Source organism: Numenius arquata, chromosome 13, assembly GCF_964106895.1.
Source record: "Numenius arquata chromosome 13, bNumArq3.hap1.1, whole genome shotgun sequence".
Classification (NCBI taxonomy): domain Eukaryota; kingdom Metazoa; phylum Chordata; class Aves; order Charadriiformes; family Scolopacidae; genus Numenius; species Numenius arquata.
In genome coordinates, this window is record NC_133588.1 from 19,597,769 (window position 1) to 19,716,144 (window position 118,376).

The 118,376-nt window shown below is 45.8% G+C and overlaps 1 protein-coding gene across 1 annotated transcript; it reads left to right on the forward strand.

Annotated features, from left to right (window-relative positions):
- The first annotated feature begins 3,827 nt into the window (after positions 1–3,827).
- On the forward strand, positions 3,828–75,820 carry WTIP (WT1 interacting protein). Its single transcript, XM_074158034.1, has 8 exons — positions 3,828–5,259; positions 30,645–30,746; positions 54,317–54,384; positions 64,416–64,478; positions 66,514–66,644; positions 67,028–67,079; positions 68,960–69,028; positions 71,735–75,820. The coding sequence occupies exons 1-8, from the start codon at positions 3,828–3,830 to the stop codon at positions 71,885–71,887; spliced, it is 2,070 nt and encodes a 689-aa protein (XP_074014135.1). The 3' UTR covers positions 71,888–75,820.
- The last annotated feature ends 42,556 nt before the right edge of the window (positions 75,821–118,376 follow it).

Genomic DNA, 118,376 nt, shown 5'->3' on the forward strand with positions numbered 1-118,376 from the left:
TTGATGAGGTGAGATAAAGAGCTCCCTCCTGCACAGTGTCCCATAACCCACGCCTGTCACAACCTACACCGTAACACGAGGCGGTGGGGTTTTCCCGTGGTCTTCAATAGGGCTAAGGTTTCACGGGTGAATTCTTACATTTACAGATTCTCGGCTTTGTTGGTAATAAACCCTTGCAGCTTGGGGAGACACCCCCCCCCCCAGCAGCTCTCCCTGCCCGATGGCTGGGGCAGCGCTTCCTTGAAGGGCCTGGCAATTAGAAGAAAGAGGAGCGCGCTGCCCGTGAGGCCCGGCCAGCTGATATTCACAGATCAATAACTCCACCTGGCTGTTCTGCTCCCTGTAAGTCTCAGACAAAGGAGTTTATTTAACAGAAGCAGCCTGCTTTCCTTAATGTCTGATTTACTGATAGAACTTAAAATCAGGCGTAAGGATTAACACACCAAATTAAGAGGTGAAGTTCAGCTTTTATAATACTCTCTGACAGCTCTGAGTTGCGCAAGTGTGAGGTCTTTTTTGCAATATATACATTTTACTGCTGGTTGTTAAAATTAAGCAAATATTAAGCATTTCAAATAAAGCGGGGAGAAAAACATGCCAGGATTGCCAAGCTGTAATTCCCTGGTACTTTGGGTTTTCTTGTCCCTAACAGTAGGGAGAATGATGGGGGTACTTATTACAGCAGCTTTGACTCTGCATTTTTTGTTTGTGTTCCTCCAGGAGAAATGCCGTCCTGCTCGAGCGTGCGGTGTACCCCTGCAAACACATTTATTTCACCCATGTAGGCTGCATCTGTGGCGATAGCGCGGATAAATGTTATGTTCATTATGTGTGTGACAGGAGCGGGATTTAGGGGTGAGGAGCGGGGCTGAGCCGGGAAGGCTTCGCAGGGACACTCTGGACCAGGGCTGGGCCTGGCTTTGAGGATTCACTTACTGAGCAAAAGCTTTCGACAGTAAAAGTAAGTGATTTTTATCATTTGATCCACATGGCTTACTAGAAAGGGCTGTTTCCTTAGATTCCCTGGATTCTCTTGGTCCCCAGTATGTTTTTTCCGATGAGTTCATACTCAAAGCACGTGCTTTGATGACTTTCGTACAAAGAGGCTCACTGCAGAGCCCTGCTACCTGCTGGCAGCCGCAGTACAGCCCTGCGCTGCCTCCAAAGGTAGAACGAGGGCAGATTTGTGGCTCAGGAGGACAGAGATATAGAAGGACAAGCAGCTCCTGCCGTAGCTTATCTTCTGGGTTCGCACAGTGTCTACTCTGCAGTTCCTCCTGTAGACAGCGGCTCAAAAAGCTTCCTTGCACGAGCACACAGGTGTCCCCCCATAGGTCCTGCCACTCTCTTAGATTAATAATAAAGTTGTCTGATGTTGTGAAGTTTTTTTTAAAAAACAAAACAAACTTAAAATAGAGTAAATTAATTTTTCTCTGTTTTGTGCTCTGATGGAGCAAGTTCTCAGGTAGTCCGTGAACCTCCCCTAGTTTCTCAGGAAGACAACCTTATAAAAATCGGCAGCAAGAAGTTCCAAGTCGGTAACGGGACAGAAGGTCCCAGCACGGGCCCCAGGGAGGATGGAAGAAATAGCCCTGCACCAACATGCTTGGAGGGAGCAGCCCATGAGACCCCCACCGCCCCAGAGGAACGCTGAGCAGGGGTCCCAGGGGGGAGACGAGGACTGAGGTTAATGGTGATTTCCATGTGCTCTGGAGAAGGAACATGGAAAGTGTCCAGGGGTACGTGTCCACGCTACCAGTTTGTGTCCTTGCCAACAGCTTTACCAGAAGGTCCAAGGCTTGAAGGGTCCCGCTTGGTGCCAGGGCAGGTCTGCTGGAAGCTGTCGCTGGTTTTGCAGAGGGCCAGGGCCATGTCAGCTGGAGCGGCGATGGCATGCACCAGGATGCACAACTGCCAGAGGGGCTTTCCACCACCGCACGCCTGCAGACCGGAGGGGGAATGTAACTCGTTCCACCAGTCGTTAGCTGCAGAAGTGCATGGTAACAGCTTGTTCAGGAGATGGACAAAATGAGCAATGAGAGATGTGAACACGTATTAGAACAGAGCAGGTTGTATTTGCACGTGTGTGTTCACACCGACAGCAAGCAGATTTGCATTTCAGGTCTGGCTCTGCACGTTTAAGTGGCTTCTTGGACTTATTTTTTTCCTCTAGCCCCCCCCCCCCCCACACAACCAACCCTATTGCAAATCAATCGCCCTCCACAGCTGGGGACATTTTTGACTACACAGTTGCTTTTAAATGTTTAATTAGGTAGGATAACCGGGTAAGATGTTCTTGGCAGGGCAGCGTGCCTACGGCTCAAACCCGGGGTGACTTCCCTCCTCACAGGGCACTCGGGTACCCGCTCTCGCTTGGGGCTTCCTCGGTGTCCACACAAGGGACGGTCAGGGATTCTCAGCTTAGTTGCAAAAAAATAAACTCCAGGCTACGGTTTCGTACGGAAGGCCTCAGTGCAGTACCCATTTCTGAGGTGTTTTCAAGGGCCTTTTTCATGTGTATAGGGATGTAAAGGGCAGCAGGGCTGGGCTGGCTGTTACTGGCCGACAGATGAAGCCCTTGCGGGGTTACATAGCCAGCACCATGCGTTTTTAAACTCCTGTCCGTTCCTTTAGGCCACAATTATGTGTATCGTCTGTCTTAGTCTTGCCTTTTTTCTTTTTTTTTTTTAAACCCTAAATAAGTAACTCCAAACAATTAACAGCTGCCGTGCACAGCCCAGCTCCTTTCAGCAGAGCCCCGGCCGGTTCCGGGGATCCCGCACAGGTGGGACCCCCCCCACACCCGAGGGGCCGGGTCCGGTCCTGGACCTTCGATCCGCTGCGGACCCCCCCACCGGGCCGGTCCCGGACCCGGAACCCCCGCCCGGTGCGGACGCCCCCGCCGCGGGGCCGGTCCTCCCCTCAGCGCACCCCCCGCGTCAGGAGCCGCCCCCGCCGGGCCGAGGCCGCGGGTCCCGCCGGAAAGTTCCAGTCAGGGGCGCGCGCGGCGGAGCCCCCCGAAGGCGGGAAGCCCTGACAGACCCCGGCGGGCGCTCCGCCGAGCCCCCGCCCGCCGGCTCCCCTCAGCCCCCGGGCTGTCCGCCGCGGCCCCGGGCAGGGCTGGGGGAGCTGCCGGCCCCGCCGCCGAGCAGCGCGGCGGCCGCCCTCTCCCTGACTGACTCGGTGAAAATCATTGTTTGGCTCCGGCATTAACTACATTCCAGCGGGACGCAGCGCCCAGTCTCCTTCCTCGCATTCCTGCCCCACACAAAGGAGTCCCTGCCTTCGCCGCGCCCCGCGCTCCGCTCGCCGCCCCGCAAAGCCCCTCCGGGCCGGCCGCCGCCTTCGCCCCCCGCCCGGGGGTGCGGGCCGGGCCGCGGCCCCGCCGCGGGGCGGCCGGCCGGGGGCGGCGGGGGCAGGGAGCCGCCGAGCGCAAATTCCTCCGCGCAGCGCGCCATTGACTGGACCCAGCAACTTATTTAAGGCTGGAAAGTGACACAGGGGCTCCTCGCCGCCGCTCGCCGCGCTCCGCCGGGCAGCCCCGGCCGCACCGAGCCTAGTGCCGCGCCGCGGGGATGCCGCCGAGGTGACCGCCGCCTCGCCTGGCCCAGCCGCCGGAGAGGGAGCCGCGTCTCGCCGCTGCCCCGCCAGGACCGCGGGAAGGGGCTTTCTGTTGGGCTGCGGTTTTATTTTTTCGGGCTTTTGGTTTTTTTTCTTTTATTTCTCCGCTCTGGGCTGCGCTTTCGCTGAGAGTTCGCCGTCCCGTTCCGTTCTCCCCCCCCCCCCCCCCCCCTCCCCTTCCCGGCCCCGCCGGGCTCCGACCGAGCATGGAGAAGTACGAGGAGGACATGGCACTGAAGGCCACCAAGTTCATGGAGGATCTGTCCCTCTACGAGCCCTGCCCGGAGGCTCCGTACGGCCGGGGCGGCCACCGGGACTTGCCGCTGCACCCCGACCTGGAGGAGACCAAGCGGGTCATCGCCGCCCACATGTCGGCGGAGCAGCGGGGCCGGAAGATGAACGGCACCGCCGCCCCGCCGCCCGCCGAAGCCTTCCCCGCCGCCGCCGCCCCCTGCGGCAAAGCCTACCCGCCGGCCGCCCCGCTCCGCGCCGCCGCCGAGCCGCCCTGCTGCGAGGAGGGGCTCTGCACCCGCTCCGAGGTGGCTCTGCCCTGTTACAGCGGCTTCGCCGACAAGGGCAAGCGCTACTCGGCCGAGGGCTACCGCTACGCCGCCGGCAGCCCCTACGAGGCCGGCTACGTGGCTAAAGGCGGCGGGCGGGCGGCCGGCGGAGCGGAGGGCAAGTACGGCCCCGCCGCCGCTAGCCCGCGGGCCAGCCTGGCCGCCGCCTCGCCCGGCCCCGCCGCCGCCGAGCACGGCAAGTTTTCCAGCCCCCGCTCCAGCCTGGGGGGAGCGGCCGCCTTGCCCTACGAGAAGTTCTCCAGCCCCCGCTCTAGCCTGGTGGTGCCCGGGCAGGAGAAGTACGGTAGTCCCCGGGCCAGCCTGGTGCAGTACGACGGGGCGGCCCTCAGCCCCCGCTCCAGCTACGCCAGCACGGCCAGCGACACCAGCAAGCACTCCAGCCCCCGCGCCAGCCTCACCGGCTACGACGGCGGCGGCAGCAAGCCCAGCAGCAACCGCACCAGCGGCATCAGCATGGGCTACGACCAGCGCCACGCCAGCCCCCGCTCCAGCACCGCCAGCCAGTACTCCTGCACCACCAGCCCCCGCTCCAGCTACTCGGACTCCAGGTACGGCCCGACGGGCGGCGCCGAGCCCGAGGCGGGGGCGGCCGGCGGCGGGATGGCCCTGGCCAGCCCCCGCTCCAGCCTCTGCGGCCCGGCGGCGGCCGCCGTGGTCAGCCCCCGCTCCAGCATCTCCAGCCAGAGCTCCCGCAGCTCCCGCGGCTCCATGAGCGCCTACCCCGAGCTGCAGCTGCCCTCGCCCCGCTCCTCCCTGCTGGGGCCCGGCCTGCAGGAGGACGGAGCCCTGCCCGAGGATGTCTACCACAAGATCCATGCCCACTCCCCGCCGCGACACGACCAGCAGCACCCGGCCGCCGCCGCCGTCCCCCCCGAGGCGGCACCCCCTTACGCCTACAGCCCCACCAAAGGCTCCGCTTCGGCCCCCAAATTCAAGCTGCCCTACCAGGTGACGCCGTGCCGGGAGAGCGGCCCCAGCCAGGCGGAGAGGAGGCTGGAGGCGCTGACGCTGGAGCTGGAGAAGGAGCTGGAGATGCACATGAAGAAGGAGTACTTTGGTGAGTGGGGGGCCGGGGTGGGCAGGGGGCGAGCGGCCAGCAGTGTGTGAGGTTTGGCCGTGGAGCGGGCGAGTGTGTGATGCTCAAGGTTGCTCTGGACCAGGTACCTGCTGAGGTCTCATATTGCCACAAGTCTGCCTAACCGGTGCCGGGAGTGCTCCCAGCACAGCTTCTTGCTGGTGTTTGGTCTCTCTCCCGTCTATTGCTTTGGTGGTTTGCAGGATGTGTGGTGCTTTCCCTTCCACGCACTAGTGGGAGACTTCTCCCAGGTGTCGCAGAAGCTGTTTGTGCGGCTGGGGCTTGCAGGGACTCTCATTTGCTTCCCTTCCTCTCGGGCTGCTGGAGCTTCACCGAGAACCTCCAGCGTCCCCGAGGCGGTGGCGTTTGCGATCGTGCTCTCGGGCTGACTGTGATAGCTTTATTTATAGAGGATGAGCAGTTTTTAGTGCTTGGCTTAATAAAATCTTTGTGCTCATTTGGATGGGAGCCCAGCTTTGCTCCTGTCCGGCCAGGCCTCGCAGGGTCTGCTCAGCACTCGGGGCTGGGACAGGAGGCAGTTTTGGGGAGAGGAGACCCCTCTGTCCCTGCTGAGGCTACATCAGCTTCTTGGACATTTCCTGAATTTTTGTTGCTTCCTTATAGAACAAAAATAGCTTCTTGAAATGAGCGAACACATTTTGTAGTCACACACATTAGGATTAAGCTCCCCTGTCTTTCTTACTTTGTGCTGGGTGGAAAAGACCAAAATGCCTTTGAAAGATGATCCTGGGGCGTGCAAATACTGCCCTGTTTTCCTATGTGGGGGCTGCAGGTGAGGTGGGTGACTGCCGGACTTGGGCCACCCTGGGGAGCAGTTTGTCCCCTGCTCGGGTGAGGTCTCTGGCACAGGAGCTCCCGGCAGAGGAGGAAGGAGGATGAGGGGCTGTGGATGAGCCGGCCCCATCCATGGCCTTTGAGGGGACAGTTATCTCTGTGCCTTTGTGTGCTTCTGGGGCTTGGGGAGAGGCTCCCTGGCAGTGTGTGACTTCTGGGGTTGGAGAGAACATTGCTGAGGATGGAGACATGCATTACCTTGGTTGCTGATTTAAATATGAGGATTTAGGCAGCTTTTGGCCCAGCATTAGTGTGCTCTGTGTGGAGGAGAGGAGTTGTGGGTCTCCTTGTTAAGTGTCTGCGAGATGCTTGTGGTGAGACAGACCCGGGCCGATCAGCAGAGGAGGCTGAGCGAGCAACGGCCTCTCCCACGAGCAAAACCCTTCTGTGAACTGCAGTGGCATAGTTTATTGGAGCTCCTGTGCCCAGACAAAGGAAGCTGAATGCAGTGCTTACTGCCTCCCTCCATCCCATGTGGGGCTGATGAGAAAGCTGGTGGTCATCCCCTCCATCTTCTGTGGGGTGTGGTGCTCCTCATCAGCTGAGTGGCTCCACCTGAGGACAATAATGGTTCCCTTCTGAGTATATGCAGAAGCTGGGTGGGCTTGTTAACACTAACTGCAAGAGCTGTGGCCTTCAAGATTTCCATGGTATACAGGGAGAGACTGATAAATAAGATTTATTTGGAGTAAGAAAGAAGTTACAGCTGTCCTGAGCCTCTGAGAGGGTGTGAGAAACTGGATGTGAGAACTGAGGGCTTTCCAGCGGCCAGGGAAGCTGGGTGTGTGATCAGGAGCTCCCTGGCAAATCTGCATTGAGTGTTTTTTTCCTATATGGATTTGCTTGTTCCGAGTGTCACTACTTGCAGGTATATTCTGCAGCGACGTGTTGCAGCATGTCCTAACCCTCGGCAGATCCCTCTCGTGTAGGATCAGCAGTAAGGCTGCACCTTCCTGCCCCGAGAGCGTACCGTCAGCTGCTCTGCAGGTATTTGTTGTAGCAGCACGAAGCAGTGCTGCTGCAACCTGCACCCTGGAAGCGCATGAAACCCAGAAAAAAGGGGTGCTTTTTGCTTTTTTGCTGAGTAAGTGCATGAGGGGCTGGTGGGTCAGAGACAAGGAGAGCGAGAACAGGATGGGGAGAGGTCTGCTGTTTGATTCAGCTTACCTGAGAGTCTTAAAACAGGGTTGATGAAGGGAAGCAAGGGGAAATGCCTTGATTTTTGTAGCAGCTCACACTACTCCAGCTGAAGTCTTTTCCCTCCCTCTGCACTGGTGTCCGGCACGCTGCGAAGGCAGTTGGGGGGGGTATTCTGTGCCGCCCGTGGAGCACCACCAAGAAACGCTGCTGGTAACATCCTGCTGAAAAGCCTTTGGCTTGGTGGGGAGGTGAAGGGAAGAAATAGAGAGGGCCTGGATGGGTCTAGGGATCTGCCTTTTACGTGCAGAGTCAGTCATGCAAATCCGTTTCCTTGCGTTGGGAAATCCTGCTGGCGTTGCAGCGTTCGGGCCCTGCGGTGCGCTTGCGAGTTCAGTGCTGTTTGTTCATGGTTCTCCTGTGTGTGATGTGACGTTTCTTTTCTGTTGATGTGACAGAAGAGCATGTATACAAGTGCGATCAAAATTAAGACAGGTAACAGCGGTAAGTCCCTAGAAGCTGCATTGCTTCAACATAAAATTTGAAAATTTGAATTAAATTTAGGTGAGCTTGCGGTTGGTGACCACAGCACTTGAGATATTTGCTAAAGTGTCTTTTTTGTCTTATTATTTCCTGAAGCTTTCTTTGTGAAATATTAGATCTTCCCCGTTTCCATCAAAACAGAGGTAATGGTTGATACATCATGTTGGTTTTGGAAATAAGCAAAGATTTATTGTCTGGGAATTACTTTGCACTTCTCTTTATCTGGGCCTAGAAATCTGTTCAGCTTTGGTAAGCAGCTGAGGTCCTTCAGCTTTTGCAGTCAAGGCTCTCCTGTGCAAAAATCATTTCTTTTCCACTGGGTTTGAGCCTTTAATAGGCAAACATCCAAATAGAAATAAACTTGGATGGTGTGGTCTCCTCAAGTGTTTGAACAGCTCATGTTTGGTTTTGCTAATTTCCCAATTACAGCTGGAAACTCTATTGCTGAAACTGATTTGAGAGTGATCGGGCTCTTTTAGCTGAAATGCAAGAAAGCCTCCAAAAACAGGGTCTCAGACAAGGTGTGTGTTGACTGGGGCAGGTGCGTGAGGAGCTGCAGTGGGAGATGCTGGGGTACGAAGAGGATGCAAAAAATAAGCGTGATAACACAAGTCAACAGAGCTGGAAAAAAAAGTCTTCTGTCTGTGGTATGAAATGCCCCATGAAGGATGCGGGAGAGGTCCTAGATAGCATCTTGGAATCCCTGCTGGCCACACACACAATTGTGAGTCTCCCTGAAGTCTGGAAGTGATGAACCATGCCATATCTAATAAGAGGAGGGAGAGATGTGGAATGTGTGTTTATTAAGTGCTAGATGCATGTAGCAGGTGCAATTACCATTAAATGGAAATTTGGGCAGCTGTAACTTGCACAGAAACGTGTTATGAATAGGGACTACTGCTCTCTTACCTTCAGTTGCAGGAAACTTGACTGTGAATAGGTGTATTATTTGATGGCAAATGGGTTTTTTTTGCTTGTTTTTGTTGTTTGTGCTTTTACTGTTGGGTTCTCTCTGCATTGTTATAAAAGCACTGTGTGCAGAGGGGATGGTGCTGCCAAAAAACTGCCATGTGTTTCATTAGTGCTCCCACAGGTGAGGTTTCCCCTGTGGAGGATACAGAGTTGGCAAAGGCATGTGCACTGCTGTGGGACAGTGACTCCTGCTCTAAGTGCTAGCCTTTCCTGCTGCCTTTTGGTTTGGGAAGCCATAAAGGTGTGTGTACCTCTGTGGATGCTGTACCTGGTGGCTTTTGAGCCCTGGGGTGATGCAGCAATGTGCCAAGGCGGGGGGGACACAGGATGAGCCACCTGGCTCTGGGGTAGAGGGGATCATTTACGTGCAAAATGCTGCGGAAAAGGAAGTTTCATTTTGCCCATTTCAAAGTCGGTATCCTTGTGGAAAGGGTACTGGTTTGCAAGGGCAGAGTGGAGCCTGTGTTGCAGTTCCCTTTGGCTGGGAGCATGCTGTGCCCCTGGGGATCGCAGAGCCATGGGGCTGTCTGAAACACCCAGCAATTCATTAGATCCCTTCAGATTTTAGGGCTCTGTCACACACTCCGAGCCAGGCCTGTATTGCATTCCCCAAGTAAGAGGCTCACACGTTCCCAGAAGTAACATCAGACTTTTAAGCACAACCTTCCCCTTGTGCCCCCCAAAGCCCCCAGTCAGATATGTCCTCCTGGAGGGTCAGGGGGACATCCTAAGCAAGACTCAAAGTGAAAAATTTTTTGTCTTTAACTTGCACTGGCAGCTGTTTACCTACCCTCTGTGCCTGGGCCTCTGCAGAGATTTCTGTGTGTGAATGTCCCGGTTTGATGTTAAATCAGGCACTGGGAATCCGTGTGCTCTGGGGTGTGAATTGGGAGTAAATCGGTTGATGGATTCTGAGGCTGCTGTGTTTGGCAGAGTGGAAACGTGGCCCTGGTGTCAGGGACTGTTCACTGTCAAAGTAGCTGTAGTTACAACGTGATTGAAGTCGATGCTTCTTAGTGGAAGATTTCCCTGAAATTGTATTGGTTTTGCATTTAAAATGCGTGAAAGGTACAACTTTGTGTGCTCCCGCTGACGGCGTGGTGGCAGCAGCAAAGATACCTGTCTGGGCTGAAATCCTTAATATTCATGGTTAGTAAATTAGGATATAAATGTCTCTGTTACAGCCGTATGGATATTATAGGTGGGGTCTCAGAGTCCTGACCGGTTCTGCTATAGACCTAATTGTGTCCAAAATAATTTCCTACTCGGTGGCTGCAGAATCTGGGTGTCTTTTAGAGTATAATGCGGTGTTTGGGTTTTACGCCCATCCAGGGTGACGTTCCTCCTCTCTGACAGGGCTGGGAATGTATGCTATAAAGCCAAACTGGAGCAGCAAAAGGGAAGAAGCACAGGAATGTGCATAGTGTCTGTAAGTTTTATTAGAGCTTAGGCTCATTGTGGAGGGGCTGCCTTCAGCTGCCTGAAAGGTTCAAGTCCTGACAGGAGGGACGTACCTGGGGCTGTGGTGTGGCATCGCTTGGAGATGCTCCAGGGGCGTGACAGCTCCCGAGGCTGGCAGCAGGATTCCTCTTGGCTTCTCTTGGGCTCCTCTTAGCAAAATTAGCAGATGTGCTAATGATCAGCCAATAAATGTCAGCATTTGGCTCGATTTTTGTGCGATTTTTTTTTTTTTTTTTTCACTGTGCTTGAATGTGGATGCTGTGTCTGGAAGTAGATTTTGTCCCTTTTTCCTGGACATTGGAGCAGATATTTCTGTTGTGTGGTATGCGTTATCTCTTTCTGCTAACCTCACTGTGTTGTTTTAACTCCCTATCGCTATAGCCTTGTTTGTTACTCTGCTGTGAGACAGAGGAGCACGAGAAAACGGCCAAGCGAGTCGTATATCTCTTCCAGCTGGAGTATTTCACATTGTCTGAAACTTCATTCCTTGGTTTTTTGGAGCTGTTTTAGTAAATCTCTAATGTCACATTTATGTGTTCCAGCAAACTTTTAAGAAAAGGCCTATGACTCATTAAGGAAAAAAACCCCAGCACCCCAGAGCACAAAACACTCCTTTAATGCCCAGCTGAGGACTACTGTGCGTATAAAGCATGTGAGAGCTTACACAGGGGGACTCAGGATTTATTGCTAGTGACACCTATTTCCAAATTGGAGACACTGGAAGAGTTCCTCTCGGCAGGTTTTGCACGGAAACCTGTGGGTGGTTGGGTTTAAACCCCGGTGTTCCCATGTTCCTGGCCCTCCTGCTGCTGGGGACAACGGTGGCAGCTACTGCCTGACCTGGGAAAAGAGACTTTTGGGGCTGGTTTGGTGAGCTGGGCTGGTGTGAGGTCTGCTGATGGGTGCCGCGCGTTGCCTGTGTGCTCAGAGTTTCCCCCCCGTGAGGAGTTTTTTTGGGAGCTGAGGTACCAAACATAACTGAGTTCCTCCAAGTGCCAGGGATGAGAAGTCAAATGACTTTTGTAGAGGCATGTGATGGGGCTGGAGTAACAACACGAATACTTCAGGCTGGATTTGGGGGAGATGGTTAATTCTGAGGTCTTTAATTGCAGCAGCAGCACTGAAATGCATCTGGATGGCTATGAGCGTTAATGTGTGTATTTGTGAATATCGGGAGAGGTGCAGGGAAGGCAGTGTGCAAACATAAACAACATTAATAGCACATATTATCATGAAGTAGCCAGGGAGTGGATCAAATGGGCAATGAAGAGGCATTTAATAGGTTACAAAAGGTCATGTCCAGCTCTATACCACCGCTCTTTGAAGAATGCGGCTGAACAAAGCTCACTTGAGCTCAGAACATGTTTATAGCTATTGTGAAAAGTAGATGGCTATTGTGGAAGAACTGCTGGGGACTCTTCAGATGTTTTCCTGGCCATCCAAACATTTATTTAATTGGTGAACTGTTTCACTTTGCGACACCGCAGAACTTCTGGAAAGTGAAAACAAGATGTTTTTTCCCTTTTAATGTGGCCACTTGAAAAAATTAGAAAATTTCAAAGTTAAAATAAGAGAAACGAAAAGCCATTCCTAAATGCCTTTTGACAGTTGTGCATATTTAGATGCTCCAGCTCGCTTGGAACCTATTTCCTGTGGTCCATGGAGACCCTGTGGCCTCTCCCAGGCATGGGAAATGCCCTTTTGTTCTAGGAGATGCCGCATAAACCCTTCTGTGCCACAAGGTTGTCCCCAAGCACATGCAGCGCAGGGAACTGGAAATCAGGTGGTTCTGCTGCAGTTTCTCCCCCTCCTTGGATGTCCCCTCTGTCTGGTGGTCCCAGCTGGAGAGGCTTGGCAGACATAAGGCAAGGCCAGTCCTGAGCATAAGTCCGTGCTTGCATTCCTGAGGTGCAATGTTGGACTTGAAACATGGGGCCAGGCAAGTGTTTGTGGATGTCCCTAATTTAAATTTGAGTAATTTGAGGTTAATTTTTGTGCGTGGGCTTTGCATGTGCAAAACTGCAGCGTGCATGCAGGGCGTAGCTGATTGGAAACCTTCGTTAGAAGGGGATTTCGACCAAGGTGGGCAGAAGTATGATTTTTTTTTTTTTTTTTTTACTGTAATAAATCAAGTGCTGACCTGGCTGAATTGACGCAGCTGAGGTCTCTGCTGCTGTGGCTTGATTCTGTTCTCCTGGCCTTGCAGGTAGGACATTCAGCAGCATTAGAGCAGGGTCCTGGTTTTGTGCTCTGTCTTTGCTCCTGGTCTGAAATTCCTACTAAATCCATTTGTTTGGGCTGGATGTTGAGTGATTGGAAAATAATCACTGGGGGAATGGTTCTGAGCAAGGGGACAGTGAGTAGACTTTGTCACTTATCCGTGGTTTCCTCTGCTCAAAAACATGTGCTAACCCAGACATGTGCTGCTGTCCTGTCACCGATGTGAAGCGCAGCAGGATTAGACCCGTGGTCTCTGTGGATTGTCTCACCTGCCACGCTTCTTTCCACCTCTCCATAACTATAAGTTAGTTCAAAGAGAATATTGATTTTTGGTTTTGTTTAAAACAAACAGGAAAAACAAACAAACAAACAAAAAAAAAAACCACAAAAAAAGGGAAAAAGGTAGAAGAAGCAAAAGGTATTGGAGCCCAGCATCAGCTGAGACTAAACAACTGTTTATACCAGGCAGAGGAAAGAGCTGTAATTGGTAAAATGTTGGCTCTCTTGATGTTTCTCTCTCTGTTGTGGCAGTTGCCATGCTGATAACCTTGAGTGTTCCAAATCTCAGGTGTAGATGAGGGGAACAGGTAATTCCTCAGGGGACAGGGCAGAAGTTATGATGAATGGCTAATAACTGCCGCAGCTCTTCTTTTTTTGCCAAGCAGTTATGTGAAAATTCTCTGCAATTGGTGGGTTGCCCATTTTTAATCAAAGCCATGCTTCCCAGATCTAAACACTCAATAGAAAACAGAGCTGCACAACAATCAAGCGTGTTAGAGTCCAGATTCTGAGCTGGATTGAGAAATAAGCGTGTAATTTTTTGAAGTGTAGGTCAGTAGCTGGTCTTCTTAGAAAGTGCGTTGGCTTCTTGTACCTGTTCCTGGCGAGAGCAGGGCTGAGCAAGTGATGCGCTTCCTAAGCTGGAAAACTCCTGCAGCTCAGGGGCAGACCTTAGTAGCTTGGAAAAAAAACCACTCGGAACATCTCAAAATAAAATCCATGCAAGATATTAACTGATCAAATTTTTATTTAGGAAGCCAAACGCTTATCTGATAAATCCAGACCCCCCTCCTTCATGACAGTCCTGTTTAGGTCACGGGGGCATGTTTGACTTGTTTTTGACAGCTTGGAGTTATCTCTAGTGATTTTTATTGCACCGTAGAGATCAGGGAATAAGTAAATTCACATCTGTGTCTTGGCCTGGCCGTGTTTCTCTGCCTGGCCTGCCCAGCCACCTCTGTATCTCCCGGGACCTCTCCACCGGGAGCTGTCGGGGATACGGCTGCTTTGTGCTTTGGCTGTAAAAGTGATGTGCTCCTTGCCCGGGAACTTGGTATATTGAGAGACAGACACCGATTTCCTGCAAATTATGATGTAAATAACAAGGAGCAGGTGGAGTTAATGGTGTGAAAGAGGACTGTAATGCTCTGTTGAGTCCTGCTGACCTCTTTCAGCTTGTACAGAGCTATTGACACCGAGTTCCCAAGTCGCTCTGCTTGCTCGCAGGGGATGAGTTTATGGAAGATGGGTGGGAATCCTAGGAGAGCTCCTTGCTGCAGAAGCTGGGATCCCACTGTCAGTGATGAGACTAGATCCAGAGACTGATCCTGACTTCTCCATGTGTGTGATTTTGGCAGGGTGGACAGGACTGGGACACAACATGGGGGGTAGATTTTGTGTCCAGAAGTGGAGTTCTGCAACCTCTGCCTTTCCTCCCTTTCTTGTCTTCTGTGCAGAGCAGAAGGAACTTAAAAGGTACCCAAGAGCTAAAGTTGGAGAGGATGTAGAGAGCAGAGGACCAGGTAGAGACATGAGTGGTGCACGTGACACCCATCCTGCCTCGGATCTGCAGGTGGTTATAGAATCATAGAGTCATTTAGGTTGGAAAAGACCTGTAAGACCACGGAGTCCAACCTCTAAAGAGAGGTCTCTGGCACTGTGTGTGCTGGGAATGAAGTGCTGGGGCCTCTGGGTACTCTTGCCACTTTTTTCCTTTGGTTTCCTTTTTTGCAGCAAAATAACAGGTCCTGCTTATTGATACTTAATGTTTTTTCCTGAAATTTTGGCAGCCATCAGGTGTTGTCTCAGATGCTGTTTTACAAAAAGTTAGAAAAAAACTTGGTGTTTTGCTTGGCCTGGAAGGAGACTGTCCTGGTCTTGTTTCTGTATGTTAATTGTGATGGAGACACCCCTGTGCAAGGTGAGAGTGGCTGAGCCAGGAGGTGTTCCTTGGTTTTGGAGGTGGTGCAGGGCTTCCTGGCAGCTTCACAGGCAACACCTGCAAAGCAGGTCACTGCCCTATTCAGAGGGGGGGTGGGGAAAAAAACCCAAATCCATGTCAGGTTTGGGCTTGGAGCTTTGGAGGCAGCACGGAGCAGGCGCAAGGGCAAGGTTTGCCCCTTCTGGAGGTGTGGCAATTCACTCACCATATCCCACATTGCCCCAGAGCTTCAGAGAACCCTGGTGCTGTGGGGTGGAAGGAATCTTGACCATCAGACCATGCTTTTTTTAAAAATAAAAACCAAACCCTCCCTGACCTATTAGCAGAAGGGGAAGAGAGAAGGGTTAGGCTGGAAGAGCCTTGTGTGCTGTGTAAGAGCAAACTGATGTTACTCTTTTGGAAAAAAGGCTTTCTCAGCCCCTCTTCCACACCTGGAAGGAATTCAGGCTGGTGAAGAACCAGCCCAGAACGAGGTGATCCCCAGAGGCTGATTTGCATTTATTAGCAAAGAACATACTTTGAAGGTGCTCCAAGTGCAGACTTGCAAATGGGCTTCCTGGTGTGCCAAGTGTGTGAGGCTCTGCCTTCCCTCCTGCTGTCTCTGCTCCCTTCTTGCAGGGCCTTCACCGGGGGGTGACAGGAGGGACAACAGGCCAGGAGCAGGGACCAGCTCGGACCCATCCGGCTGCAGTGATGGTCTAGCTCTGGCTGGGCACCCCGTCTCACTTCTGTCCATCTAATTTATTTCTGTAGCTCATGAAAGAAAAAAAAAAAAACCAAAAGAAAACAGGCTGGCTCCTGAGCTTAAGGCCAAATCTTGGACTCCTTAGTGGGCAGAACTTCCTTGGAAATTACTGGGTGTTTTGCTTGCTTAAAGACTGGCAGATTGGGAAGCCCAGTGTTAGATTATTGCAAGGTCAGAGAAAGGGTGGATTGCAAGGTCTGGGGGAAGAAGTATTTTCTTGCGTTCTTCTGACAAAGTACCCTGTGAAGAATGAGTGTTGGCTTAGGTTTGTTTTGTGGTTTTTTTTTTTTTTTTTGTTTCCAAATAAGTCAGTCTGCACAGTGTGCCCATGTGAGGAATTTCTAGCCCGGCTCTGCAGGTGGGAGGACAAGCTGATGGGCTGCTTGGGTCAGAGCAGAGTGGGGAACTGGTGGACCTGACTGACCTGTCCTCCAGCAGCGTGGTGTGTCTTGCCTGGGGGCTTCCAGCATGGGGCTGAATCCTGCCCGTGGCACCCACAGGTCAGGGGCGGCAGCACTGGTGGGGCAAGGGTGGACTAAGGGCTGCTGCTGGGGGCACACGGCCATGCACAAGCATTACCTGGGCCCAAAACTGCAGATGTCGGGGTAACATGTGATACAAGTATTTTTCCCTTTTCCCCTTTTATATCCAAGTGTCTCTTCCTCCAGCTCTCCCAGCCTGTGTGGTTGGGTGAGGATGATGTGCACCAGCTGATGGCAATAGTCAGGGTTTCTCTCTTATCGTAGAATCACAGAATGGTTAGAGTTGGAAGAGACCTTAAAGATCATCTAGTTCCAATCACCCTGCCCTGGGCATGGACACCTCCCACCAGACCAGGTTGCTCCAAGCCCCGTCCAACCTGGCCTTGAACCCCTCCAGGGATGGGGCAGCCACAGCTTCTTGGGGCAACCTGGGCCAGGGTCTCACCACCCTGACAGCAAAGAATTTTCCCCTAATATCTAACGTAAATCTCCCCTCTCTCAGTTTAAAACCATTACCCTTCATCCTATGGCTCCCCTCTCTGCTAAAGGAACAACGAGATCTATACACGCAGGTGGCAATCATTTGTAAAAGCTGGTGCAGGCTCAGTTCTGCCCTCATCACTTCCCCCTGCAACACTGCTGTTCTGAAAAAACTAGTTACCAGCCAGAAAAAGTATTGAGTATGAACAAAGTGTTGTTTGAATTTTTTGGACTATGCAGCTTGCAGTTTCTCACTGAGCAGTTGACTTAAGAGAACAGAGTGAGTGTTGTCTTGGGGTCTAAATTAGAGTAAAACTGACTCCAAGGTCAAGTGGGACCATTTCATAACGAACAGTCGCATGTTGGTGTTTATCCCGCAGCTCAGGGCCTGGGCACTAACTATTAAGCCTGGGTTGAGGGGGGGAAGGTGAGATAAGGTGGCTCTGTTCTGTGCGGTCTGGAGTGTAGATTTTAACAGAGGACGGTCCACGTGATTGATCCTGAATAGGAATAAAATATTTCAAGTTTTCTTCTCTCAAAGAGCTCCAGGAGTAGTAGCAAGTAGTGCATAGGGTAATATTATACAGGGAAAGAAGAGGTTGGAGGATGGGGCACATCCAGTATTTCAGGTCTGAGCTGAAGGTCCTTCCGCTGTCAACAGATGCGCAGATACTACCTATTTCAGCGGGTAAAGGACTGAGATACCTGCTGGGATTTAAACCTCGTACTGTAGAGGAACACAGCTTTTTTTTTCTAGGCAAGATGCAAGTTGCTCAGCTAACCCTGACGTGATACCACACATCTTGAACCAACAGACATGATGCAAAGGGGAGATAAGGAAAATGCATGTTCATCCTGTGTTCTCCCTGCCAGAGAGTTGCAGAAGCCTGAGTCACCGGCACCACTACAAGGTAGAAGTGGTTCCCATCAGATGAAAACCAGCGGGGAACAACCATTTCTACTGATCACTTCGTTTTCCTTGCTTTGCTTGAGGAGACATCTCTCTCTTTCTGACAACCAGAAAAGACTTCTTGTGACTGGTACTGGATTGAAACAGAATCTGTTTTAATCGAGGATAAACAATGATTCCTTCTCTAAAATGGACAAGTAGCTCCTCTCCAGAAATGACAGAATCCTTCATCTCTCAAAGGTACCAGTGGGAGAAGCAGAGGATGTGTAGGCACCAGCTCTTCCTTCACTCTTAACCTTACAAACACAGCACAGTAGAGAGATTCTTCATAGATTTAGTAAAAGCTGCACTTATTTTCATGGATACAATTACAGAAGAGGCTGGATTCATCTGAAAACAAAGGCTCTAGTAATTAAAAGAAAAAGACAAAAATAAGTAAAAAAACACTCCAACAAATGCACTAATTCTTTTAGCTAGTTTTCAAAAAACAAGTTTTGTGAGTTTGTGATATTGTTTGTTTGTTTTTGTTTTGTTTTTAAAGGGAACATTTACAAAATTATTTCTTGGTGGATACAGTGGAAGGAGAGATTCCAAAAGGGCTTTGCTGCAATTAAGGGAACAGTTGCATTAGGTTGTTCTGCAGTGATTTAGCGCGTGAGAAGGAAAATCCCAGCTGAGTGATTTACACGCTGATCCTGAATGTTTTGATTAAAGGTCAGACTCAGAAATGCATTTATGCTTATTTGGAAGCATAAAGAGAAGCCACTGGGGAGTTAAGTCTCTAAGTAGGAGTTGAATGTATAAATATCCACAGGTAGCTCTTTACTTGCCCGTGTCATTTTGCTGTGAGTTTAATTAGGGAAAGCTGTACTTGACAACTGAAGTCCAGTCTCTACCTGCAGTAGGGGAGAGCATTCCTGTAGACTGTCCTGCCTTAGGACATAGCAAGTATAAATTCTGTACCTTACTGTCCTGGGGTGGCCTTCTAGGGTGAAAAGCTGGGGGAATAAGGGGAGAGCAGTGGGTGTTGTTGATCTTGGCTTTAGCAAAGCTTTTGATACGGTCGCCCATAACATCCTTCTAGACAAACTGGTGAAGTACAGGCTAGATAAATGGACTGTGAGAGGGACTGAAAACTGGTTTTGCTGCTGGACTCAGAGTTGTGACCAGCAGGACAAGGTTGAGTTGGAGGACAGTCACTAGTGGTGCACCTCAGAAGTCAATACTGGGGTCAGTACTGTTTAACATCTTCGTTAATGACCTGAATGATGGGACAGAGTACACCCCCAGCAAGTTTGCAGACTGTGCTACGCTGGGAGGAGTGGTTGATAGACTAGGTGGATGTGTTACCCTTTAGCAGGACCTTGACAGGCTGGAGAAATAGGCTAACAGGAACCTCATGAAGTTCAACAAAGGGAAATGCAAAGTCCCGCACTTAGGGAGCGACAACCTCGTACAGTGGTATGAGCTGGGCACCCACTGGGGTCTTACTGGACATGAGCCCTTGGGGCAAAGCAAGCCAACAGCATCTTGAGCTGGTGTTGAGACCTGCCTGTCTTGGATCATGGGAATACCCAAGCTGAATGTATGCCATGGATGTCCACCTGGGATCTGGGTGCACCCACGCTCTATACATGTACTCCATATCCTTGGTGTCTGGGCAGTTTGCCCACAAGAGCTGTGTCTGAACAGAGGGCTGTGAGGCCTGGAGGGTTGAGAGTGGGTTTTGTCAGCTTCTGGTGTGGGTAGGTCTCGGGTGGGAGAGGCACTAGCTCCCACCCATTGCCCAGATAGAAGGTCCCACTGCTGTGATGTGAGCCCAAGGGCCAGCGCAGGTCTCATCTGGTCTTTCCAATAGCAGCCCCTCTGGTGCCTGCTTCTCAGGTGGACTTTCTGAAACTCAAAAGGCCACAAAACACCTACCACATAAATCCTAATCAGATGTGAGTTATCTTTTATTGCTTTTGTCATGATCCTAATCTGAACCACTGCTTTAATAGTAGGGAAAGTATTTACCACTGATGTTGCACATAGAGTTTCCACTGGGTTCTGTAGGAACGAACAGACAGAGCAGTTGAGGTGGAAAGGGTTACCTCTCTTTGTCGCTCCTCTGTGTTTTGCTGAGTATTTTAATTAAAGCCAGATAGAGGAAAATTTTTCACGCTGTTTCCAATTTTTAGTGATTTCACCTGCTGTTGAAAATTGCATCAAGAGGTAACACTGAAGCGATGATGTAAAGAGGAATGAATGCTCCTTTTAGCTGCTATGAATAGAGGCTTCTCATATCAGTTAAGTGTTGACTTTTATAATTATGAGAAGATTACATGTTTCTGTTATTTTTTAGCTGGTCCTCTAAGATGTAAATTAACTAACGTTTCACCACTTCGTGTAACCTTTCAAATGGAGAAGGGACATTTGGCTGATACATTGTGTAAGATCACGTTTATTTGGAGATATTTACTGTAACTAACGAAGTGGAAAATTCCCTTCCTAACCCTTTGGTCTTTTCTGTCTGCTCACGCTTTCCCCAGTTTTGCAGCTCTTGAGTTTTCTTTTTGCTGCCTCCAGAAAGGTGGGTTTTTTTCTTTTTTAAATGAATAATTCTCCCAAAGGTGTTTGCTCTGCAATTGTGCTTTAGTTGTATTTTTGTAAGTGTTGCTAAAACTTTATCTGTATCTCCTTTGCTGTCAGATGACTGTGGGTGGTGGAGCTGATGAGTTAATCAATAAGTGATGCCTGTGTGGTGGGATGCTTGAGGGCATGGTGGGATGTCAGGACTCTTGGGGAGAATTGCTTCTTGCCTCTTGTTCACCGCTTTGACTTGAGTCTGGCATCCAGCTCCATGAGAAATGGGGTCCACCTTCCAAAAGTCAGCTTAAAAAGAGGACGCCTTGCTGTCTTGGCGTGGAGATGGTGAGCAGGGTGTGGGGAAGGCTCCCAGTGCTAGTTCTGGGAACAGTCCTGCCATGATGGGTCCCGCGGTGCTGGGGGCTGGTGGGTATCTCCTGGTGTCCATTTTGGGAAGATGGGACTCGTTAGGCACTGGGGCACCAGTGATCGTTTCAGAAGATAAATCCTTTCTCCCCTCAATCAAATAGCCTTTGACATGAGCCATTGAGGCCAAAGTGTATTTTGCTGTTTGCATCTCAGTGCCAAGTACTGTCACAGGACACGTGTTCATTAATAGGAGCAGCTTAGCACTTGGGCTAAGTGGTTGCAGGTTTCTCCTTAGGGGTTGTGGGCCAAGGGTTTGGCTGCAGGTGCCATGGGCAGGTTGTGAAAAGAGCAGATGATGCCAAAACACCATTAAAGGTGGGGTTTGCCTTTTTTGCCAGGTCCTTTCTGAGATATCACACACGATGCTGATGAGCGAGTTTTTTTTTTCCTCTGTGCCCAGCTTTTGCAGAGGAGCCGGGCACTTCTACTGTTGGTCTGTCCATGAGAATATAAAGATGGGTGGTCAAAAACCAAGTGTGTTTCTGGGTGTGCAGTCTGCTAACTCTGCCTAATGGTTTGTCACTGGCTGGGAAACAATTCATAAGCAGAGTCTGCTGTCCATACTACTTAGTTGAGTGCCTGTTTCCCACTGTTTTCATCTGAGGAAACTACCTATACTCTTTCTTTTCTAATTTTCTGGCCTTTTGTACCCATTTTGCTCCCAATTTGTGTCAAGAGGAGAGAGATGGCGACAAAGCAGGGGTGAGGGATGGTTCTGAGTGATATTTGTGCATTTCTGGATCATTCATCAGTACTAATTGGATGTGGCTCAAGGTGTGTTCACATTTCTGAGGAATTAGCCAGACAGACCACGTCCCCCAGAGCTCACACCAGCTGTTGGAGAACAGACCATTACCTGATCCAGAGTAGACAATAGCTGATCCAGCAAAAAGTCCAAGTGATCTAGACAGACGATACCTGACCTAGCAGAAATCCCACCAAAACAAAGTTAACCATTGGTACTTTATACTGTGTGGCATCTTTTTATACGGTAATAGGAGTTAGAAAGGAGGATTTATTCAGTCACTGGGACATGGACCCACCTACTGCAGAGGTGCTGCCCATCTCGCTATTGAGGGCAGTGAGATCTGCCTTCTCCGGGTCTGAGCGGTGCTGGCTGGCCACAGCATCCTTGGAGAGTACGCCAGTGGAGGTGGAAGTGGAACTCAGGTCCTTCCATGATTATGCAAAGCTCAGAGTTATCCTCTTGTAAGGATCCTTGCAGACAGGAGTCCCACTAAAGCCTGGGACAACCCACCACTTGTCTGCCTGAGGTCTGCAGTGGAGAGCAGCCCAACACGTGGGACTGCCCAGGTCTGGAGAAGCCTCATGGTGCTGTGGAAGTTGGCAGCCTGTTGATTTTTTTTCTGGTTTTTACTTCCTCCCTGCCCCCAGCTGGATCGATAGGAAGGAACGGAGCCTACATATATAGCATGTAGTGTTACTGTTTCCCGGAGGAGGCAAAAATTAGAATATCCTGTTTACATGTTGTTAGTGCTGTATTTGACCAGCTGTCCCAAGGGTTTCCAGCTTGCTAGATCAGGACAGGCTTTTCTTAAGGTCTGAGAGCCTTCCTGTCCTGCTGGACAAGAGGAGTGTGGCTGTTGGCACTGAGCACCTCCCTGTAAGGACCAGGCCTTACAGCTGGGGAGGAGACGGGGCTCCTCATACAGCTGAGGCAGGGAAAGGGGGCTTGCCAGGACACATGTACTTCAGAACTGAGATCTTTCTTGAGCTGAATGTGGGAGAAACCCATGGCAGATGACTTTCTGAAATTGTTGTTCCTGCAGATGTCTTTACAGAAAGGTATATCCCTACTCCCATGTTCTCAAAGCATCCTTAAGTCACTTGACTTGCAAAGACTGAAAAAAAAAATGGTTCAAAGGGTTGAGGTGACAAAGGTTTTTAAGTAATTTTCAGCTCTCCTTAAGTGAATAGTTCAGTCGTTCTCAATAGCATGGTATAATACCTACCTTTATGCATGCTTCTGTTTAAGCAAACCTATTTATACTTCTGGAAATCACAGAATGGTTTGGGTTGGAAGGGACCTTAAACACCATCCAGTGCCACCCCCTGCCCTGGGCAGGGACACCTCCCACCACACCATGTTGCTCCAAGCCCTGTCATCCCTCGAACCCCTCCAGGGATGGGGCATCCACAGCTTCTCTGGGCAACCTGGGCCAAGGTCTCACCACCCTCTGAGTGAAAAATTTCTTCCTGATAAAGCATAAATGATAAAGCACCTCCGTGTGGCAGGTGAGAACTAGTGAGCTGGTGTTGGTGGCAGCTTTGTGGGGCGGGTGGTGGAGATGTGGGGCTGCTGTGGAGGTTTAGGGCTCGGGGACTGCTTGTGGAAGGAGCTGCTGAATTTATAACCAAACGTGGCTACGTAATGCCGAGCCTGTTCCAGGCTGTCGCACTCCCTCTGGAAATAGACCGTTATCTAAGAAAATAGAAAAGTGCACCTGGAAACTTTTAGACTTAGTCTCCCTGCTTAATCATGAACCCATTTAAAATATGTCAAGGAAGGCAGCTGTAATATATGACCTTTTTCTGCCGTATATTAGAGTGATGACTCATACGTGCAATGTCGGGAAAATGTAATGAAAAGTCTCTCCAACTTGACGTCTGCGCAGCTGATGTTTTCAGGTCTGACGTGCCGTGGAGTTCAGGGTATTTGGGCTGTGGTGTTGGTGTTCCAGTATCACTGCTGTTACCTGGTTGCAGAGATTTTTCTAAACTGAAGCGTTTAAATTGACTCTGTCTTTTCCATGTCATCTGGGAAGGTTTGTGTTTTTTTTCTCTGAAGACCACACAGGTGTCAGTGGTTCCCATTTTGTATAGAAAAGAGCCAAGACACAGAGAAAGGAAATGGTTTGCTAAAGACAAGTAAGAAGGACAAAGCTGGCAAAGGGCTGGTACAGTAGAGCTGCTGGCTTGTTCTGTGCTGTGATCACTGTCATTTATATCAGAAAATCTGCAAGGTGTAGATAGATACACTATTATTAATGTGTGGTATTGCTAAGCACAAAGAAAAGGTGATGAAAATATGAGCTTTAAATACTTCATTTGTTGTTTATTTACTGTAATAAAACTGTCTTGATGTCTGTATGCCTGCCATTGGAAACAGCTTGAATAAAACTTAGCAGATCCACATTCTGACCTGCATTATGCCAGAGTAAATCTAAACTAACGGTATGGTCATGCATCTCATCCCAGACCTCAGATGGCTTCCAGTTTGTGCAAGCAGCTAAATGAACTTGTGGAAATTAAAGCACTGGTAGAAATTGCAGTATCCATGTTAATTAAAAACCAAATGTTTATTTTGTGAGTGCATTTGCAACTTGAATATTTTTTTGAGCAATCTCCTCTACCACCATCTGTGAACTGTCACTCCTTCTGTTGCCCAGAATATTGGGGTGTGCAGTGTGAAGGTCTGCTCTCTCCCTAAATCAGGGTGAAAGCACCACTGGGCTTGATGCCCCGTGTCCTCTACACCAGTTTCCCAACAAAAAACTTGCCCAGGTACGCTGGGGAGCTTTGGATGTTGGTATTGGATCTTTCTAGACTGAAACTATGGCCTGCAGGAGCATCACTCATTTCTGCTGTCTGTGACCTGTGTGTGTGTCTCTGGGCTCACCTGGTGACCATCTCCTGGCATGGTGGTGTGTCGTTCTCTGCCAGCCCTTCTACAAGCTCAGGTCTTTGCTGGCCCTGCTGCTACCACTGTGCTAGAAATTTTACGCTCCTCAAATAGGCTGAATTACATATATAAATTTATATATATATATATGTGTGTATAAACTCTGAATTTCACATCATGTTGCAGCTAAATGAAGCGTAGTTTGAGGTGAGAGGGCTTGTTGACCTGGTCTCTTTGGGCTCTAAGAGGATACGTGTCCACAGCGAGACATTCAGCAGCGGAGGGACAGCAGGACAAGGAAGGGACTTTACAGGCACACTTTTCCCCCCAAGTTGTCTATTCCCAGTGGTGCTGTCCTTTACCCCTCAGCTGTACGTGTCTCCTTGCTTTGCTGATCCTGGTACTTCTAGAAGCAGGATTTTCTTCTGTCTTCTGGTCAATAATTCAGTTGCTGAAGTTATTTGCAAGTCCCCTTGTGCTGTGGTTGTCCGTTTGAGCAGTCAGCTGAGCTCTGAATCGTGGGCAAAGCAACCCAAAGTGGCACAGAGGATGGAGCAGCCACGAGAACCACTCGGTCTTCCGGTTCATCGCCTCAGTAGCAAAAGATCTTTCTATAAATGCCAAGCGAGAGGTATAAATCATGCTGGAACTGCCATGCACTAAACCAAGAAGCAGAGAAATGAATGAATATTTGTAAACCAAGTGTCAGTGTAAGGAAAACACTGTGGGGAACAATAGGCCTGTGCTATGCCCTGTGCCGCCAGGGGGGCTTGGCAGCGGAGCCAGGGGTCCACACAAAGGGGGGGGGGGGGCTGTGGGGAGGAGGCTGCGGCCGAGGCAAGATGAGCAGATAGTGTCAGGGATTTCATGGTGCAGAGCAGTAATTTCACGTGCTGTATGAAGCAATAAGCACTCGCTGCACCAGCTTCAGGCTTTCACTGTGTGACGGTGGATCTACTTCAGCAGTAAGACAAGCCTTCCAGTTCCCAGCGGCTACTAATTGGAGCTGATAGCAGCTCCCGTGACATCTCCCACTCCCCAGCACTGACCTGGAGTTGCCGTGAATTAATTCACCAGCACAGACATGCCCTGGGCTCACAAAGTCGGGGAGGATGGTGTTTGAGAGTTGTTTTTACAGCCTTCTGTGTTTCCAAACTCTGGCCCACCACTTCACCCTGCATCTGAAACTCTGGAGGGTTCCTCACCAAACAGAACAGCCTGTGTATTTCCCAGAGCCAGTAGGAATAGGCTGAGCCCTGCTGGCAGTGCCGATCCCTCCGGCAGGTAGAGCTCAGCTCCTGTGTCCCCATCAGTGCTGCTGCTCCTGGAACTGGTCCCAGGGCCTCTCTTTGTGGCCATGACCTCCCCCGGAAGCTTTGTCCTACGTGAGCCGTGGCCTTGTTAAGCAATAGGCAGAGTGCAGGTACTTAAAGCTATTAAGTAAAGCTGGAGTTAGACTCTAGAACTTGTTTCTACAAAAGTTCCAGTGAATATGAACTTCACTGCATTTGTAACCAAACATAAATTAATCTCAAACTCTCATTCTTCTGAGTAAGTTCTGCATGGGCATCCCTCCTGGCCCAAGCCTGTACATCAATTGAGTAAAGCCTCCTGCAGGGTGCAGGTGCTGAAGTGATGGAGATCTTTTTAAGTCAGCAGATACAGATCTCAAGGGCCAAAGTAGTTTATTGGTGTGGTTTTACCTTCTTTCCTTGAGGAGGAAAGCAAGGTTGGGGCAATCTCAGTAAGGTTCAACAGTGACAGCAAGAAGTTTCCTGGTCTGTAGCCTGCTTCTTGTCTTGCTTTTGAGCTATGATTTGTGGTAGGTGGTGTGGCCCATCTTCCCCCAGTTTAACCTGCTTCAACCTCTGGCATGGTGGCTGCGGGGAGCACATGGGTACTTGCCAGCCAGAGTTGAGGTATTGCTGGATGGGGTCAGGTCTCTGCTGGCTGTGGGGTGACGCTGATGGGGTCAGGTCCCTCATGGCCATGGGTTGATACTGGATGGGGTCGGCTCCCTCCCGGCTATGGAGTGTTGCAGTGCTGGGAATGGATGGACCGTGCCTTGGGAGGGCAGCTGAAAATGTTTACCTGAGCATCTCCCGCTTTCGTTGGTCTGTCATTTTCAACCTGAATTTGAGTTGTGGTGTCTTCTGATGCTCCCCCAGGAGAGAGGGCAGTCCTGGCAGCTTACCCAGACAGTCCCTCCATCATTCCTGTCCCAAGACGACTTGGGCCAGGTCTTCGTTGCTGCTGAGGATGGTTTATATTTATTTATTTGTAAGTTGAACCTACCAGATTTTATTTTATGTTGGGTATTCGAGCCAGGCATCTGCCAGGTGACAAACCCGAGCCCTGTGGGGAGGGCTGGGAGGGTTTCCCGGCTGCCTCCGTCGCTCCTGCCCGGCTGCTGGGAAGAGGCGCTGCCCCTGCGCCCTTTGTAGGTGCCTTGTTTCTTCTGCCTGCCTCTGGCCGGGAGATGACGTGTGTGTCGGAAGATCCCTCCTCCTGCGGTTGTTGGAAGGAAGGGCGCATTTTTCCTGCCTGAAGTCACCTCTCGGCATCCAAGCTGCCGTAGCCCAGATTGTCTGCACAGTAGCAGCCGTCGGCTCGGGCAGGTTCTGCAGCAGGGCTGCCCGGGTTCTGATGCTTCACTGTTTACCCAGCTTCTTAGCAGAATATTATTTTTTTTTTAAAGGTAGTAGCAACACCCTGTGTAAAAACCTGCCGGGGCGTGAGATCGCTAGCCGCAGGCACGGCAGCCCGTGTGGCCAGTGGCCTGTGGCCAGTGGCACTGCAGGCGGTGGAGGCAGCCCCTCCACGGCCCTTCCGCAGCTCCGCTTCTTGAGCTGGGTTAAGGATTCCCTCCTTCTTTGTTCTTCACAACTGTAGCTTTTTGTTTCTCTGCCCCTCGGCGAGGCTGCAGGTGTGCAAAAGCTTGTTGGGGAGGGAGGTAGAGATGTCTTCTCCTGTCTGAGAGGAGAAAAGGGGGTTTTCGCAGTAGCCCCGCGTGGTGTTCACCCGCCCTTTCCCCAGCTCTGCAGCAGGAACAGAACTGCAGAGGCAGGCGGGGAGTCATCTGTGCCATGTGTTAGCTGTTAATTTTAGCTTTACCATAACTCTTGACGACAGGGCTTGGTTGTTTCCTACTGTAGTCAGCATGTAGCAGTTATCCTGGAGATACGGTGTGGCTGTAAGACAGCGAAGCTGCAGCTCATCCCTGAGCCGTGGCACGCTGTCAAGGAGTGTGATAGCCAGATTCTCCCTCCGGCTTGCGCAGCTGCTGCGTGCTCAAGCTGAGAGCCCATACAATACTATTTTTCTTGCATTTGTGCTAAACCCTTGACTTCAGGTTAAGTGGGGATGGCATTAGGCACAGACTGAGTTCCACGCATGTCTGTGGACAAAGCCTGGCCAAAAGGTGGGTATATATCTGCCATTATACCTACTCCGTTTGACCTTTCCCTACTGCCTTCTCCGCAATTCTGGGTACCTGGTGAAGGCTGTATGAAGTACCAGTCTGCACTGGCGTGGTCAAAAGAGCATGCCAGGATTTGACGTACAGGTCCCAAACTGAACTTACAACGCATTGCATTTGATCCCTTGAGTCTAGAGCAAAACGACTGACTACATCAGAAAATACTTGTCATGTTTTCTCCTGGTGTGATACTAGTATTTTGCTAATGTGTGAGTTGCCTGGAGAGCATGGTGCTTCTGACGGCCGCATTGCCGTATGGTGCTGGAGACTTGTCTGGTTGCGTCCAGAGATGTGGTCAAGCTCAGTGAAGTGGACTGGTTAGAGGTGTGGGGAGCACTGGCAATGTGTGACACCGACCTTCAGCAGGGACTCTCTGGAAGCTCCTTCTCTTTCTAGTGTTGTTTTTGTTGGGGGTCCTTTGCCATGGTCCACAGAGCATGTGTGTGTTCAGCTTGTGCTCTGGTGTTGGGTTAAACACCGTGTGAGGATGCAAACATCTCTTCACCGCAGCAACGGAACGCTGTGATGCTGTGCTCCTGCTCAGCCAACCAAACTGGGTATATGCAACATCTTACAACATCTTTTTCTAGCTAAAGAGGGAGACAGCAGAGAGATCTGTAGGGGAGCTGATGACCTGGGTGGAGATGCAGCCGTTGGTGTGTTGAAGAACTGGAGGCACAGTTGGCTGCGGAGAATAGAGGTGTTGGGAGGGGCAAGGAATCCCATAAAGGCTGAAGCACTTCATCTGAAGTTGTGTCAAGTGAAGCGTCAGAAACGAGACACGCTTGCTCTGTAACAGAACATTCTTCATAGGCAGCGTAATGAGCTTTGGAATTAAATCTGGGGAATAAAAAAAATAAAGTGATGTAGCTGTTATGTCCAGGCTTTCACAGGCTCGCAGTGTGCAGCCTGGGCTGGGACTGGTGGAAAAGCAGACCCAGCAGTCGTGTAATCAGTGCTTTTCCTAGGCAGTTATGAGCTCACGCTATACCCACACCACAGCTGCATATATGTTTTCCAAAATACACTTCTGGAATTATACACGCGCTTTTTTAGTATGCTAATCGTCTCTGTGGTCATTCATTCCTGAAGTTAATGACTAGTCTCTTAGAGAAAACAAGTTAACAAACTGACAGCTGCTCATAACAAATCACCTGCTTGAGAGGCCAGTGTAAGTTTAACATCCACAATAAATCCTTCTTTTGCTTCTGATGGTTCAGCGGAGCAATGGCAGAGAAATGAGGCAATAACTTCACTTATCAAAGCGGTTCCTGGCTGTAGTAGGTGTGTGCATGAGAGCTCATAGAAGTGCTAGAGAACTGCAGACTCTGGATTTCTGCAGTTAACTGTTAACTCGTGGCAAACAGCAGGCCTTTTCCGTAACCTTTGGTTACAAATAAATAAATAAAAAGACATAACAGCCTCGGATAAGGCAACAGATATTCTGAGATTCCCATTTCCTATACCAGAGCTGAGCCAGCCTAAGGACCAGCGTTTTCTTAATACTTTGTTTGCAATAGCTGATGGACCCAGCGGGCAGCCGGTTTGTGTTACAGGTTTAACTTGGGACATTGGTGTCTGATAATATTAAAGTCATGGCTCTTGCCTCACTGGAACACTGAAATCATGTTTAGGATTTTAAAAAAATAAATAATAATCTACTATTAATAAATTTATTGGTTTTTTTTTTAATTATTGTTTCATTTGGCAAATGTGCTCATGGTCCAAAATGGCAAGACTGTGCTGGGAGGTTGAACTGAGTGAAAGGCTAATCTCCCTCCATGATTTGAAATGAGGGAATTACAGGTATAAACACCAAGGAACCCATGATTTATGAAAGGTCTTTCCATTTCAGTATTTGAATATTAGTAGCATAGGAAGATTTTTTTGTATTTTCTGTTTGTTTGTGTGTATAAAATGTTCACAGCACGGGAGAATTCTGGATTATTAAAGCCCAATTCTGCAGTTCTTGAGTTCCTATATTCTTAAGCATATTAGTTTTATTGATTAATGATTAAGGCTAAGCTTGTGTGTGTATTTTTACAAATAGGGCCTCAAACAGTACATGGAACACAACAGGTTCATTATAGAGTTGTAGGAAGCAAAGAAACTCAATTTTTATTTTCTGTTGTAGTGTTTTCAAAACCACACAGCCTTGTCTTGAGATGTACAATTGAATAGACACCAGTGGACATCTCGGGAAAAACTTAAAATCAATGGTCCTGAGTATGTGACAGAAGGAGGTGGATTCTCCAGCATTTAATTTCCTCTTTGTGGGGATACAGAAGCAAAGTGATTCTTGAGTTACCTCCCTGCCCTGGTTTGAGTATAGAGAGGTTATGTGTAGATAGAAATTAACGCATAGGCAAAAAACACTTAAAGCTATAATAACTATGATGTAAAAGCTTTTTAAAAACAAACAAAGGAAAAAAACACCCCTAAAAACTCCCTCTTTGTAGACCTTACTGAAATCATGACCTTTCTTGTGCATTCACTGTGTGTGTGGACATAACCACTGACTTTCCCAGCACTGCCATGGCTCTTCGGACTTCATGGGAGTCGTCCCCGGCGTCACCACGAGCAGCCTCGGGCAGCGAAGGTGGATTTCTGACTCCTCTAAAGCAAAACTGCCAGAGTTTTGGCCCTCGGACCATAGGGAAGGTAGAAGCCTGGCTCTTCTGTTTTGTGAGGTGCCAGGTTAAGTTTATGAGGTTACGTACTACTGTTCGCGGAAAGTTAAACTATTATTAAATGTGACCGACAGATCCGTTTTCCCGGTACTGCGTGGCATCCACCACGGATCAGCGCTGCTGAGAGAGAGGCCAAGAGAGGTCTCTTGGTTTTGGACTGAATTGTTGTTTTATTAGTGATAATTGAATGTAATGTGGTGGAGCACCTGGTTGTGAAGGTCTCACTAAATTATTCCTTGGGCCAACGGAGTTATTTCCAGGGAGTCTGCAGATTTTCTGTCCTCTCATTTGGATTTCTGTCTTCTGAAACACCAGCAGAGGCTTTCCCCCCGCTTTTATTTTGGGTTAATTTCCATGCATCTGTTTCGCTCAAGCTGCCTGTTGCAGCCTTGGGTGCTTTAATCTGTTCAGGATGAGGAGCTCGTTGCTTCGGGGTCCCATGGGGGTGTCCTGAGTGTTGTGAAGCAACGGCTGGGAGCTGTTTTTTAGGAGCTACGGAGGATTCTAACTTTCATTCTCATTCTGCTTTGCAGGTATTTGTATAAAATGTGGAAAAGGTGTGTATGGAGCGAGCCAGGCTTGCCAAGCCATGGGTAACCTCTACCATACCAACTGCTTCACGTGCTGCTCTTGTGGTAAGTCAGATCGACCGTAGCCTTATTAAGTGGCTTCCTTTTGTAATATATATTCCTTTGGCAACCAGCGTACAAAGTGAGACCTCATCTTGCCTGCTTCCCCAGGCAAAATTCCCATGCTAGGCTTCAGCTTCAGAAGTTGTTTTTTTATTTGCCATCTGTAAGTGTTCAATGGTATTTTCTTAAGCAACAGCCCAGAAAAGTAGTATTTGGTTGTTTTAAGGGCTGCATTTACAAAATGGCTTCAACCTGGCCGTTACAAGCACTATGTACTTTAAATCTCTTGTGTTTGTGGAACTGTAATGTGCATTTATCGTTTTCACAGAAAAATGATAAAATTTGTGCAGCCAAAACCACATTTTCCCTCACTTTGTATTTGCAAATGCAACTCTAGTCAAGCATGTATATTTGTCAACTCCGTGTGCACATAATGCTCAAAAACTGTTCTCTTATATTTGAGTGTGGTGAGAACAAATGGAAACTGTGCGTTGAAACACCTTAAGCTATTACAGTATTTTATTTTTGTAGAGGAAAACCTTGTGGGTAAATCACTGTCTCCTCCTTGCCATTCTCAGGACATCTTTTGGGTTCTTTTTTAATCTGAACCCACCTGAAAGTGATGCATTCTGTATGTGATTTGGGGGAGTTGTGGCTTTGCTAGGGGAAATGGCACTTTAAAATTCAGGACAGCACTTTTCAGAAGTCTTTGCCTTAAGTGAAGCACTGGAAACTTTCTCACTGTCTTGTCTGTAACTGCAGAGAGCTCACAGATTCCCACCGAGTTCAAGGGAAGTGTCAGAGCTCAATTTTCAGGAGTCAGGTAATTTTTCTTGGTGTACCCACACATTTATTTATGTTCCTAATAGATGAAAATATTTGACTGGATGTTGAAGGTCTTGTTGCGATACATATACACAGCAAAAGATTTATTCTGAGCAGAATATGTCGAGCGTAAATTGTTTATAAAAAGGATTAATTAAGGATTAGAAAAAGAGTAAAAGATTATTGGCAAGGAACCAAAGAAGTTGATAATGAAAAGGCCATTGTAAAGTTCACTCGTGAAAGGAGAAGTGTTGTCTTTCCTCCTGAGATTTGTACAGATAAATATTGGTTTAAAGAAACCTACAACCTGTATGTAGAATTTAGTGACCTTTATCAATGACTCTGAACCATTACCAGGTTCTAGAATAAACTCCTCTCTAACCTTCAGGGACCGCTCTCGACTTTGCTCAGGTCTGACAGTGAGCGAGTAGCTATTCCGTTGGCTCCCAAAGTGAACAGCATCCTGCTTAGCAGAGGATTACAAAATACAGTAAATCAGATAATATCTATGCACTCATCGCCAACATTAACTTAACCTCATTGTGGGGGTGAATTCCAGCTTCCTCTCTGGGGCAGGCGGGGGGTTTTTTTAAGTAGCCAGGATGCGTGTTTGTCGCCACAAGGGTCTGTGCACAGGTCACTCTGTTCCTCACAAGAACGTATAAGGGCCGAGGAATGTATTTTAACAGCAAAATACAAACCCAAGTTAATTATTCAGCGGCACAAGGAGCTTTTCTGGCTCTCCTGGGGAGGTGCATGCGGCTAGTGTACATCGACCGTAAGGCGACTCAAGACATGTCCGTTCGGAGCGCAGTTTTGCCCCACCTGGCAGTGCCAATGGAATTTTGTGATTCACACAGCTTTTCTGTGAGTCACACACAGGGAAACGCTGCTCTAGGTTGTCTTCTGAGCTTCTCGCTGCTGGGCTGGAGGGCCCAGCTATTGCCCGCCAGGAGGTTTCGCAAGCAAAGAAGGGCTTGGATTTCCTTCTGTCTGCATCCTCTGGTATGGACCCATCAGAAGGGGAATCTGGGGGGACTTTCTCCTGTTGCTGATTCGGCAGTACTGCCTGAGCACAGGTAAAAAAACCTTGATCAAAGTTCAGGTTCAGCCATGTGCAACCGTGAGTCAAAAGCAGAGCTTTTCCTCTCACCTTAGCTCTGAAATCCTATCAAAATGAGTGTAGTGGAAAAGGGGGTGTTGTGTTAACTCTTTGGTTTCCCACTTTATTTGGGGGCTATGCAGTCCTTGGGAAAACTGGAGTGATTCAGGGCAGTGCCAGTAGATCCAGACCTTGGGAATGAGGAATGCAGGTCCCATCTTTGGGAATTGCATCCTGGAATGTGCTGCTGAAGAGGCTTTACAGGTCATCTTGTAGGAACAACCAAACGCACACTTCTCACAGTACCGCAGTTTATGAACAGGGAGTTCATTTCATCTTTGGTGTGGCTTTGTTGGGACCCAGGTGAGAATTCCGCGCTCCAGTTTTGGTGCCCACCTTTAAAGAGATGAGGAAAACCTGGAGAGGGTCCAAAATGAGTTACATAGATGATTAAAGGTTGGAGAAAAGCTAATGATGAGTATTTTGAGTATCAGAAATGACGGGAGGGGCATGTGGCTGGAGCTTGTAAATACTTTTACCAGAAAACAGCATTAGAAAGTGGTCTCACACACACTAGAGACAAACACAAAGAGATCTTTTCTGGAGGCTGAAATTACACAATTCAAATAGGAAATCAAAGACAGTTTTTATACAATGAGGATGATTAACTGCTGGAACAAAATAGCGAGAGAAGTGGCAGATCCTCTGTTCTCCTTTGTTTTCAAATTAAGACCAAATGTCCCTTTGGGAAGTGTTTTAGGTTGAGCCAAGCTTTTAGATTCAATACATAGGTAACTGGGTAATCATTAGTGACCTTCATTAGGCAAGAGGTCACAGCGCACGGACTAATGTTCCTTCTGAGCCTTCGACAGGAGAGTGAAGTGAGTTAGTACTCTGCCTAAAGCAATTTCTATCCACTAGTTCCTGTGTATACTTGGAAATCTGAGGCAGAGTAAAAGTGCAAGCTTGCCTTTCTTTTTTTCCTCTTTTTTTCCCAAATAAGAATGATCCAAACTCTCCTCCAGCAGTTATCAGTCATGCTTTCAGTATAATGAATCTAGAAGTAGAAGGCAGTAATCGAAGAAAAATTCGGTACCTGTGGACATCTGATGTAGATAAGGGCCCAATATTTAACCAGCTACAATTAAAAAATAAAAAAAAAAAAATATTTCAAACCCTTGGGAAGAATTGTGGTTTGGAGACCACTCAGGCTGAAATGTGATAATGAGTGATGGAGCCTCCCAGGGCCTCATTTCAGCACTCAGCAGCTTTCAGTGTTTCCAGCTCAGCAGAGACAAGTGCAGTTACGCAGAGCAGTGGGACAAGACCCTCCGTAGGAAAGTCTGCCTGAATCAGTGTCCTTTCTTAGGCACTTCTCTGAGTTTTGCTTTGGTTTCAGTGCCGAGGGCCATCTGTCAGGGTGCTCTGCTTGAAAAGGCCAGCACGTTGTTGAATGGGCCACCAGCGCCTTCCAGGGACTATACAGTTTGTCCCGGTGCTGTCCTGTTCGACTCTCGCCGTCCTATATCACACCATTTCTGGAGGCTTTGTGCTGCTTGTAATTCAGAGGAAAACTTAAAATACACTCACAGATGCAGGCACCTCCAGCCTTGCCAGAGTAGGAGTGTGAGGGTGCAAGGATAGATTCTCAGGGCTCTTCTGCAGTGATGGTGGAGGGCTCTTGAGAATGTGAACGCAGAAGGATGAGGAAGTATTTCAGAGATACAGTAAATAAACAGGACGCTTCTGTCTCCTTTAGATGTTTTGGTAAAACGCTCAGATGGTAAATCTTTTCCTTGAAATCTCTTCATTGTCTTCCTAGGTTCTGGCAACTTCGGGGTAAACTCAGTAATATATTGATTCAGGGTTGTACAGGGTCTCCTCAAAAAAAGGCAATCTTGCTAGAGAGCCAAGGTCAGAAGAAGAATGGAAAGGAAAAGTGAATGACCTCCCTAGCAGGCACATTTTTATGTTTTAAAATAGAATGCTATGTTTCTGCCTCTTTAATGTGTTCAGTGGGCTTTGGATAGTCGAGCCTTGCTCCCGTAACTGGGCAAGTCCAGCGCCTCAGAACTTCCCTCTGTCAGTTAATTTTTGTCAGGTCTCTGTGTAAACCCCTCTTGCCTTCTGCAAAAAGCCATGCTCCTCAGACAGTTGTTTTTTTCAGAGGTGGGATAATTCTCTTCAGGTAGTGTAAAAGCCAAAGCGATCTGGTTTCCTTGGGATCGAATAGTTCAGTGTAGATCTTTATCCACAATCTCTTAGAGAAAACAACTGGAGCTTGTTAGGATGGTTTTTAAATGTAGATTCAAAACCTCTCTCAGCCCTAACACCAGTGGAACCTCTTTTAGGCCTTGATTCAGCAAAACACTTGGACATGTGCTTAAATATGTTCTATTACTCATATGTAAGTGTGCTTTGCTGAATCTTAAATAACAGAGATGAATTTGGGCAACAACATACACTGTCCCTTCTGTTAAGTGTAAAATCCTCATTTTGGCAGGAGTTCAGTTGCAGATTTTGCTTACGGAAGACAAGAGCTGAAAAATGTCTGCCTGAAAAGCTCATCATCTAATCCCTCTTGGTAGTGCTTCAGAGCATGACAGGATTTCTTGAAGAATAATTGCAATAATGCCTGATTGCTTGTGTGCTCTCAAGTGCAGGTGACCAGTTGCAGGAATCGATGGGCTCCATTTGATACTGGTTACAGCAGATAACTTATCAGGTGCCTCCAGTTGGCAGATCATAATGCCATCCACAGCATCTTTTCAGGCTGAAAATTTTAATGCAGTGGCAGTGATTGTGGAGGCTGCAGTAAGATAAATCTCTACCGCTTTGTTCTGCGTTACTCTGCGGGTGTAGGGGATGGGCAGGGAACGAGCTTTGCAGAGCTGAGGGTTTGGAGTCTCCGCACTCTCAAAGCTCAGATGTGTTTCACCATAAAAACCAGGGACACGTTCTGCTCTCTTACACGGAGGCAAATGTTTGAGCTTGCCATTCGTCTTCAGTTTGCACTTTTGCCACTGGATTTAAGGCACAGGAAATCACCGCGAGATCAATCAGGAGCCTAAAGCAAACGGTATAATCCCAAAGGTATGCGGCTCGTTTCTCACCTGGTGGCTATCGATGGGACTGGAGGGCTCGCGGGGGATTTCGTACAGCGGCTTCATTTCAAGGGACAGCTCGGAAGGGTATTGCTGTGCAATTGACTGCTGGCACTGCCACCAGCCTTTGTCCAGAACTTCCCAAGCTCATTGCCACAAGCCTTGAAGAGAAGGATCCCAGCGAGGGCTGACAGACAACCCTGGCAGTCGGTATTGTCACCCTGAAGGTAAAAAGAGCCGTTCTGAATTATCCCGTGCCCTCCAGCTCATGTGAAAGGGGAGCTGGTTCATGGTTGTGGACACAACCTGCCCTTATGCTCCTCTTGGAGAGAACATCTCCCTCCAGACTGAGGCTATTTGGTGCTACTGTACGTGGGGGTCTATTAATAGGAGGTTGTTCATGTCCCAGCTTGTAGGGAGAAGTTCCTTGTGACACTGGGAATGGTCTTCTGCGTATTTGCTGCCCTGGGTTGAACCTTTGTTTGCTCTCGGTGGCGGTAAGGCACAGGACATCTTAAGGGAGCTGTGTCCCTTCAGTGTATATTTATCAGCAGTTGGTGAGTTTTTAAAATACCCGAATTCCCAGTGGATGTTCATTTTCAATTCCTATTTGTTCTGCCCCCACAGCATATTTATAAGTTTGACATGAGTCACTGCATCCGAACAGCACACTGCCAGTAGCCTTAAATTAAATTCTCTGTGAACGTGATTTTCACATAGAATAAAAACAAAATTCAGTGTCAGATCTGTGAGCTCTATGCTGTGTGCATCCACCAGTGTTAGAGTTGGTGATGGCAGTGGTACGAGTATGTGTGTGTGTGTGAGTGGTTTTTAACTCTTCAGTGCCTGGGGCTGGCTGGTAGGTGACTCAGTTGCAGGTTCGGTATCTGTTCATCTGACTTCACGCAGCTTTTCTGAGCACCGAGGAAGCACAGCAAGAGCACTTAAGGGAGAGGAGCTAATGAGTCTTGATGCAAGGGGTACATTGCTGTGCGGAGAAAGTCTGCTGGGTCACTAGTGTCCTTGCACGCTTTTCCCTGATGTTTTTTAACTGTCAGACTGGAAGAGACCGGAATTTTGGGGTCTGTAATCCTGCCAGAGCCGTTGGCTAATACCTGGGGCTGGGGGGAAGCGGAGCCGGCGGGTGATTCAGTGCTGTGCGTGTGGGAACGTTCCTCCCCGACCCCCGTGGGCTGGAGCGTGAGAGCTGGGCGCCCTCAGCTCGCATAACTGCGATGGTTACTCACCCCTGACTCACAGCCCGTGCTCGGATTGAATTCACGGTGGCCACCTGAACGTGCGGTGGTTTCCAAGCCACAGCTGGAGCTGGCAGGAGGTGCGTGGAGCAGTTTCTTTGGGGTGTGAGTCAGGGGAAAAGCCAGGCACTTCGAAGAGGTGCGGGTTTGGTGGGGGATAAAGGACTTGCTATGTGTGCCATGGTTTGTGTAGACGTGCGGTTGAGATGAACTTCCCAGTGTTGCTGTGGGAGGTGCAGAATTTTCCCTGAGTCACTCTGTGTCCCTGGGATGAGTTACAGCCTGTGCTCGGCCCCGTGCTTTCCGTTTTCACACCTATCAGGACGGAGAGCTAGAAGCTATTTCAGGTATGTCTGCAACGGCAGTCCCAGACGGACCCGTTAGTGCAGAACTCGTGGAAAGGGAGGTGTTGGCGTTAAAGAGAAGAGTTGGGCGGTGGAGGTGACATCTGGCTTCAGACCTTCAGGTTCACCTTGCGCAAGACTCTCAATGAGTCTCGGCAAAGGAATGTAATCTTGTCTTCTGGTAATTCAAAGTCAAACTTGGATGCCAGCCCATGTAAGAGCCCCAAGTACCTTCGGGTACCGATTGGGAGAAAAATGTTTCCTTTATCTTGGTCCGTGGTTAGTCTGATAATATTCCAGGCTTTAGAAAAACAAAAAAAAAGGCTTGGGATGGGAAAAGGGTAATCAGAAATGTTTGAGATGGGACTAACACAGGAAACTGTCCTTTATTTAGAATGTTTTCAGTTGGTTTTTATATTTTAGAGGGTATTTAGTAGTTTCTCTGTTGTCTCAGATGGCTCTCGTACAGCAGGGTGCTCATCGGTCTGCTCGACTTCAGATAAATAGATCGGTCCATTGACTGTGTCCCTTCTACAGATGATGCTGCTGGATGTTTGGTCATGAAAGGTTTTCAATTTTGTGACTACTTTAAACCAAGTTAGTTCAGCTCTAGGTGAGAACCTGTTTTTTAAGGGTGGCTCATCTGACTGGCCCCGTCCTGAGCCTTACTGCCCTGGGGACATCTCATGTGCTTGGAGATGCGTGTGCTTAAAGTTCTTTTTTGGTTGAGGGGGGTCTTAATACAGAGTATCTCTTATCTGAGGCTGCTTTAGCCACTAGCACAGGTATTTCTGGAGGCTGCCCCCCAGGGAAAGGAAAGGTGGTGTTGATAGGTAGCTGCTGACAGAGAGACGGAAGACACTTCCGTTCCCTATTTCTGATCATCAGAGGGCCTACCATGAATGGTTGGCTGGTGGTTTGTCTCTGTCTCCTTGAAAGGTAGTAATTGCGTTCTGCTATTAATTATTCCAGCATGAAATGGATGGCTTTTGATGGTTATTTTAATTGGTGGGGTTGCCTGGCAACTAATGATGGAAACTTTTCTCTGTGTTGATTGATTGACCATGGATGTATTCCTCCCACAATATTTGTGTGTTCATAATGTGGAACCAATCACTGACAGCACCTGTGATCCTTTCAGGGCTTGGAAAACACATAAAGTATAAAAAATATACTCTAATTAACAAGGTTTCTACCTCTGTTTTTTCTTTCTCTGTAAAAACCACAGAGAACCTAATCGCTTCCTTGCATAGTTTTGTGTGTTTGGAATGCCACCTATTGTTTAGTTTAACAAGATTTACTAAAATTTCCCTGTTTCCTTATCAGCATCTATAGGTCTTATCAGCATCTATAGGTCTCCACTGTCTTAGTTTGAAACCCCCATCTCTTGTGAGGTTTTTTTTTTTTCATCTTTCCCTTCTACTCTTTAGTCTCTTTCTTGCCTTCCCCAAGAAGAGGGCAAGAAACAAAAATGTTTTCTTGGAACACATCTCAGTTTCTTCAAGAGAAAAGATTCCCTTGGGCTGCTGTTGAGTTCATCTCTCAAAGGGGAAGAAATCCAGATAATCCAGGACAGAGTGCAGGCAAGTCACTGCCATTATCAACAGATGTTTCTGTTTCCTATCTCCAGGTTCTGTAATTTTTAAGTATTACCTAAAACACAAAGGGAAAAACAGGTGGAAGGAAAAAAGTGAAGAAGAAAATGAATGAAAGGAGATACACACGGGTTGGCTTCCTGTAATTTTAATGACCTAAGTTTCTGCTATTTGTTGTCCCTATATATTTTGCAAAGTGCCTACTCAGTGCTTTAGTGGTGTCCTTGATGCCTTCACTCATCTGAAAAATAGACCCCAGAATGCCATAGCTCTCTGAAATTATTTCTAATTTAATATAGATCATCATCACTTCTTCAACAGTAAATCAACTGTATTTCTTCTTTTTTTTTTTTTATATTATTTTGGAGATCCTGAGGTCAAAGTACTGGAGAAGTGAGAAGTTTTGTAAATTATTAAATAAATGTTCTATCACAAATAGATGCATTTACTGGAGGAAACACTTACAGTGTCTGGCAGCCAAGCCACACAGCTGCTGCAGCGTGCTACTGAAAATAATTACGTGCTCAAATAATGCATATTTAGAGTTTATGGAGGACCATTTTGAGGATTATATGTCATTAAATGCACGGACTAATGTAAGATTTTAAGAAGACTACTTTCCCAGCACCACTCCCCAGAGCCCTTAGTGCCTGGGCCACGTGAATAATGTTCCCATTCCTCTGTCCAAGCCCAACGTTGTGTTTTTAATTTATTTTAAGTATCCAAGGAATGCTGTCTCCAGTATTCAGAGGACTCTAAATCGGATGTGAGACACAAATGCACCAGAGAAGCTTATCAGAGAAACAGGCTTGGCCCGAAGCCTACATAAACAACCATAAATTTTTTCTCATTTAAATGACGGGCCTCGGGAGGATTGGCCGATTATAGCTGCAGTGGGCTGGCCTTGGGCACCAAGGAAAGTGCTTTGGTGACCCCTGGTATGTGACATGAGCTGCATGTTTTGCTTGCCTATAAACTTACTGTTATAGAATGAACAGCTTGGTTCTGGTAAATTGACTTCTACAGAGTTATTCAGAGCTTTCCGAAGTTATTTGCCAGCAGTGGGTGTTTGCTCCTATCCTTGGACTTCTCGCAAAATTTTAGCTTGGTTTTAACTCAGGTAGGGAAGAGCTCTTCTTCCCAACCACTCTTCTCTCCCTCAAAACACAGCACAGGAAGAAACTCCGTAAATTTGATCTTAGCCAGAAACCATTTTTTTCCTCCTTCCAATAAATATCTCATTTGCTGAAAATCCTGCCTTTGACCAGAACTTCTGCTGGGACCTTTTAGATTTATCATCACTCATGGCCAAATCCATTTTCAGTTAGAGTTAAAGCATTCTTGACTTTGTGGAGAGCGGCACAAGCTCTTGCCTGGGCAGCAGGAGCCGGCTCCCACCACTCTGACATTAACGGTGTGGTTTGCCCTGGGTGAGCCTCTTCCCTCTATTTGTATAAAAAGCAGGTAATTTTGCAATATAGCTTTGATTGTGCCAGAAATAGTAAGGAATTACTTTAGGGCTTTACTGAGAAACTCCTAGTATTTTACAGCATGAAACCTATATGCGGGTGCTCTGCCTCGAACTGACACAAATAAAAATAGGAAATCTTCATGCTTGCAAAGTCGATCCCACAGTCTTGAATTGGTTAAGGTAAATGCTTCCTAAAAACAAACCTGTGGGGTCGGTGCTGGGCTGCAGAGGATGGGGCTGGTACCTGAGATGGAGATGCTCTGTGCTGTCGCCTTTTCTTGATGATCCACCCTCTCGTGAGAGCTCACCAGCTCTCTGGGCTCAACATTCAAATAAATTAACGAGAATTATTTTCTTAAAGTGGGGGTTTAATAACTTTGGGTCTAGTGCTGTGTTCCTTGCCTGCCCTAAACATCCCAGCCCCGGCTCCTTCCCCGGGCAGGGGCTCTGTCTCGGCATGGCTCCCGCTCGCCCTGCCTTCTCCTCTCCCCTGGCCCCCAAGCTGATTTTTTCTTGCCTGAAAACCCTCGAGCCTTGACTCTGTGTTTGCCACGCTCCTGTGAACTTGCACTGTGCTTGGAAGAGTAGTAATAAAAGTGAATGATGAGCCAGGCAAGAAATAGGCAAAGAAGGGGAGGAGAGAAACTTTTAGTGTGTCTCCTGTAAGAAGAAATAAGATCAGCAGCGGCTGCTGGCTTCTGGTGGGGGGGGCTCCCAGTGCCCCTAATGCCTGTCAGCTCTGCTAATTGTACCTGTGCAGGGTGAAAGGCGTCTGATTTAACACGTGTTTACAAGCAGGAATGGATTTAGCCATCATTTTTGATTACTGACTGCTGTGTCTCAGTGGCTGTCTATCAATGTGTTTTAAAACACTAAATTGGATAGAGTCGTAGAGCTTCAGTCATTTAACTCCGCAAGCTGCCCGGGTACTCTGCGCTATCACTCTTCCAGCTGCATTCCCTGCAAAATTTTTCCTGGAAATAATGTAAATAACTTATTTGAGTGAGCCAGTGGATTACTGACCTGAGGTCAGTGTAAATTCAGTGTAAATTCAGCAGTGTAAATTCAGACCTGTGGAAACAATTTGCTGAATCGAAATAGCAGCCCCGTGCTCTCTAAAGCAGCAGTCTCCAAAGTGGGGGGCACGCACCCCAGAGAGGGCTCAAAGTGATCCATTGGGGTGTGAGAAGAAAATCTTTCAGTAGTAGATGTATATAATTTATAAGTAAATAAATATGCATTTACGGGGTGTGCATACACATGTATTAGGGGTGCGTGCTCAAACTTTTTACTGATAGGGGAGCACAATCAAAAAAGTTCAGAGACTGCTGCTCTAGAGGAAGAAAGCCTAAAGAATCCACAGCCCCCAGGACTTGTTTTGCTGTTCCCACAAGTTATTTAGCGAAGGAGAATGTATATGTTTGGGGAAATGAGGGTGGAAATCATTTGCTTAAACTCTTAAGAAGGCACAGAGGTGAGAGCCAGAGATCATGCTTTCTAAGCCTTGTTTTTGAACAGATGTTATTTTTTTATTATCCTGGTTAAATTCTAGTAGCAAATCATCCCTGTTGTTACAACTGTTCTTTTTCAGGCCATGCTGCCTGAGGCTGGTTCAATTAAAGTGGCCAGCAGCTGATATCTCAGCAGTACTGTGGTGTCTAGGTGAAGGTGGCGAAGATATTTGGTGTTCAGCAGAGAGATGGGACAGCAGGGACGCTGGCAGATGCAGACGTACCGTACCTGCACACGGAAATCTCAGGGAGGTTCCAGTTCAATATTTGCAGAGGGGAAAGTCGCCCTTTATTGGTGAAGTTCTGCAGCTGGTTCTGTGCAGTTTTGAATGATTGACTTTGGGGTTTAGAGCAGCCAATGCGTTCCGTGTTTGCAGTTTGCTCTGTAGCTGCTTTTTCGTATTTGCAGTGTAGCTGCTTTTCCACCTTGCCCAAATGCTGGGCTAGTGAATGGGATACGCGAAAACAGAAAACCAGGGAAAATAAAAAAAGAAAAAAAAAAAAGGAATAACCAAGTTTGACGTGAGCGTGGCTGAAGGCAGAGGCTTTCGCTGTCTCAGTCACCGCTGGCTGCAGTGGCGAGCTGATGTCTCACGCTGGGCAGGGAAGAGAGGAAGGAAGTGGATTTAGTGGAAAATTGATTGCATCTACTTGGGCTCTTTCCAGCTGAATCCTGAGTTAAGTACATTCATCCTGAACTAATCGTTGGGGAGAATTGGCTGAAATCTCACATACTTCTTAAAAGGAAAGCTAAGCATTAAAGGAACAATATCCTTATTGTACCTGAGTGCCAAAAGAAGTGAGTGTACTATCAGGAGTCCTACCTATTCAGTTCTCTGTCTTGGAAGCTGCCTGTGGTTTGAGTTCAAGTGTGACCTGGCACAGGATTCTGTGGTCAGTCCACCACAAAACAGCAGGGACAGGCCATTTTGGAGGGCTGATTTCTGGTTGTATTTCAAATCGGTTGAGCGAGCCCCAGTTCATTTCAGTAATTCAGGACAACTATAATTTTCAGCTTTATTTTATTTACAGCAAAGTGTACTGGAATATTGTCTCAAATGATTATCTAAAGTCCTAGCAAGGTTTTGTTGAAATACATGGGATAAATCTGACGTAACATTATTAATATCAGTGTAAGTGTTCACCAGTGTGAGCAAGAGTTGTCTCTCTGTGCAGTTCCTTCAAACTTACTGGTAAGTAATCTAAACCCAAAGGATGTGCTTCAAAACTGGCAGAATGTTTTAATACTTTGCTATCCTGAGAATATTCAGATTTTTTTCCAGTGTGTACTGACCTTTCTAAGGTTTCTTAGCACTTCTGGTCCTGAGGACCATTCCCCAGTACACTCTTCCATTGTTGTAGCTGTAGCTCAAGATGCCATCTCTAGGCACTGGAGATCTCAACAGTCTCACTTTATTGCGAAGAATTATCTCCAGGGGGTGAGGACTGAGCGCTGTGAGGTGGATTTCACAAACATGTGGGTGCCGCTGGCTGCTGAACGCTCTCTGGATGTGAGTCAGACCGGGCGCTGCTGGAGTGTTGAGGTTCAGCAGCAGCGCCCTTTGATGCTGCCCAGGCTCGGGCACTGACGCATTCGGTGCTACTGGGAGGAATAAAGTCAACTGTTCCCGTGCAAATCCGTTCTTGTTTTTCTGGGATGGCACAAAAGATAGTTTAGGGAAATTGCTCATCTCCCTTGAGGCTCTCCTGCGTGTTGCCACAGGATTGGGCTGTGTCCACGCCATTTGTTCGACATGCTTTTGTGTGTAGGGTGTTAGGAGAGAAGGTGATGCTGCAGCGCACGCTGTGCGGAGGTGACACTCAGCGATCTGACTTGTGTTCCAGCTCTTCATCAGATTTCTCATCATCTGCCTCAGAGCCTGTGATTTTTAGTTGAGGCTGAGCTTGAATGGAAAAGAGAATAATGACTTGCAAGAAAGAACCCGGTAACGTGGTAGGGGGTCTGCAGTGCCCTCAGTTTAACAAGTTTACCTTACTTTTCTCCAGTTACATTTGTCAGATGGAGTCTCTGGTGGGTTCTTGCCTTGCTCCGAGTGTCCAGATGGCAGTAGGAACCAAACATCTTTTTTTTCCTTCTTCTTTTTTTTTTTTCCCTTTGGTCTTACTGGAATACAGTGGCTTTTTCTTGAGGAAGTATCCCCGTAGAAATTCCCCCCCATGTGTGTTACAGCAGTTCACTCCTCGTGAAGGCTGCTCATTAACTCCAGGCAGTGCAGAACTCGCTGGCTTGGTCATGTCTCCTGCAGGGAGCTCATACACAAGGTGTGAACTTTTTGAGTTGGGTACTATCATTTCTATTTGCATGTGTCCCCTTCTGTCAAAGAGGAATTGAGCAGATTCTCAAAAAGCTGCTAGATAAAAATACCAGTGGTGCCTGTGATCTGCATCCTGTTCGTTTCCAGGTGCAGTTGAAGACCAGAGTTTCAGGCTTGGATGTACAAAGCTCTTCTCTAGTCTGGTGGTGGTGACTGTAGAGGCTGCTTCGTTCTTTAGGATGCAACAGAATCTTGAGATCAGCAGAGATTTAAAACAAACAAAAGGGAACGCTTGATACAACACGTAATGAAATCGTGGAACTTGCAGCCATAGGGACAGCATGGAGGCCAAAAGTATAAATGATCTCATAGAGGAATTAGACAAATTAAAGAAGGATTGGTCCAGTGAGGCTATTAAACATAATAGTTATGATGCAACCTGCGGTGCAGGAAGGCCTTAAGTGCTGGCTGCTGGAAGCTGAGAGGTTATTCTTGGGAAGACGTCAGCCTGTGCAAGCCCTGTTTCTCATGCTCTTTCCCATTGAGCTTCCACTCTTGGCCAGAGCTGGAGACAGGATTCCGCGCTGGATGGGGATCCTTGTTGCTGCCATTGTGGTGGTTCTTACTGGAGCTTGAGTGAGAACCACCCACCACGTCGATGGGTGGTGGCCAGCAAGGCTGCTCAGTAAGGTTGGGTCCAACTCATCCGGGAGTTGGGCTGGAATACGTTCCAGTTTGGTGAGGGATTTATTTTGCCACAGAATGGGCTGGCACTGGAAATAGTGCGGTAAGACAAGTACTCTTTTAAGTCCTGGCTTACAGGCAGCAGCTCGAAAAGTGGAATTGTTTGCTGATAACGAACAGGGTCTGTGATGGAACCATGGAAGCCACCTTGGGGGAAGAGCTGTAGCCCCTTCCCTCCTGGCTTGCTGAGTGGTGGGGAGGCCTCTCATGGTTTTTACCCCACGGTCAGTGTTGCTTTGACCTTGTTCTTCACTTTTTTTTTCTTGCCTTGCATTTGTAAACCCAACCAGCCCTGAAAAAAAAAAAATCTTAATTGAAGTACGTTTGGAGCTTTATTTTACATTTCCCTGTTAGTGTGTCTGCTTGCTAGCTTATTAAGAAATATATTTTAAGATATATGTTAATATATAGGCCCAGAATAGCAATTAGATCAATGCAGGCTGTTGTATTTCTGTTTTTAAATATATGCTTGGCTTATGTTTTTACAAACTCCTTTTCAACATAAGTTCTTCTGTTGGAGCTCCATGGAAATAATTTATGCCTTAACCCTGAAATTGATGGGCGGTATGGGATAGAATAAATACATAAGTGGGAGAGAGAGGAAACATCTGCCAATTTTAACTTTTGCAAATTATATGTAAGCTTGAAAGTATCTGTTAAGTTTATAATACGGTCTGCACAGGAACGCTTTGCCCGAGTACCAGAGGTCAGAGATCTTCCCGTCCCTGCAGCATTAAGTAACCTTTTGGTTAAATAACCTGACGGGAGAGTAGGAGGAGAGAGAGAAAGGAAAAGAGAATTCCACACTAGAGTAAACATGGCAGGGAGATTATGGATACCCTGCCAAGAAAGGTAGGGTTTTCCAGCAAGGTAACAAAGGATGTTAGCTATCTACCCGCAGAGTCCTGCTGGAGACGGGCAGTTGAAGTCACACAGCTACGCTGGGGTGGAAACGCAGCCTCCAGGTCCCCTCCAGCCAGCCCTGGCCTCGCTGGCTTCGGTGGTGGTGAATGACACAGAGTGGTCAGAGCAAGACACGTTACCTGCCTCCGTGCAGAAAGGCGAGGGGTTTTTTGGCAGCCAAGGCGTGTTTTCTGAATAGAAAGGTGTTCTCTTCAGTGCCATCGATAGCTGACACGAGGCAAAATCCTGGGGAAAATAATGAAGTTTTTCATTTTGACATCATGGCAGGTTAAAGTAAACTGCAGAGGAGAGCCTAGAGTTTACCCTGGGCTGCAAACATGTCAAAATGATAAACTGCCTTGTTTTCATCTGGGTTTTACCGCACGTTAGTGAGCGCGTAGCAAAGACAGGCTTTTTTTTTTTTTTTTTTTTCTCCCTGGTAAAGACAGTACCTCGGGGCAGGTCTGCAGCTCCTGTCAGTGGTGAGGGGTTCAGTGATGCTGTCAGGACTTACCCCAGCTGCAACCAGGGCTGAGCGGCGGTGGGTGGCACGGGAACGTCGCTGTGGCAGGAGCTGGCACGATGCTCCGGGCAGAGCCGAGCCTGGAGAGCAGCCCAGAAGTGGAAATGATAATTGTATTACACAAGAGCCTACTTTTGTGAGAGCCCGAGTGAGAGCTGGGTGAGGGTGATGGGGAGGAGGAGCAGTGAACTCTGCCTCCCCAGGACAGCTCAACTTGAGACAGAGAACGAGAATGAACGCCAACGGCATGGCCACAGCTAATTTGCACTGAAAAGCTCTTTTTTAGTGTACAAATAGGAATTAGTACAGGAACTTAAGCTATAGAGGAATTTTCAATTAAGATTTAAAAAAATAATTTATTTAAAATTATAAATTATAATTTTAAACAATGTTTATGCTTTCCCTGCATCAATATTTTTACAAAGTAAATCTCCTGATCTCTTAAAAGCGTTTGTTCATATCTTGCGATATCTGCCTACCTGATGATATTTGATTAGAATTTGTTCACAGACTCTGAATACTCTTTCTTGAAAGAATCTATGTAAAGGGAGAAAACAATACACATCCTGTACTCCACCTTCATAGGCCTCTAGCATACGATGCCACCTTTTGTTTGCAAGAGTTTAAATTTCAAATAAAATCCCAGCATTCTTTTGAAAAAAAGGAAAGGGCCTCTCCCCTGCTTAGATTGTCAAATCCCAGACTAGCCCGGAATTGAATAGGCCAAGTCAGTGACCTCAGGCAGAAAGAATGTTGGTTATTTACGTAGGGCTTCTGCTATTTTAGCAGCAAACCTTTTCTTCTGAAAGGACAATGTATACTGTTTTGTGTTTATGGCCAAGTAAAAAGCTTGTACATTTGAGATTTGCATCGTAATAGCCTCGTAACTCAATATACAGCATCCTCAAAACCAGCAGTGCCAGGCTCTGTTTTGTCTTAGCTGGTGCGGGTCTTTTAGGGGCTTTTACAGAACTTCTCTGAAAAACTGTCCTAAAGATTCAGCCACTTATATGTGTGCTTTGGTGGCTTGCCTTTTTTTCCCCCTGTAGTTTTGATTATTTATTTTTTTTTCCCCAGAAACTAAAATTGCACGTGGTTCCTTTAGGAGCGATCAGGCCAGCGCTCAAAATATTGTGATGCATCTCCAGCTAAGCTGTGCCTGCAGCTCCAAACCAGGAAAATGTGTGTGTAATTCACACACCCAGCATTTTTCCCTGAAATAATGGCAGATCTTTACAGGCATTGTGGCCTGGTGGATGAGCCCGCAATTCCAAATGGTTTTTAAAGTGTGCCTTTCTCAATAGATCGTAACCATGAGGAGCTATTGTGCGAGTAAAGCACACATTTAGGATCCAATCCTGCATTCCTTAAAGTCAATGGGAGTCTGAGCGTGAAAGGAATGCAGGATTGGGTCCTGAAACAGGGGGGCAAAATTGTGTGCCAGATTGCTTTGAAAAGAAGAATACAGCACATCCACAGTAGCCACTTTTTAGTGTTTCAGATTTCAAACGGCTGGAGTCTGTGAAAAGTGGCTTCTGCCAACAGGCAGTATCTTCTATTCACAGGAATTTGGCATTGATTTTTTGAATTTTTTTTTTTCTTCCCCCCTATCTTAAAACCCTGAAAGCCCTAGAAATTCACCCCTCCTTTCACAAAGCCCGAGCGTTGTGAGGAGCGCCTGGGCGGTGGCGGGGGGAGGTGGAAGGTTCTCCAAGCCCAGCAGTGGGGTCCCCTCGTAGCCCCATCCTGTGCCCGGGACCCCTCCCGAAGGGATTCTGCTCACATTGCTTGGTGGCTTTGTGTGAGTCCCCTGTAGGAGATGGAGGAGAGAAATTTAATTCACAGTTTTTCAGGGGCTAAAGCAGCCCTGGGTGCTCCCTGTTCTCGAGTGGGTGGAGTGACAGAACCCCCCCGTGAAGGAGATGTCGGTGCAGACAGGCAGCCGTCGGCCCGAGGGAGGGATGGTGGACTGTGGGCCCAACCCAAACACAGATGGCAGTAAAGGAGAAACGGTGACAAATAAAGAAAAAGTATTGGAAGCTTTTTGTTTCCTTTTGGCACATCTTCAATTCCTGGGCAGGTGAAGCTCCTCTACCAAGTGAAAGAAAACATCTCCTGGGTGAAATTCTGCATCTGTTTTACCGTGAGGTGACTGGGTAGAGGAGGTAGCAGAGGTGGGTTGTTATTACTTAATACTTTCAGTGATTTATTCCGTGTTTGTAAAACCTGGTATTTCTCCTGAAGCTTTAGCTCCTGGAATCATCTGGTGACTTAAAGTTTAGCTTCTGCTTTTCAGAAACAGTAGTTGTCCACCCTGGGGAGGTTGTGGAGAACAGATTGGATCCTGGAGGTTTCACTCATCAGCTTTGAGTTGTTCTGGTCCCAGTTTTTCCATCATTAACACATGTACTTAGGGAGCACACGGATGCTCTCCAGAGAGCGGGTCACTCCTCGGACGGCCGGAGAAGCCGCAGCGCCGGTGCCAGAGCTTCTTTTCAGGCTGTGGAGGGAGGGTGGTTCCCGTCATGGTGCCCTGTGCTGTCAGACGGTGTCCGCAGGCCATACCTGAGATCACCCAGTGACCCACCACCCCTGGACAGGCTGGGTGATGGCCCTGTCACGGCCCTGGGACCCCTGGACGAGAGGTGGTCTGCGGGGACGTCTGGCCAGCCCAAGCCACCTTCTGCCTGGTTTCACTTGTACCAGGGCTTTTGGGGCCACACATGGGAATTTCCCAGCTGGGAAATACTTGAGCAAATGTTGCTGCGTGTTAATCCTGGTGTATGTTTTTGTGTCACTTTAGTCTGAGCGCTTGGAGAGATTGTCCCTTAACATGAGAGCGGCGATGACGCTGGTGTCACATCAGTCACTGCAGAGATGGCGTCTGACGCAGTTAACGAGCAATTAGGTCCATGTTTAACATTGCTAACTAAAACAGATACACGCAGTCCCTCTGTCAGTCAGGCGTGAAGGGGCAGGGGCTGCCGTGCTCAGAGAGCTGGGCGAGTCGTGGGCCGACGCTTCCAGGGTGCAGAGGTTCTCACCAAGTGTCCCCTTCAGCCTTAGAATTGACAACTCGTCGCACAGGAAGTGAGGGGAGGAAATCCCAGTGGGAGCAGGAATGCCATACGCCGTTTTTCCTCCAGAAAGATGGTGTGTATTTGTGTTGCTGCTGTGGGACAAGCCAGGAGCTCGTGGTGCTACATCCCCAGTGTGGTCACTGTGTGGCCATGCCAGGGGCTCCAGCAAGCCCCCATCATCCTGCCAGCTCCTACCGTAGCCTGCACCCTGCTCCCTGGGCTCCAGGGGGCCGTTGTCCCATGGGGGAAGCGGCAGCAGATCCCGAGTCTGTGCTGGTGTGTGGTCAGACCTACCCAGGCACGTCACCCCCAGCCAGCAGGAACAGCAACTACTTGGATAATATTCCATGGCGATAATTTGGGCTCTTAATTAGCTTTGCTTTAACGAATTTCTTACCTTTAGCAGTGATAGTTACAGCCAGACTCTTCAGTTGCGCTCCATATGGGGAGGTTTTAAATACTTTTTCTCACTAAAATACAGTCCTCTTGTTCCACGTTAGAAATAAGAAGGACATTATTAGTCACCCCGCACTTTGTTCCCTCTAACGCTGACACTTCCCCGCGTGAAGTGAGGAGAAAGGGTGTGTGTGTCACCAGAGAGATGGTGATGGCGAGGAGGGACGGGATGGGATGCTGGTGTGTTTTCCCAGTGCTGTGGTAGCCCCGGGGGACGCGCGCCGGGCGTTATCTGGGAGGGGAGGCTGGGGCTGCAGCATTCCCATTATGTCAGAGGGGAGCTGTTTGCTTTTGAGCAGCGTCGGGCACCGAGACAGCGTAGGCTCCTCACATGAACTTGCTTACGCTACAATACTAGTAAATCATCATTATTACCCAACGGTTGCATGTTTTTAATCATCAAAGTACTTAAAATATTATAATAATGCTTGGCACTTTTCAACTTCAAAGGGCGCTGCAAACAGTAATTAGGTCTAATAACCATGCTGTGACAGTGAGACATCGCTATCTCTTGTCTTACAAAGGCTGGGGGGACGAGGGGGGGTGAGCCCTCGTTGCGGTTGCATCATCCCGTGTGAGGCTGGAGATCCACCACCGAAGGCTGCCGCTCGATAAGCTCGTCTCCTTATGGGCAAACACTCACCGCCCGCAGCGCCGCGGGGGCTTCAGGGATGCTTCTCCGGGCTGGTGAGGAGGGAGCAGGACACTCAGCGCTTCTTGGGAGCACCTCCTCAGGACCCTCAAACCCCATCTTGTTCCGCGGGGGCCTGAAGCAGCTTTTGAAACAGCGCTGGAAAAAGTTTTGCCCCATCTTGGCTCCCTGGCTGGTGTGTTCTCACCACCCAGCGACGCGCTGTGGGGAGCAGAGAGGACAGTTGTGGACAGCCTGAGTCCCAGTCTTTGAGTTGGGTCCTTTGCTAAAGGCACAGCTAAGTTTGCAACACATAGGGGAGAAAAAATGTGCAGGAAGTAATTGCTAGGGACATTTAAATACCAGAGAGTCATAAACTGCTTAAATATGATGAAAACTGATGTTAAAAACCTAGAGCGGATTCTGATTTTATGTATTTTTTTAAGAGTTCCAAAAGCCTGCTTTCTGTTGGATGTTTGTCGTGTTGGTTGCAAACACCAGTTGCGATTGTTCCTTGGGGCAGAGTGATTTCTAGCTTGCATTTTACTGACTGCTAGATTATCTACCTGAAACTTCGCACTCTTCAGTGGAGCGTTTGCGAGGTCTCTGCCTCCCACCGGGGGTGGTGGAACCCTGGTGCTCGCTACCCCTCAAATGTTGGGGTGTCAGCCCAGAAATCTAGAAGTTACTTTCAATGAGCGTTTGTTGTCACCGTGAGTGCATAAATTTAGTTTTCTACAGTAAAACAAGGCTCTGAAGAGCTCTCGGAGGAGAAAAGGGCTTCCCAGTGTTGCGTGAGGGCTGGGTGGCTCCTGCCCCGTCTGTGGCCGTGCCCAGGGGGGTCTCCAGCTGGAGCAGGAGAGCAGCGAAACCCCATGAACTCCGCTCGTTACAACTGCTCGTTATTATTGTAATGAGCTATCGGCAAGTTGCGTCAAGTTTTGTCAGAAACTCTCGGCTTTTTTGTTCCAATGTTACGAAAGCAAATAGTAAGCTTCCATTGGAAGGGTGGCCAAGCAGCAGGTCCTGGTCGGTGGCAGGGTGATGCCACCTCGTCTGGCTGGGCAGGCGGTCGACTCCACCAGGCAAAGAAATACGAGGGGGTTTTAACTTGAAATCCCTGCCTAATGGGCAATAATAGTTTACGGCTACACCGAGGTGACACCGCCTTGTCCTGTGCATTGAGCTGGGGGCACCAGCTGCCCTGGGGCTGGGGACACTAACCCTGCATCCCCGGGGGCTTCGTCTCTCCCTGCCTGAAACTGCCAGCCCTTCCCTCTCCACAGCAGCTTCCACACGGTGCCCAGCACTCACAGTTTGGTGTTCAACCATCATTCAGCAAACTCTTCCGGAGGGCAAATGGAATGTATGTCTTTACATTTTATTTCTAAAATGCAGTATGGAGAAGCCAGTATAGTGTAGCTGTGGCTTTTTGCGTGATAACTTGCTGTTTCTTGTTTATGAGATAATTACTGTGCGATCCCTGAATGAAATTCCTCTAAGGTAAAAGGCCTGTCTATCTTATTCATTATTGCTAATAATAGTAATTATCATGTGAGCAAGCTGCTTACCTGCTTTATGAGTTTAGGCAAGTTGTTTCCCTAATAGGTAGCTTGGTATTTTCAGCTGTAAAATCAGGGAAAATGGTATTTTTCCTCAGTTTTGAAAGGGTGTTGTTCTGCAAGTGCTGTGTGAAAGAGAGCTGGTTTTGCCACGTCAGCCGGATGGCCGGAGAGGGGGGCTGCCTGTGTTTTGGGGGGCTGGCAGAGCGGGTGGGAGCAGTGAGGGGGTTCCATGTCACAGGGCAATCAGCTACCAAACGCATCTGGTAACACAGACACTTTTGAGAGCGGGTCCAAAACATCTGCACGGGCGGTGGGTGAGAGCGAGGTGGAAGCGCAGCATCAGCATGGCCACGGCAAGTCCCTGTTCTGGGCGCAGCCGCTTCATTTCCACTGTCTAAAGAGAAGTCCTGTATTAAGGCTGGGTCTGGCCGAGCCAACGTGTCCTTTAAAAACCCGCTCTGGCCTCATTCCTTTTCTTCCCTGCCTTCCACTTTCCTTTACCTTTTGCTGGAGAGGTTTAAAAACGGCTTGGATAAGCAGGAGGGAAGATCTAGAGGTGGTTGCTCCTGTGTCAGTTGAGAGAGGCCCCGGGACCCCCCAGTTGCTGTCCCAGCCCCTCCCTGGTTTCGGTGGTGTGTCGGATGGACTAGTTGTACCCAAGACTCTCCGAGGCGATGGGACAGTCCCAGTGCATTGCCCACGCCACCGGGCTCCTGGTCCCCACCAGGGCTACCAGGAGGCTGGAAAGACAAACAGGAGCTGACTCCACCTACCAGCAGTATGGAGACAGCAGCCCGTGAGATCGACAGCCCAAGAATGTGCACACAAAAGAAGCATTTCCCTCGGCCAGGACAGTAAAACCGCCAGACGACCACATGCAGCATGTGATTTCCCAAAAGCATCAGCCCCGATCCCAACTTCTTTGTGGCACACACTCTTTCCCAGGATCGGATCACAGCGGCAACGTGTAAAAGGCACTTTTCAAGCGCTGAAAATTAATCATATTTTCCCTCAGCGTTGTTTATGGAAAGCGTGGCAAGCGCTCCTGCCCCTCTGTGCTTGGCCAGCTGGCTCGGCTCGCCTGCCCTCCCAGTCAAACCCGCCGCTAAGGTCGGCCGTGTTTGTGGTGGAGCTGCCTCGGTAGGAGATGTCTGGGCTCATTCTGTGGAGTAAAAGCTTCGGCAGTGACCTGGGAGGGCTCATCATGTAAATGCAGAGCCTCCTGCCCTCCTCCTCGCTCCAGGTCTCTGCTAGTGGCAACCAGTAATAGCCACTGTGCCCTCTGCTCACCAAGGCCCGTAGGAGCACCCAGACGTTTGGGAGCCTTGGCCAGCGGGACCCCGGCACGGGGTGGAGATGAGGTGAGTCAGGACGAGTACGGTTTCCCTTCTCCCTCTCTGGTTTTACGCTGATAAAACGGTGCTGCTTTCGGGGGAGCAGCTCTGGTGTAAGACATCTCTGATCTGCTGTATCAAAAAACTGGTTGGGCTCGGTGGGTTCTGAATTCCTGGGTTTAATCCTTCTCCTCGGGACTCTCTGGAGTCCGTTGTGTGTTTTGGAGCCATCAGTTAATGGTGATCACGGGCTTTGTCCATGGAGTTCCGCAGGCGCTAATGAAATGGCAGATGTTCAAACTTGAAATCTCTTGGTTTCAGTGTGATTTTTCTGCCCTTGCCGCCATCACATGTGCCTTGTACTGCTTTGGTATTGCAGGGAGCTGGGGGTGGAGCTGCTTGATTAATTACTGATTCATTTGTTGTTTTTAATTAATTAAGTTGATTAATGCATGAATATTTTTAAAGGTGACAGGAACATCCGTATGCACTATCCCATGTTTGGTGCTTCAGAGACGAATGCATTGTTGATTGCAACGCCTGCTGTGATTTCACCTGCTAAGAAAATTGTCTCAATTTACAAATGGGCCTTTCCCCCCAAGAATAATAATTTTTGGGTTTAGATTTACAAATTTTCCAGTAACTGGCATCATCCGGGTTCCATACCTTGCTCTTAGAAGTAACATCTGGTTGATGAGGAGTTTGTTAGGGCAGGATGGAGCTGAGAGCTGACCCTCTCCAGCGGCTGGGAGCTGGCCGTGAGGATGGGCACAGTGGGACGGGCTTCTCACTGTGTGCCCTGAATGGCCCAAAATTTGGAGCACAAAATCCTGACGGTACCGTGTTTTGACAGGGAGAAGACTACGGGGAAAAGCATTCTACAACGTCAATGGCAAGGTGTACTGTGAAGAAGACTTCCTAGTAAGTAAGATTTCAGGCATTTTTTTTTTTATGGTTTTTAAACCATATGGTTCTTTTGTATTGGCTTGTTTGCTTTGAGAGAGGGTTTAGTCATCTGGGCCTTCTGCCAGCCCTGGAATGGGGAAGCGCTTCCCACTAACTCTGCAATGGCAGGATCAGGCCCTTGGTTTGAAGTGGTGGCTGCGGCACCCAGCGCGTAACTGTCCATAAGCCATCGCAAAGTGTAAATTATGAGGATAAACACTGGGGCTGCTGGAGCCTGGGACTTGAACTGCAGCCACAAAGCCTCGCCTGCCAAGCTCCAGCTCGAAGTCAAACATCTGGGGAATACCAATCATAACGAGAGGGGAGACGGTTCTGACCGGAGCACGTCATCGCGCCGCACAATGTCGCTTTGTTGCCGGCGCAGTTTTAATCACTGCCCCGCTTGGAGTGATGTGGGGCCGCATTGTGATTAGCTAAAAACTGTTAGCCACCAAGGAGCAACTAATTTTCTCTCCGTGCGCCCAGAGCTTTTATAAACCCTTTACTTTAATAGAGGCCGAGTAGTGAAAAGAAAAATGAAGCTTGTTGCTGAGCTGTGTTGTTCCAAAAATAAAATATTTGTGCAATTAAGGGTGAGGATTGTGCAGTGCACAGAGAATGATTTGATAAGTGGCAGACCATTTATAATTAAGATTAAGAGGACGGCATGGCTGGGAATTGAAATTAGAGAGCAATGATGTATTTTAGCTTAGAGGATGATGAATTGGAGAATGGGTATGTTGAATTTATAGCACCTTTATTTATTGAAATACCAGTTATTTAGAAGCCTGGGTCTTCCAGAATGACTTTTCATTTCTAATGAATATATGACCACGCTTTTTTGGAAAGGAATTACTCAAAGTATATCCCACAACAAAAATATTGCTGGCAGTTCAGTGTGCACAAATGCATTTCTCATCAATGTAATCCATAAAAATAATGGAAATTCCTAAAATATAAGCCATATTTGCCTTCATGTGTCACACCTTTACTCTCAGCCTACCAATGGCAAGGTGTACTGTGAAGAAGACTTCCTAGTAAGTAAGATTTCAGGCATTTTTTTTAATTGTTTTTAAAGCAAATTGTTCTTTTGTGTTTGGCACCTGCTGTAAGAGCAGGGCTCGCCCTCCTTGGCTAACCTGTCCCTTCCGAGGGTCGCCCGGCGCTGGTGGCAGCTGCCCCGGGGAGCGTCTCTTCCACCCTAGAGGCTCTTCACGCTTCAGTGGCGAAATGCTGCATGGGTCACACTTTCTAAGAGGGCTCAGTTGTCACTTAAAGGCTAGCGAGTGCCAGAGAACTTTGGCTACCAAGTTTTTTAAAAAAAATGGGTCCCTACAGGTGTGGCACGAGGAGGTGCTAGCCTCAAGCATTTGAAATCCGGCCCTTCCTTTGAAAAGTGCTTTTGATTTCTGGACGAAAGGCGTTAGAGGAACGTAGATGTTATCATTCGTTATGAGCAATTTCCACTGTGCAGCCATAAAGCTCTCCATGGCACAGATACACCCCTCCAAACCTTTGGCAGTAGCCACAAGGTACATTCTTCTAGCAAATAGTTTTCCCACATGTTTGCTCTCACTGAGGGCACAGATTATCTTCCTTGGAATCAGGCGGCTTATTTTGCTTATTCTTTCCAGGGAAGAAGTGCTAGAAGTTTTTACACCCAATTGGGGATTTGTGGATGGGGAAGGGATGTCCTCGTGAGAGCGGTGCCGGCCGCGGGCGTGTGGGGCTGCGAGCCGATGGGTGAGGGCTGGTAGACCCTTCCCACCCACAGGACACGGCGCGTCTCTTCCTCCTTTGTTCGGTTTTGCGTCCAGCCCTGATTAGCTGCACATTCCCAAGCCATATTGGCTACATGCAGTGAATGAATCAGAATTAAAAAAAAAAAAAAAAAAAAGAAAAATCCCGGGATAATTCCAGTTCTGCCTGAGTCTGGTGCAGAGATTGCCTCATCCATGCGATTTCCAGTAGGAGACTTTGGGAGCGATGTTGTGTGAGCCAAAGGAGTAAAAAGAACAAAACCCAAACCCCCAAACTTTTCACGGCTTTGCTTTAGCTCCGGGGAAGATCCAGTCGCTCTTTTTCACGCCACCTTAAGGCAGCAAGTCCAGCAGTATCCCAGGCCCTGTTCGGATGGTTACTGCATGAAAGGAAATAAAACAAACGACAGTTTAATCCTTGCCTGAAAGCTCTGAGACACAGATGGGTAACTAGCCATAACAGGGACACTGTTCCTGGTGAAGTGAACAAAAAATAAATGCCTTACTCTATAATAAATAATCCCAGTCAGATGCTCTGGTTCCATTTTGTTGATAAATTGCTGCATAATCATGGGTGAAGGAAAAATAGCTCAATAATTTTAATTTGTCTTTCCTTTTCAATGCTTAAATATCATGTAAAGAAGTTTAAAAGAAATTGCTGTTTTTCTTGGCAAAAAAGACTTCTAAAATGTCACCAAAGCAGCCTCAATCTTAGATCTATTATCTCTTTTTTTTTTTTCCTTTTTGATAGGCTTTTCCTTTTTCTCTTGAGGTAATGAACATTATTGAGCAGGGGTCCAGGAGAGGTTAAGAAATGAGAGAATTTCCCTCCAGGGAGGAGATGAGAGGGAAAATGAACCTCGTGACAGATGTTAGTTACGTTGCTTAATGCACTACTGGAAGACACTCAGATGCTCTGGAAATAACCTATTAGAGACACCACGAGCTGCAGTGCACAGCATTAAGGTCATCCAAAGCTTCCCCTTTTAAGATATCTCTTTCACTGGCTTATAACTTTGCCAAATTTATTCATTTAGGCTGAACTTCTTCGTGCCAGGTTTTTGCCTCGGGCTGACTTCGCTGTCGTTAGTTGTTGAAAGTTTCGTCTAAAGCTGTTCACCCATTGCAGCGAGTAGGACTGGGGGAAGATCTGTTGCTTTTCCCAAAAATCCTCAAAGAGAAGGCTCTGAACGCTTCGTTTTGCACATGCCAGCTGTAAAGAGAGAGCTCTCCCCCTTGCTACAGCTGTAGCCTCTTTGCTCCACAGCTGGCCACTGCAACGCAAAAGTTGGCTACAGGGGCCATGCAGGGCCTTGTCTTATGTCCATGACTGTAAAACTCTCAATGTTTTTAAAAATGCCAAAGGATCGGGGTGTGCAAGACTGGGAGGGAGGTGACAAGTGGCAATAATCAACCTTCCATGGGGGAAAGGGACAGGGGATCAATGGAGGACCTGCAGGGTGATGGGCAGGGCTTGCACCTTCACCTCCTGTAGCACCAAACACAACAGGACCCTCACCCTAACTTGGGCCCCTGGACATGACTGTGATGTCAATATTAATACATTAACGAGGCTGTTCTTCTCAGTTTGTGCACATGCTGTTTTCCAGCATTGAAGTGTTTTCCATCTTGAGATGTTCAAGGCCAGGTTGGAGGGGGCTTTGAGCAACCTGGTCTGGTGGGAGGTGTCCCTGCCCAGCGCAGGGGGTGGACTGGATGGGCTTTAAGGTCCCTTCCAACCCAAACCATTCTATGATTCCAAGTCTGGCGGTGTGGGGAATGGCCCGTCTCGCTTGCTGGGGCTCTAGGAAGATGGGGTTTATTTCGTGTAATAGAAGCTGGTGTCAGCTGGAGCCGGAGGATTGATTTTCCATCTCGGCGAGTATAAATGTTGGGAGATGCCCCGTGGGAGGTGAGTGCTGGGACCGGCGCATTGGTCAGAGAGCCCATCACTGCCGGGTGAGACTCTCTCAGAAAAAACAGACTCAGTTGAAAAGGTAAATTATTAAAGTTACAGCTTGCATCCATTTCATATCCAATGGGAATCACGGAGCAAATAGAGCTCTGGATAACCGTGAGGATGTTGCATTTAGGAGACTTGCTATTAAATGGCATACTCCAGCCAGAGAACAGACAGGGGTCTTTATTGGTATGTTTAATGGAATGATGCAGTCAAAGCTTGGAAAGGGATTTGCTGCAGTATTCCTGGTGCACAGAAGCGTAAGGAAGTCTGTGTGCCTTTTCAAGGCACCGACAGCTCCGGGCTGGGACGGGAGGCGCTTTCAGTTCCAGAGGCACCAGGAATGCCGAGCGTTGCTGCACTCCCACAGGCTGTCGCTGAAAACAAAGGCAAACAGATCGTAGCGTGTTGCTGTACGCGGCCCATGAGGGAGTGAAGTTCATGTTGTTACTTGTGTGTGTCTCACTCCAGCCCCTCCCTGCCAAAAAAAAAATTTGAATACTTTTCCTTCCTGAGCTTTTCCTAAGTGTGGCAGTGCTTCTGGATTTATTTTATAAAAGAATTTGTTGGTAAGGGTGATCAATTGGTGTATTCTGCAGTGTTGCATCAAACCTACAGATGGGCTTAAAATTCAAATTTCAAAATATTTAGGGATGGTGAGACATTGATTGGCCTCTGCGCTTTGGACTTGAATGTGAATCAGCGTGAAGAGCGCGCAGAGCTGGCAGTGTGGGCTCCCCTCTGGTTGCAACACAACACGGCGGTGCCGTGTCCCCTATCAAGAAGTTACGAGTCCGTGGAAGCTGGTGGCAGATGTCCCATTGACTCCAGGCGGGTCTGGATTTTCTCCCAGGAATTCATCCCAGAGGACAAATATTTAAAGCGGGGGCCCATATAAGAACGTTGGCACCGGGGCTGCGGAGCAGAGGGTGAGCGCTGCGGGCGCTGCACGGCGAGGCAAGCGGCGAGGCTGCCAGTGGAGGAAAATTGGGTGTTTTGAAAGCGGAGTCCAGAAAAATCTCTGGAGTTTATAAAGGAGCGACACACGGGCAGTGATAACGTAGATAAAGATAACGTGATGAAGTGTCAGTGTGTGAGTAGGGTTTGCGTTCGCTAAAAGGATGCTCAGCATTTCCTGAACTGGGTTTTGAACCATTTAACGGAGTGTTAAATGGGTCACAGGAGCCACTCTCTGGGCTGTGACAAAATAGACAAGGAAAGACAAAGATGGGGTTTTTTTGAGATGTATCACTGTAGGGCTTTCCCTACTGTGGAATGTTTTGAAGAGCGTGTTACAAAGTCCAGTTGGTTCCAGGCCAGACAGTCACTCCCCTGTTTCCTCTTGAGATGGCAATCCAAAAAGTCCCATTATCTCATTTTTTCTTAATACTACATTGAAAAGTAAATTACAATAACTGAAGCACACTTAAAAGAACTGGGGCTCTTTCTAATTACGTGTAACTCCTGCCTAACACTTGTAAGCAGACAGCATTAATTTTTTTGTCTATGGGAGAGCTAGGAAAAAAAAAACCATGTGAGAAAGCGGTGTGTTTCCACTTCTGTAGTAAACGTTGGTGTTAGTTGCTGTTACGTTTTGAATTGAAATCTTTCAACAACTGTTTTGAATGAAATCCAGATAATTTTATTTTTTTTCCAGGGAGATATGTTCTAACGTAGGCAGTTTGTTCTGCAGTGCAATTAATAGCTGGTAGCGGTGACGATAACTAACCCAGCGCGGTGCAGTAGGAAGTGCTGTACAGCAGGAACCGAGTTAGTAGATTTTTGGGCACGATGCAGAGTTCAGGTTGTTGTTTCAGGCTTTTTTCTTCATCATCATCACTGCAAAGCTTCCACGGGAGTTTGTTTAGGGAAGGTCTAGGTAAGAAAGTCACACGTGGGGCTCCGTAGGCTCTCTAGGAAGCCGGTGGCTGTTCCCTCCTGGCAGGCTGTGAAGTGCTGCTGGGGCAGAGCCTGCTGCCAGCTGAATTCCTGAGGTTTGGCAGAGTCCTGTGCGTGGCCAGGCCCACTGTTACCTCCACGGAACACGGCGTCCCTCCTTGCCCTACCCGTGTCCTTCAAACAGAACAAAGTGGGGACGCAAGAAGATAAGCTGCTGCGGTAGCGTTTCCGCGCTGGCAGCACCACAGGGTACGTGAAGGGGTCTCAGCGACATGAAGAATAAAGTTCTGGACTATTTTCCTTCAGTTTAATCTCTGCCACCTGCCAGGAGGCTCCCGTATCTTTGAGCCCGAGAAGGCCTCATTTTGTTCAGTTTAATTTAATCCCCGCATTTAAATATGCATGTTAAAAAAAACAAAAAACAAAAAAACAACAAAACAACCCCATCTGCATGAAACCAAATTTGATATTCTCTCCCTCTCTGAACGTGATCCCATGAATTTCTTGCATTGTTGTGTCTCATGTACTGAGGGTCCCATGCAGAGAGCAGACAATGAAGCAGCGAGAAGACAGATGCTCCGCTAATGGGAAACCAGGGAGCAGAGAGTCTGTGAGGGATTACAGGCAGCCTGGGGTTGGAATACATTATTAGCATAGCACCCAATTCAGAAATTAGTTTTCAGAATTAAATGCCTGAAGCATTTTGGCAAAAACTCCCAATCGTCCCTCTCAAAAGCCCTTAAAGCATAAAAGAGTAGGAATCTGGAGTCCGGGCTGAGCAGTCACAGGCGGTGACTTTGCGGGGCTGGAACAGGGAATTGCAGTTTTTAAGGCTTCATACTGTTCCCGGGGCAGCGGCTGCCGCACCTGCTGAAACATAACCCGCTGGGTCTGCTCCCCCGGACCTTCAGCAGGTTTTGAACATCCTCATCAAAGAAGAAAATGGGCCTGAGTGAGATTCCAGGGTCTGTTTCCGGGAGGAAGGTTTTGTGTTGTGGGGTGGGTAACAGCAGGGAAGGGCAGCAGCCTCTCCTGGGCACGGTCGGGCAGGCGGGGGAGAGGCAGCGACGTGTCTCTTCAAGGATCTGACACCCCCTAAGGTAGAAACTTCGGGTCCTGGAGCCTTTTCCGGGTGTGCTATTTTCTGAATGTTTTTGCTTTTGGAAAATGATGATGAGAACATCAAACTTTAAAAGAGCCCAGGTGGACAACCAGGAGCGGTTACAGGGCTGAGGGCAGGCGGGAGAAATCGCTTCGCATAGTCCTTGGTGGGATTATCCTCCATGCATAATTGTTCATTATATGCTCAAAAATTCATTGTTAATTTCTTTGGGATATATTGCACATTAGACAGAAGAGTTATAAACCCCAAGATTATCACAGGAGGACACTAACAGGCCTAAATATTCAGGACAGAAGGGGACTTGTTTTCCTCTTGCATTGAAACAAAGACTCTTGGACAGAATCATTAGAGATCTTTTTTGCCCGTTTGATAATCAAAGTATAGTGGGCAGCAAACAAAAGAAAACTTCAGCCAGCCAAGTCTTCTACTTTATTTTTACTCTTCTATTCTAACATAATTAACATATTTCTCAAGATTAGTTTCCCAGAGTCTTATTTTATATAAGTATCATTGGGGAGCTTGATTACAAAGTCTTGATTCGTGCACATAAAGTGAGATTTTATTATCCTGGAGAGAAGTCAAGGACAAGGGAAATACGGGAGAAAACAGCTGGGACCAAACCAAGAAATCAGGAAAAATAATACGCCGGCTCTTCAACACGCACGTGTTTTCTTGGCATCCTGGTAACTCGCATCTCACTTCTAAGTCACAGAAGGGAGAGTAAAGGGTAAGGCTTCATTTTCAGCTTTGAATTTCAGAGCTGTTCTTTTTATAATGACTTCTTTCAATGTTTTTATATATGCTTAATGAGCATCTATAATGAACATTCGGGAAAGTTCAAAGTTATTTGTCCTGGGTACAGACTGTCTGTAGACTTCTGGACATTTGTGTCTAGTTTGAGATTGGCCTGTGTTTGTACCGTCTCACTGGTGTGCCAGCAAAATACTTGGATACGAAAAGAAACAACTGGCAGGTATGAAACCCGAATAGAGTAAGAGCTGAGCCCAGCACCACTTCCACCCCGAGCAAAGCTGTACGTATAAAATCCCATCCTCTTTTCCAGTCCAGATCGATTTAAAAGCACGAGCAGAGCCGACTCCAAACCCCTGGTCTCACTGAGTCAAGTCTCTGGTTTGTCTGGGGTGGATGCTGTGATGAGAGAAGAGCGGAGCTGGTGGTACAGGAGAGCTCCCCGGGCCCGTGGAACACTTCATCGCTGCTCTTAGACTTACGGCCATTTTGCAAAGTCTTCTTAATTGGGGAATCTAGTTCTGGATGTGTCTGACAAATAACAATTCTCTTGTTAAAAACAAACCATGGTTTTAATTTAATAGGGTTAGTCATATAAAGAGCGATTTTGTGTCAGCAAAACCTTTCTTTCTGACAAACAGTGTAATTTATGGCAATCTAGTTGGCAATAAATGACATTAATCTGACCACTATGCCATTCTGTTCCTGGGGAATAACGTTCCTCTTAATCAATAGCGGGGTAAGTGCTCCTTTGCATTCCTTATCAAATGACAGCCAGATGGTACTGGCAAATTCATTCCAGCAGGATTTTAGAATTAGCTGGGTTTGTGCCCTTGTTAATCCTCTGCTGTCTGGGCCACCGGCATCTGCCCACCTGTTTCCAGTAGCCCCTGAGTTCCCGGCCTTAGGAAAGGGTCTGGCCAGATGGTTACTCAGATACGGCGCGGCCAAGAAGCATCCCGAGCAGTAAGAAGAAAAAAGAGAAAAAAACCCAGTATCTTGCAGAAATAGCCAGCAAGTGCTGCTCGCCTCCGTATTTGTTCCCCAGCACCCTGCTCTCGTTTGATGAAGTTTCAAAGTTTCTTGAGATTGTGGGAGCCGTGTTCCTTAGTGTGTGGTGACATTGGAGCTGTGACACGTACTGACTTTCTGGGCCCATTGGAGTGTCTGTGAGATCTTTTCCTTCACGATCACTTTGGTGCATAGTGACAATAATTTTGTCTTCAACCTGTTGATCTGCAATCCCATAAAAAAGAAGGCTCACGGCAGCTCCAGGCTGCGGACCAGTGGCTTCTGAAGTGAGGGGTCGGTTAATTCCCACTAAATGGCGGGGGGGGGAATGGAGGAAGCTGTGAGCTCTGATGGTCTGAGGCTCTGAGGATGCATTAGGTGCAGGATCCAGTTGACCCATGCTCTGGGAGAAGAGTCCAGTTTACAGTCATCCTCCCCGTTCTCTTCTTTCATCTTGTGCAACTACAGTATGTTTCGGGTGAGCTTTGCTACAGCCTGAATTGCTGGAATAACCATCCCTGGGGGTACCAAGCCGGTGACTGGGCACCCTCTCCCTGGCAGGACGGAGAGTACGCGCGGCGCTTGGCTCCTGGGGGGCTGCCCTGGGCGAGGGGAAGGTTCAGCCACTGCAAATACCGGTTTCAAAATCGCGTGGCTGGAGTTCCTGCCCGGAGGGTGGCTGGTTGGAAGGTCAGTCCTCTGGCCTGATAACCAGGATGGTTTTTGTATACAGGGCTAAGGGCTAAAGGCAGACTTTGGCATCTGGGACAGGATCTGCTTTGGGCACGCGAGTACAAAGTTAAGGTCAAAAACACTCAGGTGGGGAGCACAGAGCTTGAGTCCCACGTGGGCACAGTATCTCCCTGCTGCCAAGCCCCCAGCACCGAACCGGGGGGCTCTGCCTCCAGTCCTGCCTGGTCCCCGCTGCGGCTGTGGCATGGGGTGTTGTGGCTTTGTGTCACCCTTCTCAGGTTTCCCACGCTGTGCGGGGAGCCCAGGTGCCTACAACTGGACTTTTAGATGCCTCCCTGGATAAAAAGCTTGGTGTCCACGCGGCAGCTAAATCCTCCTCAGGCTTGTCTTCGTTTTCCTAGTCTGCCTGTAGCACTGGGTGAAGTGTAGGGCCAAAATCTGAGCATCTGGTCACTAATTTGAGCAGGATTCGGGAGGTAAGTCCGATGTTATTTACTTCCCCAACAACAACTGAAAGAGTGAATTAAAGCTAATTCCGGCATGCCAAACTCAAACTCTCCAGGTAGGCTTTGAAAATAAAAATCAAACTTAAAATAAAAACCTTGCAGTGGATGAGAAGGCCAAGCCGGTGTCTCCACATGTGGCAAGAGCAGAGCGAAGGCTTCCGAGGCACGGTATCCCAAAACTACTCTCTCGTTTGCCACCATATATACAGCACAGGCTGGAAAGCTGCGCAGTGCTCACTTAGAAGGTATTTCTGCAGCTGGAGGAGTGGCCACTAATAATCCTTTCTTTTCTGTCATTTGAACAGTATTCAGGTTTTCAGCAAACAGCGGACAAGTGCTTTGTTTGTGGACACCTCATCATGGAGATGGTAAGAGGCCGAAACTCCTGACCGCGGGGTGACTTGGCTTTCACCTGCTTTGGGGAGCGCACTGTGGGACGTGGGAATGTTTCCCTCTCGGGCTGTCAGCGTAATTTTTGAAACTGAAGGCAGTAAGTTAACAAAAAATACCACCATGCCCTTTAAGTACAGTAAGTTGGGCTTCTTTTCTACCTGAGACCGTCGAGGCTGTTGTTCTGTCACGTGCCAGTTTAAAAAATAAGTAGATATATAAATAGAATTTTAATAGTAAAGGGGGAAACTGCAGCACAGCTGCGTGTGAGAGGATGGAAAAGGGAAGCAGAGGCTGTGCTCTGTCGGACAGTGGAATAGCAAGAGCTGTGGCAAGGGGACGGAATCTGGGCTTGAGGAGAGGACCATCAGTAGTCCTGAGGTTTGTTGCCCGCTCTGTGACTTGCTTTATTTACCTGCTGCCACTCGCTCCACCTCAGCTGCGATGCTTTCTTGCCCCTGGGCTTTGCAGGGAGCCAGTAGTCAGAGTTACTTGGTAATAAAAAAATCAAAGGGCTGTGGGCTGGGCCAGGTGCTGCTGGCACCATCTCGGTGGGTGGAAGTGGGAAGAGTTCAGGCTGGTCTTCCTAAGCAGAACTTCCCCGACACAATGAAGTGGGTTGTGCGTTGAAGAAGTGCAGGTCGTGCAGTGTATCTGTGCTCCTCCTGCTTTAAAATGAGCCTCCGTTTGCCTAACGCACGTAGCTCCTGCGTTGCGAGCACCGAGGTTCGGTGGGAGCTGGAAGGGGGAGACCTCACTAATGAGGATCCTGGCTCCGGTCCTGGCACCACTGGTTGGACAAGGATATTGTTCATTTTACCCAAGAGCAAATTTCTAGAGTTGTGTCATGCTGGGGGGGGAGGGGTGTCCCCACCTGCACACTTAATCGCAGAGTCCCAGGAGGGGAGTCCATCATCTCTGGGTGGTGGAGCTCAGTAGCTGGAAGCTCAGCGGGTGCTTGTCTGCTGTTCTCCTGTCAGCAAGGTGCTTTAACAGAGGGAACTGGCTCTGGGAGCTCCAAGAATGAAGCAGTCTGGTTAATTCCTTGGTGCTCACCCTGGGAGGAAACGTGGCTGCGCAGTCGTGGTGCCCCTCGCTGACCGGGGAGCTGTAGGCCTTCAGTAGAGGGGAGAAAAAGGTTAAATTAACTTCGTGCATTTTTCCTCCGCGCCACTTCTTATTTCCTGTTGATGTTTATTCATAGAATCATCTACAGGGCCATGACAGCTTGGTCCGTGGAGGTTTTTCATCTCCAGCTTATTAGAGGCTCCAGGCTGAGCACTGCTGCCAGCAGATACTTTAGAATTTACCTTCCAAAGGTGTTTCTTATACCTGAAATGTGTGTAGTTGTTGCTATGACCTGTATTTCTTATACCTGAAATGTATGCAATTGGTGCTATGACCTGGGAGAGCAGTAGGGAAGGTCAGCGTGGGAAAAGCCTGGGCAGATGGATGGATCTGTGTCCAAACACATGGATACAGATGGAATTTTAACAGAAACCGATGGGCCACTATGACGGAGTGATAACCAGTCAGTAACTGGGAGGGATTCGGATCCTTCATTAATAAAGGGACACCTATTTATTTGCTTGTTTAGTTACTTTACTTTTTGAGTACTGACCGGTTTGGATTCTGTCTGTCGCAGCCTGTGAAGTCTGGTGAATTATCTCTGTATCCCGGGAACTTGTGTTTGGCTGCAACGCGTTTTCCAAGCAGTGGCCTCCGAAGCCGTTTTTAATTTCTGCTGGCAGTGCCGGCCCTGCAGAGCTGAGGCTGACGGGCGTCAGCCTGGTTTTCACAGTTCTCTCTCCTTACTGGGAGCCTACTGAAACCCACTGAAATAAGCAAGTCGATTGTTTTAAAAGGCCCCTTGCTGACAGAGCCGCAGAGTGGTAATTTCATCCCAAAGTGCTTTCTCACTGTCATTATTAAGAGTCAGACGCAGCACTATATGGGGCGGGGGGAGAATCTCTTGTAATCGTGCATCTGCTTATTTGGCTGTGACTCTTTAAGATCTTACAGGCTCTTGGAAAGTCGTACCATCCTGGCTGCTTCCGCTGCGTGGTGTGTAACGAGTGTTTGGATGGGGTCCCCTTCACTGTAGATGTGGAGAACAATATTTACTGTGTCAAAGACTACCATACGTAAGTATGCAAATCCATGGCATGCTTGGAAAAATTACAGTACTTAAATTATTGGTATAGTTATAAGCCTTATAGTGGATAAAAAGGGTCATTGCTGGCAGGATTTGAAAGGCTTTACGTGTGAAGGAAGGTAAGAGAAAGGGCGTCTGTGGGAAGGGGACTGGGTTCACTGTGCCCAGAGGTCAGGGAGACCTAAGCAATAAGCCTGGGGTGGATCAGCCTCTTCCAAATCTCCTTTTCCCTGAATATCATCATGTAGAGGTGTTTCAAATCCTGTGGATCTACATTTTGCTAAAACCAAGGCATAGTTAGAATAACTCTCTCAGTTCTGCTTTTTGAAGAAGCTTGAAATGTGATTTGAACACTTTGTTCTTGCACCCTAGGGTTTTCGCACCGAAATGTGCTTCCTGTAACCAGCCGATCCTCCCAGCACAGGTAGGTGTTAACGCGCGCTCACCCTTGGAGAAACCAGCTGTTGACACTTTCTAAAAACACATCAGATGCTTTTCTTCCCTCTTCCAGAATCTATACTATGTCAGATACTAAATTAAATGCAGTTCAGCAGTAATGTCACTCCCAAACATTCCCAGAGGTTGTAATAGTCATACTACTTACGCAGCGTAGTACTTTGTATCTTTAGGGTGCTTTCCAGGTCTTAATTATGCTGTTATAAATCACATTTAATTGAAAGTCCTGACTGGGGCTCCAAGAAGTAAAGCCCTGTTTATTTTTAGAATCTCCCATTAGCTCAAGTAGCAATTTTCCTCGTCTGCTACGTTTGCATTTCTGATGCGGATCTGTTAAGATGCCCAAATTCGAAGAGACATCTGAGGGTTACCCTGACCCTGTGAAAAGGCCACACAGTCTGTTGTCCTGGGGTGTAATGAAAGGGCTTAAAGAGGTGGAAAAGGCAGTGGAGCAGTTGGCTAAAAGGGGAGCTCGGTGAATCGCCTGCCTGCAGCCTCAGCCTGTCCTGACAGTTTATGTAAGAATTCTATGTGAAGACATCCCTTTTCTGCCCGCGGTGGTGCTCCCTCGCACTCTGGCGAGTGCAGGACCCTCCCAATTCCTGTTGCTGAGGTCACCGACCGCCTTGTTTGTGAGCAAAGGCCTCAGCGCCTCCCTCCTGTTCCTCTGGCATGTTGATGGAGCCAGAGCTCACATCCTCTAAGCCACTGTGCCCACGTCCATCCCTCTGCACCTTGCTCTCTGTTCATCTTTATTAGTTCTGTTAAATGGCCAGGTCTCACATAATTAGAATGGAATGGTTAGAGTTGGAAGGGACCTTAAAGATCATCTCATTCCACCCCCCTGCCCTGGGCAGGGACACCTCCCACCAGACCAGGTTGCTCCAAGCCCCATCCAACCCGGCCTTGAACCCCTCCAGGGATGGGGCATCCACAATTAAAAACCTTATAAAGGCCAAGCCAGAACTGCTTGTCCTGGTGATGAGCTGTGAGGAGAAAACCCCGATATAAATTACACTGGATTTGTGTCTTACAAAATGACTTAAAAAAAAAAAAAAAAAATGAAAAAAATCAGTCCTGCTGACTCATCTGATGGCTGGCAGGAGAGACGCCACGTTCTTTCCCGTGGAGGTTTCTTGGGTTAGTTCAAGTCTCGCAGTGCAGGTACTAACTTGCCCGCAGCTTCTCTCAGACATAGCCTACGTCATATCTGATGCTCTGACCACACCTGGGACTGGAAACAATGCGAGGCAGCACATTTAACGAGCTCTGTCTTGGGAGCGGATCGGGAGAGAGTCTGTGAGGTTACAAGAAGGGTACGGGCTGCTCTGCAGGGCCCGGGGCTCAGCCGGGAATTACACAACCCCACTGCAGCCACCCCACCCTGAGATCTGTGCACATAATTAATTACCTGCCGGCCTGGGATGTAAATCCTGATGGGGTACGTACAGTGACATGTGCACGTGCAAAATAGCTGCGCAGCAGATGGTTTGAGAGGAATACAAGTCCTGGAAAGTTCAGGCCAGGATGTCTACAAGGAAGAGTTACCCAATCAGTAGCTCATAGCTTTTCGTTCAGATCCTGGGTGCCCTTGGAAAATTACTTGATTTCAGACTAATTTGTCCCTTGAGGATGAAGTTTTGGCTATACTTCCCAAATGACCTCTCCAGCTTAGCTCTGTCAGACACCCACACTGCTGAAGAGCAGAACCAGCAGTGACAGAGCTTCGTGGAGGAAGAGGGACCCCCAGGGAAGCAGCTCTCCAGAGCGATAGGTTGGGTGCTGAAAGTAGCCTGAGAAAACAGCTCTTACAAGCCCACTCTTACCTTCTCTCTGCTTCCCCAACAGGGCTCCGAGGAGACCATTCGGGTGGTGTCAATGGACAAGGACTACCACGTGGAGTGCTATCACTGCGAGGTAAGGACGGGCACCTCTGCCAGCCCACCCCATGGCGAGGCTTTGCCAAGAAGTAGCAGCCACTTGGTGGGTGCGCAGCTCACACCCCGGGGTGCTCTCGCTGGCTCTCGCACGCCTGGGCAGGTAGGGCTCTGCCCCACGGCTCCTGGAGGGAGGCAAAGGGGCGAGTGCTGGGCTGCAAGCAGTGCTGCCATCTCCAGTACCAAATTAGGGTTTTTTTTCCCCCAGTATATTACCTTCCAAAGCTGGGTTTGGCTGTTTGGGTTGAATTTTCTCTCTAGGTGGGGAGAGAACAGAGTAGGTGTCGATTCCCTTTTTCCGGATCTCTGGATACAGCTTGTGTGGCTCTGCTCTGAGAAGACCTGGACTCATATCGCCCATGCAGGGAAGGACACACTACCCCCACCCCCCTGCCACTGGAAAGCTTTTCTAGGGGATTTGTGGCTTTTCTATGGAAAATAAATAGTGATTCTTTACTAGAAAAGAGACAGGGATACCACCGACTTTCTGTCACTTTTTGGGGAGTAGTTTCTTTTTGTGCAGAACATATAACTGTTTATTGGGCAGATGAAGTTGTGGGATTAGTGCTCTTGCATCGGAGAGCTGAGTTCAGTCCTAGCTCTGCATCCGGGAGCATGAAGAGGGAAACAAACTCTTTAATTTGGGATTAAATTAAAGTTCCCTTAAAACCCAAAACTTCCCTTTCGCTGTAGGTTTGGCGCTCTGATAGAACATGCAAATATCCACACAGATCCTGACTGTGCTACCTGACTGTCTTAGCACCAGAAGCAAAAAAGCAGCTCTACTACCTTCCCTGCACTTTGCACAAAAAGGTTTTACAAAGAGACTTCTGATTGTGGGAGAAAATAACAAAATTCAGGGCATCTTGAAATGTAAGGAAGACCCCATCCACTCAGCTGTTTCCTTCCAACAGAGATACCTGATACTCCATTATTTTCCATTAATTTTTAAAGATAAATCGGCGCAGGAAATCGCAGCATTTTGGAGCTGTACTTCCCTCCTCCTTCCCCCATCTATTGCTTTGTGCAGGCTTCACCTGTGGTGACAGCTCCCTCCCCTTCCCTCCCAGGCTATTGACTTTATATTAGAATGTCCCAATGGGGGTTTATTTTCAGTTCTGTTTCATTATTCATTTCCCCATTCTTCTTCCCGTTTGAGGCAGATCCAGCTGCCTCCACCTCTGCCCAGAATGGCAGAGTGCATTTATGTCCAGAAATCGGGGGGGCGAGCCCTGTGTTAACAGGGGTAGGTCCCTGCCTGATGGTCTCGGGTCAGGCTCCCGGACGGTACACACTGGGTCACTGCTGTCTCCAAATGCTGCTGGAAAAGTTACTGCCACTATTTTGAGGTGTTCACACGGAGACTTGTGCAGAGGCTGTGGCGACTTACGCAGCCGTTAATGTCACCATCACCTGGTGGCTGTGCAAAGTGAGTAGTCAGTTTGGAAACTTGGCTGTTTTTCTGTATCATCTCTTTCTTGGGCAACCTCTTAACTTCTGCTGAGAAGATCAAGCCAGTTTACTGATCGATAGACCCCCGTGTAAAACTGGAATCCCCGAGAAGGCAGGCTTTCTCGTTGCAGGAAAGGAATGCAGTTTTGGAGAGGGAAAGAGGTATGACCACTTGGCACATCTGTAGGGTAACCAAAATTGTTACATTCTAACGAGGAATTTAATTTTAAATCTTACATAAAGGACTATAAAATTATTATATAACAGATAGTAACACACAGAAAACTACCTTGGCAGAAACTTTGATTAAAGCCTCCCTAAACTAACAGTCCAGTTTTAAAGCTTACTTTAAAAGCCATTTTTCATTCTTTTTTCAGCATTCAGTACTAAAATGACCTGTATGCCCAACTTGTTCAATTTTATTTTCCTTTCTGTTAAGTGCACAGGTACGTACTGAGAGTCTCTGGTTTGTCAGGACTGCTCACAGTAACAATTCTAAAGTATTTAACATACTTGAAACATCAAAACCAAGCACAAAACCTTCATGACTTTCAACTGTCCTCAAAATTATAATGATGAGAACTGAAAACCAGGATTGTCTCTGTTGCAGCGTATGTAACAGTCACCAGCAAGATCACTCTTTGTTGGTTTTCTTTTTCTCTCTGTTCCTCCACTGTTGCTCACCCACATTGTCCCTGTAGTTCTGTGCCTGTCCCAGAGGTACTAACATTTCCACCAAAAATGGACCATTGGCCTTGAAGCTTTAATATTTTTTTAATTCCAAATTAGAGAAAGTGTAGCCCTGCTTCAGAAGTAAAATATGTCTCATCTCCCCCCCTTTCCCACTCCTCTCATTCTCTGTTTATGCTCCCCCATTCCTTGCTCGCTGCCTTGTTGCAGAATTAGCTGCTCCTCTGATCTAATCTCTTGCAGGTTGTGTGTGTCAGGGTCAGTCCTTGGCCTGGTTTTACCTGATTTGCATCAATATTTATTAGATGAGGAAGAGATTTGAATGGGGAAAAAATGCTGGGTACCACTATAGGCTGTCCTGTTGGATTTCAGTGATGTCATTTTGCTTCATATGAGATTCAGTGTCCACCTCCCCAGAGCTCTTGAGGCTGGTGGCTTTGGAGGCGTGGGAAGGAGCTCTCAGGGTTTGCAGGACACAGCAACGTTGTTGTGAGGTGCCCTACCTGAAGCACTCGCTAATCCAGGATGTTTATCTTTCTTCCAGGATTGTGGCTTGCAGCTCAATGATGAGGAAGGCCACCGTTGTTACCCGTTAGAGGGCCACTTGCTCTGCCACGGCTGTCACATCAGGCGCCTTAATATTAAACTGCCGTCACATCCGCCTCCGAGCTATCCAATGCATGTCACAGAACTCTGAAAGACATCGCCATTACCAATAAGCCATTTGAAAGAGAAGACAAAAATCTAAAAATTACTTTCCCGTTCCTTTAAAGATGAGATTCCAGTAATAACCATCTAAACCAGCTATTTATTTTTTAAATCAGAGGTGAGGGGTCCTTTTCTGATCTTGTACATATGCATTCTTTTATCTCGACATTTTCACTGAGGCACCGTCTACTTGAACAAATAATTCACCACTAAACTGTAAGTGTAAATGGCAGCATTTCTAAACACAATGGTACAAAGGGCTGTTCTGCACTCCCTACTCACTGCCCTTCATGGAGATGTCACCCAAGTAAGGAGTGTAGAACTACTTTCCAAAACTGAGCACCTTATCATATTGCAGCCAGTGTGATAAGATAAATGCTAGCATTTTAGCTAGTTTGGTTGAATTCTGGTCTTAGAGAATACAGTCACACATTTTTTTTAAAACTTCGGTTCCCAGAAGTAGTGAATAGGAAGCAAACAGGTGTTTTTAGCAATGACAGTTTTCAGCGTGGGTTAAATAATGGCATTCTGTGAGGAAGCATCAGGCCAGCTTTCAGCCTGCAAGGTTCTGGAGTCGTCCAAAGATTATTAAATTGTTAAAGGAATAGGGCAAACATCTCATATAAAAGCCACATTGCAGAGGGGTATCTCTAAAAAAGTTTGGCACGTGCAGGGTCATAACAGTTGACGAAAGTTGCCGACCTGCAGAATGCCTGCCGTGTACGGGTATAGCCGCGGTTTCAAAATGCATTCACAGCAACTTGATGATTTGGCACTTACTACAGAATTCATCTTCTAGACCTGATTTTTGTTTCATAGGGTGAGCAGCCCCTTTCTATGCAAAGGTACACTTGTCTTTATACTGCTTGTTTTATACAAGACTTCATTTGTTACCAACTGCTTTATGATTGTATGTTGATACATTATTAAAACAAGAGGGGGACAGTGGTTTTTGTATTATCTTTTCAGCTTTGTGTTCTTTTCTAGATGTACTTTTGAACTGATTACGGTGATTGTCTTCATTGGAAAACAAAGTACAAAATAATTGAGAGAGTCAGAGCATTGAAACATCGGTATTTTATAACAAGTATTAGATGTACATAGAATGTACACACACTCAGATTTTGCATAAGCTTTTGCAGTAACCTCAGAGCTCTGGGGAAATATATGTCTTCCATATAGGAAGTTAGATGAATCTTTTTTATGGTTTGTTTTCTACCATGTGTTGATGATTTACATGCAAATCACACATCTGTATGTTTAAAAAATTCCTTGCATTCTCCTGAGAATTGATCCAGTCTTCCTGAATTTATATTTTAAATAAATCCATCATTGCTGTCTTTAACTGTATCCAAAATTACAATAAAATAAAATTCTTCTGCTCCAGAGGAAGTGGAAATACCAGACCAGATTCTCCACATGTGTAAATTGGGATGTTTCCATGCCAGTTTTCAACTCGTCAAGAATCTGACGGATCCGTTCGGAAACGATCCTGTGTAAAATTCAGCACTGCAGACTGATGAAATGACTTATCTGGCAACACCATTACAGTTTACTTTCTTATGCTCCACTGTTTTTTTCAAAGCCATTTGTGCTGCTCTTGAAAAGTACAAAGAGCATGCAATGGGCACTAATTCCTAAGTGGAATAATTAACTCCCTTAACAGAATTTCCTGATAGTCTGGAATTTCCTTATGAGGGAAGGGGGGTGGGCAGGAAAAATTCCTGTGAACTATTTTTTTTTCTGTTAGGAAGGAACAAAAGGTATGTTTCCTGAACTTCTGCCAAACTTCCACTGGCCTAGATTAACCTGTCCTACTGAATGCTCCTTGGCAAGTCAGATGGTCCTTTCAGAAGTCATTTTTCTAATAAATATATATCAGTTTATAGTTAACATACCGAATGTGATAGCCATATTTTGAAGGAGTCAGAGTGCAACTAGTGCCCTGCTTCTACAGCGTGACCCAAGAGGCCTGGCCTGGAAAAGCCACAACGTTGGGTGCATCCACACTTTTTCTGCCTTTGCAACCGATACCTCTGTGTCCGCAGTCACCAGTGCAGCCTCGGAGGGAAGGGGAAATCCATCTGCCTCTCACCCAAACAGCAAATACTAGAAGAGGAGAAAAAAAAACAAACCCTGCCTTAAATTGGCTTGTATGATTAGGTCAATGCCTTAAGGTTAGTACAAACATGGAAGATGATAGCAGAGCTGTGGGATAAACTCTCAGCATCAGCTGCGATGTCATACTTCTTCATTCAAGGCGGCTGCTTTGGACCACATTGAGCTTTGAGGCATTTTTACTTGCTTGTCCTCACAGTCTATAGTAAGGAACCCAAATTAAGAAAACAATCATTAAAATACACTTGTCTCCTTCAGTGGCAAGTTTAAGTTTCCACTCCAAGATACTTTTCAAGGGACAGCACACTAGCTAAGATATACATACCACCTTTTCCTTCTTTTTGAAACTCATCATACTGTAGAACACAATAATATTTAATTTTATTTTACATGTTAATTTGAATTTGTCGGTCTCTTGTAGTTCTACACAGTTCCAAGGTGTTAAGTATCATCATGGCAAAACTGTCAAGAGCTAATATTTCAATATAGGATAAGCAATTTGTTTAAAACCAGAAAGCAGCAGCTGTTGGTCCAGTCGTTCCTACAGGCAGGTGCATTCCATTTCTGTAGAATTAAGTAAGTACAGCTTCGCTTTTCCAGCATTTAATATAAAAACTGGACCTTGAGTGAAATTTGCTAGGGTTGAGTTTTGGGGTATGGGTTTTGTTTTTTTTTTTTCAAAGAGAAAAATAAAAACAAATCTAAAATACTGATGTGCTGCACTCATCAGTGCTAGTGACAGTTTCTGCACATTCTACCTTCTGTCTGGGGAATTATGTAAATGAGAAAGCTTCTTTTAATGAGTTTCTTAAGGAGTATTCGTATGTTAAATCAGTTCAACACATGTAAACTTTCTAGAGTTCATTTTATGATGTGATTGTTCCTCAGAAGCCTTTGCTGTACTTTCAGACTATTTCTGTAAAGCTAAGCCAGTGTCGGCTTGTCCTGGTTTGCATCAGGCCCGCACCATCCCCGTTTGGTAAGGAACGGTACAGGTCCCTCCAGCACCAAGCTGGCGGGGGCCATTCACAGCCCCCACCCCCGCGCGGGAGGGCGCCTTCCAAAGAAAGGACCAAAATAATAATTTGAAAAAAAAAAACAAAAGAATGCACTCAGATAATTGAGCCTTCAAAGGGGGTTTGTTTGGGTTGCTTTCCTTTCCCTTTCACTTGTGTGCACGTGTGTGTGTGTATATATTTTGTAAGGTGGAGCTTCAAAAGGAAAACATGGTTAGAGGAGCTCTTTAAGACCAGAAATTCCAGAGTAGTTAAGTAAACCAAAGCTCTAAAGGAGACAAAAGCTGCTTTCTTGTGTTTCAAGAGAAGTTTAAAAGTTTGTGATTCATCCTGTAACTAATGCCGTAACTAGAGTATATAATTTGACTTAAATTAAGTTTTCATTTGAGAAATATTTTCATTTTCTTTAAAAGAATATAGTTTTCTTCCAAGAACTTGGACCAACGTTGATTTTTATTTTGTAGGAAATATATAAATTCCCAGTTTGTATATCATGTAACTAGTTTACATGCTGAAAATATACATTAGTTTAACTATTTTTGTATATATATATCCTTGTAAAACCTTTCAATGTGCTTCTGTCTTTTAGCCTTTAGAATTACTTGTGGTTTTGTGTTTCAGTGTTTGATTCCCTTGATTGTTGAAGAAAAAAATTGGGAAATGTAGATTTATTTATCTAAAGAAGAAGCTACTTGCTATCATCCTAAGTTATTTAATATTAAAGTCAGAAGTTTCATTTAACCTTAGATGCTATAATCTGCTTTTTTCAATAAACACATTTTGTAGTTATCTTTGATTTTGTAGTTTGTTGCATGTAAGTATTTTATTTTTTTTTAATCGAGGTGGGCACTAACACAATTTTCAGGAGTCCTTTGTATTGCCTACAGAAATGCCAAACTGATATTAATTGATTGCAGCTGCATTCATGAAAGATTTTGGTCCTTCAGTGCAAGTGTTACTAATTAAGGTCTAAAATATGCCCACAGCTAACGTTCTGCAGCTGCACTTAGAAAAGAATTTAGCCACTCTGGCAATTTTTAATTAAGCTTTAACCAGCCTGGCTAGTTCACGTGTAGGACAGTCAGCGTTGAGGAACACTTCATTTGCAGGACTCCATTATTTTTTGCAGTGTTCCAGAAGAAAAGTCCTTGGGCTGTGAACTTGCGTGGCTTTAAGCACGTGGACCTTGGCATGGGGAATTTTCTTGCTAAGTCACAGTAATTCAGAAACTGTGGCCTGAGCTGTCATAGGATCAAAAAGATTATTTTTTTTTTTTAATATATATTTTACCTTTCTGAAGCTCTTTGCCACTTTGTCTCCAGCTTCATGGTACAGATGGGAGCATGGTCACATTTATCTTCTGCACACAGCGGTCCTGCAAGAGCAGCTCTGTCTGTCACGCAAAAGGTTCATCACCGCTGGTATCTTGCCTCCAAAGATGACCAAAAGTGGATGCCTGGGGAAAGAGTAAAAGAACCAGTTTCTTCCTGGTTTCCTCATACTCGGCGGGTTTCCTTTCCATTGAGCTGGTCAGTCTCCCATCCTTGAGGATGCTCCTCCAGTGACTCACAGAAACCAAATACTTACAAGCTGCTACTTCAATGTGATGCCACCTTCTTCTCCAAAGAGGCCTCCGCTCTGCAGCTCTGCCCCCCGACTTTGCCAAGTACAAATGACTTCACATTTGGAAATGAAACTTATTGGTGGTTTTCACACAATGGCTATTTTGGCAATTTTTTTCTTTTGCACAGTCAGAATGGAAAGAGTTACAAATGCCACAATTGTCTTAGGGACACAGTCTGCACTTCTGTGCTTTGAAACAGATGTACCACCCTTCTTTAGGGTCCTCACATACATGCTATTTTCTCACTCTGAATGAATTTAAAAAAAAAAAAAAAAAAAAATCATAAAAATGAGCAATTCATGCCCTCCTTGAAGAAGAAAAAAAAAAAAAAAGGCACAAAGACTGGCCAACTCAAAGTGTTTCGACAGTGCCTCACCACGTGGGTGACACAAATGTAGTCAATAAAATCTAGGACATATTCTTAATGCAGCAGGAATTTATACCAGCCCATAACCAGCCTGGCTGAAAAGAACAGAGTGCTTAAAAATATTAGCTGCGCTTTGTGGGCCTCCTCGCAGGAAACACGTACTGGAAAATGAACATACACTCACCACAGGACGGGTGTGAGTCAGGACCCGGCTCCCAGATGGGAGCATCACAGAGGTCTATAGCGTGGTAGGACTCCCTGGCCTGGCACCTGAGCCACAGGGTCCTGTGTCACTGGGAGCTGTCACTAAATCTGGTGTGCAGCTTGTCCAGGAAGGCTTTGCAAGCGCTGCTCTTCACCTTACCAGCCATCCCCAGGTCTGTGTCCCTCACCTTGCAGCCACTGAGGAGAAAGCTTTTTCCAAGTGATCCCAGGGCTGAACCAGAGACACTTGGCTTGTGCCTGGGAGCCATTAGGAATATGTGAACTGGGCTGGTGGGGCTGCCTTCAGCTCACATCCCTGTTACCCAGCTTTTAGTGCCCCAAATTCATAGACTCAGAGAGTAAGTGAGGTTGGACATGACTTCAAGAGGGCGTCATCACACCCTGGCACCAACACACACACTCAAACTGCGTATACGTGTGTGTGTGTGTGTGTGTGTATGTGTGCGTGTGTATATACATATAGCACCTTATATATGTGTAATACTTTAACTATTCCCTTGGGTGTGTTGTTGGGGAAGCTGGAATTGCAGTCTCATTCCTCGCGCTACAGCATTTGTTAATGGGCCCAGCCTGTCAGGTAGTGACAAAGCTGCTCAGCACCCACCTTTGGCATTGCAGGTTTCTTCCCCAGACGCCAGTGGTGGGATCACCCGTGCCCAGGCCTTTAACGTGACACCAGCTGAGAGGAGAAGGTGGCAGAGGCCAGCAAATGTCGAAAGGCAAAGAACCAGGGCCCTGCTGAAAACACTGCAGACAGCCTCAGATCCAGTATGAGCGCTGCAGTTTGCAATGTCCCTCAGTCACCACTGCTGGGCTCCGCAGCAGCCGAATTGCGTATTTTAAAAGCTATGGAGTTAACCACAATTTTGGGTAAAACTCCAGAAGACCAAAAATATTTTCTTCCTGTTCAAAATTCATTTAAGATTCCATCCTAGTGCTCACTGCAGTTCTCGCCACCTCCTCACTTAACACAGAGACAGCAAAAATAAGTTGCCATATTGTTTGTGAAGAGCACATGATAAGAACTAGTGCATTTCTGCTGTGGCTGCATTTTCCCTGTGCTCTCAGTTTCTCTCCCACCAGAAGAAAACACCCTACATTAGACAGCACAAACCACTGTGCTCTTACACACAGCGTAGGAGAAGTACAGATTGAAAACAGTACAAAAAGTAAGAAACCATGTGGAGAGCTGGTTTGCCAGAAGTGATAAAATAAGTATCTCTCCAGCAACACATTTAAGAACAAATTCTCAAAGGTTTGTGTCACGGCTGGAAAAAAATAATCCACAAACCCCCACATTTGTATGTACATGTCTGGGAAGCCATCGCCTCAAAGAACAAGTCCTGCAGTGGTTAGTTACAGTAATTCAAGTGGTTAAATGGACTATCAAAAAACCCCCTGTTCATTAAAAATTTGGCACATTTAAACTATTGCAGGAATGTTAAAGCCAACTGATCGGTTAATTACCGGCTGCTCCACCGAGGCAAATGAAAGCCAGAGGCACCCCTCGGTGCTCCCAGGCACAGTCAGGAACCAGTGACATGCGCAGTTCCCAACTGGTGTAAATGGGCCTTGTGTTGCTAAAACCAAGCAAGCCGTGCTGGTTCATGCTAAGTGAGTGTCTCATGCCCTCTGTGAGACGGGCATTAGGATAGGAAAGAAATCTATTGTATCAAGCTGTGTTTTTACCACCTAAATCCTGCAGCTGAAAGCTTCGTCAGTCAAATGTGACAAGCTTACCGGGGGGGAGTGAAGCAGCAATAAATTCTACTCTCCGAAGGTCACATACTGTATGGCTCTGGTCTCACCGACGTGCCTTTACCTGAGGTTTCCAAAGGTCACACCCGTGTGTGAGGATGGATGCAGCGACAGGTAGTGAAAAAAAGGAAAATGGCACACATAGCAGGGTACAACGCCGGGGAGAGAGCAATGAGACCTACCTGTGATACCTGCAGCCCACGTATTTAACTGCACTTACCTCTACCAGTGGATGTGGCTCCACAGAGCCTCTTTAAAGTGGTGAGGAAAAAAAGGGCGCCGGTGTCCTGCAGCAGGAACTGCTGGCTCTTCCCGAAGGGATGGTGGTGGCACTGCTCCACAGCTGGCTGTGCCTGGGCTCACCTGGGAGATGGTCCTTTTTCCTCACTCCTCCTTCCTATATCCGAAAAAGAATAGAAAATAAATAAAACCATCACAGGTGTCTGCACCATTCCCTTTTCTGTTCCTTACCAGGGCATTTCCCAGCAAGGGAGCAGAGGAGGATGGCACCCTACTGAGCATGGGGCTTGCCACCTTGGCACAGGCTGCCTGCCCGTGGTCACTCTGTCACGCGCGGATCCTTTTTATCAAAATGGCAAGTCTCAATCTCACAAACATTATGGTAACTTTAAACACATCCTATTGCTCCTAGTAATGTCTTACCATTTGGAATAGAGCATTTGCTACCTGCATTCCTAACCCATAAAAGCTGTAACTACAGTTTATTTGGCTCATTGTTCTTTTACCACCCCAATCTACCACACAATGGTAAAAGTGACAGACATGCAGCTGTAGTGAGATCTGCCTTTAGCCAGCTATAAACATTGTTTTGTTCTCTATTTTAAAATACTGTTTGTAACCTTTTTTTAAAAAATAAATAATTTTCCCTGCAACCAGCTGCTAGCCTCTCTCTTACCCACAGTACGTTTTCCAAGCTCTGGATCAAAACCAGTATTTTTTTAAAAGCTAGAAAAACCTATTTTAAAAATGAATACATTTACAACCAGTTAATATGTAATTGGCCAATTATCTTCCAGAAGCCCCATCAGAATAGGAAAAAATTAGTAAAAATGTCTATATGGAAGAGCCCATGGATGCCTCTGAAATGGAGCAGAAGTCCTTAAAAAATGTGCCATTGCATCTTCCAAACTGAATCAAAAAAGAAGGAAGGTGGAGCAAAATGAAGTTTTCTTTAAATCTTTCTTATTTTATTCTGCAACATACAGCAGAAAATCTGGTAAATCAGTGGCTCTGGCAGCCTCCAGACAAGGCTTTGATAAAGTATGCTGGATTTCATGATATAATTTAACACCGATTTGATTTTTTTTTTTTTGTTAAACATACTATCTTCAAAGCTGAAATCTTGTCCTTTGTTGATGAGCCAAAACATAATACGAAGCCAAGCATCTACTTCACTACACTCAGTAATTTTCATAGCATCTTTCCCAAAAATTTATGGCTTTATTTGCACCCTAGGTGTAAGGTCTGCCCGCCGTGGCCAGGGCTGGGCTACGGTGGAAGACGAGGAACAAACCCTGGTGCTGCTTTGGGTGACCACCCCACAGCCTGCTGCAACAAGGCATGGGCTTGTGATCACAGCAAGAGGCTCCTTCCCAGGTTTTGTTGTGTCAAATGAAAAAGAAATAATTGTAGCATGTTGAACTCAAATAAAGGCGGCCAAAAGGTGAGAGAGCCAGAGGTGACCTGGCCAGTGGCTCGGTTTGAGGAGCAGACAGCCACCACTCGGCTTCCCACACAGTGCCAAGCACACAGACTTTGAAGGACATGGGAATGCCACCAGAGGACCTTTTCCAGTGGAAATATTAAAGTTATTTCAAAACAGATACCCTGAGGAGTATACCCCGTTCTCCCTGGTGCCTCCTGGCATGGGCAGCAGAGCCAGCTACCGAGCAAGCACTAGAAAGGCAAGAGCAGCACCATGGGTCCCTCTTCTCCTCTTCCAAAATACCTGTTGGGAGCTAGGGGCTGTCACAAAGACTTGTCAAACCCCCCCGTGCAATGTCAGTAACCCCAAGAGGCCTGACAGCACCTCTGCCGTGTTTCTCGCCTGGGGGAGATCAGGAATTATTTTCTCGAGGCCGTGGACGAGACCCTCGCCTGGGTCCTGCTGCTGTGAATTGCAGGGATATCCACTAAGCTCCACCACAGCAAGTCCAGCTTCAGCCGTGCAACTATCTCAGCATTACTTTTCTTTTTGTAGTAGAAGCTTCTGGAAGTCACTAAAAATAAGTTTGTTTGGGTTTTCAAACCTAATCCAAACACATTTGTATCATCTTTCAAGATGGCACTTCCCCCTTGTCCCTACTTGACAACAGATTTTTGAGTCATTAAGAATGCTCTGCATGCACAGAAATATCTGGGGTTATTTTTTCCCATAATCAAAAGAAAACAAATCCCAGAGCAGCCCTGGCAGGCCGCTTCCGGCCAGTGCCGCTGCCCCCCCAGAGACCCAGCCTGCTCGGCTGCTGCCTTCAGAGGACAAACAAGAAAGTTTGCTTTAGATATAAAATTAGACACTGAAACAAACTGCCTTTTTTTCAGAGGATGCCCTCTGCCATTGCCTGCTTCTTCTCACATGCTTTCTCCTAAACGGCCCTTCCCTATTATAACGGATCGGCATTTGGAAGGAACTGCAAAGTTATTTACCTCATTATCCTCCTTTAAATCCCTCCCTAATACCCTCGATCTGCTGTGATATCTAAATGAATTTTGCCAATTAGAGCTGTTAGCACGCTATGGCTACCACCTGGACCCACCCATCCCCTCTTAAATTTGGACAGTAAGCTGCTGAGGGCAAAAAGCTATTTTTTGATTACAGTGAAGAGATTCTTGACACTCTGTAACTACAAGTTTACAAGTAAACACCAACAAATCTTTCGGTATTGCCAAAATCTTCTTGACAAAATGTAATGGCAGTTCAGCTATAGAAGTATTTCTATGTCTAGCACTGAAAGCTGTCCTTATTAAAAAAGAAAAAAAAAATTAAAATATCTATCACAGCCATCCTTAGCTGTACCACTCCTGCAGTGGGTTTACATTGTTAAGTATAAATTAAAGAGATTCCATAAGCAGTTCACAATAATTTACCCAATTAGTCTTTTTCTTTCCCTGTCCATTATAGATAAAACTGGTGAGAAAATCGCTGGCCACTGCCTAGAATTGTTGACGAAAGCTTCTGAAATGCTTCGCATTCTTGTGACGGGGACCTTAGCAAGAGACCACTGTCACACTTTGAGGCTTGGGTCTACAAGGTCAGATGAGTCACTGCAGCGTCTCCTTTTCACGTCTGATCAAGTGTGCAAAAACCTGGGGACAAATGCTGCTGCACATTACCCTTATGTCCTGGGGATCTTCATTCAAGAGCATTCAGAGAAAGCAAGCATGAAACGAGGCTGCGAAGTGACATCATTTAAAAATTTAAGCGGTTACAGAAAACATCGGGGGGCCTAAACCAACTTTTTGCTATGACATTACAGTACCCAGCACAACGGAGATCTAATGTATTATTGAGTCCCTAGATTTCATGGTTTAATAAACATCTTCATTTTAGCAGACTTGCTCATTCATTAGATGTCCCACCTTTTGCATTTACAGCAGCTTTGAGCGCCCCAAGATCTTTAATCCTCAGCTAGGTCTCTTCACTTAAAAATACATATCATCATACTGGATGTGTCGCCACAAGAATGCAAAATAAATGCTTCGTGTCATTGTGTTTTTCAGTGCGGAGTTGCATGAACTACACTCCAGAGAGCTCTGGAAAAGAGGAAAATTACAGTACCTCCGATCACGATAAAATATTCAGAAGGTGAAGCTCAAACACATAAAGGATCCTGGGTGTGAGAGGTTCTTTCACTCTATTAACTGCAAAGAAATAACCAGAGGCACCACTGAGCACAACCAAACCCCTGCTGCATTAGGCTTTATACACGCAGGATTGTACAAGTCACTACACTAGGATTTTATATTCCCTTTTAAGCTGAAATCTAGTTCTCGGTCTTGTTCTTTGCTAATGAGAGGGCTGTCCTGGGCAGGGAAATGCACAAACTAGATCATAGCTGAGAGAAGAGCAAGGAGAGAAGACAGGACTGCAAAGGGGAAGGAAAACAATTGCCTTTTTTTTTTTTTCCATTTGGAGACAAATTGCCGGGCTTCATGAAAAACAGCTGAGCATTGCTCCTGAGGCAGTTCGTTGACCTTGGCAAAACCACTCAGCCCTGAGGGAGGCACAGCCAGGTCTTAGAACAACTTAATCCTCCCCAAGCTTGGTCCCTCAGCAAGTCCTTCAGCAAAGCTTAGCGCAGCTCCAGACCCCAACAGGGCAGCTGAGGATCACCAGAAGTCAGGGACCTACCAACCTGTGTCTCCTGGTGGTGTGCACACCCTCCACCTAACTATCCTCATGTCCCACGTGGAGCACCAAATGGCCTCCAAGTAGCACAAGCATTTGGAAAGATCAGGACCAGATATTGCCCAAATAGACTCTCCCTTTAATGCTCTAACCCAAGCCTCTAAGCAAAAAGCAGCACCACCACCACCCGCCAACTGTGGCACAGTCCGGCCACCAGAGCCACCTCTGTGGTGGCCTCCATATCCACCTGGGCTCCACAGAGATGAAACCAGTGTCTGCAGCCAGCGACAAGCTTGTAAAAACAAAATGCGTTTCTTATTTAGTTTTCTACCATTAAAAAAAAAAATGATCATACTGAGGAAGAGATGTGAAAAGGCAGAAGCTTTTCCATTTGAGAATGGTCCATTCCCCAACTTTTTAAACATACAATAGTGTACAGGATGCTGCAGAACTCCATACAGCCACCTAGTGCTGGAAAAAAAATCACTTCCCCGCTTCTGTGACCGTCCTCTGCAGTCCCAGAAGTGTATTTGAGACTAAATGTCCAGCAAGGAGCAACAAAAGCCAAGTCTCTGCAAAAGTCAAGACCACGCACTTCCAGTTTTGGGCAGCAGCAAGTCTGAGAACAAAACGGCCAATGAACTGCGCACACAGGAAACGTGCTTTTATCCCCATAAAGAGAAAAACATCCCACAAAAGACATGGCTGCTGCCTGTGGATTCTCCAGTGGTTGTTATCTGTGGCACCTCTCCTCTGTGCTGCTGGGCTAAGCTGAGCAGCAAGCAGATCTGCTTATTTTTCAGGCTATCCAAGCTGCCCACCCCATTGCTGGCCCTCCTCTTCCTAACAGGGAGCTTTCGAGATTTGCTTCAGTCAAATCCTTCTAATTTCTCAGCAATCCCTTGCCATCACAGGATCGAGACTGCCTGTCCCCATATCTAACCATGGCTGTAAAATAGAAGCATAGCATGCTCCTTCCAAGTCACCTGCTCCTACGTTCACACCCCCTCCTCCCATGTGGTGGCACAGGCAATGGTACAGCTGTGTAGGGCAGCAGATCAAAGAACCAAACAGGGTTAAAACTAATCCAGGAAAGACAGAAAGAAAGACAGAAAAGGTTTGCCTTCAGCCAGATCAATTACCTGGTTCCTGTTCACCGCGTGGTTGAGATGGGGGCAGAACCAGCACAAGGTGGTGGCCTGATGTATCCGGCAAACTACAGCCCAAGCCATCATCTCTGTCCCCCCATGGCCAGAAACAGACAACGGGAGTCTGGAATATGCCCTGCGATGCCCCTACTAGGGCACAACCCTCATTAAAACCAGGTTAGTTATTTAATATTTTAAAGTCATTAATTTCCATAGCTTTTAGACTGGTTGCCTGAAAGACAGCAGAGCTAACTCCTCTCAGGAAGTGTGCCATTTGGATGCCAGTTTGGAATATCCAACTTACTGGTTTTTTTCCCTTCAGAATTTGAAAATATTTTGCCATGCATCTAGCTAAGCAGGTCTTACAGGAATATGGTTTCTTGTTCTTTTGCTTATAAGGGAAACTGGAAACAAATTAAAATTATTCTGGCCTCGTACTAAAGGTCAGTGTTGTGGGGAAAGATGACTTGTTCGGAATTCAGTCAGGAAGTTTAACACAAATAATCCAGCTTGAAGTTCTGTGAGAACAAGTCCTAGCCAAAAAAAAAAAAAAAAAAAAAAAAAGTGTTGATAGAACGAACTTATTTAAGTCCTAAATCTCTCCTTTCCAAACATTTTTTCCACTGATAAACCCAGAGACTTTTAAAGCTGCCATGTGAACAACTATTTAGCTGAGGTGTGATGGAGATGCTGTTGGTACCTTCCCAGGTAAAACCAGGCTTTTACCTGGAGACTTAAGCAGGAACGACCAGGAAAAGGAATAAAAGGTATCGTTGTAGACTGCTGTGAAGAGGGACCATGCTGTACAGTGTCACCATTGCTTGTTGCAAAGCTTTAGGCTGCCTCAAACTTTTTTAGAAAAATGTTCATGCCATAAAAAAGGGAGAATAGCTGATATAATCCAACAGCTTATTTGCAAATAACTAATTCTTTGTTAGTAAAGAAATGCCTTGCAGGTGTACAGATGCCTGCTCTATCTGTAAAGCAACATTCGACCCTCTGAGGCTACATCATGAATTCCATTTGGAAGCGTTCATGACAGAGAGAAAGCCCAGAAAGACTTTAAGATATTCTATTCCTGCTAGAAACAGGTATTAAAAAACAGGTATTAGAATTAGTAACAAAACAGTAGTTGTCATGTCACTGCCAGCCTTGAAAGAATGACTTCAAAAAGAATTAGAGAGAAAGCATTTATGTTTTAGAGAAATGTACATGTTTGAGTGTATGTAAATACCTATGTACATATATTTTTTAATAAAATCTATAGGGACACAATGGGTCAAGAGATCCCTCCAAAAACTCTGGAAATGAGAAGAAGGGGAGTTCCCGATTCCTCACAGGTTTACACCTCTGTGGTTGGTCTGACTGAAGCCAGCAGGGCTATAAAAGCATCTGCATCCAAAGATTTAAATCCAGACTCAGCCAGTCTGGCGGTGTTTTTCTGGCTGACCAAAAGCTGTTACCAAGAAATGAGCCTTTCAATCCCCTCTCATGGTTACAGAGCATTCGGTTTCACCAGGAAGCGCCTGCTCACATCACACGAGTTGTACCTGGGCCTAGAGAAACATCAAAACCCAACAACCTGCAATCTTCCCGTCACAGTCAAATAACACACAAATGCAGAGTCCCACGGCCAGGGATGAAACCGTCCTGCAGACAGAAAAAGCCAGGAATCCACTACGAAGCCTATGTGGTTCTTAAAAGAATTTCAGTGCATTTCCAGAGCTGCTGAGCTGCAATAATAACCAATTCACTTTGAAAATCTACTAGTTAAGCTTTAAATTCAGTTTCTAGTAATAAAAGTAATAAAAAAGCCTTCATGTTTTATGGACAAACACTTTGATAGCTTTGCAGGAAGAGCTGCTGTGGCCTACACTTCACCAACAAAGATGCACTTTGTGAACGCTGGCGCAGTGTTTTTAGCACAATTCAACACTCAGGTCTTTCCAAAAAGGTTTCTGCTGTGTTACCTGCACACCCGGTTTCAACTCCGACCCTGCGGGATCATGACTCGCTGCTGCCCTCTTTATTCCAGTATTGGCTCCAGTGCACGATAAACACAGCAGCGCCAGGAGTCTCTCTCCCACTCGGTGACTCAGTCTCCATTACTTGAGTATTTGTCCTCTCTTCTCCGCAAAAATAACCTGGAGAAAGTTACGCTTCATTCAGAAAAAAAATAAATATCTCTTTAGTCCGGGGGGGAAAAAACACAACAAAAAGCACAAGTGACTCACTGAGTGCTCCCTTCCAACAGCAACGTGATGTTTTGCCACCCAAGGTGTTGTAACCAGACCATTAAAATGTGGCTGTTTCCTTTCAGCTCTAATGAAGCACCAGCAAATGGATAACATATCTGTAGCCTCTCTCTTTCCGTCCCTCTCTGGGGGGCAGGTGCAGACTCAAGTAAGGTTCACAAAATGGATTCAGATGTGACCGATTTGTAAATTCCCAGGCAGCTATCCGGAGAAAGCTCACTGCTGCCAAAAATGTGCACTTTGGAACATCACTGAATGTCTTCTGTGTTTACAGTAATGGTTTCGCTTCATTCAGTTCCTCAAGAGAAAGGATCAGAAGGACATCAGAGAAATATTCGATGTTACGGTGTTTAAATAAAGTGCCGGCACCAGCGCTCTGGCTCCAGCTGGTCAGCAGGGAGGGACACCCGCAAGTGCTCTCCCAGGGCAGCTGCAGCATTTTTCTATTGTATTTTGAACAGTTATTTCAGTGGGAAGACCCCCAAATCTCAATTTCCTAGATAAGATCGCCTAATAAAGTATAACTATGAGCGATCCAGCTCTACCTTTGTTTCTCAAACCAGTGAAAATGAAGGGATTCACTGAGGTGTCATTTTTAATGCTGAACATGAAAAACAAATGTTCCTTTTGGCCAAACCCAAAAAAGTTCCTACAACTCTGCTCTTCACCAGCAGAGTTGCTCATCACTTGTAATGAAGAGTCAGACAGTCGGTTATTTATTCTGTTTCATGATTTAGTCTACACAATGTACTGAAAAATAAGAAACAGCAATGTTAACCCAAAGAGTAAAATTAATCCCAAATCTTCATTTATCCATGTAATGCCAGCAAAGCCCTTTGGGATGACTGTAGCACAACAGCAACATCATTATTATGCTCTGAAGGAAAAAAGCTTTTCCAAAAACCTATTAATCTTCAGCCAAATTTACTAATAAGAATACCTGTATGGTTTTTTGTTCTTTGCTTGTGTATAAAATCCATGAAACAGAGAAATGTTGTTCTAAGAGATGTCTTAAATGGCACCTTATCCCTGAAAGATAGTGAACCAGATTTTTTGGGTTTCCCCCAAACCCCTCTTTCTCCAGAAAGGACATCAGGTAGAGTCCTAAAGTATCAGCTTAACTTTAAGCCTATGAATCATGCCGTATCATGCCATAAGCAACCAGAACAACCACCATTTCTGAGCACCAAAGCCTGAGTTTGCCGTTTATCCACAGCAGAGTACAGCGATGCAAACCAAGCAGAGTCCTGAATTAATGCATGAATACTTTGATCACGATTCCCTTTGTATTTGTCAAACTCTCCTTATTCACCGAACAAGGACGAAGCTCCCCGTATGACCAGCAGCCAGCAGCTCTGTGCAGCTCCATCTCCCTCCCATTGCTGCTGCCTCCAGCCGAACAACAGCGTGACAGCAGTGACACAGAACAGCCGCCCCCACAAAGTTTACTTTCCTGGGCCGGCGAGAGCCTACCATCCGTGGCTCCCTGCACAATGTCACATCTACCTTTCCTGCCACTTAGGGCTTTTAAAAGTCTCCAGAACAGCGGCGGTGGCATGCAAGGGGGAAATGGTAACCCCCCTACCTAACTCCAGAGTACTTTTGAGGGTATTTTTTGCCATCTCGGAGGGCTAAAATAGATCAGAAGGTCTCTTTTCCCATGACCACACCCCCCCCCCCAAATTGTTGACAAAGTTTCTTCATGGTTGTGAATGCTTCACAGGGCTTGTGAGAAGTAAATAAATAAATAAACAAAGCAAGCCTAAGAAATGCTGCTCCCTCCACATTCATTATTTTTTGCTGTAGCTCTGAAATGATACAAGGGAGGGAAAAGGAATTCGAATGTATACATAGAGGTCTATATAGCTACAGCATAAATACTTGAAAATGTAACCCATGAGAATACTGACTGCACGCTCAAGAAGCCAGTTGCATGTAAAAAGACTTCAGTTGCTAAGTTAGACTCCAGATGGGGTTTTAAGAGCTTCAAAAACTTGTGCTCAGGTGCCCGCCTGCTTTAATTTTCTAGATATTTTGTTTGTTACCACTTTGTCATGCACATCTGAGCCAAATCAGCCTTCTGCTAGTCATAGATATGTTGCTGCAAAACAGGTGGATCAAGATGACCTGTGATGGACGCCTGATGTGAAGCAAGTTTGCTTGCACCTCTCATAGCACATTTGATGGTCCTCAGAAGGAGCTCAGCCCTGTAACCATGGCTGTGGCACCACACTGGTGCCAAATATTCACAGCCAGACCAGCTGCCACCACTGCTGTGTGCACACCTGACTCTTCCTGATGTTCCCTGCTGACAGTTGTCATCATCTGCTCATTTACAGGGATTCCTCCCAATCCCAGTCCTTCTCTTCCCTTTGGATATTTGCCTGTTATCCCTCCTGTAGGTAACCAGGGAGCACCAGAGCTGCCCTCACCAGCAAGGTGAGTAATGGTGAACCTTCTTTCCATCCAGGAGAGCCTCTCTATCCACACACAAACCTTTGCTGACCTGAACAATGTATTTACTGTTGTCTTGTTTCGCTTGTAGGACAGCAATATGATAATGTTGCCAAAACAGCAAAAGCTTATATTCTCTACTGTGACTTTTTGGAAATGGGGCATTTCTCATAATCCAGCAGAACACTCTGGTTACATCCTGGAAAAAAGTCTCCCACATCTCCCACCTGGTTGTCTCTCAGGGTGCAGGGACAGACTGGTTTACTGAGCGGTAATCGTTGGTGTGCTCCTGTCACAAGATAGTTCAGAACCTCATGGTATGGGAAGAGCCTGGAGACAGAATGGGAAGGTACGGTAATTTCCAAACACACCCCCCCCTATTGTTTTTAATTTGTTTCTGCATGCTTGGCCTTCTGAAGTCTCACTCTAGAAACTGGAACTAGTGCAGATGTTTTTATGAAGTAAAACAAAAAACGGCTGTAAAAGAGAAGAGTCTAGAAATCACAAAAATATTCTGTTCACACATCAAAGCATCACATGGTGAGTATCTGAAAGTGGGTAAATAATTTTTGAGCAGAAGCATAGACACTAATTTCACCTAGAAGAATAGCTTCTTGCGGAAGCTAAGACTTTATATTTCCCAGTGTAAAAACAAAGACCTGCTGGAACCCAGGCAGCAATAAAACTGTTGTGTCTACAGACTTATCCAGGTAACATTAAACACATACCTCTCTCGAACAAAGCAAAACACTGGTGTTAGTGCTACCACCAGCAGAGAACTGACTCCCTCAGGTACAGCATCCTTTGTAACTACGCTAGCATTCATCATGAGAAGCTGAACAGGCAAACCGGCTACGACCATGATGGCAGTTACACTGGGAAAGAGAATGGATGGACAATATTTACACACAGAACCCAAAAAGCACTGCGGCATGTAAAACTGATACTTGGAAAAAAATCAAATAGATGAAGTAATAGCAATTCCTAGGAATGAGGCTAAGCATTATATGAAGAGCACTAGCAGCTCTTTCTCTTAGGGAAAAACCTCACATAATGTTGCAGGACATTTTGCCAAGGCCTGCACACAGACTGAAAAGACTTCTCTGCAATCTTATTATGGCTACGTACAAGCTGACACCAAACCTCAGAGCTGAAGAGTCAACAAAACGACAAAAAAAGATGAGAACCGCATTTTGAAACTTGAGCCTCTCTCTAATTCTGTGCAGAACGAGTTTCCAAAGTTGAGATTTCCAAAATGAGTAAGGCTCAAAGTGCAAAGAGACGTTTGTTTCCACAAGTCTTTTTGTGGATACCACGGCTGTCTGGCCTGCTGACATAGTTTCAGGTTTTGAAGGGAGACAGTGTCACACGCAGGAGTGGGCTCTTGCTGCTGCACAGACACTTCATTTGTGCAAGGACAATACTTAACACTTCTGCTCCTGCCTTCTCTCACTGTCTGCCTTTGAGCAATTTGCTTAATCCTCAGGAACCCCTCCACAGAGCTGGAATCGCAGTATCTATCTCCCAGTGGTATCATGAGAAATAATTTGTTGACATCTGTAAGCTGCTTTGACTCTGTGGTGATGGACACCAGAGAAAGATTTAGAAACAGATGTCTGTGGAGAGGGAGAAAAAAAACCTGTGAATGTGTAAACATATAATATTTAGTACTTTATATAAATCCTTCTCTGTCTAACAGAGAACTACTTAGTAAACATAACTAAAGGATGGTTACTGAATGAGTTGAACTACAACACAAGGTCTATGTGATTTTTCCTTACAGAAGTCCAACACAAGGACTGTATTTGCCGCGGCAGTATCCCCAGCAAAGCTGTGTGAGATAACCGAGAGGATGTTTTGTACTGGACATTTCTGCTCTCCTAAGAACATAGATGAGGTTAAAAGAAGAGAGCCAGTCAAGTTAACATAAGGACTGTACTTCAGCAAGCAAACTTTGTGTCAAGATTAACCAAGGTCCCCCCATTAGCAAAGACCCTCACATACCACGTGTAAGAATCACACGGTTGATCCTTAAGAAGGAAGGATTTCTGGTATAAATCAATAAAGTTAGAATATTATCAGCAAATGTTAGAAGTGAGACTCACAAGAAGTTTCTCTACACAACAAAGCCTTGGTCCGGATTTCCACAGGACTGATGGCCTTCGACATCAGCACATTCCTGCTGCTCCATTCCGTAATGTTAGGATTGGGAGAGCGGTGCCTCGCTGAAATCAAATGACATCACAATAACCTGCAAGCCAGGTCTTCAGCACCCGCAAAAAATAATGTTGCCTCACTTAAAACCTAAATCAAGGCTTGAAATCTGGATGGGTAACGTGCATTTACTCTGACTTCCAAGGGAGGTACAATTTAAAAGCGTTACAAGTCATTAATCTCTGTGAACCAAAGAATAAGCAAGTAATAAAAGAGTGCCTGGGGCAAGCGCTTCTGAGCTGCTTATCTGGGACAGTTTCTAGCTACAGTTCGTCATTGGTACATTCTTGTTATCATCCCACACCATTTTTTACCTCAATTAAGGACAGCTGACAAAGACTTGCAAGGCATCGTTGAACCAATTCACAAGGTTTTCTGCAGTACAAAGTGTGTTGCTAATACTTCATACCTATTTTCCTTATTGATTTTCCCTGCATTAATTCTTGCCCCTTTCATATCTTCAGGTTCACTCTTTTGGAAACCATTTCCCAAAAATGACAGCAAAGCAGAAGAAAATCCCTTCCTTGATGTTTCCAATGGTGGAGACTGGAAGGAGCACAAGGCTTGCAGGAGAGAAACACACTAATATAGGGGAGAGCAATGACCAAGATGAATCCATCCAGAAGCTCCCAGAGAGAGGCTAAGAACTCCCACAGAGATCATGCTCAAAGAACATTGCCAGCTCCAGATCTAATGAGTAGTTTGACTCAATCCTAACCAGAACAGACCAAGGACAACAAGCCTCTTCTGTGGCAACTATAAAGATCTGTATCTTGTGTTCCTTTTTTCTTTTTCCCTAATACCACACAGCACAAGGAACAGAAGTCCTACACCGCACGGATACTTTGGCACAAATCCTCTCAACAAACAGGAATGGCCACCAAAGCACACAAAAGAGTAGATGTTGGGGAGTTCAGTGGGATGTGGGATCCCCATGTTCATGACTCGTTTTGTCAGACTCCCCAGTGACCTGGAGTGAAAAACTCAGCTTTGTCTCAGACATAGCAGGTACTTGTTTCCTCATGACCTAAGTGCAAGCAATCTGTCTTCTCCCAGTGCTTTCTCCCCCGTCTCGCTTCTCCCAGAGATGTTCCAGTAAAGTGATACGTTTTGATTACATTTCGTTCAGCCCCAAAATAGTCTGACAATCTCTAATCTTAGCATTTATCTTCTTTCCTCACTCCCTGTGGTCACATCACTTTGAATTGTCCTGTGAGAAAAGTTATTGTCTTGGACACAAAAGCACAGAGCAAAATATTTATAATACTTAGGAGACTAGTAAATTCATGTCTTGCTGAACATGGAGAATCACTAGACAAAATCCACTTGTACAAGCAAAATTGGGGCAAAAATCTCAGTTTTAACGCCAGGAAGGGCCTTTTACCATAGATCTCAAAGTGAACTAGTGGTAACCTTTGGGTCAGTGCATTGGGTGTATTCCTTACACAAGAGACACTGCAGACCCACCATGTGTTTAGGACAATTAATACTTTTATTCATTAAAAAAGTAAATAGTGTTTAAAAAAAATGGTAAATACACCCCCTCCAAATTTTCCTAGAATATACTTTTTAAGATAATAATATAATCTTGCATCAAAACTAAGTGACACTTTAAAAGTAATTTATGCAAATTTCACCTTTATATGGCCATTTCTCAGGTATTGATATGAATGAACCAAAACACTGAAATCATCAAAATACAAATATTAGTAATGAAATAACATTACATTTCATGAACAGAGAAACATAACAACTGGTTACATTTACTGCAGGAGTGTCTGAATACAAGTTTTCCAAACAGCAAAACACGAAATCACCTTCCATTCAAAGTGCAACTGTTCTGTTATTAAGTAGGAAATAGACTTTTTAAACTAAAATCCTGTTAAACATGTAGGGAAAGTTTTGGCAAGACAGATTGTCTTCCATCATTAGATGAAATTTTGAAAGCTTTTTCCTAGCAGAACATTTCACTGCAAATATTTTGGACACTTTCATCTTGACTTAATGAGATCAGTGCTTGCATCTCTTATGGTTAACAAGATAAATAGCAGATTTCTGAAGATAAAAATAGCTCTCCTTTCCAAGGCAAACCCAGGTTTTCAGAGGGAAAAGTGCTAAAATAGTTCACAGGAGTAGATGCATCTATTTCTTTTCTTTTAAAGAAGTTCTTCATACAGTTACAGTTGCACAGTGGTTTAATTTAATGTCCAAGATCTCATTTAAATCCAAACTTAACCTCTAGAACATTAAACAAGCCCACTCTCCATGTCTAAGTATGTAGTGGACAGGCAATATCCGCTGCCCAATTTAATTTCATGTCTTAGAGTATTTTTACTAGTCTTTCTAGTACAGGTTTCAAAGGGGTTTGTTTCAGATCTCAGGACATGCAATGTCACCACTGCACTCTCTAAGCAAGAGATGCACTCAAATTACTCAGAGACCTCAGACAGTGACATTTTCTTGGTGTTTTGGGGAATAGGGAGATCAGTCTCTCCCTTTGGAAAAGAATACCCACATCTGGAACAATACCACTGGTAGCTGGAAAACATACGTACTTCTTAAGGCTTTCCAAGGAACACACCAAAATAAATAATACAACATACCGGGGAATAATTCACAGATTGTTTGCTGGATTCAGCTATAATGGATATTCCCAAATTGCACAGGGAGATTCAACGGGGCTGTGAAGGGTGGCCAGGTGAGGTCTCAGACCTCACAGAAAAAAGATGATGTTTCAGGTGCCTCCAGCCAGTGGCTGTGCTGAGGTCAGCAGAGCGGGACACTTTGCCCAGAACTCGGATGAGAAGAGGAGGTGAAAAAGAGAAGAAACTGGTCTGTATGGTACTGGCGGGTCACATCACTGTGGGTGTAGATGGCACAGTGTCACAGCCTGTCCTATCTGGAAGGAAAGCGCTTGGGCCCGTTTTCAAGCAAGACCAAGTAACTGGGACTTTTTTCAACAAAAGCCCCCTCCATCCAGAAAAAGAAACAGGGAAAGACTTTACAGTTCTCTCCAAAGATCAGACGAAGAAGCCCAAACCATCCATCTTTGGAGAAGCACCACAAGTTTATTCCAATTTTTATAGACATTGTGAGGGCCACATGGAGCAGAGGAGCCCTGTTCCTGGGCTACATGACTCAGGCTGCTGAGAACGGCACACCCCACCCCACGCTCTTCTGGCTGTGAAATCTATCTGCTCCGATGGGCAGAGATGTTTCTGCGACACCTCATTCTCCTGGCATGCTGCACATGGAATTAACAACAACAGGAGTGGGACAAAACTCTGTGGTTTACAAAACAAACAGAAAAAAACCAACCCCAAACACCAAAAAACCCAAAGAAATCTATGACTAATATGATATAGTCAAATAAGAAAATTGCACAAATGTCTCTGTTTCCATCACAAGTTATATATAGCAAGATGGTAAACAAGAAGAGCTGCTGTGTTCAAAGTGGATCACACTGACTGTGGAAAGACAGCTTTAGTTTAGAGTATCCTGATATAACTGAAACCTGTTTCTAGCCATATAGAAGCATTATTGACAATCTGCAGCTAACACTTATCTCTATCTCCAAGAGGTTAGTTCAAACCAAAAAGTGTATGATATCTGATATTCACCTTTATAACCACTGAAGGTGATGAAGGGCTTTGAATTCTGACAGTTCTTGGGATCAAAGTCACTTGAAGGAGCTGGGAGGGAAACATCAGAGCACTCCCTGCCTCCTCCTCCCCGTGTGCTTTTCCAGACACCAGAGCTAATAACCACCGGAAAGCAGATTTTAAGGCAAGTGCTCAAGCACCAGGGATCATGATACAAGGTGTGACCATGGACGACCAATTGGAGCCTAACAGGAATTCAGTTTAATCTGGTATTTTTGCTAATATTTGTGCTTATGATAAATTACAGCTCCAGGAGTAGAATTGCAGTCACAAGTTTGGGAGCTTCTTGGGAAGACAATGATGGCACCGTTCCCATTTGGTACTAGATGTGACTTCAGTACTCAGAACTGAAAATGTGTCCAATGAAACAAACAAAGCGCTCACTCAAACCCCACCACAAACATACAGACATTAGTCACTACATCCTAATGCACTGGAAAAAACCCCAAACATCAGCCATAACCATCTTAAAAAAATCCAACACAACAACCCACAAAAAGAGAAAGCACATTAATTAAAGTATTTGCTATTAATTATCCACAGCGGAACATGACATAAAAAGATTCATCTCAGCCTACCAGGTAACATTACTCATGCCTGCGTGACTGTGACAAAAAGAACGATAACCTTATCTGCAAGCTATTTGTAGATATCAAAGATTTACCAGGAAAGCAACATGATAGTTTCCATAATTCATAGTTATCTTGTTGGATTTGGGGGTGGGGAAGCTTGGGGGGTGAGAAGAAAAAGACAAAAGAGTTCACATTATTTTTCAGCTCTGGCTGGATGGGAACAGGTTACTTCAAACAGGGATGAAGAAAAGGAGACTTCCATGCACCTTGCAGTATTTATGAACAGCTGGGCCCAAATATGCTGCCTTATGCAAATGATACTTGAGTATGTAAATCAGTACTTAAACAAACAAATCTCCATATGTACAAACATTTCTCCATGAAAGCTGCTCATTTCTTAAGCCAGATCTGCCCCCGTTCAAACCTATGGCACAATTTCTTTTGACTTGAGAGGAAACAAGAATGGAAACCCAACCTCTGCAAAAACATTCTCAAGGTTGTTGAGGGTTTGTGTTGCTTTTTCTTATATCAGACCTATATATGGGACTGTCCATCAACTTGAGGATCATTCAGCAATTGGAATGGATTTATGGGAAGTTATTTCTACAATCTTTTCTCAACACAGGGTCAGTAAAGCTTTTGCCAGCGGTTCTTTCCTGTAGACTGCACCCAGCCTTACGGTGCTGCTGCACCCAAAGGCCCCAGAAGTTTTGTCTACGGATTCAGAAAACGGAGAGTCCTTTGCATTTGGGATGCATTCACGTTTTCATCCCAGAGGACAGACTGTTACCTTTTTACCGTATAAGGAGTTTGACAGAATTCTGGTGTTTCAAACGTACTAAAGCCCATGAAGACAAAACCTGTTTATTAATCACAGGTAGCTTTGGTTAAGCTCTGCACCCTGACACGAACTTGCTTATTTTCTTTTCCTACAGTCTTTCTTTACTTTTTCTATCAACCAATGTGGTTTTACTGGTGACTAAAAAGCATCCAGGAAAAGTGATCCATAACACACAACAATGCAGAACATTTCCCATGGCTACTCAAGCTATTAAAAGGTTAGTTGGAGCCTGTAGGCAGTGAAATCAAACCACCGTTAGCATCGCCTTGTGGGAGCAATAGCTCTGGGTGGTCTCTAACACTCCAGCTCCTGGCCTCCTAGATAGGATGATGATGTTGTCAAGAAGAGCCTATTTAGGGGTGTAACTAGGCTGAGGCTTTTTGACCTCATAGATAAATAGGTTTTGTTGAAAGCTGCTCTATTATTTTTCAGATTAGCTTGGACTTGCATTTGGTTCATTCTCTGCCGTGGGGGTGGGGAGAGAGAGAGAGAGGCCTTGAGATATCCAATAAATGTTTATCCAGCTGCGGTAGCTTGATTCTTAAAGTATAACTGTCAACATCTCCGCTCCCTCATGCAAATCTAAATTTGTAAACAATCCTAATAATTCCTCCTCGCTGATGTTCGCCTTAGTTTTACATTCCTGACTGAACAGCTACAGTACTTGAAGCAAGGAGAGCAACACCAGTCAATCCAGCGCTGACTGCGGTGGAAAAAAAAATGTTGTACTAAAACCATAGGCTCCCAGAACAGACTGTTCAATGCTAATTTTAAATCTTAAAAAACAGTGCCACTGACATCAGAATAGGGTATTTTTTCATGTTTTTTAAATAATCAAGAGCAACTGTGTTGCTTTTTTTTTTTTAAACATTTGATTCAGCTCCCATTCCCTTGTGTAAATAGCCTTAGAATATCTATCAATTTTTTTTTAAAACTATGTAAACAGAATTGCACTTTGCAGGCATTTTCCTACCACCATAATTCATAAAATAAAATTTCTTTATCTAATTCATCCAGAGTTTGTTTTTCCCAGCTACACTACGCTGGAGCAGAGGGCTGGTAAGTCTCCTTACAAAGGACATCCACTCAGTTCTCTGTATTGTGAGCAAGCTGAATATTACAATTCTTCCTTTCTCATTAAACAAATACACACACACAGAAAAAAAAAAACATCCTGGAGGATGTGATACACCATCACTGAAGACATTTCATTCCAGCCACAGCAAAGAGCTCTTTCTGACATTTATGTAGTTTCAGCAAAGGCCTGATCTTGCAAGTATTTATGCACAGGCTTAATGGGGAATAGCTTTGAAGATATTAACGAGCCCAATGATCTGCCAAGACTAGTCTTGTACATAAACATTTTTAGCACAAGGGACTAACAGCCTCAAAATTATAGAGACAATTCTCTTTAAATGTAACTTTTTAAAGATCTTGTTAAGATGTTAAGACAAATAGTTCTTTGAGCAAAAAAATAAAGTATTATTTCTCATAGATTTTATGTCTTGAGACTGAAGTCCTTGGAGGATTCTCTAATGAATACAGCTTTTCCCTTGGAAAAAGTCAAAGTTCCTTTCCGCTTTCGCCCCAACTATTTTCATGTCACTTTAAGAACAACCAAATTTGGTTAGAAGTTGGCCCAAAATTCAGCATTTGTAAGGGGACTGATAAAACGATGGCATAAACCCTGCTTCTGGCATGATTTCTTTAGCAAAAGACTTAATGCCATGGAAGTCCAAAAAAAAAAAAACCAACCCAAAAAATAATCCCCAACCAACCAATACCTGTGCTAGACATTGTCAAACCCACAGCTGCAAGAGAGGTGTCTCGTTTGTATGTATCAAATTGGCAGATTATATGCTAAAAAAAACGTGTAAGGACAGGGAGTCAGTCCAAACTTAATTCTGTACTTCCTATCTTCGCTTTCAGCTACAGAGCCTTTACTTCCCAAACACAAAGGTTGAGCTGTGTAAAGCTTTCAAATGATTATGTCCTGTTGCATCATCATACCCTGTTGATCAGGCCTAATTTCCTGGCAGTATTTGCCACTATCAATCTGGCAAAACTCCTTCCTGGTACACCACTGCAGTCGTTTTCATAAGACCTCATCACCGATGCTTACAACACTAGCTATTTAGGAATTAGTAAGTCAGATAAATCTCATCTTCAAAGTCAATTTGTAGTGTCAGAGATGGACAAAGGTCCTTTAACATCAGTGAGAATACTTGATCTGTGCATAGATAAATTCCCCACCTCCATTTATTTTTCAAGTTCTGATTATTTTTGAAAGCTTGTAAGCCACCATGCTGGCCTTCCCCACTCTGCATCATTAGGAGACCACATTAGGGCCATACATCACTCTCATCCTCCCGAACAGCCATTTAACACAGAACAGATCACGCTGTTCTACTTCAGAGACAAAGCTCCAGCCTCAGCCTCCGTGACTGTGTGCAATGATGCAATTAAAACCACACCATTTTCTGCAGTAACTGAAGAACCAGTGGGCTCATATCAGCTCCAGTTGCCTCTGACTCCTTCAGCAACCAGGCACCCTTCCAGCAAATGGATCATGGGGGGTGGATTGAAGTTTCTCCAGGGCAAGGCTCGAGCTGCTCTGATCCACGGTGAGGGCACCGACCTGCTCCTGCTCCTGTCCCAGGAGGGTGTCACGCACCAGCTCTGGCAAATTTGAAAGCTCGCCAGGCGGCAGGTGTTCAGCCCGATCGAGGAACACGGTACATCACAGGGCAACAGGCAAACTGGAACATCTATTTATTGAATTATGCCGCAAAACAGAGGAGGTTTTGTTCAATTGCTTAATGGGAAATTTCAAACTGGCCTCAAGACCAAGCTATTTAAAAAACAGTTCTCCAGATTTCAAATAATAATTCACACAAGGGGATTCATACAGAGGGATGAAAACTATTTAGGTGTGATTAGCTCTTTTCCCTCCATCACTCTGCCTGCAGAGAATTAAAGGGGAAGAGAAGGATGAAAATGACAGGAAGAGTCAGAGTACAGTACCACTATAGATTTTTTTTACCCAAATTCTTACCAAACAACTCCACCGCAATGCTCCTGTTATACTAAAAGTACATACTTGCCAAGAAACAAAGAAAAGCTGCATGGCTGTGTTTGCCCCTGGAAAAAAAAAAAGGAATGCTTCTCTTGCCCTACCAAGTTTTGCCCTTATACCTTCCCTTGCCTTTATTTTCATTATAATCTTTGTCTCCCTGCAATGTCTGAGATTTCTTTTTAATCTTTCAATTACTCCCCAATATCCATTGTCCCCACTCTCTACACTTCTCCTGCTTTACATGCAACGCATGTCCTGCAAGCATGTGAGGAGGCCAAATACCAGGCATCTTGGCACAAGCTAGTACTTTACACCTATTCACAAAGAGAAAACATTCCTCTTTTCATAAGGAAAAAGAAAAAATAAAAAGAAGGGGGAGCAGAGCTCCACTGAGTACTCATAGCAAAGAGATGAAGTAATGTTTACACTCACCCTTTCTAAAACATGTCTGGTCCTTTAATAATGACCTGTCAAAACTGAAAATTAAGAGCAGCCTCCAATACAGTGAATCTATTAATTATTATGCATACTGTAGTTATTTCCTTAGGTCCTGTAACTGCTTCTATCATGCCAGCTGCTTTACATCCACTAAACAAGAGGGTTTCTGCAGGCAAGGTACAGCCCGGTGCAGGAGATGGCTGCACCCGGGCTGGCCTGATGTCCACAGCCGTGAGCGTGGCACAGCAGCACCGAAGAGGCTCTCGAAGTCCTCCAGAAGTTTAGTCCCAGTATGCACTAAGCTATTCCTCAAGATTTAATAGATTATTTTTGAACTTACACCAAATTCTCATTACCGTCTTAATATTTTATCATGATCTTTAAAATCAGCTGCTTTGCACACATGAACCTGGTTAAGGCCTCCTGTGGGCAGCGTTAGCTTGTTGACTTGCACAGCTGAGGACGATGTGCTCTAGGCATGATGGAAAGCAACCTGGTAAGTGCAAAATTTCTGTTAGGAAACCTGCAGCAGAAATATTTACCAGTGCCTATTTGTCCTTTTTCAGATCTGAATTTTCAAGCCACTAAATCAACAAAAATGGTATTATGTAATATAGTCTCCTCCTCTTGGACTATAAAACAGATCCAGCCTCTTGTCCAAAAAATTTACAGTGTAATCATCAGTTATATACCTTGTTTTTATTTTCTGACATCACCAAAACACACAACACTTACTATTTTGACACAAAGCACAATCCATGAACACAAATCAATGCAATTTATTTTTTTATGATCAGATTAATACCCCATCAGAATTCCACAAGTCCACTCTCCTAAGCAAACTCGTCCATTCTCATGGACACTCAGACTAACAAGACAGCAATTTATTCTCAATAGAGAAAAAAATCCCAAAACGTACCTGGGTGCAGCAAGAGCTCTGCGCAAGAGAGCTGGGAGCCAGGGGCAAAGCAAGGCAGGCAGGGACCTCACAAGCAACGCTGTCCCACAGCCTCAGAGCAAGCAGAGCAGGTCCAGTGGCATGAAGTGGGGTCAGCCACAGTCCTGCACTCACCAGACAAGTTTGCAGTGATGAGGCAGGTCCAAGGTCAAGCCAGGAACACAAGGAAAGGCAAGGTCAGGCTCAGCGATGCACAGCCAGGTACAGGCACACGCACAGCGGAGCTCAGACAGGGAACTGAGCTTAAACACAACTCCTGAACAAAGACAGAAAGCCCCCAAGGAGCCCTCCCAGTGCTTTTTTCCACCCCAGCCTGATGCAGGTTGCACAGCTGCCCCGTATCAGAGCTGGCCTTGATCATGGCCGGGGGAAGGGGCAGAGACTGCAGACCCTGCTGCACCCCCAACATCCACACCTGGGATGCAAGCCCACAGCTCTCTCATCCTTCTCTCCTGCTCCCATCATTGCTACAACTGTGCTTCTCAAACAACCTTTCCCTGTATTGCGTAGACTTCCAGTATGAAAATTTATTAAGCAGGATAGCTTTTGTATTTGTGTTGCGTACCGACTGGCTGGTTTTTTGAAAGCAGTGTGACTGGTGCAACAAATATGAATGTGAGTTTATCAATTATACTGAAGGGGTTGCATGGAAGGATTCTTATGTTCATGTTAATGGCAAATTTGTGAAAGCAAGAATTAGGCCAACTGACATTCATGGATATTGTGGGCAAATATAAATAGCATTAGCTACTCACATTTAAAAAATAAAAACAACATTAATATTTAAATATGAAAGGCATGGTCTTAATATCAGCGTAAACTTAAAAAAAACCCCAACAACTAACACCTAGTTCATATGCAAAATTCGATTGCATTCTCCTGTATAATAGCTGTTTGCAAGGCCCTGTGCTCCACAAATACACTGCAGCAGCTGAAAAACCTGTGGTTACACATTTGAATTTTACGAAAAGCACAACCATATTCTCAAACATCTACCAGAAGAAAAGCAACACAGAGCACAAGCTGGGTTTTATTCTTGGGTCAGGTGAAGCCGGCAGAGGAAGGTGTCTCCTGCAGCAGAGCCCCTGGGCTGAGCCCAGCAGGGAGAGAACGGGGCGATGCTCAGGTGATGCAGACCAGCCACATCGGGGGCACAGGCATCGGCCTGGGGGTTCCATTCGCCCTCGGCAGCGAGCTGAAATTTGAAACACGCTACTTGGAAGAGATTTCTGCCTACTCCTGTTTTCTAGCATTGAAGGAGGTTTTTTGTTCAAAGACGTGGACTTTGTTCAAACCTGACATTTCTGCAGAGCTGTACATTGTTGTGGTCTTGAAAAGAAATAGTTTAAAAGGTTAAGAGATGCCTTGCCAACTGGGATTTATTATTATGTGTTTTTAAAGATTGTCTGAAAGGCAGCCAATAGGCTTGTGGCTATGAGAACTGGATAGTTACTGTAAACGACACAAACGACCATATACAGAGTACACTGCTCCAGGACAGACTCCAGATTTGCACAGTCAGACAGATGACTGTAGACCTATTTCAAACTATCTTCTCATTGAAGTTTTTGTACCACTGCTCCCTCCTTAACACTGCTCCTGTGTTATTAAACTGAAAGTCAGTTGAGCACAATAAAGCGGTGAATTTAAAGTATGTGGTGGATGTCACGTGTCACATTCACAACAGCTTATTAGCTGACAGTCAAAAACCTGTCCTGGCTCAGCCTTTCCTCAGGATAAGCCGGGAGGTCTAAAATTCCCTCATCGCTACATCCTGCAGTTAGAGCTTTTCTGCAAGCGATGCAGAGGAGGAGAGATGGGCACAATAGGCCATTCCGACCCCTTTCCTGTGAACCCACCACTTGGATTCACGTCTCCTCCTCCTCCTGCCGGGATGAGCATACCTGGGCCAGGGCTTACTCTTTTCCAAGTTGTTCTCACCGGCCTCGGTCGCTTGCAATGAATATTTTATGTTGTTTGACCACAGCCTCTCTTTCAGTAACAGTTTTGGAAGTTTTGATTGTGCATGTGAACTAAAGAGCCCGCCAAGATTTTAAGGACAAAACGTATCGAATCACCTAAGACGATTTCAACATACCTCAAGCAGTGGTGGTACAAGTTTTCTCTCAAACTAAGCTTTTATAGTTTTATCTGGCCCGTTAAGGATCACAGAGAAAGCCTTCCTGCTGTTTCCGCCCGGGGAGGTGTCAGGTGGAACACGGTTGAAGCTGCTGCCGTGCAAGCCCAGCACAGTCCCGAAGCTTCCATGCAAGCACGCACCAAACACCGCTTCCCAAATAGAGACCCATTCCTGCATTTGCACATACAGGGGACAACATGTCTAAGAACATAAGCAGTTTAAAATGAGTTTAAAAATACTGTTTGTTTTTTAAATCAACCTACCTTGTATCGGTTTACAAGCAAAACAATCTCTAGGAGCAAGTGTTTCTGTTAATGCAGTTATGTCTGTGGCCTGACCTTCGCTTGCACAGAACAATAAAAGCCTTCTGCAGTCACCAGTGGGGGGGAGGACTCACATCCAGTTGAAATATAGAAGTTTGCATTCTTTAATCATATGATTCAACTGCAAAGCTGACCACATTTTAAAATACTACAGCACTGCACAGGCCAAAACCAGAAAGCTAAAGTGGTCACATCTGAAATTCTTTATGTTGATGTACGGTCACCTTCCAGCTGACAAACATTTACCATCAATGCCTGCTGTCTCAAGGGCTGGCAGACAAAAAAAACCAAAACAACAGAGAACAGAAAATAAGCATCATGCTAGCCCAAAGGTGAAGACTTACAAGAACAAAAATTTTGTATATAGTCTTTGTTTGCCATTTTACTCCTGAGAAAGAGTTCTAGTATGAAGAAGCAGGATGTGCAGATTGCTGCACCATGTTACACTTGTCAACTGGGGAAGGAGCAGGGGGGTTAACTCTTTTCCTACAAAATAAAAAATTATTTCATTTTAGTACAACAGTCTCTGACAGATAATGAATATGTGATTGCTAATAGAAAGCCTTGGTTCAAGGAATACAGCAAAGATGATCTCATGAAAACAAAGGTATACCAAGTCCATGAGCAACTCCCTGCTTCTTCTAAAAGTTAAAGCTCTAGCAAGGCTGGATGGCATTTGGCATTTTTCTCAAATCTATTTTCCTGTGTGTTTGGGGAAAGAAAACCATTGGAAAAAGCATTAATAGCATAGCCAAATGCATATTTGCACTGTAACAGTGAAACAACTATTTTAAGAAATGTTACGCTTTTTTCCTCCCAAAAGTGTAAATCAAAATGATCTTTGGAAGAACTTGGTTTTGTGCTTCCAGGTACTGCATATACAAATACAGTTAAAAAAACAACAACATATGTCCCTGCCAGATATTAAGTATATATTGTCAACAGATGGTTTTGCTAAAAACAGAGCCAGTCTCTACACACAGCACCTACATGCTCAGTACCAGCCTGGCTCCTAATGCATTTTTATTTTTAAAGTCTGAAAGCCCTTTGAGACGTATTTTGTACACGGGGAAGGGGTTGGCTAAATAAGATATTCAAAGCCCCAGGGGTAGCGATCCCACGTTCCAGCCGGCACTGTAACCACCCCTGGTCTGCTTTTCCATATAGGAACACTTCAGCATCGTTGTCACCACAGTTTATTATAACTAGCCCACTGGTCTCTAGCAACCTCACAGGTGTGATTTCTAACCGATCACTGTGAATTAACCTTTCCATTAAAGTTGCAGATCCAGCACTCACTCCTATAAAACCACCCATCCTGATACATATGCTCTGCTGTAAATCTCCTTTAAGGATGACCACCTCGCTCCCTGGTAGAGCAACAACAGGAGCAGAGCCCCAGGCATCCTCAGAGGAGAAGTACTAGAAAATGAGTTTTCCAGAGTGACTCCTATCAAGCAAGACAAAGGTACTAATTAGCCTCTACACAGCAATTGATGAAAACTGGCTTGTGGTGGAGAACTCACATCTGGCCCGATTTCACTTCGAAACACCAATGTGCGCGTGTATACCCATGGCAAGGGGCATGCATGTTAATGTTGCTGTTTTCTCAAGCACTTTTGAAGATGCAGTCGGTTTACTCTTTCTACAGAAAGATAAGTTTCTTTAGAGCTCCCTCTATTGTAAAACAGAAGGAAACAAAAATAATTTAGTTCTCAGAGCAATTTACCCAAGGACTGATGATTTTTATATAGCAGAGGAAATCAAATTACAAGAAATGTAAAAGTAAGAGTTAAATTAAATTATCTCAGGATTTAGTAGCCACAAGGGAATACGTCATTTTTGTGTTAAAAAGAAAAAGAGAGAGAGATTTGAAGCTCTAGGCATTGGTTTGTTTGGGTTTTAATTTTAAGCTTAGAAAATTGCAGTAGGGAAGTCAGAGGCCCTTCAGCAGCTGTTTGAACTACCCTCTTTCCACAATTTCCCAAAAAGAACTTTTCTCAGCAGCAGACTCTGACCACACTGGGATAAGCTCAGCTTTGATATTCCATTCATTTTTTGTGGGTCACAGTAGGGATTAATATAACCCCCTGTTTGACGTAGGTGGCTAATTGAGACTAACAATTTGAGTGAAACGTTAGCGAAGCCCTGAGAACACTACAAGTATGAGCAATGAGTGTATTGAAGTGCACTGAGTAAACAACATGACGAAGCCTGAGTTGTGATAGTAACTGATGTGACATTTTAAAAGAACCACAAGATACCAAATTCTGTACTAAAGGCAAAAGAACAGAGATGTCACCCTGAATGTGGAAGTAGCTAGAGCATACCTAGCAGTAGAGCATAAAAAGTCAACTGGATTGGAAGAGATTTACTATGTAATACACAGTGATACGTAACATTTTTAACCTTGGAGGTTAAAAAAAACACAACCAAAACGTAATTTTCTGTGGATTTATGCCATACACAGAGATTGACCATTTTGCTCACTCAAGGCTACCTTCTGTGTCATTATGTTTAAGTTTCGAAAGCATGTAAGGAAACCCAGTTCAACTGTGCCCAGCTCTTGTTTCTCCCGTTCCCCAGTGCATTCCCCAGCCAGGCACACACACAGACTCAGCACCACCATGCACCCGTACAAAACTTCACGTTAGCTATTCCAGCTGAATTTAATGCCTGGTGAGCTGTTATAACAGTTATTACCTAGATTTATGAAGGTAAAAGCGGGAACTGGTAGATACTATCACTCACCACTACCTCATGCCACAACAAAAAATAATGTGAAGGCATGACAGAAAACCTGTGTGACACCACAGAGCGGCACTGCCACCTCCGCGCTGTGCCACCCCTTTCCACAACACGCAGGGACACTGCACTTCAGATTTGAGTCCTGGAAGCCCAGTCCTAGAGGGCTGTCTGGTATGGGTATTCTCACGCACGCTTCATTACATGGCAGATTCACCATTCACATGTTGCTTTTTCTTTTCACCTTCCACCACAAGCTCAGGATTCAAATGGCCTTTAGTCATTCACTCAAATACTATACTTCATTCTCTGATTAGAGATTGTTACCCCAGACCTACCATCGCTCTGGTAAACACCGGGGGCAAAGCCCCAGGAACTGGGGAAATGGGCTGCCGTGACCACACGTGAACTGCCCAAAAGCAAAGGTGAAAATAAAGTAGTCTCTATTTCTCCGAAAAGGATGACTCTGGAAATGACAGCGACTCTCTCAGCTCCCTGAGCTTCCTCTGGTGGCCTGAGAGGCTGTGAGTGCCCTTCTCACTGTGGTGCATCGCCACTGCCACCCTACCAGCCAGGGAGAGCAAACAGAAACCCTCATTGTCCCCACGGGGCCAAATTTGACTGGAAAAGCAGTATTAACATTTCTGGTATCCCCAGGGTAACACAAGCATGCTTTTACCAGGGAAATAATTAGCACATCAGAGCCCACAGTGCAAATTAACAGTCAGGTGCAGCTTGGTTTTAAACAGGAATCCAATAACATTATATAGCAAGAGTCACATCTCCAAAACCCACCCTACTTGATGAAGTTCTAAGGATATTTGCCAGTGTGTAAACAAGCCAGCCAAATCTTGACTCTGAAAGCAGCACCGGGTTCCACCCCTGCTGTGCACTGCTGCGGCTGGTGTAAGGCAGTGCCCCTCCGCACAGCCAGGTGAGAGACACGGGAAAGGGGGTGAATGCAAACATTGTGGAGAGGGCTGAGGTTTTTTTCTCTTTGCCTTGGAAGAGACACAAATAGCTGAAGGCTGGAGGTCACTGGAGCCCCCCAGCAAGTCTTTGTAATAACAGGCAGCAATCTCCTGGTCTGCAGGTGATAAGCTATCATTTTTCAGAAATATTTTGTATACCTCCCGCTGAGCTTTTCTGGCGTTCAAGGGACAGATCAATATTTGGTATGTTCACTGTGCTTGAGGTGCTATTGTTCTTTGTATCTGAAAACAGAGTAACTGTTCAGATGTTTATAAAGGTAGCCAGGGCAGCATCAGAAAGAATGCAAACCAGAAAGAAACTAAAATATATTAAAAAAAGTAAAAACACATTCAAACTCAGGATAGTCCAAAGGGTTCTACCAAATCAAAGAAACAATATGATATTTCTTGGGCAACACACAGAGCAACTGTCAACTAGAAGCTACTATTTCCCTTAGTGAAATTATATCTAAAAATTGGAATACCCAAGTGGAGCCAAAACAAAGACCATAAATAAGTTTTCTTTAGTGTCTTCAGACAGCATTCTCAGAATGGTGTTTTTATAAATTAAAGAAGAAGTGTATCAGAAAGGCTTACATATTTCCTATGGTATAGTTAATGGACTTTGGGAACTTCCCTTACTTCTGAATGAATGAAGGCTAAGCCAGGTTACACATCTGTGTGCATAAGGTGTGCTTTGGTGGAGCAGAGAGGAGAAGGCCCAACCATGCTTATCTATGAAATCATAAAATCAAAGTAACTGTCAGTTCTATAGGAATTCTTTTTCTCTAAAAAAAAAAAAAAGCCCCCAAACAGTCAATCACTTAAATGTTTACTTCCTAAAATGTCTGTGTTGCCTGAAGAAATTTCAATTTACAAAAGTTAATTTTGCCTGTACCTGTTTTGGTGTGTCTTTAACCACTTGGTACCAGGCTGCACCACTCCAGAGTGAGAAGCCCTCTGTGAGCACTCAAAATCAGTCGGCTGTATACACACGTTTTTATTGGCTGCTGTACTGGGGAAGGACAACACCTACCTGCCAGCCTGCTCCAGGCTCATTGTTATCATACTCCATGTTGTTCACTTGCTGTTGGCAAAAGCACCCTCATTTTCATTAATGTAAAGTCAAAAGCTGTGTTGTTGGAAAAAAAACCAAAACATCATCAAAAAACAAGACAAGCAAGGGATTCTGCACATCCCAGGCCAGTCATCGAACTACGCTGTGCTGTCTGGGCTTTGCAGACAGAAATTACACCAAAAATGTTTCTGTTTCTTTCCTAATGTGTAGTCTCTACAGCAACAACACTATCACCCTGTCAGTCAGCAGCCACCACTCAGCCTCACGGTTTCACATGGAATCGGTAACAATCTGGACTTGGCTCTAAGCAGCAGCTTAAGTTGTTTTAGAGATGTGGCAGGACTATATATAAAATATAACCATATATAAAAATGGTTACAGGGTTCAGATCTGAGGACTGTAGCGAGTATGTAACTGTACAGGCCAGCCTTCAGTCTCAGGATCCACTCTAGCTCAGTCTCCTGCCTCCTAGGCATCCTGTTCATTGTGGTACAGCAGGAATGAGGCTAAAACCTCAGTTCTGACGAGTACAGACTGCAGTAGATGGTTAACAGAGAAGGTAGTATGTCCATTTTTAGAGACTGCCCTCATTGCAGCGTTATTGCATCATCCCATCCTTTTTTCTATGTACTTCTAGCTCTTAAAACATACAGCAATATTGCACCATCCCATCCTTTTTTCTGTCTACTTTCAGCTCTATAGCATATGGAAACACAACATGGCTGCACCAGACCGGTAACCCAACCTGGTCACACCAGAGCTGGGGTCCCTAGGTCTTCCTGGCCTTGACCCTGTGCCCGATGTGAGAGCCACTCTTCTCTACAGCAAGTCAGTGAATAGTCCAGAGCGGGTCCCCTCAGTTATGCAGCCTAGATCTGCGTTCGGTGGCATGGCCCTCTCTGGGGGGAACCAGTATTTATTCTCTTGAGGTCTCTTGCGCATTGAAGGTGATCAGCAAAGGGACACACAGCACAGTATCACTCTGCATTCATAAGTCCACAGCTCTTCCCTGGGCATTGAGAAGTTTTGTGTCTGCAGCAATGTGCTAATTATACACTGACAAGAGAGGCTGGGTGACCTGGCTGGGGACAAACACTTCACCGGCCCGCTGAGGACCCTGCAAACAGCCTGAGCCAAAGCGACACAGTAGCGGACACCAGCACAGCTGGTAAGAAGCAGGAAGATGTTCACAAGGGTGAGAAGCAAAGAGCTGAACAGCTTCCAGCAACAGGGCACCTGGAGCAGCCACTGCCACGAACCTGACTGCAGTTCAGTCCTCTGAGCCACTTCGCTGATGGGTCCACAAATACAATTGTAAATGGAGACTTGTCATTAATTGACTGTACTTTTAATGGCATCACACAGGGTTGGCTCTCCATACTGGGGTTAGTATTTTATTTATAAACTGGAAAAAAAAAACAACTGTTTGGATATTAAATCCATAGATGACAGCTGTTTGAACATTGTAAATGGTAATAACAACAGGGCTCTGAGACAAAGCAATCGCTTGGTAAACTGGCTGTGTGCATTGCAAGTAGTCAGATGTGAGTCTATGCATTTGGCCTGAAAAATGCAGGGTGTAACTCTCCCCGTGATGGGGTGGGGTGGTCTGCAGGGGAGGCAGGAATCAGCCTTAGCACCACACGAGACTGTCACCAAAAGGACTCACCCAATCCCCAGGTTACTAAGTGGGAACACTGGATAAAAGCGGAGATGATACATTCCTGCTGCATATTCTGTTGGTGTAAACCCTGAAAAAAAAATACCATGGTTCTGATACCCTTAATTCAAGAAGTAAATAAATAAAAAACAAAAAATGAGAGAAGATTCATAAAAGTTATAAGGCAATGTCAAGTACCAATGCAAGATAGCAAGTGAGAGACTGAGGGAGGCTGGTTTACTTAGTATGCTTTTGTCTGATTTGAATGTGCTGTTTTAATCTTGAAAAGATTAAGCTTGTTGCACCATATTTCTGTTGCATCCCTGTTGTCCAAAATAGGCTAGGAAATTGTATCTATTTATCCCTTTTACATATAACTTGACTTTTTAGGACTTGTGGTGGAAGAGGGAAAATTGATGCCTGGAGTAGCAGACATTAAGTATAGCCGGGGTATTCATGCCCTTGATGGTATTAAACATCTTTGATGCACTGTGTTAGGCAAAATGAGGAAAGCTTTTAATTCAGATCAGATTGTTAAGGAACATGACAATAATTGTTTTGTCTTCTTGTGTACTGTAGTGCATAGTTTGCTTTCCAGATAATCTGAGAATGTCACTTAACAAGTTCTATGTTAATAGGAGGATCTAAGAGCTGAATGAAGCTCTTACTCACTCCAGATCTCTTCCAGTGGGACATGGCAGTTTGCAGCTTTTGATCTTTTACATAAGATTAATAGTTTTAAGTTTGTTATAGGGTGTGTTTTGCAACCTGCGGTTTGTAGAAGCATGTAGAGTGGGTGTTGTGAAGAACATTCTTGACTTCCCAGACATACCTACAACATGGTGGCAGCAGGCAAGGCTTGATGAAAAGGTGCTTCCTTCTAATCTTGTGGTCCTACCTACATGAGCAGAACAGAGTTGTGATGTTTGCTGTTATAGCAAGTCCTCTGGAGGTTCTGAGCAAGGTGTCTAATTTTGACCCTATTGTTTCTGTATTCAGTCAGGTGAGGAGCAAACAGAGCTCCTTTTCTCCACAAGAGAGAGTGGGATCAGCTAACAAGCACAAAGCTCCTGAAGATGGTATATGTTGGGTAATGAAGATACAGGCAAAGAATTTGATTCTCATAAAGGGAGTTCCCTTTGCAGCGCTGTGAGAAACACAAAGAAATCCTGTTTTGACTAGTTAATTGAGCAAACATTCCATCCTGCCCTAAAATATGCTTGCTATGCTTTTTCAGAATTTTCTTTTTTTTGGAAGTGTATCACCCCTTAGCATGTTCATGTCTCCACCAGTCTGAAGAGTAACTGTCTGTTCCAGCCCCTGGGGCTCACCTGCTGCTCCCCCACTCCTGTCAGGTTGGATTTCTTTAAAGAGCACATCGGTTGCAGCAAATCGTTTCATGCACTGGGAAAGGGAAGACTTTCCTATTTCTCACCAGATCGGCTGTGCTGTCTGCTCCCCCACCAAGCTTCTACCTCCCTTGACTGTCCTCTGTAGTGCCGTTTATCACACGCTGCCAGTCCTGCCTTTGCTCACCTGCCTCTCCCTGGCCTGTCCCCTCAGCCTGCTGTCCCCATGCTGTGCCACCCACCCGGTGCCTGCATTCCCGGTCCCCTCCCGCAGCGCTATATCCTACCAGACATGCCAGACCCGGACTGCATCGCCGGGCTCTCCCTGTTTTCTATACTGTGCTCTTGACATGTTTTCAGCCTGATGCAAAGCTCTTTCAACCAGCAGAAAGAACTGTTTTGACTTTAATGGATTTCAAATGAAGACTTTAGACTATGTCTCTGCAGCAGCACAGAAATAACGACAGTGTTGCACAGAGATACCCAAGCCAGCTTTAAACTAATTAGGTTGGATCCCAATAACCATCTAATCATAGAGGCAGGGAGCTCAGCACTGGGTAATTTACCCTAATGAGACTGCAGGCTTGTCAAAGGAGAAAGCCTGTGTTTTCTTTAGTCCAGTTCCAATTTACCATCATATGCTCATTGCCTTTTAAGAAACACCTACTACTATTTAAAATCAAACCAGCACGTCAAGATAAGCTCTCCTTTTGTAGTAATGCAGCAACTGTCTAAAACATTCAGTGTCTTGTGGTCGGTTTTCTCCTCTCTTAGCTGCCCTTCTGCACACTAAACAAACATTACATGTACCTACAAAAGCAGTGTTTTACAAAAAGAGTACAAGAGAATATCTGATTTGTCTATCAACTTATTAGGGGGAAGAGGGAAAACGCAACAAATTCTTTGTTCCCCAGTACACACAGAGACAGCTATACCTTTCCTTGTAAAAAATGTAAATGTTGGAGAGTATTATTTTATCCTTTCAAAATGCACAAACAAGATACAGGAGTCTCCAATCAGAAGCATAGGTTTTCCCTTGGAAACCAGGGGCAATCACACCTGCAGTCTTCAGACAAAGAAAAACCTGCTAAATTCCATGTAAGAAGAAAAGCATGTTGAGTGGACATACACAGGATGCTTCCTGTATTTCAGCATGTACTCCAAATTCCAGTCATGCAAAACTTACAGCTTAGGCTTCACTTCAAAATGCTATTTTCTATCTTACACTTGTGAATAATTTTCTGATCTTTTTTCCCCCATTCTGATTTAAGGAAAGTTTTGATTGTGTTTTAATTCCATACACAAGTGTCATTGCCATGTTCATTCTGCCAAAATTGTCTGAAACAAGTGCTCACATTTCTGAAAGGAGACGCCTGACTTCTTGTAGGTAATGGGCTTTGCATTCAGCAGCCACCACTCAACTAAAGGTATCTCCAGACTCTTGAAAACCAGCCAACATAAGCAGCAGCCTAAACATGGATTTGGGAGTCTAACTTTGGGTTTCCAGCTTTGAAAGGTGTGATAGGACTTTGCTAAGTACTCCTTAAACCATGTGATCACCACAAATGCCTTAATTCTTAAAAGCAAAGCAGAAGAGGAAGGAGCAACGCTAGAGGAAAATATATGAGCATCTTCTATGTAATATGGCTAGGCCTGAGAATATCAGCAGCTATCCCCGCAAAAATCAGATCTCCTGTGAAATCAGGCTATGAGCAAAGACAGACACCAGTATCAGTGTGCTGGCAGAAGCTGGGGAGCTCTGGCCTCGTATTACCTTGTTTGATTTTGTTACCCAAAGTTGTTTGGTGCCTTCCCAATATTGCTTCCTTTCCTTCAATGTGACGGCAAGGGAAAACTCTGAACTGAGAGTATTTGTGAGTTTTCCATGAGCTTTAGAAAGTTAAGCCTCTAGCTAGGCTGTAAACAAGGTCCTTCTCATCACCCCCAAAACCAAACTGCAGCTTGAAAGCAACTACTAGTTAAGACATCATCCTTTGGAATGGCTCCCTTTCCTCAAGGTGAGACCTGTCACAGGTTGCTGGTGGTTTTGGAGTTCCTGCTCCTCGTCAACTGCAGCCACTCAGATCCACAAGAGTCTCCTGAGGAAATTATTCCACTATAACTTTGGGTTTTTACTGTGCTTTGAATATTCTTCTATGTCTTTTCTGGTACAAGCAACAGACAATAGATCCAAAGTCTTAAAAATATAGGTTAGGTATAAATTGTCCCACTGTTTTGTTTTGGGGGTTGTTTTTTTTTTTTTTTTAAAACTATAAAACCTCCATTTTTGTCCACCTTTTTTCAAATTGAAAATAGTAAGGTTTTATTTAAAATTTTCTGGAGAAAACTGTTCAAATATTTCAGCAAACATATCCCAGAGAGCGAAACCCTGTATTTTGTCAGTTGTACACATCTTTACGATGTTAAGACTGTTGCATCTATTTTTCAGATCTATCCACAAGGCACTTACATATTTTTAAAATACAGAAATATATGCCAAAAAGGAAAAATAATTTGTTTTCTACAATCCTGAATAATTCTCAAGAGCTTTAATAAAGTTAATGATTATCTGTCTCCATAATTAACATATTAGGCGACATGCCTCATTTTACCTAATGTTAATATTTTACTCTTGAGGGAGAAGTGTAAGAATGCTGAACTAGAACTCTGATTTGCCAAGGGAATTGTTTTTTTTTTCCCCAGTCACACAAACGTAAGGTATTAGAGATAGGTTTAAAGTGGCAAATAACAATTACATAAAATACAGCTAATATACTTAAGTACATACAGATAGGAAAAAAATTATATAAAAAAAATTTAAATTACTGTTAAGAAAAATTTCCCACGGAGAGATGAACTGTATTTTTCTGAGTCCAAATGCAGTCAGATGGCTGGTGGGCAAGGCAAGGTATGTTATAGATCTGACAGATTCTGACAGACGTATTTCCTACTCAAGTGAATCCTAGCAAATACAGTCCTTGACCATGGCACTGATTTGCCCAATCAAACCATTGCACACACAAAGAAATGCATTTAAACTAGTGGGCTCTAAGCCAACTGAAAATCTCATCTTTATGGGTGAGACTGCAGGATCAAGAACATAAAAACCAAGTTTTAGTGTTGTTAATGTTGGTGTTCTTGTTACAATGACAGGCTTAGCAAAATTAAATTAAGTTACATAGCACAGCTTGACAAGAAATATAATTGGGAAGGACAGAAATTGCATGCATTTAATAGTTTGCTTCTGTAGAAAAACAAAATCTGCTTCAAAACAGGGAATACGAGTCATCTCCACTGCCAGCATTAAAATGGTAATATCTATTGTCTTTGGAAAGCCTTCATTTATACCTGTGACATTACTGCACTATTTTGAGTCTAGAGTTAATACTGGGGCTTAAACGTACTTTGAACTATATCGACTCTTGAAGGGAGATAAACACCTGATTGAGAGAGACAAGGCAAGACGATGAAAGTGGCAATCTCACAGCATGCCTCCAGACTGAGCTCAGGCTGCGGGGGAAAAATTAAATACAGCCAATCCCCCTGAAACGTATCGACATAGTGGGTCTCCCCCACCTCAGGCTTGCGATTTTGCTCGTTACCTGGAATTGTGTCAGCCTCGATAGACTTACCGTAACCTCAAGTTTGGTATGACATAAGGCTTTACGGCTGAACGATCACCATGGCTCTGACACAAGGGCACAGCCTCCCTGCTGCCTCTCGCGTGGTGGCCACAGGGCACCTGCAGACAGGACCTGCTGCAGCTGCACTCCCTTCTCCAGGAGCCCTGCGCAACCCCAAAGCTCCCGAAAACACCAGGGCTCCTGCCCAGTGCCTGCAGTGCCTGTTCATGCTTCCCCAGTGCTGGGGGTGGAAGTTGCCTCCCCACTACCCCAGTAAAGGTTGGTGATGTTTGGAAATAAGATACTCATGTCTCTTCTCTCTCATCCTCTGTCCATCTCAAATGAATACCAAAGATTAATGTGGAGAACAATCCTGAACTCTCTGTGCAAAATATGGACCAGATGACCTAGAATACAACATTGAAATTCAATATTTGTGAGCTGATACCTAAATTTTCTTTTGCATTTTTAAATTTTCATACCAACCTCAAAATTAGAATCCTTTTTCAGGTTGATATTCCCAAACACATTTTTGGATTTTTTTAAAATTCTGTAAAAATGATTCCAGGATTTTTACTTTCTACCCCAATGTGAGTTGGGGTTGCAGCCTCTTCAGAGACAGACCTTCGTAGTTTTACCCTTCTCTATCTGTTATCCTGCTACATACTGGCCTGTTTCATACCCTCACTAATGAAAAGCAGGATGAAACTGCTCTGTATTTCAGCAGAAGTTTTCTAGGGGGCCCCTCTGGATTTTGCAGGAAGGAGTAATGGTACTCAGTTAATCTTTGAGTCCTGAACGACCCAACATTTGATCTTGGTGCTGCGAAACATTTTGCTTCTGGAAAAACCATCTTCTTGAAAAGATATAGAAATGTAGCTGATTTCTAGTCAGGAGATTAAATGAAATTTTTCTTAAATCATTCTCTCCAAATTCTACATCAAATAATCACGCTCTTTCTTCCCTAAATTCCCTTTTCAATTTGGGTTAATTTCTAGCCCAACACTGGTTCAGTCCCAGACACCATGATATACCATTAAACAAGGGCTTCATCATATATCATGTGTTACTTGGTCAATTTTAAATGCCCCTCAGCTTTTTTCCCCCCAAACCACCTTGGGTGACAAATTCACCTTCAAATTGAAGCCAGTAACAACACTTTATCATCCACTCATTCCTTCAGTTTCGTGTGTCACTTGGGCCAAAGACTATAATTTACTATGATGAAGATTTTTAAAATAACTGAAGGTAGTGGGGGCTGAATATGGGTATCGTAGTGAAGGCTCAACAATTTCAGAAACCATGCCCAAGCTTGCACAGAGATATTATACACACGTACCACTGGATAAGGCACATCCATACAAGGCTTTAGCGCACTGCCACAAGCCACGTGTTAAACCTTAATTTTTACTAACTCCTGCTTTTCTTGAAAAGCCTGTAGATTCTCAGATCTGAAGTTTCTCATTCATTAGTGTTTGAAATTTCTTTCCAGCAGAAGGGAGCGAGGATTCAGTGACCGGCATTACCACCTAGTGGGCACAGGCTGCTGCTCCAGCTCCGCTCCAGCCCTCTCTCCTCCATCCACACGGGGTAACATAACATTTCCTTTTGTTAGTGTATTCATCAACAGGTAAACTGCTGTATCTGTCTTTGCATCATAATTATTTGTTCTTAGTATGCTACCACTGAAGCCCCACATCTAATGAACCACAAAAAGACCCATTAAAGCTTCAAGCATGGGATAAATCAAACCTCCCAAAGTTACTCAGTCTCAGCTTGATGCTCCCTGTCATTTTTCATCCTTTCCTAAATGCTTTCTACTTTATACTAAAACACTTAGCATTTCAGAACTCTGAAAAATCCCAAGCTATTCTTCAAGATTCTTCATTTTATAAATATATTAAGGACACTCTTAACGTGCTTTGGTTCAAAAGGAAATGAGTGCCCTGTTAAATTTAAAACCACATGAAACCTAAAAGGAAGCAAAGAGTCCAAAGCAAAGCATCTGAGACTAGACTGCAAAGCTATTTAGGTACCAGACTCCTGCTGGTTTAGGAACCAACATACCTTGTAGACTAAAGCTGATTTATGGTTCCCTCAGGGAATTCTGCATTTCATCACTGAATTTTCTGTTACCATAACACTTTGTCAACATCCTCATTCCCTCCTTTGCACCTATTTTTCTGCTACCCTCTCATTACTCGTTTTTCCAATCAGCATCCACCTTTCTCCAACAACTTTATTGCAGAAGAACAGCTCCATGCAATGTCTAAAATTTAGGTAAAAATCCACTGTTTTTATTGGACAGATAAATCTCAAAAAGAATGCTCTGCCACTTCTAAATCTGAAACATATCAGGGTGTATTTCCCAACTAAAGACAAGTCTAGCAAGGGAGTCAACAGGGACTAAGTGGTTACAGAGGTGGACGTCTCTAGATGTGCTGTTACAGTGGCCACACAGAAGCACTTTGAGTATTTGAGGAGCCTTCCATCTTTTTTCCATCTGAATCCTGCATATTTCTGACTTAGAAGTAATTTTCATTTGAGCCTACCAATCACAAAAAGTAACAGACTGACGGCCCAGGAGGCTCTTTGGAACGTGACCAAATACAGAAAATGAGACTATGCTGAAAATCAAACCAGGTTGTCTCCTTCCCATATGCCATTCTCCGCTGTTGGCTGAATAATGCTGCACCCCCAGGGTCCTCTCTCCTGAAGCTGAATCCTGACCGCATCGTGGAGTGATCCCGACTGCATCCAGAGCAGCAGCCCTTCAGACAATCTGCCACGCAGCTTTAATCGGGAACCCCAGATAAGGCATACATACAAGCAGCAAACAACAGGGCAGTAGGAGCAGTTCTGGCTTAGAGCCACACAGGCAGCCGGAAGGAACACTTGTTCCCATTGATGCACGTTAGTCAAGCCCAAGGAAGTTCTAACATTCAAACTTTCCTCAGTTTCCTAAATGCAAACTAACCATCTCTTCCCATTTGTTTGACTTTGCCCCAATAAGTTTAAGCAACTTTACTTTAATGAATACTTCCCTTTGGTTTTATAGAGTCATTGCTCATTTACGTAACAGACTGCAAAACAAAAATAACAAACTATTATAAAAATACATTTCTCTAATGAAGTATGATTATTACACCTTTTGTAGTAATAAGCAAGGGGCTGAGCATGGCTCTTTCTGTTCAGACCATACCAAAACCTACCATTTTGCTTTAACATGACCAGATGAAAAAAGCCAATTATCGCCTGCACCACGTCCATCCAATAACCTATCTAACCAGAGTGCCATTCTGCATTATGGCAGCAGAAACCCCCAGTGGGAGGAGGAACTGTGTTTGTAGCTAATGCTACTAACCCTTTTGCGTGTGGAACAAAACAAATATGGTTTCTTTGGGCCCAATCCTGCACCTTTGCCTGAAAACATGCTTTCAGGCAGAGGAGGTTTTCTGCTAATGGAGACAAAGTCACACAAACCTCTCAAGCAT

Coding starts and splice junctions, on each gene's coding strand:
- WTIP (XM_074158034.1), top strand. CDS start 3,828: ATGGAGAAGTACGAGGAGGACATGGCACTGAAGGCCACCAAGTTCATG. Junction 66,645..67,027: donor TGTGTCAAAGACTACCATAC/GTAAGTATGCAA, acceptor CTTGCACCCTAG/GGTTTTCGCACCGAAATGTG. Junction 67,080..68,959: donor AGCCGATCCTCCCAGCACAG/GTAGGTGTTAAC, acceptor CTTCCCCAACAG/GGCTCCGAGGAGACCATTCG.